Source organism: Rhinichthys klamathensis, unplaced genomic scaffold (genome assembly GCF_029890125.1).
Source record: "Rhinichthys klamathensis goyatoka isolate OS25496 unplaced genomic scaffold, OSU_Roscu_1.1 h1tg000092l_1, whole genome shotgun sequence".
Lineage (NCBI taxonomy): Eukaryota > Metazoa > Chordata > Actinopteri > Cypriniformes > Leuciscidae > Rhinichthys > Rhinichthys klamathensis.
In genome coordinates this window covers 1,130,839-1,275,017 of record NW_026606631.1, presented here as the reverse complement: position 1 = coordinate 1,275,017, position 144,179 = coordinate 1,130,839, and the positions used below count along the sequence as shown (strand labels likewise).

General features: G+C 38.6%; 6 protein-coding genes across 11 annotated transcripts in view; 3 read left to right on the top strand and 3 right to left on the bottom strand.

Moving 5' to 3' along the window:
* The window catches only part of ldha (lactate dehydrogenase A4), a 243,088-nt gene extending 232,084 nt beyond the window's left edge, over window positions 1-11,004 (top strand). For 2 of the 3 annotated variants that reach the window (XM_056252106.1, XM_056252105.1), the window contains exons 2-8: window positions 1,178-1,328; window positions 2,648-2,765; window positions 7,047-7,220; window positions 7,341-7,514; window positions 7,598-7,715; window positions 7,979-8,102; window positions 10,516-11,004. In XM_056252106.1, the coding sequence (XP_056108081.1) occupies window positions 1,200-1,328; window positions 2,648-2,765; window positions 7,047-7,220; window positions 7,341-7,514; window positions 7,598-7,715; window positions 7,979-8,102; window positions 10,516-10,680 (1,002 nt within the window). In that variant the 5' untranslated portion in view covers window positions 1,178-1,199 and the 3' untranslated portion in view covers window positions 10,681-11,004. The remainder of the gene's footprint in view (window positions 1-1,177; window positions 1,329-2,647; window positions 2,766-7,046; window positions 7,221-7,340; window positions 7,515-7,597; window positions 7,716-7,978; window positions 8,103-10,515) is intronic. The other variant, XM_056252107.1, reaches the window with a different exon arrangement.
* A 2,172-nt stretch (window positions 11,005-13,176) lies between these two features.
* tsg101a (tumor susceptibility 101a) lies at window positions 13,177-22,254 on the bottom strand. The gene is made up of 10 exons (XM_056252104.1): window positions 21,921-22,254; window positions 20,798-20,885; window positions 20,640-20,705; window positions 20,396-20,559; window positions 20,116-20,242; window positions 17,609-17,666; window positions 17,326-17,420; window positions 14,177-14,379; window positions 13,831-14,070; window positions 13,177-13,712 (listed from the first exon to the last, which is right to left on the bottom strand). The coding sequence occupies exons 1-10, from the start codon at window positions 21,960-21,962 to the stop codon at window positions 13,623-13,625; spliced, it is 1,173 nt and encodes a 390-aa protein (XP_056108079.1). The 5' UTR covers window positions 21,963-22,254; the 3' UTR covers window positions 13,177-13,622.
* Window positions 22,255-23,862: 1,608 nt separating this feature from the next.
* On the bottom strand, window positions 23,863-26,615 carry zgc:123278 (uncharacterized protein LOC641569 homolog). Of its 2 annotated transcripts, none has more exons than XM_056252113.1 (6): window positions 26,547-26,615; window positions 26,010-26,097; window positions 24,890-24,955; window positions 24,624-24,787; window positions 24,440-24,530; window positions 23,863-24,099 (listed from the first exon to the last, which is right to left on the bottom strand). In XM_056252113.1, exons 1-6 carry the CDS (start codon window positions 26,574-26,576, stop codon window positions 23,996-23,998), a joined length of 543 nt encoding a protein of 180 aa, XP_056108088.1. In that variant the 5' UTR covers window positions 26,577-26,615; the 3' UTR covers window positions 23,863-23,995. The 2 variants fall into 2 exon arrangements, with proteins under 2 accessions (XP_056108088.1, XP_056108087.1); XM_056252112.1 differs by lacking the exon at window positions 26,547-26,615 and adding an exon at window positions 26,397-26,495.
* Window positions 26,616-30,769: 4,154 nt separating this feature from the next.
* hrasa (HRas proto-oncogene, GTPase a) lies at window positions 30,770-68,583 on the bottom strand. Its single transcript, XM_056252111.1, has 6 exons — window positions 68,456-68,583; window positions 44,105-44,246; window positions 42,106-42,284; window positions 35,100-35,259; window positions 33,134-33,258; window positions 30,770-31,456 (listed from the first exon to the last, which is right to left on the bottom strand). The coding sequence occupies exons 2-5, from the start codon at window positions 44,213-44,215 to the stop codon at window positions 33,139-33,141; spliced, it is 570 nt and encodes a 189-aa protein (XP_056108086.1). The 5' UTR covers window positions 44,216-44,246; window positions 68,456-68,583; the 3' UTR covers window positions 30,770-31,456; window positions 33,134-33,138.
* Window positions 50,070-87,184, top strand: lrrc56 (leucine rich repeat containing 56). Its single transcript, XM_056252053.1, has 18 exons — window positions 50,070-50,671; window positions 57,933-58,183; window positions 58,605-58,735; window positions 58,819-59,090; window positions 59,829-59,862; window positions 61,743-61,869; window positions 69,780-69,856; window positions 69,995-70,082; window positions 70,370-70,430; window positions 71,121-71,217; window positions 71,472-71,669; window positions 79,927-80,116; window positions 80,201-80,377; window positions 85,751-85,815; window positions 85,922-86,043; window positions 86,139-86,317; window positions 86,406-86,694; window positions 86,776-87,184. Exons 1-18 carry the CDS (start codon window positions 50,070-50,072, stop codon window positions 86,945-86,947), a joined length of 3,132 nt encoding a protein of 1,043 aa, XP_056108028.1. The 3' UTR covers window positions 86,948-87,184.
* Window positions 87,185-89,464: 2,280 nt separating this feature from the next.
* Window positions 89,465-136,206, top strand: rassf7a (Ras association domain family member 7a). Of its 3 annotated transcripts, none has more exons than XM_056252103.1 (6): window positions 89,465-89,592; window positions 122,526-122,684; window positions 123,228-124,090; window positions 125,266-125,434; window positions 133,568-133,654; window positions 135,932-136,206. In XM_056252103.1, exons 2-6 carry the CDS (start codon window positions 122,582-122,584, stop codon window positions 135,961-135,963), a joined length of 1,254 nt encoding a protein of 417 aa, XP_056108078.1. In that variant the 5' UTR covers window positions 89,465-89,592; window positions 122,526-122,581; the 3' UTR covers window positions 135,964-136,206. The 3 variants fall into 3 exon arrangements, with proteins under 3 accessions (XP_056108078.1, XP_056108077.1, XP_056108076.1); XM_056252102.1 differs by lacking the exon at window positions 89,465-89,592 and adding an exon at window positions 94,553-94,952; XM_056252101.1 differs by lacking the exon at window positions 89,465-89,592 and adding an exon at window positions 103,720-103,880 and having other exon boundaries at window positions 135,932-136,205.
* Window positions 136,207-144,179: the final 7,973 nt, after the last annotated feature.

Below are 144,179 nucleotides of genomic sequence, written 5' to 3'. Positions count from 1 at the left end.
ATTCTCTTTCATGCAGTGATAATTTACGAGCATTTTAATGTATACTGGAGGAAATGCCTGAGTTTTGTTCATGTTTGGTCTGTTATTGTGCTCGCTGCGTCACTGGCGTCGACGCGCTTCCTGACAGATCATCATCAGATGCACGCATAGGGATGCACGTTATGTTCATAATGTTCATGCACTTTTTGCTTCCTTATATGCAAAGGATTCTGGTACTTGTGTTTTTTAGGGTACATTTAGTCCGGATGCTTTACATAAAAGTCCCGATTCGCACAATTTGTGCACGAGATGAGTCAGTATTTCATTCAGCTCGTGTAGAATTGCCATATTTATGTCATCGATATGATTCGCCCTTGTTGCGTCATCTTTACACCGGCCTCTAACGGGGAAATTAATTTTAATTATTGTATTAAAGTAATGAGACTACTGAAAATCGTCATTGGGAATAATGAGAAGTAAAACATCCGGACACATTACGGTAATGAAATTAATCAAATAATATCTTAATTGTTCGAAAATAGGCTCTATTTTCGTTTAAGAAGAAAAAAAGTGTGTGTGTGTGTATATATATAAACCCGGACGATAATACCAACTGTATTTATTATTATAAATAAATATATGCTAATTTACTCCATTCATCAGTGCATGTTCGACAAGACCTCTGTGACAGGCATAAATCATTCAGATGTTTCTGTTTTATAGTGATGGTTAGTGACGATCTGAGGATAAATGACTATAACCGACATTAGAAATCATATTTGAAGTGCGTGTACTTGGACTGCATATGTTGAATGACCGGTTTAAATCATGAGAAAGGGGCTCTTCAGGTGATTTGTTCCTCCTCTTCATTAATTCCTCTACGTGCCTCTGTGCACACAACACTGCAGCGGGAGGGGGAGGGGGGTGCACTTGTCAAGAAGATAAAATGGCCACTCCAACCTGTCCTGGAGATCCCCGGCACATTTTGAATGTGTCAATGAGGGAGACCCCAGGACAGGTTTGGGAAGCACTGCCTTGGACTACTCTGACTGATCATTTACATGATGACACAATGTCGTTGTTTTAAAATGGCTTCTTATTCGAAGCAATTCAGATTCACATTATCTATAGTTTCTCAAAGAGCTTTGACTCTAAAAGCATATGAATGATGCATTTAAAAGCCGGCGTGACCGATGAGACTCTGTCCCCTGTAGCTGAAGATGGCCTCCACAAAGGAGAAACTCATTGCTCATGTGAGTAAGGAACAGCCCGCAGGGCCCACGAACAAGGTGACGGTGGTCGGAGTGGGAATGGTGGGAATGGCCGCCGCCATCAGCATCCTCCTCAAGGTCAGTGAGGTCACGCACTGGATACACACTCATCACTAGAGTATTAGATCACTGACAACACTCATGCTTTGCCATTTAGAAAGTTTAAAATAAAATTGCAAATAATTTATTTTGAAATAGAAATAAATTATTTCGAAGTTATTTTTAAAATAAACTAAGTAAAGACCTTTTTAAATGACAAATGTATTTTAAAATAAAGGAAGAAATTATTAAATTGGACCTTTTTTTAAATGATCTCTAAATGACACATTTATTTTTAAATAAATGAAGAAATTATTAATTTATTTAAAAATAAATGAGATAAAATTGGACCTTTTTACATTATCTAAATGACACATTTATTTTAAAATCTAGTGAAATTGGAAAAAAAAATATTTAAATGATACATTTATTTTTAAATAAATGAAGAAATTATTTTTTAAATGAATGTAGTTAAATTTGACCTTTTTAAATAGTTTATTTGAAAATAAATGTGTCATTTAGATGGAGTAAAATTGGGCTTTTTAAAAGAACAACTTTTATTATTGTAATGAAAAAGGACAGAAATGTGCCTTGTGTTATGCACACTCTCGATGAACTATTCCTCTATTGTGAGCAGCCCTCACAACATTTCACAATATGGCTCCCTCATCATTTCCTGTCATGTCTTGTCACGTGGTGAGAGTGGAAAAAGACTTTTTCACTGATATGACTACTGTATATTAAACTCATATCATTTGTATTGAAATCTTGAATAAAAGTTTGTTTTATGAGGTAAACAATAATTATGTGCAAATAATTAAGAAGTTTGGACAGTTTGTGCAGGTCCAATATAAACCAAATGCTACAGTATGTTGTGTCCACTTTTTCTACCTCCTATGTGAACAACAACAAAAAACTCCCATATCTTCCTTGAACCATCAGGAATGTGCTCATGTTTTTCTCTCCTGAATCCTCAATGGGGGGTAAAGCTGCTGCGGCTCAAGTAAATAACGCTGGCTTTAAAGCTTTCCTGACCTTTGAACGTAGAGCGATTTCTGAATGAGAAGGAGGGCCTTGAACCTCTGCCAAGAATGAACATGATCCTCATATCTGGAAACTTTAAGAGTCTGCACTCTTCAGCTCTCTTCATTTTTCCATCGGTGTAAAATGCAGTTGCTGAATCTACAGGTGCAACAATCTTTAAATATTAGAAAATATAGAGGAACATAAATCAAACAGGTTCAGACTAATGACCTTAAGTAATAAAATGAATCCCTAACTCAACCTTTATCAGTCTAAGCAGCCATGTAAGGTGTGTAGGAGCGTGTTACATCGTGTGTGTGTGTGTGTGTGTGTAGGATCTGACTGATGAACTCGCCCTGGTGGACGTGATGGAAGATAAGCTGAAAGGAGAGGTTATGGACCTGCAGCATGGAAGCCTCTTTCTCAAGACACACAAGATCGTGGCGGATAAAGGTCAGATTTCATAATCTTCTATAATATTTTACTTCTATTTTTAAATAAATAGTATAATAAATCTTTTAATGAGGGGGAAGAGTAACATGATTGATGATAAGGAGCAGACGGCTCGATTGGTGCCGATTTGGTGATAACGTACCAATGTGGTGACCTTTTTTTAAATAAATAGTATAATAATTTTGAATCTAGAAGTAAAATATTAAAATTAAAAGCATCATTCAGGGGCTGCATCTTAATCAAAAAGGAAAGATAATTTTTTTTATCAGTTAACAACTTCTCAGACTGCTTTAACATGAAAGAAAGCGTTGTCCGTGTAAATGCCCAGACACCGCAAACAATTCGCAGCGCTGGAAGTGAACTGGTGTCGCCTCGCCTGCGTCTGGGCCAAACGGTTGTGTTTGAACACGCCACATATTGTATGGAGGCTTGTTTCCACCACTGAATAGAAAATAAAAAAGGTAATTGTGACTTTTTATCTCACAATTCTGACTTTTCTTTTTTTCCGCAATTGCCAGTTTACATCTCGCAATTCTCCGAAAATAAAGAATCGAGTGACTGCAGGCAAATGTGGCCCTAATCTCACATGTGACTCAGATCAGTTATTTTCATGACGGTGTGAACAGAATCTGATCTTTTCAATTGTGATGTGTGCCACTTCACATTTGTGGTCCTGAATTCAATACAGGTCAGATGTTTTGCAATGCGATCTCAGTCTGAACAATCACATCGGAATTCATGCGACTTTTTCGTCACACTAGATCAACATTCATCACAATTCTGCGCTCATGGGAGTCACCTCAAAGATTTTACATTCCCGAAGTTATCAAGACATTGGCTAAAGGTAGTCAGTGAAGGACAGACACAGTTCATGTGTCAGAACGCACAAGTATTACAGTTACGCTCTATTGGTGTGTTCACGTGCTATGTGCACGTGCTATTGTAAATACCAAAAGCACATGAAAATACACATGAACACCCCCTCATGTGGTATTTTCCACTGGGCAGCTCGTAGAATATTTTGATGCACGAGTTGCCGAGATGAGATAACCTTTGACCTTTTCAAAATAGCGGAGAGCAACGTGAGAGTCGTGAATGGTAAAAATATGTACTATTCATGATCTAGAAAATTTGATAAATCATTTTCTTGCTGTAGCAGATGACTTAAAGCTGCAGTCCGTAGCTTTTTCCCTTTTTGTCGCCATCTCTGTTCGAAATCTGTAACTGCAGTGATTCGCGGAATTATCATCTTTACGTGGGTTGTAAGTCGGCATGAAACAGCGCGGATGAACACAGTGCTTTGAGGCGAGTGCTGCTGTCAATCACCGCGCTGTGTGGATACTGTCATACAGAATCGCAGATTCACTTTTTGAAAGCTTTGAAAGCTTGACCAACATAAGAATTTTCACCGGAAAATGTCTTCTGAACAAGTAACATCCATTTTTGTTCTGATCAACTAAGGGGACATGACAAGCGATCGTTAGATTTAATCAGCGCGATTTACAGCAACCGTGCAAATTATAGCCTACTTTGTTCTCAAATTGTTCATGTTAACATCAGCATTGCGTTACTAACGTTATTTAATGTGTTTTATGGTTACCTGTGTAGTTCAGAATTCATATTCTCCATAATAGCTAAACGAGAAAGGCACAACAAAGGAAACTCCATAACTGTGTGAATTAAGAAAACGTACTGTTACACGATTGAACTATTGAAATGTCTTACTTGTTCAGCAGAAAAAGCCGTCTCTTCTTCCGTTTTGAACCCCTTCGGGAGTTCACGCACCTTTCAAAAGCCCCACCGATGTGTATCCTTGAGTTCGCATGAGACGGTTTCTTTCTCTTTTCACCTTAAATCCGAAGTACGAAGTCTTTTGGGTTTTATAACTGGTTAATCTCCAGTTGACACTGATGATTGTTGTCTGGATCTTTCTGGATCCCCCATAAGTTTAATCATGTAAAGTGCTGCGAGAAAAGCCCATCTCTACATCTCGTCACGCGCAGTATAGACGGCTAGCCGAAACTCCTTCTTTATGTGTACGGGTGTGACGTAATGACGCAAAGACATGCTCGAATTTCCCGCGAAAACCCACCAGTACCACTGGAATTAAAATCATTATTACAAGCTAACCGTTTTGAATCTAGCTATGGCAAGCAGATAGTTTTGAACACTGGCTGAAGATGTTTTTTTTTTAATAATTAATTTGAATTATTTTTAACTTAAAGTTACGGACAGCAGCTTTAAGCAATCTAAAATAGTTTTAGCTAAATAACAGGTCTGGATCTCCATCTTTTTACCACATTACGACAACAAAAGCACTTGAACGCAACACACTGGTAAATACCAGTTCACAAGTGGAAAATATCATATTTTCCATAGCACGTGAACGCAAACAAACTAGAATCATTAAAGCTCTTTTTCGCATCCTCGTCTTTGTTTTTTTATATTGCCTGCGTTTAATTCGCTGGATTCCACGGGAGATCACACTATAAATAAACTTGTAATCGCTTACTTTAATGTACTCAGTGTTTACTTCTGTATGACAGCGTGCTGTATGACGTCTTTTTATCGTTCTTTTGCGCATGCGGGTCAGTTCAGGACATGATTTGTTCACACTAGAATCTGATATTGGCCACATTTAAAACAACAATGTAAAGAGGTATATAACAAAAATCGAGTCTGAGCAATAAATCAGAATTGAGCACTAAGGCTCGCTGTGTAACTTTTCCATAAACTCGCAATTGCGAAAAATAAAGTCAGAATTGTGATAAACTCGCCTTTTGTTTTAACGCAATTCTGACTTTTTTCTCGCAATTGACAGTTTATATCTTACAATTGTGAGAGAAAAAAAGTCAGAATTGCAAGATTTGTAATACCATATCCAATGGTCAAATAACTCATACAGTCTGTGGCTGTCAGAGAAAGATAACTCTCCATACCAGCAGGTGGCAGTAGTCTGTATTTGTCATTCAACAAGGGAAATTAACTGAAGATGAAAAATAAGAGTCTTCTTTGTGTGCCCTCTTCACTTTGTAGTTCGCTTGCTTTTGTCACTTACATTTTTCTTTTCATACAATAGTTCGCTAAGCTAAATTGTCAATCGTGGGTGTGTTTCCCAAAAGTATAGTTGGCTAACTATGCTCAGTTGAGCTGTTAGTAATGATGGATCTTGCGACCATAGTTGCTCTTGGGGAACGCACCCCCGGAGTGATCCCTCTCACCGACAGACTCCTCCGCGGGTCAACACGCTCACTCATCCGAAAAGCCTCCACCGGCGGTCCTGCTAGTGCCAACAATGTGAAACACACTGCTAAATCAAGACTTGCAGATTCTCAACAACTTTTGCTCACTTTGCATTGGCCGATTGTCGGCTTAGTGTGTCACAGCCTTGACAGAAAGAAGTCGATGAGAAATCGATTTTGAAGCCAATCTACTATGAATGCCTATTCGCACCAAGAACATAATGAACAAGTAAAAAAATGCAGACGAAAGGTCAAGAACAAAAGCACTCTGGATTAATCTGGAAAAGAAGAGCAAGCAAAAAACACTCCTGTCCTGGCATGCAATGCTGCTTAACTCTGATTGTTCAGTGATTTCCCAAAAAAGTGTTAACTTTCATTTACGGATGGACAAAGTTAAATTTTTCGTCTGCATTTCCCAAAAGCATCGTAAGCGTAATAGAGGGTTTGCATTGGCGTCACTTTCCCGCGGGAACACGCCCCCTCAGCCGGACTGAGTGGCAGAAGAGCTGCTGGGTTACTGGAGTTAATAGAGGAAACTGCGAAAACACGAGGAAAACAATCGATTATCAGTGTAAACTAAAGGTTGGACTCGATATAGTGTCCCTTACAGCTTCCCAAAGATCCAGTGATTCATGGAAAACACCTAAATTCAGCATATTGACAAAAATGATAACTGCAAATCCACCTTTCGCTGCCTGGATTCCAGTCGTTTCTTTGAATCGCAGCGATTCATTTGCTTCTCTGTTCTGTAGCTTTCGGCCGTCTGTAAAAATATACCTCAGATTTCTTGTCAAATCTAGTTGTTTTAGATGTTTTGTGTGTTTTCGCGGCATTCACACTGAAAACCAATGCTGCCGCTCAGTCTTTCTGCCACTCAGTCACTCCGGCCGACGGTGACGTCATACGCATAACCTCTTTTGATAGGACCATTGGTGCCAGTTCTTTCTACCATCTACTCCAGCTTGGTCTGACTCTGAACAGCCCGTTTCTCTCAGAGCGGCAGATCCTTCCAAAATGTATCATTTCATGTCATTTCCAGACTACAGTGTGACGGCAAACTCCAAACTGGTGGTTGTGACTGCTGGAGCCCGTCAGCAGGAGGGCGAGAGCCGCCTCAACCTCGTCCAGAGGAACGTCAACATCTTCAAGTTCATCATCCCCAACATCATGAAGTACAGCCCCAACTGCATCCTCCTGGTGGTCTCAAACCCAGGTATGACACAACGGCTGTCCACTGAGACCGGCGCCGGCATTGAATGTCCTTTTGCAATGAATGGTTTTAGTTGACGGCGTGTAGCTTCAGAAGCGTAAACAAATGTTCTCTTGTCTTCAGTTGACATCTTGACTTACGTGGCCTGGAAGTTGAGCGGTTTGCCCAGGAACCGTGTGATCGGCAGCGGCACAAACCTGGACTCTGCTCGTTTCCGTTACCTGATGGGAGAGAAGTTGGGCATCCACCCATCCAGCTGCCACGGTTGGGTCGTCGGAGAACATGGAGACTCCAGCGGTGAGGACAGCAGAGATGATTAGGAGCACAGATGTGTTTCAAGAGCGCAGTGAATACATGTAAACATCCCTCTTCTCTTTCAGTTCCCGTGTGGAGCGGCGTCAACGTGGCTGGTGTGTCCCTTCAGAGTCTGAACCCTGACATTGGTACCGATAAAGACAAGGAGGACTGGAAGAGCGTCCACAAGATGGTGGTTGACAGGTAATTTGCAACCAATTAAACATCCATACAGTGGTTTGGTACTTGACACTTATATTCGTCTCAGAACGACATAGAGAAAGGTTTTAGGGAGAGAGGCCAAGTGTTAAGAGTCGTCTCTATTCGTTTGTATATGATCTGTAATAAATGTATACTATGTGTCGCCATTAGAAAGCCTATAAATCAAGTCCTTGCGTAAATGTGTTTAGTCTGGACTCGTGGTTGTTTATCTGTGTTTAACACATAAATCTGGTTTGCTTTGGCAGTGCATATGAGGTTATTAAACTGAAGGGTTACACCTCCTGGGCGATTGGTATGTCTGTAGCTGACCTGTGTGAAAGCATCTTGAAGAACTTGCACAAGTGTCATCCAGTTTCTACTTTGGTCAAGGTGAGATTCTCATGTTTAGTTCTGGTTGACCTGCTGTCTTCATTAACCAAATATTGTGAACCATATTTTTTTGTAGTAGAGACAGAACATAAGTTCGTACATGTATAATAATAAACTCTGTCCCAAAACCGCCGTCTTATGACAAAATAGGCAGCTACCTTCTTAGGCAGCATCAAGTGAGTGATTATGGACAGCAATTGGACCTATTTGATGCAAACTTGAAGCACACAGAAGAACTAACATTTACAGTTGGTTCCAGTAGATCTTATGTTAGCATGTTGCTAAGCTAACAATCTTATGTACTGATCTGAACAACTCTTCATGGACACATGAAAGCTTGTTTCCCCAATGGAATAAAAGAATTTAAAAGATAATTGTGACTTTATCTTACGATTTTGACTTCCGAATTGTGAAATATAAACTTGCAATTCTTACTTTTTTTTTCTTGGAATTGCGACTTTATAACTCGCAATACTGAGTTTTTTTTCTCATAAATCTGACTTGCAATTGTGTGTTATAAAGTCAGAATTGTGAGATAAAAAGTCGCAATTACCTTTTTTTTATCCTGTGATAAACAACAAAATACACGCGTGTCACAAATAGTGCTCATCGCTCAAAGCGCATTCGATTTAACGCTCGCAGCTGGTTCGTTATGTTAGCGTTTTACTAAGCTAACAAAGTGCAAACGCATAAAAAAAAATGGGTGCAGTGTTAATTGGTCTGATCTATTTAATGTACCAAGTGATCTGAACAACACTTCATGCACAGCAACTCCTACAAATGCCACAAATAGGTGTGATGTGCACAAAAGTCTTTACTAACGTTCACAGTTGGATCCAATAGATCTTTAGTTAACATGTTGCTAAACTAACAAACTATAAATGCACAACTTGGATTTGCAACCTTTTGGTGGATTTGTAAGTACATAGAACTGTTTCATCTTCCCATGCTTTATTACTGAATATAGGCCTACTCAAAATGTATTGTTCCTACGTCATTATCTTAGCAACATGCTAACGGCAAACTCTGTTGGAAGGCATTGCAGAGTTTTCAAACCACTTGAGTTTCCTTGCTGAAAAGTTCTATTGCACTTTCTGGGCCCTATCATACACACCGCGCAATGCAGCGTCAGGCGCGACGCAAGTGTGTTTTGCTAGTTTCAGCCCGACGCAGTTATCATTTTCATGTCCTGCGCCACGTTGTTTAAATAGCAAATGCATTTGCGCCCAACTGTGCGCCCATGGGTTGCTGGTCTGAAAACGAGGTGTGTTCGGGCGCATTGTTGGCCCGTTGCTATTTTGAGGGAACTGAAATAGACTGAGACATTGACCAACAAAAACCTGGTCTAAAGTCAATGGCGCAATATATTTTTGTTGTTATTTAAAGGGGAACTTGGCAACTCTAGCCATTTCTTCACTGATTTTCGCTTTTGTTGTCGCATGTTTTCTCATCGAGCTCCCCCTACAGCTGTGGGGCGTATATTTCACAACACTGTCGTAAAAAAATTCACTTCCTCCCCCTTTTGATAACTAATGATCGTTGCTACGGAAGAGAGTCAATCAAAACTAACTTTAACTGGAAAATAACTTTATTCTAGAGCTGCCATAAAGCCAAAACAATCTGTTACTTTAATTTATTATTTACCTATTATCACTGTTAAGCCGCTTTAGAACAATCTACATTTTTTAAAAGCGCTATATAAATGAAAATGACTTTTTCTTTCTACCGCTGCTCATGTGCATTTGTTATTATCGGAGCCGGCCAACTTTATCGTTGGAGCTATGTCTACCGAGGTGGGTAATTCTAACCGGTATTGAAGGGGGCGTGTGTGTTTGTCGAATTGCCGTAAAGCAGTTCGTGTTTCTCGCTCGTTCTCGCTTCTCACGAGACTTCCTATTTCCAACTTACCGGGACGTTAGTCCCCATGTTGCAAGGTTGATTTTCCACCTGGGAACGCTGGGGGGAGCGGGGAAAGTCACCCATTTTCACCAGAACAGGTTATTTAACCATCCAAATGATTTCCAAACGGTTTTATTAAGTTGAAATAGTTGCCAAGTTCCCCTTTAAAGGGCGCATTAGTGCACTTGCGCCGTGCGCTTTAGACCATTAGCTTAGATCCTTAAAACAGCGTTCATATTTATCATAATACCGGTAGACATTTCCCTCGACTGTCCATCATTTTGGTCTAAATGCTTCTCAGAGTTTGTCACAGTGCATTGTGTGATTTTAATTATCCTTGAAGGGTACACTACATGCCATGCCGCTTTATATTAGGCCATAAAGAGGCAGAATAGTTATCTTTGAAACGGCCAGTTTAAAAATGTTGGCTAGATGCTAAGCTTACTGAGATTTGGAACAAAGCTATAAAATGCCTACCGGGAACCATTGTTTGACATTTGTTGTGTATTTACAGGGAATGCATGGTGTGAATGACGAGGTCTTCCTCAGCATACCTTGCATCCTGGGTAACAGTGGCCTGACAGATGTTGTCCACATGACCCTCAAACCAGACGAGGAGAAGCAGCTGGTGAAGAGCGCCGAGACCCTGTGGGGCGTTCAGAAGGAGCTGACCCTGTGAACCGCCGCCTTGTCCAAAATGTAGCCAGTGTCACAAAGTACAAACCTCAATGAGTCCTGCCTATCAATCTCCTGGCTTCATAAACCTTACTGCCTTTAACCATTAGAAATCTACACGCCAGTCTCAGACCTTTAGACTGTAACACTCCTTATTTTAGAGGTTTTAGCTCTGCAGAGGCGAAATCGTTTATTCCTGTTGTCTTTACAGAGATCATCACCCTTTGTAAACGTTCGTGTCTATGTTCACACTATTGTTATTCGAGTAAGAAGCACTTGCGAGCAGGATGATGTGCAATTTGAGTATTTTATTCTGATCTGAGGTCAGCTAGCATTCCGTACTTGCATCACGCTAATGATAATTTCACCAAGACGTAAAATCAAAGCTGTTTTAGTTTTACAAAATATCATTGTGTGTTTACATGTACTATAAAACGATAACGTGCAAAAATCAGCTCAATATACAAACCTGTCAACGCCAAGTTTTACGTTTTTAGGCAGGCTTGACATCAAATTGTAAAAAGACATGCGCACAATAGTCCTCATTTATGAAACTAGCAGAACGAAAATCAATCTGTGTAAATCGTTTGTAAAACCATTCTTGCGCAACTTTTTGCATTGCTTTAACAACAAACCATTTTAAATTTCTGAATTCGAATTGTTACAGTACATTAAATGTGACTGCTAATGTCAGACTGGTTTTGAATTGTCACGTTGCTAGTTTACTTAGAATGATTTTACGATCAGAATTTCTACATTAAATGAGACGATTAACCGAAGAATGGTTTAAAGAATGACTTTGAATTGTCGAGTGGAATGTGACAGTTGACAATTATTTAACAAATTATTTAGAAATTGGTGGTTGAACTGAATGTAATTGTTCAATTTGTATTAAAATTGCTTTAATTTCTTTTCATTTAATGAATTAAAGTAATTTGTGCTGTGCATGTTTCATGATTGAGGTCTATTGACTAACAGGACAGATTGTGAATAAACAGTGTTTACATGTTAAAGACAAATTGGCTTTACGGGCTTAACACGTCGTTAACATAGTTAATGTACACGTTGCAAGACTGCATATAAACACTCAATGTGACTTTGAACTGAAAATATATATATATATATATATATGGAAATAAAACCTTTTACAATGGCTACATTTGTTGTCTGTTGTCTAAGCAGAATTCATTGTAAATTATGCTATAACAAAACTATATCGAGGTGTTAAAAAACTACTTGTAATTGGTGCAAGTAAGTATGTATGCATCAGCTGGAAACAAAATGCTGTTGTCAATGTATTTTTATTTCTGTTAGTGTTGGTCCATGAGAACGCCGCACTCCAGCCGAGTGGTAAATGCACAGCGATGGTTATAGCTGTTACTTGAAGCGTGTGACTGTACAATTGAGACGCAGCCCGTAACCGAATAAACAATGTGACTAACTACAAAAGCTGTTTTTCTGTGTTTGTTCTCTAGACATAATAATTGTACTGAAACAAACTGGGTTTGTGTGAACCATGTTGTTTAAATAATCTGTCAAAAGTGTATTAAAGCATTTCCAAAGGTGCATTAAATGGCATCAATATAAGGCTGGTCTTGAGTTTAATACCTCAAGGTCAAAATACAAGTTAGCACAGTGGGACCTGCCAACCATTTATTACACACACTGATATGAAAACATGAGGCAATTGCTTCACAAATCTATCAAGATGTTCTTTTATTTGATCTGCTTGACAATCTATAGCCTGGAACAAATAAGAACAAATATTAGGGGGGAAAGTCTCTACGAAACAGCAACGCAAGTCTTAAAAATGTAATTCACATCCCAAAAGTGCATTAAAACAATTGCAACTGAAATCCAACAGGTAAGAAAAAAAAACATCTAAAGAATTGTTAATATTTTAAACCCATTTAGAAGAATAAACAGTCAGAAAATTGAAAGTACAGTACAACAGTTTATAGCTTTTCAGTTTTCAAAACAAACATTATTAGTAACAACCCATACTTGGTATACAACTAAATGATTTACAGTTATTACATCATAACGATAAATCTGGAACACCAAATAGTTCCCAATTGTGACGATAAATAATAAATTCAGCAAAATAATTGAAATATAAGTCATCACTGTTCAAGGTGAATCTCAAGAAATGTCATATTTTACCCCAAAATAAAAAAGGAACAATAAATTATATTTTGCATAAAGTAAATGAAGTCGATTTTTAGACAGTTACTTTTTTTTGCATTGTGATATTAAAGACATTTTACAAAAATTCTCGTAGTCAAGAGAAAAGAAATTATAAAATACGAATTAAATGTAATGTTGATTTTAATTCTTTTTTAAAGTAATCCAAAATGCTTGGATAAATTTTATAAATGTATTACAGTAATAACAATAAGACTTTATTTTTCTCATGTACTTAACTGTCATGATAATGCCACAATGTAAAAAATCTTAATAGTCCTAAAAATAGGTTTCATCTTTTTATGCAAAATGTACATTTTTCTTTTCATTTTTGGGGTGAATTTCCCTGTGATTCACGTAGGTATGGAGTATGACAATATTTTGTAACAGTGCCTGAATGAAAATAGGAGTAGCTATCCACATTTCTCACATATTACCTGTGGATGTCTCATTTTAAATGCATCACTCTGTATGGTTAATAAAAGTATCTAAAGCCAAAGGCGCAAACACCTGCCAGTTTAACATGAGAAGCTCAAATGAAAGTAGGAACATAATGTCTATGACGTATCATTTACTTCTAATTCTCAGGGCTAGTTTTGACCTTTTAGTGTTCAAATATCCAAATCAAGGAGGTACAGTAGCTAAAATTCTCACAGAAGTAAAATATCATAAACGGGTGAGCTCCCACTGACCCAGATCAGAGTCTGGGTCATATGATCAGCGCTGGAGTGTCAGGAGGAGAATGCATTGGTGACGGCAGGGTCAGTAAAGGTCACTCAGTCCAGCGGTCTTCCTTGCTTTCTGCATGAGCGCCCGCAGCTGGAACTGTTTTCGGGACAGCAGACGCACATGCTGAGGACAAAAACAGGACGATGTCAAACATAACATTACCAAGAAAATCAAATACAGGAGAATAAATGGCAAGTCTGTGGCAAAACCATTGTTCTCTGAAAAAAAGAAAGAAATAGACCTTGAGGAAGACCTCCAGGTCGATGACTCCTCTCCGCAGGGCTTCTCCCAGGTAAAAGATGGTGTCCTCTATAGCGTTCTCCTCTGCATACAGGTTCAGGATCTGCTTATAGAGCGGGGCTGTTGGTATGATCACGTCATCAATGTCATTGTTTTCTGATTGGTTCTCCATCTTCTCCAGAGCTTCACTCAGTTCCTCGTCCTTCTTCTTGAGGAGCTCAATGTTTCGGTCCACCTCAGCCTGAAGGTGCACAAACACACATCTAACGTCATGCTTCTACAAAAACTGTGGGATCTCAGTGCAGAATTTGGGAAGAACAACCTTCCCTATGGAATAACGTTCTTACCACTTCCTGGTCCAGGCGGGACACCATGTCTTCCAGCTTCTGGTGTCCTTTCTTCAGGTCTTCCTCTGTCCTCTTCAGGGCGTCCAGCTCGGCTTGCGCTCTGTCCATCTCCTCCTTCATTCTCCAGCGCAGTTTATCGCTCACAGCTGAGATTAGCGACGCTCGGATGGTGTCCTCACCGATGGTACCATCACGACTTGGACCTGGAGCGAGAAGACAGAGACACAAATTTAGTCCCACAGTTTTTTAGAGATAGCCAAGGTTATGAGTTTGATTCCTAAGAAATGCATGAACTAATAAAATTAATACACTGAATGCAATGTGAGGTCAGGCACTGATGTTGGACGAGAAGGCCTGGCTCGCAGTCACTGCTGTAATTCTTCCCAAAGGCGCTCTATCGGGTCGAGGTCAGGACTCTGTGCAGGACAGTCAAGTTCCTCCACACCAAACTCGCTCATCCATGTCTTTATGGACCTTGCTTTGTGCACTGGTGCGCAGTCGTGTTGGAACAGGAACATCCCCAAAACTGTTCCCACAAAGTTGGGAGCATGAAATTGTCCAAAATGTCTTGGTATGCTGAAGCATTAAGAGTTCCTTTCACTGGAACTAAGTGGCCAAGCCCAACCCCTGAAAAACAACCCCACACCATAATCCCCCCTCCACCAAACTTTACACTCGGCACAATGCCTTCAGGCAAGTCCTGTTCTCCTGGGAACCGTCAAACCCAGACTCGTCCATCGGATTGCCAGACAGAGAAGCGTGATTCGTCACTCCAGAGAACACGTCTCCACTGCTCTAGAGTCCAGTGGCGGTGGCTTTACACCACAGCATCCGACGCACTTGTTGATGTAAGGCTTGGATGCAACTGCTCGGCCATGGAAACCCATTCCATGAAGCTCTGTACACACTGTTCATGAGCTAATCTGAAGGCCACATGAAGTTTGGAGGTCTATAGCTATTGACTCTGCAGAGTTGGCGACTTCTGCGCACTGTGACCCTCAGCATGCGCTGACCCCGCTCTGTGAACGTGCCCTACCACTTCGTGGCTGAGTTGCTGTTGTTCCCAATTGCTTCCACTTTGTTATAATACCACTGACAGTTGACCGTGGAATATTTAGTAGTGAGGAAATTTCACGAATGGACTTATTGCACAGATGGCAACCTATCACGGTACCATGCTTGAATTCACTGAGAGCAACCCATTCTTTCACAATTGTTAGGCACGTTAGTAGATTCACCCCAAAAATGGTTTTAAGCGAGTTATTTATATATTTTGCTGTAGTGTGTCAGTAGAAAATATCAGTTTGCATTTCCAAACATTCTTTTTGCCATTAATTGTATTAAGTTAGATATAGTCTAGTTAGATATTTTTCTGCACAGGGAGTCTGACAACAGCCAGTATGATCCACACAGAGATTAATTCCACTGTGAAAACAACCCTTTTCTCCATTATTACATAAGTCGTGCCTCTAAGAATGCCTGCTGTCAGTGAGCAGCTCAGCTGAAACGTGTCCATACTATCTCAGCCATACAGAGACCCTCAGTGTGATTACAGACTCACACATTCTGCATAGCACTGTAGTTAATGTCATGGTTCAGACCTAATGATGAAAGTTCCCTGGGGTCTGATATCCTCTTCCCACTCCTGCCACTCTAAATATACCCACTAGCCTCTCTGTCAAACTGGGGGAACCAAGTCCTTTGACCTTTACCAGCTCAGAATCTAGTTACAGGCCCAACCTTTCAGAGCGCTCCAACGCGGTCACTGTAAACCAGTCACGGAGCCGGGCAGAAGACCAGAGGTCAGGGTCAAGACGAGGCAGAGATAGACGAGTAGAGCGAATATAAAGGGTGAAGTGTGTTGTACTTTTATGAAACTGACATTAACACGTTGTCTCATATAATTCAGCAAATAGTCTAGTTAAAGAATGATGTATATAGTACAGGCATTCTGTTGCCAATTCAGATTAACTCAGATGCAGATTAAATAAAGACAATTCAGACTGAATGTTGTCAATTCTCACATTCAAATTGAATATTGCTAATCCAGATTAACTCTTATTCATTCTTTAAAAAAAAAAAATACAATACACATTAACTCGCATTATTGAATGCTACTAATCCAAATTCTGAGTAAATGCTACCAATTCAAATGAATTCAGATTCAAACTGAATACCAATTCAGTTTAGCTCTGATTCAGATTCAGGGTTGCCAATTTAGATTAACTAAATTAACATATGTTCAGTGATTTAGATAAACTCATATTCATATTGAATGTAACCACTTTAGATTAACTAATTTAGATCCGGATTGAATGCTGCTCATTTAAATGCAGAGTAAAGGCTATCAATTCACATTAACACGGATTCAAATTTAATGTGGACAATTCAAATGAATTCAGATTCAAAGTGAATGCTACCACTTCAGTTTAGCTCAGATTCAGTGTTGTTAATTCAGATGATCTCAGATTCAGATCAAATGTTGCTCATTCAGATGAACTCAGTCAAACTGAACAGCAAATTTAGATTAACTCATATTCAATGTTGCAAATGATGTACCGGTACTGTTAATTCAGATCTACACTTTTTTTTATACTTAAATACTTCATACCGAGGCTGTGGATTACAAGTAATAATGTTGAAAATAATGTTCAGTTTCTTGCACAAACCGATCGTTTCACTTCATAAGACCTCAATGTATCGTCAATTTTGTTTAGCCTGTAATGGTTTTTTCGACTCTCAAAGTGACGGCAGCCATTGACTTGCATTATGTGAATCCCTAAGGACCACGGTTTCAGCTAAAAATCTTTAGATTTCTACTGAAGAAATAAAGACACATACATCTTGGATGGCCTGAGGATGAGTAACAGCAAATTTTCATTTTTGGGTGAACTAACCCTTTAACGTTGCCACTTCAAATGAACTCAGACTGAAATTGAACGTTGCCAGTGAAGATGAACTCAGATGCAAATTCACATAAATCCAGTAAATGGATAGTTGGCAATAAATTTGGCAATTCAGATTGAAAGGATCAGGAACAAGTCTAAAATCCATTTGCTTATTCCGAGGATATTGTGATTTGTGGGTTAAAATGATATATGAAGTAGTTTATCTCCAGAAATGAGCCAGAGGCGAACATGAGAACTCACCCACAGTGGTGGCAGGAGTCTGGGAAGGGTAATGTGCAGGACCACCTGTGGCAGGGTAAGCATTGCCTCCTGGGTAAGGGTAACCTGGGTAACCACTGAAGAAGACATACACCATTACATAACCAATTAATCACACTCTTTAATTACAACACTGCCTTTTAAACCATGTGTTTTTATAACATGAGGGTTGGAAAAAGTATGAATGACCTTAACAGGTTAATTTAATATTGTTCAGGCTGTTGCATGTGATCTTTGGTCAGACTGAATCAGATTGAATCATTACCATGGGTTTGGGTTGGGCCCGTACGGAGACACTGCTGGCATTCCTGGCATATAGGACTCTGGGAGGAGGAGGAGGAAGAGGAGGAGGACACAAAACAAACACTTCAGTATGGAGCAGGGAGACATCTGCTGTTTAAAACAGGCATTACTTTGAAAATGGGAATGGTTAAGAGATCATGTGAAGCTTATTTCATATTTTCAATCTGAGCTGAAAAAATAAGTCACATAAAAGTCTAAATTTTCAGTGCCCAAAATATATGATATTACAAACATAAAAAAAAAAAAACATTTTCCTTATTACAGATTAAAGTATCTATGTTTTACCACCACGCATCCTATAAGGATATATCTCTAGGTCAAGAAATGTCTGTATCCTATTGCCAAAATCTACAAAAATTAGAAATTATATTTTGCACACAAATTTTTTTTTTTTTTTGAAACATTAGGATTTTGCACTTTGACATTATTTTTATGCCATTACTTGTTTTTATAAATATATTCAGTACAACAAATACTTTAGTCTTTTAAACTACCATGTATACTAGTTATTGTTATTAATAAAACAACTAATAAACATTTTAAGTAATTGAAATAAAGCTGAAATAAAATAAAATATAAATATTAGCTGAAAAACATTTTAACTTACTGCCTTGGCATAAGTTGGCAACAAACTGAAATAAATTCATTTAAGTTTAAGTACAAAAATTACTAAAACTAAAATCAAAATAATAACACTGATGTATACTTACATTTGTATAGTACAAATGTACTTAATTTATCATTACATTAATGAGAAAATCTGCAAAACAATCTTGACCTTCATTTTTGTAACATAAATAATATAAATTCTCTTTTTATATATTTAAAACTGTACATATCACTTGGAAAATGTTTTGTTTTCTGTAGGGATGCTCCTATCAGGATTTTTGCAAACGATACCGATTACCGATTTATTTTGTCATCCGATTCATTCAAGCTTTATATAAGTAATAATTAAGCTCTCGGTTGAATATTTTTTTCCAGATAAGTAATAAGTAAGACATTATTTATAGTAATGCTATAGATTGTTGTTTTAATTGAGAATCAAAAAAATAAGCACAACAAATATTAATTTTACAATAAACATTTTAATAAGCCGTTTAAAAAGGGCTTATCCATATTAGGATACTCTGGCTTACAAGGCTTTATGTCAAACTGGGTATAATTACAACCAATAAGGTATAATTAAACATTGTGTGGCGGTGCGGAAAAAAAGTCCAATATGTGACTGAGGACCAAAAAAATAATAATAGAAAAACTGCAACTCCTAAATGAACTAAATGAGTCTGATACCAAAATGATCAGGAAGATTATTCAGCAAGTGCAGAGTATTTGTGTCGTTCCTTCCTACGTCCTACACATGTGTAGGCAGAATTATCTTTATAAATTCAAGATTTTCACCTCTTTTCATCCCAAACATATGCGGCTGTACTGAAGTCGCTCACCATCTACACTTGAGCGCTAGAAGCGCTAGAAATAGAAATACAACATCAATGTAGTTCAAATGTATTTTGTACACTCAAATGTACAAAAACAGTGCATAATCTTCACAAAAGTGATTTAGTTGAGAGCAATGAGAGACTGTTTGATTAACATGAATGACAAGGACGACAGCAGCTTTATTAGCAGGCTTTCACTTTAACACCGAGTGCACTGTTTACGTTCACTTAAAGGAGTAGTTCACTTCAGAAAACATTGCAGGATTTTTCTCCATATAGTGGACTTCAACTGTTTAAAGGTCCAAATTGCAGTTTCAGTGCAGCTTCAACGGCTCTACACGATCCCAGCCGAGGAATAAGGGTCTTATCTAGCCAAACCATCGGCCATTTTCTAAAAAATCGAAACATTTATATACTTTTTAACCACAAATGCTCGTCTTGCACTAGCTCTGCGATACGCCACACATTACGTAATCACGTTGAAAGATCGGTACTTCCACCTACGTCACGCTTGACCTTTCAACGTGATTACATAATGTGTGGCGCATCGCATCTAGTGCAAGACGAGCATTTGTGGTTAAAAAGTATATAAATGTTTGTTTGTTTTTTGATTGATGGTTTGCTAGATAAGACCCTTATTCCTCGGCTGGGATCGAGAGCCGTTGAAGCTGCACTGAAACTGCAATTTGGACCTTCAACCCTTTGGACCCCACTGAAGTCCACTATATGGAGAAAAATCCTGGAATGTTTTCCTCAAAATCCTTCATTTCTATTCGACTGAAGAAAGAAAGACATGAACATCTTGGATGACACGGAGGTGAGTAAATTATCAGGAAATTTTAATTCTGAAGTGAACTAATCCTTTAAGACATAAACGACCGTGTTTACGACACATAAGTGTGTGTATCGGCCTATTTTAGATACTCCCAATCGAGTCACAGAATGCGATTATCGGCCGATGCCGATCGACTGGAGCATCCCTAGTTTTCTGAGATTCGCGGATGAACACACGATATGAAGAGATGCTTACGGTTGGGGGGTCCGGCAGCTTGGAAGGCCTGGTAAGGAGGCTGTGTCGTGGGTCTGGAGAAAACAGGCGGCTCCTCGCCAAACACCACGATCATGACCTGGATGAGCCCGTATAGATCTGACTGAGGCTAAAGGGCCAGGAGATAATAATGTAAAAGTTGAGTGGGAGATTTGACATAGTCCAGCAGGTTGTTAATTTCCATGTCATTTTTATTTCTTAGACATTGGAGGAAAACATTGCTATTAGAATGCAATAGTTTTGTGAGATGATGGAGTCGTACATGCTTCCACTCGTGCAGGTAGGGAAGGTAGATCTTGCCGTTGGCATCAATGTGTTTGCCGGTCTTGATCATCATCGCACTGGTGGGCTTCACAAAACATATAGGAGGATTGTAGGGATACGTATCCAACAGCCACAAGCACACGGGAATATTGTACACATTTCCTGTGACGGGAAAACCAGTTTAGTTATAAGTGTTGTAATGTTGTCTTCATCTTTACACTATAAACAATTCTCTAACCCACCTCTATAACTAACTGGTACAGTTCCTGTGAGGCTCATCAAGTCTCTGGATGATCCGTCATTAAACACTGTGAGAGAAACATCAGTTACTCGTGAAAAACTCAAAGAAGTCCATTAACATTTCCAGAGATCTACAAAGTGCAGGATGAGAGACTCTTACCGTACGCATCCATAACGGGTTTGAGGTCTTTGTACTGAGAGATGACGTTTGTTATCTCTCGGACAGTGAGATCTCTGTACTTGTATTGCTGAATATAGAAAAACAATACACTAATATAAACAACCCAATAATCTTATTAACAAATTATTGTCTCTATTTTAAAGCCTTATCAAAATTAATTGCATGAAAGTACATTGAATCAATAATACATTTCAAACTATTTAAATGTGTATTTAATCATATGTTAAGAATTATATAGCCTGTGTAATAATGTTTGCTAATTAAATCAATTTTTTATAAAATATGAATATAACTATTTTGACTTAAAAAAGGTAAAACTACTTATGAAACCACCCAAATCCAATACATACCGATCCAATAACCTGCCTAATACAGTAGATACACTGAACATAAACAAATGTTTAAAATGGTCTTGGCATCTAAATAAAATAAAAAAGTAATTACTCAAACTAAAACTGAAATAAAAATAAAGCTAAACCAATGACAAAAGCCATATACAAAATTCAAAATCACATAAAATAACTATTACTAAAATTTTAAATTAAAACTGAAAATATAAAATTAAAAGCTAATGCAAAATATAACTAAACATTACAATAGTACATTATTAATACTAACATAATACTGATGTATACTTAAATTGTATGGTACACATGTACATTAACGAGAATGAGAAAATATGCTAAGATGCTAAGTTTCATTTTCTTTATCTTTTCTTATTTTAAAACTGTAACGTTATCCATTGTAAAGTCTTATCACAATTAATTGTATGAAACTAATTTAATCAAGATATACCATGATTCAACAATGAACTGTTAAGTGTAAATATTTTTCTTTACGAATGTTATTACTGAAAGTTATAATAAAATATAACAAAACTAGGCTATGCTGACTTTTAAAAAACACTCAGATGCAGTATTACAACGATTTCAGTACATCTAATATAAATATAGACAAAAAGCCTGCCTGCTACAGTCGATATGACATTATTTCACATTTTAACACAATAAATATCAAATGCCCTTCATACTCTTCCCTATTAAATTTAAGTAACGTTAACTATTCAAAATGATAGATTACAGACATAAGGCGCCATACAAACCTTCAGCATCTTTTTAAGAGCTCCCTCGTTGACAACAGCCATGATTTACTATACAAATATAAAAAACACTAAAGTCCTGAGCAAAAAAATAATAATAAATGTGTGAAATATATGAATGTGTCTCAGCTCAGGCCAAAACACACAACAACCCCTAAACACTCGTATTAACGCCTGCTGTGTGACACAACCACACTCTAAATGTCTTAAAAACTCATTAATATAGTCTGAATTATGGCTATTTAAAGAGACTTCAATAAATATAAGTAAAGTCGACTAGCGTTCATCTCGAGAAAGATAAACAATACGAACGATGCGAACGTCAATACAGTAAGAGAGTTTCACTTCCGGTGACAGTGTGTTGGATTTTTCAAAATAAAAGTCGGACGAGTAGTTTCTGTTTATGATACATGACAATCATATATAATTCGTTAGTCATAATTCATCATTTATTTTATGCATTAAACATAATATAATGCGTATGCTCTATTTAATAGACTTTAACCGTTGTGCCTCCTTATGGACATTTTTGTCCTTTTCAGTTTTGTTCTTTGATCACTTTGCCTGTGTTAATGCTAACTGCATACAATTTGGCACAGGTGTGTATTTTTGGGGGGAATTTTACTATTTCACCTCCATTTTCTTTAAAAAAAATTAATTGTGCTATAGGTACAGATTAAAATACTCTCACTCAGTGCCTTTTGGACAAAAACGTTCCCATTGAAACCCATTAAAACTGCACTTTTTAATCCCAGGGCCATTTAACTATAAAATGATGCAATCTTTGTTAAGAGCCTTTCATTGTGTTGGCAAGGCTTCAAAATTTTAATTTTGACTATTTTTTTTACCAGATGGTGCCATTTTTCCAGGTTTTGCCTATAAAAGCAAATACTCGCTTTATTCCTGTTTTCTGCTTCGGCATATTATAGAGCCAATTGGATAAATTATGCAACGATATTTGTGTGGGTGTGTTGGTATGGATGTCAGAGTGTGGTTAGCATGTGTGTTATAAAAAAATATGTGTGTGTGTGTGTGTGTGTGTGTGTGTGTGTGTGTGTGTGTGTGTGTGTGTGTGTGTGTGTGTGTGTGTGTGTGTGTGTGTGTGTGTGTGTGTGTGTGTGTGTGTGTGTGTGTGTGTGCATGTGTGTGTTTGTAATATTGAGAGAGAAATACTCAACTGCAAATAACAAATCCAATCACTGTGTGACCAGTGGAGTTTTGCTGGGCTGGCACAATGGGGAAAATCTGTTACTGCGCCCAAACAAAATCTTACCGAAAGCTCATTTTTTGAGATATCATCCTCAAATTTGGAACACAACATCTTTAGATTTATGGCTTTGATTTTCGAGCTGTTTTAGAGTTCAACTTGTTTCATAAAATATATATTTTATATAAATTAATGTTCATAAATAATTTTCATAAACTTAAACCTGTATAACTTTTTTTTGGATTTTCTTATTCATTTTTTTGTTCATAATCTGCCAAGGGTCTTCTTTAAAACGATATCAAACATAAGTCTGTGCTCCCAAGCTTCACATTTTTATGACAGTTTTTTGACACGGACATTTTTGTCCTTTATGTACCTATGTGTAACATTTTTTAATTGAGGCACAAGGGTTAATTTTTCATTTTCTAGTTTAGGTTGGTTCATTTTTTTAAAAATGTACATTCCACTGTCGTATGTTAAACATCCACAGACAAAACCAACACTTGACAACAGTTGATTCATTTAAACTACTTTTAAATTAATGCAATGAATCTAACTTTTTAAACTTCATGTTTATTTTAATGTGAGTGTATATGTAGTGATGTCTAATTATGATATACAATAAGTGTATTAAATGCACATTTACATAGGCTATCTGAGTAGGTGTTTTGGTATAATACAGGTCAAAATAAGGATCAATGAAAAACATTTGAAAGAGCATGAATCACTAGGAAAACATTGCATCATACACATGTGACTTGTGTATTTACATACAATTTACAAGACATTTATGCTCAAATTTAACATTCACTATTATTATTTTTATACAAAAGTTTTATATACAAATCATATTTCAAAGATATTCAGCAAGCTAACAGATGGTTTCATTATGTTCGGAGAAAGGAAGATCACCCTCACTATCCAGCGTCACATGTGAGAAGTCCTCAAATGACTGTACTTTGTGAGCAGATCTTGCTGTAAATAAACAAGAATAGTCATTTTACCTAAATATCCACACCAATACGCAAATGTATTCGTCTATAAGAGTGCAAAATAATAAAGTATATATCACTTTGTCATCAAAATACCACGTTTTTCTGTTGTAAGTACCATTGCTCAGTGATAACTTCAGTTTAATAAAGCATAAAATCACATCAATCATTGAACACTTTATCATATTTCAGATAACATAAACTAGGTCTAAACTGCCTGCTTATCTGTTTCCCAAAAGCAATTAGAAGAGATTCAGGAGTTAAACTGCTCTATTCACATGTGAAAAGTGAATGGCGTGAAGGGAATAAACAGGGAAACTCACAATCTTCTGGGTCGAGACACATCCGCAGAGGAGGGATCTCGCTAAACACGGTCATCATGACCTGAATCAAGCCGAGCAAGTCACACTGCGGCTGTAAATACACCCACAAACAAACAGAAAATTGTAAATCATTTGTGTAGTGGCAGGCGAAAACCATTGCAGCATCTTCAAGCTGTAGTCTTACATGTCTCCACTCGTCCAGGTAAGGCATCAGGATCTCCCCATTGCTGTTGACGTGTCTGCTGGGCACAACCGCCATCTCACGGGTGGGTTTCAGGTAGCAGATGGGGGCAGTGCGTGGATAGCTTTCCTTTAGCCACAAACTCACTGGAATATTGTACAGTTTCCCTAAAGCACAAAGTGTAGAAGTGTTTTGCTTACTGCATAACATGTTTCTTGAGTGTAAAACAACAGGGAAGGAAGTCTACTTATCTTTATGGTCTAACTTACCATTAAAAAACACCTTTATAGTTCCAGTCAAACTGATCAAGGTCTTTGCTGTGCCATCATTAAAGACTGTGAGGAAATTACAGGAAAATGAAAAGCTGAAAAAAGTTCATGTAGTTGGAAACATAAACATACAATCTTAAGTTCACTCTTAGGTTCACACTGTAAACTTTTCTTGTTTTATATGGCAAATAACTGTAAAATAACTGTCCATTAAAATGATTGTAATATAACCAAACAGTACTAAACTGTGATATGGACGCAATATGTCTCATATGATTTTTTTGTGATGTCCATTATTAATTACAGTAAATTCAAGTTGAGTCAAACTCTTTCTGTCTTTGTAAAAGTACACATTTTTATATTAATTTTAAATCCTTTTTTAAAATAATAATTATTGTTATCATTGCTTTTATTCTGTAAAGCACCAGAACATTGTTATTTGTGGATAAATCACTAATGTGAGTGAATATTAAATTGTAATATCCCTGTGTGGGTATCTGCATATTTACATATTTAAGTAAGTCCTTTGTTATGATAAAGTCTGAATATAAATAAAGATTTCAAACTAAACTGAGCATGAATTACTAGGAATGCACTGAATCATAAACATGTGGCTAGTAAAACAAATATTTGTATTTACATAAAATATAGTAGTCTATATAGGTGATATTCATGCAATATTTCTCAGGGGTTTTTGTGATACCATTTATTAATTAGTGAGTTCAATTAAAAAAAATTGTTGTCACTGTAAAAGTACACAAAAAGATTTATTTAGCATTTTTGTTATCTTTGTATAACTTACAATTGTTTCAATTATTATACATTATTTTGAAATAAATCAAATTATTATTATATTATTCATAGTATTATTATTTTTAAAGCAACAAGAACATTAAGAATAAAATTTATTTGTAGATATTTTAGAGCCTTTTATAACATCAGCCTGTAAAAACATTTTGCTTCAAAAAAGTAGTACTTTTGCATATTGTGTAATGTATAGTGAAGTTAAACACAATGTGTAAACTTGTAAAGTTTAAAGTCTACAGAACAATACAGTTTCCAAATGCTCACAGATATTTTGTGAAAATGCTATACAAATAAACTGAATCATATTGCTCACCAAATCTCTCCAGAACTGGCTCAAGATACGGATGCTGAGACACAACCGTAGAGATCTCTGACAGCACCTTTCTCCTGTGATCATATGTCTGAAAACACGGCCACATACATGGCTTTATTATACGTATGCACTTACCTGCTACATACACCTAAAATATTTCATAATGCCATGTCGTATTTGTAAGTAACACTTAAAGGCATAGAGTAATTCACCCAAAAATGACAATCCTGTCATCATTTACTCACTCTCAAGAAGAAAGCTTCATACCGGTTTAGAACAACTTGACGGTGAGAAAATTATGACATGATTTTTATTTTTGGGTGAACTATCCCTTTAAGAAAGCCGAATTGTGAAACATTTACATACAAATAATTCTTAAAGTTTTACCTTAGGTAATCTCCGCTTTAGATCACGAACAACTGTCATGATTTCAAATTAAACACAAACTGAGACAAGTGCTGTTTAGCTCCTGAAGGTCTTACGGTGTTTTTCCACAACAGTAGGCTATACGTTTATGAAGCTCATATGAGTGCTCACCTTCAGCTCAATAAAACAAGTTATTGCCATAAACAGCCAATAGCAGAGCAGTTTTATGGAGATTTATGCAAACTGGGATGAACTGTAATCTACCAACTAAAGGTCATTCAGAACAAATAAACCGCACATACATTCATATGCGTGTGACAACCAAAGCTGGTGCTTCTTCAAAAGACATCACAAGGAAGGAAACATTCATTCATGTCAATGATTGATGTACAGCCACACTAACACACACTGATAAACAAGCATGTTGTCTTGAAAATGTTGTATGTATTATATAGTTCTATGTACAATTATTAATAGTCATGTGTTAAACCAACACAATCTCACAGTAATTCATAAGTATTTTATGAGGTGGATAATTCATACGACCTCACGTACGTTTTCTTACGATTTGTTTAGACCAGGTAAGATTAGCGGTGGTCCTTCCAGGTGACCTGGTAAACATTTTACGAATTCATGATTCACTCAAATCAAATACGAATTAGTACTGTGAGATCGGGTTGGTTAAACCAAGCATTTTTCTGACCCAATAATATGGAAACATTTGATGATGCAACATATTATATTATACATTGATATGTTATGATATGTATGTTACATTTTATGTTATATGTTATACGTATGCTATGCTATGTTATGTTATGACTAACTTTTATATTTTGCCATTTTTGGTTATTGTTACATGAGTGTTACAATTAAGGTGTTTAAACACACACACACATATATATATATACATACACAGACACACACACACTACAAGTTAAAGTTTTATATTAATTAATGTTTTAATTGAATAAAGTCTCTTATGTGTACTAAGGCTGCATTTATTTAATCAAAAATACAGTAAAACAGTAACATTGGGAAATATTACTACAAATTAAAATGAAAAGTATTCTCTCTTTTAAATTAATTCTTAAAACAGAAATTAATACCTGTATTAGGCAAGGGTGCATTAAATTGGTCTAAACAAGTAACAGTAAAGACATTTATAATGTTACAAAATATATATTTTAAAATAATAAATGCTGTTCTTTTGAACTTTCTATTGTATATTTCTATTAAGTATATAATATTCAATATATAATAATAGTAATATTCAGCTGTCATAAATGTCACAGGAATAAATAACAACTTAAAATATATAGCCTACTGTATAAAACTTTTAAATGGCTATAAATAGTAATAATATTTCATAATATTACAGTTATGAAAACAAACATTATGATAACCTTCCTAATATGCTGTTAGTCCTCTGAGTGCTGCCAAAACAGCGCCGACCCGCCGATGCATGGACTCTACAAGACTCCTGACGGTGTCCTGTGGTTTCTGGCACCAAGACTTTAGCAGCAGATCCTTCAAGTCCTGTAGGTTGCAAGGTTTAGCCTCCGTGGATTGAACTTGTTGGTCCAGCACATCTCACAGATGCTCAATATGATTGAGATCTGGGGAATTTGGAGGTCAGGGCAACACCTTGATCTCTTCATGTGTGCAGTGTGTCAGGCTGCTTTATCCTGCTGAAAGAGACACTTCCACCAGGGAACACTGTTGTGATGAAGGGGTGGACCTGGTCTCAACAATGTTTAGGAAGGTGGAACGTGTCAGATTGTCGTCCACATGAACGATCAGACTCAGGGATTCCCAGCAGAAGATTGTCCAGAGCCTCACAGTCCCTCCACCGGCTTGACGTTTTCCCACAGTGTATCCTGGTGCATCACTTCCCCAGGTAAACGGCACACATGTACACATCTGCCCATGTGACGTAAAAGAAAACGGGACTCATTAGACCAGATGACCTTCTTCCACTGCTCCAAGGTCCAGTTCTGACGCTTGCATGTCCGCTGTAGACGCTTTCGACAGTGGACAGGGGTCACAGGCACTCTGATCGCTCTGTGGCCACACAAGCCTCGCCGTTTCAGAGATACTCTAAACCAGTTGCCTTGCCATAATTTGGCCCTAGTAAAGTCACTCAGATCTTTATTCCTGCCCATTTCTCCTGCATCCAACATGAAATGATTGTTTGCTTACCATCTAATCTTCCCAAAGACCTTAATATGTGCCTCGTTAGGGGATGATCAACGATATTCACTTAACCTGTGACAGGTCATAATGCTTTGGCTCACCAGTGTGGCAACCACGAGTTCTGTGGGAGAAAATGCCTTGTTTAAGCCAGAGGTCAGAGAATGGTCAGACTGGTTCAGCTGATAGAAAGACAACAGTAACTCAAACAATCAGTTGTTACAACCGAGGTCTGCAGAAGAGCATCTCTGAACAAGTCGAGCCTTGAAGCAGAAGACACACCGGTGACACTCCTGTCAGCAAACTGCAGAAAACTGAGGCTACAATTCATACGGGCTCACCAAAATTGGACAATGGAAGATTGGAAAAACGTTGCCTGTTCTGACGAGTCTGGATTTCTGCTGCAACGTTCAGGTGGTCGGGTCAAAATTTTGCGTAAACAACGTGAAAGCATGGATCCATCCTGCCTTGTCACGGCGGTTCAGGCTACTGGTGGTGTAATGGTGTCGGGGATATTTTCTTGGCACACTTTGCGCCCCTTAGTACCATTTAAACCTCATTGAAACGCCACAGCATATCTGAGTATTGCTGCTGTGCAGGTCCATCCCTTTATGATCTTCTGATGGCTGCTTCCAGCAGGATAACACGCCAAATGTCACAAAGCTCAAATCATGGTTTCTTGAACATGACAATGAGTTCACTAAACTCAAACGGCCTCCACAGTCACCAGATCTCAATAGAGCACAGTTGGGATGTGGAGGAACGGGAGATTCACAGCTGACAAATCTGCAGCAACTGCATGATGCTCTCATGTCAAACTCTCTGAGGAGTGTTTCCAGCAGCTTGTTGAATCTGTGCCATGAAGAATAAAAGCAGTTCTAAAGGCAAAAGGGGGTCCAACCTGGTAGCAAGGTTTACCAAATAAAGTGGCCAGTGAGTGTTTACACACACACACACACACACACAGAAAAAAAAAAACATTTTAAAAGATAATTGCGGCATTTTATCTCACAATTGCGATATAAAGTCACACAATTCTGACTTTATATATCCCAAATATGACTTTCTTTAATTTCCCAACTGCATGTTATAAAGTCAGAATTGCACACAAAAATTTAAACACAATTTCGACTTTATATCACGCAATTCTGACTTAACACACAATTCTGACTTTATAACACGCAATTCTCTTTATAACACAATTCTGACTTTATAACACGCAATTCTGACTTAATAACACACAATTTCGGCTTTAGATCACGCAATTCTGACTTAATAACACAATTTCGGCTTTAGATCACGCAATTCTGACTTAACACACAATTTCAGCTTTAGATCACGCAATTCTGACTTTATATCTCACAAATCTGACTTTCTTTAATCTCCCAACTGCATGTTATAAAGACAGAATTTACTTCCCTCAATTGCGAGTTTATATCACGCAATTCTGACTTTATATCGCGCAATTCTGACTTTATATCGCGCAATTCTGACTTTATAACACACAATTTCAGCTTTATATCACTCAATTCTGAGAAAAAAGTCAGAATTGTGTTATAAAGAGAATTGCGTGTTATAAAGTCAGAATTGTGCGTTAAAAAGTCAGAATTGCAGAATTTTTTTTTATCTCACAATTGCGATATAATGTCACGCAATTCTGACTTTATATCTCACAAATATGACTTTCTTTAATCTCCCAACTGCATGTTATAAAGTCAGAATTGCACACAAAAATTTAAAACACAATTTTGACTTTATTTCACGCAATTCTGACCTTTTAACACACAATTCTGACTTAATAACACACAATTTCGGCTTTAGATCACGCAATTCTGACTTTATATCTCGCAAATCTGACTTTCTTTAATCTCCCAACTGCATGTTATAAAGCCAGAATTGATTTCCCTCAATTGCGAGTTTATCTCACGCAATTCTGACTTTATAACACAATTCCGACTTTAACACAATTCTGACTTTATAACACACAATTTCAGTTTTATATCACTCAATTCTGAGAAAAAAGTCAGAATTGTGAGATAAAAAGTCGCAATCACCTTTTTTATTTTTTTATTCTGTGGCGGAAACACGCTTCCATAGTTATCTTCTTCTTTTTTTACCAGTACATTGATTAGAAATCTAATGACATTTAAAACATTTTGCAACAATAACCTCACAGACAGAATTGCAAAACAAACAAAACCTTCTTCAAACTCAACAGTTTTTATTTTTGAAAATTCAGTCAGCCTTTTTAATGTTCTAATGGTAACGTTCGTTCGTAACATACACATATACCAGCACACATAACTAATGCTTCCGTTTCGATTTCCACAAAGCCCTATTCACAACGTTATGTTAAAACAACCCGCACGTTAAGCAAAAACGACTCCATCCAGATTATTTTGTACATAGTTTCCGACATCCATTCTCTCGAACCGATATATGCTTTCTGTGAGGTGCAACTGAGGGGGGGCGGGGGTCACGGGATGAGGTCACTAGTGTCCAGTCTTTTCCATCGGCGCTGAGGAAGGTTTTGTGTAACGTTGAGGTCATGAGATGTGCCAAGTCCTTTTAAGACCAGTGTTGAGACTTCAAGAACAATAATTTAGCAGAAATCCACAGAGTCGCCCAGCACGAGTACACTGGGGTTACAAATAAAGAACATAAACGAGTAAGTCATTAGTGGTGTTTATCAGGCAGACGTGGACAGCCAGAGAGGTCACCCGGGTGGTCAACGCAAGACTCCTTCCGGTTTCAAATGTTCGTTACGCAGGAGGCCTTGCTCGCTTTTCCTTAACAGTCGGGTTCAGATGAGACGGCACGTCTTTCCTCTCGGGTCCAGTCTGCCGCACGGGACCATGGGTAAACTTCTCCCAACACACGCCAGTCAGCTGGGGACCAGAAAACAGGAAGTGTAGATATGGGTGAATCAAATGAAAAACATTTCTTTGTCATATTTCACCCCAAAATTAAAAGAAAAATTGTGTTTTTGGTTACACTTAATTTTAAGGTGTCATTGTTACTGTGTAATTATATATTTAAGTACTGAGTAATATTAACTAACTACATTTACTTACTATAGGGTTAGGGTAGATTAGGTTGAGGTTTGGTTGCATGTAATTATGCATAATTTACTGTTATTACTATGATAAGTATATGTTACATATGTAACAAGGAGAGTGTAAAATAAAATGTTTTATACTAGGAAACTGAAGCATTAAAATTTTGTATGACATTTGGTTCTCATGAAATTTCACTGCCAATTAAAATAAAAAATTAAAATGCCAAAAATAACATAATGTGCCTTGACTGTTTTCCTTTTTAGTTTTTTTCTAGCACTGAAATACATTTGTACTAAATTGTTTATTATTATTTTTTAAAATCCATAATTAGGGCTGGGCAATGATTAATTGCGATTAACATAATGTGTGTTTGCATAATATATGTGTGTGTAACGTGTATAATTATTTTGTATATGCATATACTAAAGAAAAATGTATTAATAATATATTAAATATTAATATATAATATACATTATATAAATATATATACAGTATATACATCAAAATATTTCCTAAATATATGTATGCATATGCGTGTATTTATATATACAAAATAATTGTACACAGTACACACACAAATATTATGTAAACACAAACTTTTATTTTGGATGTGATTAATCGCGATTAACCGTTGCTCAGCCCTATATTTTGGTAAAATGTTTTTCTTTTCTTTTTTAATTAATAAATTAAAAGGCAGACAACAAACACTATCATGATAGAAAAAGACTATATATATATATATATATATATATATATATATATATATATATATATCTGTATATATGTGTATATATAATATATATATATATATATATATATATATATATAAGAACTGGGTTTTTGTTGGTTACTGTCATGGAAATCCCATCACAAATAAAAAATAAAAAATATAATTAATATATTAAAAACAATTTATAAATAAATACATTTTTCAACTTTGATATTAACAGTAAATGTTTCTTGAGCAGCAAGTCAGTGATGTTGTCATGTGACACTGAAGACTGGAGTCATGATGCTGAAAATTTGCGTTGATCACAGGTAAAAATGAGAAAATTCCGTTGTTTTAACTTAGCATAAAACTATAAAACATAAAAAAATATTACTTTGGAACGGAGGGGAAAATCCCATAATGTGCCTAACAGATATTTATAAAACTTTATTGATTTTTTTTTCTTTTTTTCTTCATACAAAACAGTGAGCATGAATGAGATATATAGTGATAGTGATGCTTACCTAAGCAAACACGACTAATAAATATGTAAATATAATATTTCCCTCTCTCGCTAGTGCTGGCATGCATGTCTAAGGTTGCCAAACCTTGATCTATGAACTTTCTCAGCAATTCTGTGATTGTCAGGGAAGATTTGCAGCTTATTTTGCGTGATCAGAGAGTAGTGAGTAATTTGAAGACCGAAACCAATGTGTTATGCAGTTGCTTCACTATCTTTTACATGGTCTGTTCACTGTGTCTTAACATTAGGCATGTCATTATGTGTGTTTAAGCACCTTAATCACGACACGACGCAGCGGCAGCTCATGCAGTCCTGTCCACTCTCATCCGGGGGGTTCAGCTTCCTCATTTTGTGTTGACGGATCTCTCGTACGAGCGTGTAAAACGCGTCCTCCACACCCTGCAGAGATGTACACTTACGATGAGAAAAGACAGCCCTCAATGCTGATGCTATCAAGAGATTTCAAGAGCAGTGATTGCTCAGAAACTTACACACATCTCAAAAATGAGTAACAAATGTGACAACCAAAATAATCTCTAGATCTAAATAACTACATGGAAACCCACAACTAGTAATGAAACCGTGACACCCTAGAGTAAAAGATGATATAAGTGTGTTCTTTGTGTTACGCCGATCTGATGAGAACTACGAGGTAAAGACCAAGCAGCTGTGAGTCATTCCCTGCAGTGTTATACAACACATCCTGTGTGTGTGTGTGTGTGTGTGTGTAGGTGGCCATGAGGAGAATTACAGCATTAAATACTGCAAATCCAAAGAATCTCCTAGAACCGTAAAACCCTTGAGACTAATTCTAGACACAGAAACCAAAATATAGATCCATCGAAAATTCTGTCCTATTTTAAAGCTATAAATGGGAAAAACTTCCAAAAGATACAATCAGCAGTGGGATGTTTTCTATTTTGAGGCAGGGTTTATATATTTAACTAAAACTAAAATTATATAATATTATTTGAAATAAAATAAACGTTAACTGAAATAAAGTAAAATACATCAAAAACCATAAACTTGTTTTATTTCAGTTAGTTGCCAAAGCAAAATTTCTCATTTTCATTTAGTTTAATTTGATGTACTAAAATACCAAAAAAAGAATACAGATTTATATAAACTCTATATGAAAACACTCTAAAATTACTAAAATTGTAATTACTATCTTTTTATTCTTATTTAAAAATATTTATTCATTTTATTCTACAGACATGTGATCATCTAAGGACCAAAAAGGAAGGTGTGTGTGTGTAAAATCACATCCCTGATTTTAGTGAATTACCCAATACAGTGTTGGGTAAGTTACTCTAAAAAAGTAATTGATTACTAGCTACTAATTACATCTTCAACAGTGTAATTACATTACTGTACTATTTACTCTCTCTAAAAAGTATCAGATTACTTGTTACTAATTACGTTCTAAATCCCATATCAACCTTGATCAGATGAACAATACAAGGACAGACACGAAACTGACCTTTTGATTCTTTCACATAAACAATATACAATTGCATACATTATTCTCGAACTGAAACTGTAAATGGAGAATGTTATATTAAAAACAAATTTGATGTTAAATCCACTATTGTATTTAATGCAATTACCGTACATCAGACGTAACTGTAATTAAATTACAGAAAAATAAAAATTCCCTTACTTTACTTTTTAAGGGAAAATTAATGAAATTACAAAGTAATTAATTACACCTATCACTGATTATATAATATAGTAATTACTATTACATGATATTATTATTGAATATAATACTTTTATTGATTAATTATTCAATAATTATACCTTAATTAAACAGGCCAACTTTTATTTTAAACAAATGTTAAAACTTTGTCTCAGGCCTCGCTGCAGTTCATTTTGATGTGAATGGGCCTTTAAAACCAACATTCACACAAATGAAAATCCCCCCTCCGCAGTAGCTCTCAAATCTCAATCTCACTTCTGCATAATCACAATCAAACATAATCTGTGTGTGCACCACATCTGCATATGACATTTGTTGGAGGTGAAGATTTTCACTGAATAAGAACTTCAGTTTCGGTGTCTTCATTACACAACGCTGTGGCATAACTTCAGAAGACTTGGAATAAACTAAAAAATGATAGAAATTTGAAATTGGACACAGTCTGACTAGTTTTCGCTGCAAAAAACAATGAATATGATTTTCTTTCAATCCTTTAGAAATGACTGAGAAAATCCTTTCATCCCTCCACCCGACTCACCTGTCTGGTTTTGGCCGAGGTCTCGATGAAAGGGATCCCGTAGCTGCGGGCGAGCTCCTGCGCTTGCCGCGTGTCCACTGTCCGAGTCGGGAGGTCGCATTTGTTCCCCACCAGCACCATGGGCACGTCATCGGAGTCCTTCACCCGTTTGATTTGTTCCCTGTGCACGAAGACAAAATATCACAGTCAAATACAACCTGCAGACTGTGGGCGGACATTTGATCGTGAACAAGATGTGGAGGAACTCGACTTAATTTCAACAATTAGCTAAGACACCAAGTGCCTTCCCAAGATGGCTGACGACTAAATTTACTTACCTTTAACCCTTTAACTTGTCACCCCCCTTTTTGGGCATAAACTTGAAAATGCACCATCCAAATTTAAATGGATGCAATTCATGAATGCTTTGGAATACACTTTGCAAATTTTTGCTGAAGTGAAAAGCACTTTTAAAAAAAAACTACGCGTAAAATCTTATTTTACACTTATCATCCGATAGTGGCTGTATCTCTCTATTAGTGTTACTCGATCTTAGTGCTGCATCTGATACCATCGACCACAGTAAACAGTATCAGTTTGTAGCAGTTAATGAAGAGATGTCTTATCGATCACAAGTTCAGTATGGAGTACCACAAGGCTCAGTACTAAGACCGTTGCTGTTCACTCTGTACATGCTACCATTAGGAGATATCATTAGGAAGCATGGCATTAGTTTTCACTGTTATGCCGATGATACTCAGCTCTATATTTCTTCACGCCCTGACGAAACTTACCAATTCACAAAATTAACGGAATGCATAGCTGATATAAAACCTGGATGACTAGTAATTTCCTACTGCTTAATTCTGAAAAACCCCAGAGATTGAAGAATGTCTTGGAGAGAGAAGGTGGACTTTTATTTCCCTGCATGTCTGGAGGGAAACCAGCTCGAATTCGCGCCACGGTACCCAAGAAAAAATAGGATCAGGTGCCTGCTGTCTCAAGTTGAAAGCTTGAGCTCGAGTGATATTAATTTTGTCAGCGAAAAAATGATGGAGGTTTTCACATTCAGAGTGAGAAATCATAGATTGTGTTTTAACAGAGAACAGAGTCAATGGTTGAAAAGAGAGTTCTGGAGCAATGTGAATTCCTCTTAATGATGTCAGACAGGAATTTGTTATTTGCTGCCATTACTGCCTTTTGAAAATTATTTAATGAGGCAGTCAGAATCTCGAAAGATATTTGGAGCATGTCTTTCTTCCATTTTCGTTCGAGCCGTCTGCACTGTTGGCGTAATAGTCGAATGTCGCTGTTTATCCATGGCTGAGACTGGATGAGCTTGCAAGGTGCAATGGAGTCAAGAATGTTGGAGCATTTATCATTAAAGTCTTGTATAAGTTCATGGACATCTAAATATGAAGGGAGACAGATATTAGAGAATTATCAGCCTCTAGCTACCGGTCAGAAAAAATGTCCTGGGAATGTGAGGTTAAGGGTCGAGACCAACGCACATGAGATGGTGCTGTATTGGGTGGAGTGGGAAGAAGTGTAGAAAAGAATACTGGTCTGTAGTCTGGGAGTGTCACTGATTTCAATGTCAGCCACCGATAGACCATATGACAGTATTAAATCTAGTGTTTCTAGCATTTTGAAATTTACGCGAAATGATAAAAATTTTCACAAAAATGTGACCCTTGCACCTTGGAACCGATGTCAAGGTCTGCGTTCTCGAGCCGCCAGACACTGTTGTTGTGTGAATATGCGGCCGGAGCGCGTTAAGGGTTTTCTGTTAAAACGGTGTCGTGTTAGCGGTCCCTAAGTTAATAACTAATGATCTTTGCAACGGAAGCGAATCAATCAAAAACTAACATTAGCTGGACAATAACTTTATTCTAGAGCTGCTGTAAAGCCAAAACAATCTCTGTTACTTTAATTTCCTATTATCACTGTAAAGCTGCTTTGAAACAATCTATATTGTTAAAAGCGCTAAATAAATGAAGGTGACTTGACCCGGCCAATTTCCCATCGTTAAACTAGCAAAAGTGGATTCGGACACGCCCTAAGTGCACTTGCACCGTGCGGTTTAGACCATGCGCTTAGATGGTTAAATAAGGCCCGATATGTGTTTTGTCTAAATTAGAAACATTTTGATTATAAAATAAATGATGTAATATGACACTGCCAGCTAGGGGGAGGAGCTCGCTAAAAGGTTTTAAAGTATCGTTTCCATGGTAACGCAATGTCCGATTTCAAAACGTTTTTTTAAGCTTTCGACGCTGACAGTTAAGGGCCTTTGGTATTGTGTTGTTAGCATAGCAACATCAAACTCGATTCAAATCAACTCTGAGTCGAGTTTTCCATGCATTATGTAGTTTCATGATGGTTGGTTTGCTGTCTTTCTGTAGAGTTTGGCGAACAAAGTCGCCAAAGTCATAGGTTTGATTGCCAAGAAATTAAACACTTTTAAGTCACAAATTGTCTGATAACTGCATTAATGTAATGTGAAATGTAAATCTAGGCAACAGACAGCAATATAATATACCATACAGATATATTAAGACTAACCTGCATAAAATAACCTACAAGTTTTCAAGCCAAATGTGAATAAAGTTTAATGCAAATTGAATATTGTATGTACATCTGAGGCTGATATTAAACAGTGCATTACTATTACCCATGTTGTACTGTACTTCTTACATTAAAAACCCATTATCTAGACCCCATTATCCACAAACAACAATCTGATTGATATAATCTAGTTATCCTCCTTTTCCCTTCTCCTTTCATGCCCTTGAAAGCTCTCTCTCTCTCGTTTAGTCTAATTGAGTTGGGATCGATTTCACTGGCACTGCACTATAATACTCCATCTCACTTTCTGCTGTCCTTTCAAGCACAACTACTGAATATTTCGCAACGAATCCTCAGTCAAAGATCCAATTTGAGGATCCGACTGTGTAATCCATGTTGCATTTCTATTGTGACGTCAAACAAGCTGATAAATAACAATAAGAGGTGATACTAGTGTGAATCAGAAGCAATGCCAACGTGATTACGGAGGTCACAGGGTTGATGGTCTCACATAAGGGAGCAATATGCTACTTTGTGCTATTGTAGTTTAATATTAATTATAATTTAAATTATAGACATATATAAAAGTAACAGATAAATTATAGAATTACATAAATTAAATATGTGTTAAATATAATAACATTTTGAACACCCGTATACGTAGAGAATATATACATCAATAATTAATCAAACTTACAGATTGTAAATTTGAGGAGCAAGTTGGTCCAAATAAATACTGTCCCATCTTTAATGGATAAGCATTTTGTAAATCCCATTTAGACCTCACAGAGTTTTGAAAAGCAATTGTCGAAAGGTTTACTGGTGTTGTATCACTGTGGTAATTTTAACCACTTGCTGCATTTCCAATAAAGATTTGCCCAAAACTTTTGCGATATTTTCTAAATGTCGATAAAAAACTATTCCGAAATGACGACGTTTCCATTAACTGATTTTATGTGACTGAAATGTCATTTTTTCCTCTCGCATTAAATCCTTCCGAAATGGATGTTGGTAGGTTTATGTGTATCGCAGCCATTATTAGTAACCGAAGGAGACGTAGGCGTGTTATCCAAACATTAATGGCAAGGAAAGCCCCTTTTACTTGGCAGTGGCACATATGAGGTGTTTCTGGGTGTTTCTCCCTCATTTCTGCTTCGAGGTCTTGATTGTGCTATTTCTTAGTGGTTTAGAATCCAGCATTCCCGTGAATCTTTTGTCTTTTACGAGTTTAATAAAGAACTCTGTCTCATCTTCTGTCCAAACACACCTCGCCCTCTATACGTCAGGTGACCTGTAAATGTGCAAAAACTGTTTCCATTGAAGTTTTGCCAAATATTCCTTTTTTGAACTGCCTGAAAAACCACCTCATGCGAGCGTAAACACTTTTTGCGATATATGGGAGTTTTCGCGAAATTGACGTTTTTCTATTGGGCGTATTTTTTATTCGCAATTTCAATTTGCGCAATTTGAAGGGTAATGGAAACGCGGCAACTGACTCTTCCCATCATCATCCTCTGGAAGTGTTTACAAAGAGAATTTGCTTTTGCAGAGCAGAAAACAGTGTCTTCTTGACATGGACACAACACAAACCAGCTACAGCGTTTAAGGGCGGGTCAAAGTAGATGTTGTCCGTGTGCAGCCAATGAAGATCATAGCACGGGCATTATGCAAATTTATTACAGCATTACGTATGCAGGTCACGGAAGTGAGACTGGTATTCCTGACGGTTATCTTTTGGGAGACAATAACGTTATTTTATCGCGTACTTTCGACAACTTTGCAGACTGTTTACATTCACAGACAGCTATATATAGACAGACAGTCATATAATGGATAATGTGAGTCAAATAAATAAACATAATTATTTGAATGTACAATGTAGAAAAACAAACTATTTGTTTAGGTGCAGTCACATTTACTATTGTTCAGAGAATTTGTGTGGACGAAATACAGTCATTTCAATAGGAAGAATAATAAGATACACAATATATATAAAGGCTTATGTTTTATGTATTTGAGTAGAAAACTGTCTAAGTCCAGCATTTGCCGTCGAGTCATAGCCAATCCTGTCTTAACCTGTTAAGCTTCAAGCCCATTTTTGAAAAATCCCCAGATATGGCATTCCCAAACTGAAACAGATACAGTTCATGAACCCTTTGTACTAAAAGCACAAGTAAGATCTCATTTGAAAGCTGACACCTGGAAGTTTATTGTAAATGTAGAATTAATTATTGTCATAATGAAAAAAAATAGTTATAAATAGCTTCAAAGTTTTGTAAAGTTATTATACATTTATTTTTATGAAACATCTTCATGAAAATAAAATTGAAGTTGGCATTGTAGCAATCTAGAAATGCACTGCAGCTAAAGCCACATGTCTAACCATGTTATATTTAAAATCTGAAGATGATAAGTCTAAAACTCTGTAATTAGTTCAATGTTTTTCAAGATCATGTCATATGACTTTATTTTGATTAGACTGGTGTTTATTGTCATCTTATAAGCATCTATTCAGTCTATTGCCTCTTTTGTTTTGTGATGCAAAAACGAGTCCCATTCAGTCTCAGGCTCCCCTGCACATATTCACACCTCTCCAGCCTGTTTATTGCTCTAAATATGCTTTTCTTTTGTCTGCATTATAATCACTAACGACTAGCAATTCACACTGTTTCAATCCCTCATTTATTTTATAAAAGTTCTCTGTATCAAACTGTATCAAATGCCCTTTTTGAAAAACGAAACATTTCAGTAAGCATTCTTATTTAGAAAAAAAATCATAAAAATTACATCGAAGTTAGGTAGCAGGTGCTCAGTACTAGCTAGCATGTTAGCTTAGCACACCATCAATACACGACAATTTATGAGAATAAAACTATGTTTGTGCTCCAACTTACTTTATAGCGCAAGTCGAGTGTTTTAAATAACTTTCTGTAATCTGATTTGGCTTCAGATAAAAAAATCAGATAGAAAATATATTATTTTATTGTATTCTGCACAATTTGAAAGTCTATCTCGATTAGCATTACATTATACATATAATCTATTATTATGAAAATACCTGACATGACTCGAAGAACACAGGTAAATCAAATATCATTGCAATCATGTTTATTGTCTTCAAAACATCTTTATCTGCACTTTACAGCGATCTCGGATAGCTTTGTTTATGTGTCAGGACTTCCTGAATGTCACATGATTATGGCTCTTCTTCATGTGATCCATATATGGACTTTACTGTGCAAACAGCGCCACAGACTGTTAGTATGAATGGATAACAGTACATCAGAGTATACAGCGCTCAAAATGATTACATCGACGCATTTGGGTATAAATTCAATAAATATTATTCCTGTCTATAGAAGTCTGATGTAAACCTATGAGAATCTATCAATATTTCTCCAAATCTGCACATGTTTGAGCTAAAAGCCCTGAGGGACGTTGTTTTGTGAATCGCTGTCATGACGATCGCACGGGAGTTTTTTTCTGAATGAGAGCAGCTGACGCTCATAATTCATATTAAAGGTAACGACTCATTTTTTTATTTCATAACTCCTGACACAAATTAAGACATAACTGTCACTATAAGTTTCACAGAATACAATAGTGGTCAAATACTGAAACTTGAGTCTTATATCGTTTTAATGATGTATAGTTTGTCAAGTTAATCACATTAAATATGATAGTAACTTTGAACTATTTTAAAAAAAAAACGCTCCAGAGCGCCCACGCACTGGTGACGGTTAACAGGTTTAAATAGCCGGTGCATATAAAGGTTATAAACCCCGCCCTCTCCAGTAATCAAATGGGACGTGAGCCAAACTAAAAAATACGATTACACTTCAAATAATTTTTTTCTGAAGATGGTTTCTGTCATTTTAGGTAGGTCTTATCATGCAGACATATGTTCAAGTGTTAGTTTTTCCAATGAGTTTGGTTTTAGTTAGTTATTTCATGATATGAAACGGAGTGTAGCCTCCTGATTGACAGCTGTGCTTGCGAATGGGTCCGCGGGAGCGGGACCTTGATAAATATAGCAACAGTAAACCTTATAACCTATGAACTTATAAACTTTAAAAGTCATTCACTGGTCAAAAACTTGCAACTCAATTTGAGCTTGCTTTTGTTCAAATGTTAATAATATAATGACACATGCGAGTGCCATATATAAAGCCACAATATCAACACAGTGATTAATTATAAAAAAATGCAGTTTTTTCCCCCCTGAAAAGTAGCACTTTTGGACATACAAGGTTCCCACCTGACAGCACCGATACAGAAGTCTTAAAGGTGATGCACCACAGCCTAATCCAATTTCATCATAGTTTTCACCCAAAATTTATTTTTATATTTTGTTTTTGCTTCAAAAAATAAAATTTAAGAAATATGATTTTGAGGGCATATTCCCAAGAGTACAAAACTGAAGATCAAACTGTCCAAACAAACAAACACACACACACACCTGTATTGATGAATGTCCTCAAAGGACTTGGTGTTATTGATGGCAAAGACACAAAGGAATCCCTCTCCTGTCCTCATGTACTGGTCCCTCATGGCGCTGTACTCCTCCTGACCTGCAGTGTCCAAGATGTCCAGAAGACACGTTTCCCCGTCAATCACCACCTGCTTCCTGTAGGAGTCCTACACAGAGACGCCCAGACACATCAACACCCAACTCACGCCTGCTTTCATCAATAAGACAGATAACATCGAGTTTTTTCCTACTCAAGAGCCAATAAGATTTTGTTATTTTACAGCCATGAACTTGATTTGAGGTCTTTAAAGTACTTTTCTAAAAATTTGCCCAATAAAGAACTTTGGGACAAAACTATAAGAATTGAAACACCAAACGGACTGTAGAGATGTGTCCAGTCAGACACATAAGCTTGCGTCTCTGTGCTCATGTGTGTTAGCAATTTCAGCCATAAAAAGGACATTGTTTGTCCAGAGATGGGTGTGGCGGGAAAACAGAACAGAGAGAGAGAGAAAGAGGGACATGTAGAAGCACGTACAGACACACACACATCCCTCACGCTGGAAGCAGACGCAGGCCGAGGGGAAACTCCTGGGGTTTATTTGACTCTGAGTGTGCAGAGGAAAAGAGAGAGGGAGCGAATGGAAGGGCCAGATTGTAGTGGTCGCTCAACGCTGATGCGATATCCAGCCAACAGACGGACAGTATAATAAAACATAACGTACAGTACAAGAGATTTATTTGTTATTGTTAACTGAAAGTATTAAAAATAATTTTGGGCATTTGAAATAAACCTAAATTAAATAAATATGTAAATATTAGATAAACAAAAAGTAGAATGTTGCCTTAGCAATTAACAGAAATACATTTATTTAGCATGTTATATGTTTGGCATCAGTTCTTCTAACCCTAACTGATGGAGTGTGTAGCTTTTCATTTCTTAAACAACCATGTATGAAAACACATCATGGGCATATTCCAGGATGGTCCAAGAATGGTTGGGAGGAGCATGAAGAATCATTTTCACACATGAATTGGCTCCTCTGAGTCCAGACCAGTCTTTGGGATGAGCCATCTCCGGGCCACTTTTAAATACTTACAAATGTTGGTCAAGCCAAACAAATGTTGATTCAGGTTTTATTACAGACAGGTTTTTTTGTTTGTTTGGTAATACAACTGGTAATTCACGGATGTTTGCAGTTTTGCATGGGCAATATTTCGCTTGTTTTAACAACTAACTTTCACCTTAACATTACATCATACAGTGATGTGAAATGCACAGGCAAATGATTATGTATGCAATTTCCCACGAAACCCAGACTGACCGCTCTAAAAATATAAATCATTACGTTTTTTCAAAGTGTATCTGAGTAAAGTAAAGACATGGGGCCCTATTTTAAGGATCTAAGCACATGGTCTAAAGCACACGGTGCAAGTGCACTTAGGGCGTGTCCGAATCCACTTTTGCTAGTTTAACGACAGGAAAAATGGTCAGCGCTCCCGGCGCATGGTCTAAAGGGGTTGTCCCTTTTCTCTTAATGAGTAATAATGGGTGTGTTTTGGGTGTAACGTGCAATAAACCAATCAGAGTCTCATCTCCCATTCCCTTTAAAAGCCAGTTCCGCTCGCGCCATGGCGGATTCGCCATTTACATGGCAGAATTTGCAAACAGAAAAACTGGATGTTTTTTTGGAAGATGGATTCTTTTTGCACTCTCTCATTAATAAAAAAGTTAAATAGTGTAGCATTAATGAATTAACTGAATTATCTTAACAGCTTTAGCTGACGAGGTTAAAACAATTAGATATATAATTGATAATGTACTAATATGAGTCACAACTACCTGACGATTTTAGATTATGTGTATCAGCATCCTTAGCATATATATTATTTATATAGATGATACTGTATATCACTAGCTGAGATCACTGAATGTGCGCACACACACACACACACACACACACACACACACACACAAACACGTTACCTCTATAGTAGGGTCGTATTCATCCACAAAGTGGTTCTGGATGAGTTGGATGGTGAGAGCGCTCTTGCCCACGCCTCCAGCACCCACCACCACCAGTTTATATTCAGTCATTCCTTCACGCCTCTTCAACCTCTCACCACACCTGAGGAAAAACCAGCAAAACGATCAATACAAACAAACCTCCCACTGCTACCATGTTCAGTGATGTTTCAAATCTTACATAGACACAACAAAGATCCTGGCCTTAAGGTATGGTTAGTATAGGATTCAGGGATGCAATATTATGGATGCTACCGATATACAACCTGATTTCTGACGCAGCCCCAGTCATAATGACGCCGTGTTCATTCATTGCCCGGAGGAGAACAGCCCTCAGTCAGCTGAACAATGACACTATTTTCTTTTCAGAGCTGCTTTAGTTGAAATGAACTTTGTTTGCATCATTGAATCATTTTACTGTTATCACTGTAAAGCTGCTTTGAAACAATCTGTATTGTATAAAGTGCAATATAAATAAATGTGACTTGGCTTCACTAAATATTTGTTGGCGAAGCAGTGCTTTTTTAAAATTAGCATAAAAGAAGTCCAAAGTCTTATTGTCCGACTTCCAAATCGCTGACTATTTAAGATAGCAAATTATTACTTTAGCTATTCATCTATGTAAAGGCCCAGGTACACCAAACCGACATCAAAAAACTTGTGGCGGTGAAAGCCGAATGTGCTGTTGCCTCATGTTACTACCTGAGTCTGGGCCAAAAAGTTGCACTTGAACACACCACACCAACTAGCATGTGCGCTCTACACCTGCTTGAGAGGAAGTAAATCTCCTTTCCAGCAGGTGAAAGTAGTCTACACGAGTCATTTAAAAAAGGAAAACCGGAAGAGCTTGCAGATATACAAACCGTAAAAAAGCAGCATTTCATCATTCACTTGGTTTCATTCACTTTAATTTTTTATCTAGGTTCTATAAGCTGAACAGCCAATCTGGGGTGCGTTTTCCAAAAGCATCGTTAGCCAACTATGGAAGCAAGTTCTGTTGTTACCAGTGCCAGTCCTCCCTACAGTATATGCAAAGTACGCAAGTTGCATAGGGCCCCCAAACCACCAGGGGGTCCCCTTGCTCTCAAAGATGATATAATGACTAGGGATGCAATAGTTTCGGTTTTAATTTTGTCTTCCAATGATTATTGTGGCAAGCAGGACAGGGCGGTGGAGTGAGTGATAATGAGCGTCACCTGCGTGTCACACCATCCTTGTATCTCTCATGGAGAAGATAGAGTGGCGACAGTGAAGGAGGAGAGAGGACCAGGCCTGGACATTTATGTTATGTTTTGTTTATGTGTGTGGCAGTCGTCTGTGAGGGGCTGTCTTTTACTTTCATTTTGTGTTTGTTTATTTTATTGGATTAAGCGTTCGCCGGTTCCCGCCTCCTTCTACCTGGAATAACAAACTCGTCGTTACAATTATGAAAACACGATGCCGCATTTTGTTCCTTTCCTTTAAAGCGGTGCACTGTCGTCCTTCCTACAGTACGTAACATCCAAATCAGTCAAGTGTAACATGATCATGTAACATGATTAATATACAGTCTTCCTTTATTGAGCTGTGAAAGAGATGCTGTCCCCCGACGGCTTTCTGTGCACGCAATCCGAGATGGAGCGAAACACAGACAACAGGCTACTTTGTGCTTCGGGTATGCGCTTAAATGGACACAAAAATATACAAAACACACAAAAATATGTCTCAAACGTAGTCGGCTGTTTCTTAAGTGAACATAAACAGTTGGGAAAGTATCCGTGTTAGTATGTCCATTAGTCATATTTTTTAAACTCCATTGTTGATTCGAATAGTAAACAACTCTTACTGCACGCGCCGCAGCAGAGTTTTAAAAATGGTGGTTGAAATAAAATGCTGCGTGGAGTCAACCAATCAAAATGCTGCGTAGAGCCAATCAGCATGTTCAGCGACAAGTCCCACCCCCGAAAGCTCCTGAACTGTGAAATAGTCCTACCTCGCGAGCAGGGACTTTCTGAGGGGGAAATTTTGACCTGGAACATTAAGACCCTGGTTCCTGCGGTCGAAACCATAGATCGAAACACACCGAGTATCAGCCCAAAGTCCCTAGTTCCTGGTGAAAGTTCCTTCGGTGGAAACACGGCTTTAGTGAGTTTGATTCATACATTGATAATTCGTGTTGTTAATTATATGATGCATGATGCTGATTATTTAGGGACAAGAAAATTGATTATTTGTCAAATTCGAATGACGTTTTAGTCATTTTGAACAGTATGAGTGTGTAAATTCATTGATTGATCGATTGTTAATCTGGTTAATGATTTAATGCACTGAGCACTGCTGTAGTTTATATCACAACACTCTCCAACAGCAGAATGCTAATTCCTAGTCAAATTAGAATGATATCTTAGTTTTTTATATCATTTGTGATTGCATTTTCTTAAGATATGGCCAGATATGCAGTCGACCAATGACATTAGAGCAACAGCACTGGGAACGGCCACAAGCGTCTTCACAGTACAGAGACTAGCGGCACCGCGGTGTGAATGGGGTTTAATACAACGAGTCACCAACGCCGTCTCTGATGCGTGCTGTTCAGAATGTGTAACTCCTGTTGTGGATGTGCTCTTCCTGGAACAACATGGCAACTAAACCCAATGAATTCACAAAGTTTTATTACAATATTGTTCTCTTTATAATGTTTTGTAATATGACAGTCCCAATCATAGTTATTATTAGTCGTGCTCGTGCATTGCTATTTGAGCAGCATGCGCTGAAGATGATCACCAGCTCTTTATCCCACGTTAATTATTAACCAAATGCATCCTGAGATAAATCATATATATATAACCCTACACAAAAAACACAATATTAACTGACATTTGCACAAAACAAACTGCTGCAAATGCACACAAACTTATAGTCATGAAGGTGTAACTCTAGCCTTTAAACATAAAATGAGCCCAAACATAACTCTGGCGTGCTCGTTTAATTTCTCCTCATGTCTGCTTTACGTGTTTCTCGGCTTAACAGCACCCATGAGCTTGCTTAGTTTTATCGATTAAATTATTATCGAAAATGAATCGATCGTCGATTAATCATTAGCATCCCACATTTATATAGTATTATGTGAGAGAGAACCCACAATGAATCAAATAAACTCTCTCATCGACGGTCTCCGCCACAGATTCAACATTTTCAATCGGCCACCGAAAAAAAGCCACAGAAAATACTGCAAAAACTAGGCCGACAGACCCTCAACGGCAGCCTGTCAGTGGCCAACTGTGGGCTTGGTGTATCACGGCCATTAAGATTGCGGTAATCCAAGACCAAGAGAATAATATGGAATAATCTCCCATCTTCCACTGTTTAGCATTCAGTGAACAAACTCTTATAGAGATGCAAAGGAGATAAACTATGAAATATGAAAAGCATTCTGGCACTTGAAACAAGACCCGAGCTTGCAGCACACCCAGCTTTTATCTGATAACTGATCATTTTGTGGGTTTCATTTCAAGTTTCAACATGGTCTAAAACAACATTTATAACTCTGAATGGGATCCAGCTACCGTCCATCGCTCACCCTCATTGGTTATTCTGTCATAGGTTGGTTGGTTGGTTGCGCTGGTTTTGGGTGGTTGATGTTGTTTTCCTGACTGTGAGGTCATATGGTTTCATTCCCATTGGATTACTCTATATATCTTCTTTTGTGTTCCACAGAAGAAAGAAAGTCATACAGGTTTGAAATTACACACGGGTGAGTAAATCATGACAGAATTTTTATTTTGGGGAGAACTATATTTACATGCATACATATTATACTGACAATGTGGCAATGTTTCATAACACCATATAGCCTACACATAAACACCTTCAACAATGTTCTTGTAACAGCTATGTTCTGTTACTTTCATTTTCATGGACTTTTAGTTTATTCATTAGTTCCTGTTTTCCTTTGTTTGGTTTTCCCGCCTCTTTTTAGCTGCTATGGAGATTCATTTATCATATCAGGTGTTTGTTATTAATTTCCTTTGTATAAAGTTGCTGTAGTTTAGTTCTCTCGGTCGGTTTTGATCCGCTCTGCTCCGCACCAAATTAGCGAGTTAAAAGTGAGGTATTACAAATGTTGTCACATATCGATTAACTGGTGGGAAAATTTCCTTACAGTCACATCCCTAGTTACTACATGTACTTACTATCGTAATAATAGTAAATTATGCATAATAACAAGTAACTAACCCTAAACCAAACCCTTACCCTAACCCTAACTCTATACTAAGTACAAGTAGCTAATTCAAATTTGAGTAAGTACAATGTAACTATGTCACCTTAAAATAAAGTGTAAATGCCGGTTAGGCGAACATGTGAAGGGTTGTTTCGCCTTCCCACAAATTTATTTCGAAAGTTTACTTTTTCATTAAAGGCACAATATGGATTTTTTCTGCTTTAAAAATAGCAAAAATAACTGTATCTATGTTCAATATTTCTATGAGATATGTACTTATATTATCCCGACAGTTTTCACCAACTTTCAAATCCAGAGAAATGTATAGTTTAATTCGAAGACACCTCTATTTTCTCTAACTTGCTGCGGAACCCGGCGAAACCGCCAAACACAAAGGGGAACACCGGACTACCGCCAATAAAAGAAAAGAAAACGACGAAGAAAAAAAGTAGTAGCTAGTATCATTTTGCAACTGCACCAAACTTGAGGGGGGTTTGGCTGCACGCGCAAGATCTCTCGCTCGCTTACCTCTCTGACATCGTGCACGGTTAGGAGCTCAACATCTGTCTCGCATGCACGCTCGCTCTAGATTACAGGATATTTTAACTAATTTGCGGTAAAACTAATCGATCACGAGTGGCTCAAAAGGTAGATCTATAGATAAACTCATCTTTCTGGCTTTGACCGACCGGGTTGACACTTCAGCGTGAGAAATCAGGGGTGTGAGAGCGTGAGAATTGGCTCAATTGCGTGAGTCTCGCGCTGAATGTGTGAGAGTTGGCAGCCCTGTAAGTTATGAACCACGATTACGCTTTGCCTGCACGTTCTGCTGCTGGAGCCAGCTCAAAGCGACGTTAGGGTGACCAACAGTCCTGACATGTCCTGTTTTCACGTTCTGTCCTGGCCGTCCTGGCTGTTTTAATAAAGTGATGAAAATGTCCTGGTTTTCAAAAAAACTGCTGGCCGAGTGTCCTGGTTTTTGGTAATCAAAATATGGTCACCCTAGCAAACGTACGGGTGAAAAATATGACCCGAGAAGGGTTTGGGACAGGAGAAGAAGCATGACACGGGTAAACTGTAGGGTTGCATTTAAAAAATGTAGAGAGCTTCGTGCCAAGCTAAATATAGGCCACAGAGAGATGCCGATCTCGCTTGCATTCTAATAAACAGGTAAGCACCCATTCAGCTAACTATATCTATCCGTATATTTTGTGAAATGATGTCATGTGTAAAACGCAGACGGGCTAGCTCTCATGTAGCTATAATGTAAATTCATATTTGTTCTATATATAGCCGGAGAAAGTAGCTTCATATGCAGTTCACTAACGTTATCTTGTTCGATATCATAGTATAGACGTAATTATATTTAATATTGATTTAATAGGGGTCTGATAATTCATATATCTCTCTGTTCGAAAAGACGTGATTATCAAAATACATAGTTAGAATGAGTGAGGAATGTGGGGAATGACAGATCGCGCGTGTTCCAATGAACATCGTATCGCTGGTTCGCACGCGCACTCCCTCTCCCTCAGAGGGCTGGTTGTCATTGACAGCGATAACAACTCCCGTGAGCCCACGCTCTTTCCCGACGTCATCAAAGTACGTCTTTTGTTATTATTTAGATCAAGTGCCCCCTGGTGGCCAAAAATTACATAGTGTACGTTTAACCCCAATAGTCTGAAACAACATGTGTGCTTCATTAAGTTTATATAAGCTGGCATGATGTCAAAATCAGGGAAGAATGTTAAAAAGAGCACCGAAGGTGAAGCCTCAGCCGTATGTAACAACACCTGCGTTGCTAGCATCGCTAGCTTACTGGAAGACCATAGAGCTAGCATCTCCGCCGATTTCAAAACCACTTTTGCGGCTTTAGAGGCGAAATTGGACTGTACACAGGCTGTGGTGACGGAGCACGGTCAACGGATTGACTCTTTGGAGTCCGGAGCTGAACTGCAGGACCAAAGAATTCATGCTCTGGAGGACAGGTGTGTGGCATTAGCTGAGAGTAACGCTAGACTAATGGCGAAGACATCGGATCTCGAAAGCCGCAGCCGCAGAAACAACATCAGAATAATCGGGCTCCCTGAATCTATCGAAGGTCCGCGGCCTACAACCTTTTTTGCAGAACTCCTTGTCGAATTGCTCGGCCAACAGACCATTTCATCACCGCCTGAACTGGACCGACCGCACCGTGCGCTTACTGCTAAGCCACAACCAGGGTCGCGGCCACGGTCGGTAATTATTCGACTCCATCGGTACCAGATAAAGGAGATGATTGTACGGGAGCCCCGCAAGAGACGAGGTGATCTCCTCGAGGGTCGCCGGTACACATTTATGAAGATTACACATCGGAGGTCCTTGAGCAACGTGCTAAGTACCGTGACGCCATGTCAACGCTATAAAACCGGGGCCTCAGACCATCTCTCCTATTCCCAGTCCGCTTGCAGATTACGTTCCCCAACGGAGCTAAGAAGAGGCTAGCTCCGCCCGAGGAGGCAGCGACTTTTGTGTCTAACTACCAGCAGAGACCAGACACGGAGGCCGATTGAGTTAACGTTAACGGATTCCAGCGGGGCTGGCTGCACTAGCTGTGTTGACTAGGGCTGGGAATCGCTGGGTACTTCACGATACGATACGATATGCGATACATTGTTCACGATACCGATAATATCACGATATGGCGATACTGCGATAATCGACATATTATCAGTAATAACTCACAATATATCATGTTTTAAGAAATACAAATTTTTTTTTTTATTAGGAAAATTAATCTCCATTTATTTTTTGGGATGAAACACAATAACAAAAACAACTTGTGTCTTATCAGTTGCAACAAAACAGTCACAGACACTATTTTAGTGTAACATTGCTGCAATCAGTAGTAATAAAAATGTTTACGCCGGGGTGTGTCGGCTTCGAGCCAGCACCAACCACGGCTTTCTCACAGAGCTCCGGGTGATGCCGCGTGAGGTGTCTGTACATGTGGTCGTGTTTCCCGTTTTGCGGACTTTTGCAAAGCCAGACATCCCAAGTCTCACGGAAGTTCCGGGAGTCTCCCGCATAATGATAGCGTCTCCCTGATGCCCGCAAATTAGTTCAAATCTCCCGGAATCTAGAGCGCGCATGCGAGACAGAACAGCCTACTGCGCGCATAACATACATAGCACGGCAGAGAGGGTGAGAGCGAGAGACTTTGCGTGTGTGCCTCATGAAAGCTTGTCAAATCCAGTCAACTCGGATAATGAATAGAGCGTTTTATAATGGCTTTTAAGATCGATACTTGGCAAGAGCGCATCGAGAATCGATCGCGGGAGTAAATATCGTGATATATCGCCATATCGATATTTTGGCGCACCCCTAGTGTTGACTAGCCTTTTCCTAGGACAGATCTAATGTTGCTCCGCTTTACTGCGGGTTATGGACCCTTAGCCTGGGTTGAACTGAGACAATGTACAGCAGGTGAGCCCCCAGCTAGTTTTTGAGTTAAACGACAGATATTTAGCTGGCTAAAGGTCTATGTGTCACAGTGGATGACCCTATAACTTGGAGGGGTAAACAATGAAGACGTCACATTGGACCAGAGACACAGTAATCTGAGTTTGTAGTGCACTCGGACACTTTATGTTGTTAAGTATGCCTTTTTTTTCTTCTTCTTTTTTTTTAATAGCTGCGAACTAATGTTTACATGCACACCTTTTGTTTCAATCTAACTGAATTCATTCCGATTGGTGAATCTGAATGTAGTGTTTACATGAACGCTAAACAAGTGATCGGTTGATGTGCATTTTAACATTGCTAAGAAAATTCCCGCTCGTCCGTGAGAGATACGAGACCGGTGCGCCTCACAGGTGTCGCTCATCGGTAATCATGCCACCGGCCTCGCACTGTTCTCACGCGGCCCTCACTCGTCCTGCTCGCCACAGTAAACATAACGAATGACGACTGTAGAACGCAAAAGCCGAATCCCGGACATTTTGGGGCGATCTCGAAATCCCGGGCAGACTCATCATGGAGACTCACTAGTAGCCTAGACTTGCTGTTTAACTACTGCGCTCTGTTGCCGGTAGGCGTGGCCTCCTAGGGCAGCGAAGCAAGTGCATTCTGGGAGTTGTGGTCTTACATCCACATAAGACAAAAATACATTTTCTGGCTTTTCTCAGTCTAGAAAGCTCCAAATCCAAAAATAATTTCACATTTCTTCTACCTAAATGACCCATTTGAAATACGTTAAAATACTTTCCAGAGGTGAAGTATCCCTTTAAGGCTTTTGTTAGAGGCAAAATTATATCATTTACATCTTATGCAAATAGAGCTTGTAAGGCTCGACAAGTAGAACTAGAAAAAGCTATCGCAGACTTGGACATTTCACTTTCTACCAACGAATCACCTGACTTGCATAAAGAAAGGATGGTACTTCATACTGAGCTCGACCTCCTCTTGACAAAGAACGCTGAACAAAATCTCCTTCGTGCACGGGGATATATGTACGAACATGGGGATAAAGCCAGTCGCCTCTTGGCCCACCAACTGAAGGCCAAGATGGCCTCAAATCAAATTACACAGATAAAAGACGAAATGGGCTCCCATACATCTGACCCAGAAATGATCAATGGTATTTTTAGGAAGTTCTACTCCCAGTTAGTCAGAATGCTCCTATGATGAAGTTCAGTTGTCTAGGTTTTTAGAAAAATTGGCCATGCCCAAAATATCTGATCATAACCGTGAGATGTTAAACGCTCCTTTGCAGCTTTCAGAAATCAAAGAAGCAATACAGTTAATGAACAACGGTAAATCCCCGGGACCCGATGGGTACCCAGTTGAATTCTATAAGAAATTCTCGGACCAACTGCCCCCTTTATTATTAGAAACGTTCAATCACTCATGCCGCCTGGGCTCCCTGCCGCCCACCCTCACACAGGCTGCGATTTCTTTGATCCATAAAACAGGCAATGACCCCCTGAATTGTACATCGTACCGCCCGATCTCGCTCTTATCCGTAGACGTTAAAATACTTGCAAAGGCACTGGCCCGCAGAATGGAGTCGGTCATGCCCTCAGTTATATCAGAAGACCAGACGGGATTTATAAAGGGGAGGCACTCATTCGCTAATGTCAGAAGACTTCTCAGCATCATTCACACACCGCATTCTCCTTTAGAACCGGAGGTTGTTATATCTCTCGACGCTGAGAAGGCTTTTGATAGGGTGGAGTGGGCCTACCTGTTCTCCTCCCTTCAACAGTTTGGTTTTGGGGCAGGTTTCATCTCTTGGATTAGGTTACTCTACTCCTCCCCCTGCGCATCGGTTTGTACTAACACCCAGAGCTCGGTGTACTTCCCTCTCTTCCGCGGGACTCGACAGGGATGTCCGCTTTCCCCACTCTTATTTGCGGTTGCTATTGAGCCACTTTCGATTGCTTTGAAGGCAGAGGAGGGAATCAAGGGGATTCAGAGATGGGGCACAGACCACAAGGTGTCGTTATATGCCGACGATCTCCTTTTGTACATTCGCGATCCTCAGTCCAGCATCCCACCTGTTCTCTCAGTTCTGAAGTCCTTCACCGAGTTCTCCGGTTATAAATTAAACATCTCGAAAAGCAAGTGCTATGCTATTAACCAATTAGCTGTGGAGCTACCCCCGTCTTCAGTCCCCTTTAGAGTATCTAATTCAGGATTCAAATATTTAGGTATTGCAATCACAAGGTCCGTTCGAACATTACGAGAGCAGAACTTTACTGCCTTAACGACAACAGTCAAGTCCGATCTGCAGAGGTGGAACCGTCTACCGCTATCCCTGGCCGGAAGAGTACAGACTGTTAAGATGAATATACTTCCTAGATACCTATATATTTTCCAATGTCTGCCTATTTTCTTACCCAGGTCATTTTTCACTGCCATAGAAGGTATTATCTCCTCATTTATCTGGGCTGGCAAATACGCCAGAGCCAGTAGATCACTTTTGCAGAGGAGCAGATCCCTTGGGGGTCTTGGCCTGCCTAGTCTTATTGGTTATTACTGGGCTGCAAATGCTCATAAGATTATGCTATGGTTTACCTCAGCTCAGAGCAACTGGTGTCAAATCGAGGCCAAGTCATGCTCCTCTTCTTCGCTCCAGGCCCTGGTTGGCAGTAGCCTTCCTTTTTCCCCGTCACTTTATACATCTAATCCTATAGTAACTGGCACTCTGAAAATCTGGGCACAAATTAGACGTAACTCCGGCTGGCTCACCCTTCCTCAGACAACTCCTAATGGCAATAACCATTTATTCTTTCCTGCTAAAATTGACCCTAGATTCAAGGTTTTTGCTAGGAATGGCCTCCGATATCTCAGCGATATGTACGTTAACGACTGTTTTGCTAGCTTTGAGCAATTGCGCACAACGTTTAATTTCAGCGGCTCTGATGATTTCCTAAGATACTTCCAGTTACGGGATTTCGCTAGGACCCACTCCTCTCAATTCCCTCAAATCCCACCCCCTAGTGGCATAGATCTAATTATTAAGGCTGAGACTTTATTTCCAAAGGCCGTATTTCTTACTTCTATAACCTACTTTCCCCATCTTCTGATTCTGTTGTCAATAAAATTAGGACCAGCTGGGAGAACGAACTGCAGATTTCCTTGTCGGATGACTTTTGGGAAAAAGCCTTGCGAGCAGTCAATTCTTCCTCCAGCTGTGCTAGGTTTAGTCTTATTCAATTTAAAGTGGTACATAGGATTCACTTTAGCAGGGCCAGGCTTGCCAAGATTTATCCGGGTGGCCCGGATGAGGGATGTAATAGATGTTCTCAGACCCCTTGTGATTTGACCCATATGTTCTGGTCATGCCCCAAATTGTTAAACTTTTGGCAGTTATATTTTGATGCAATCTCAAAGATTTTGTCGCTGAGGCTGTCCTTCCCCCTATATAGCGATTTTTGGCAGGCCTCCGGACGGACTCAAATTGACAACAATTCAAACAAATGTTATTGCCTTTACCTCTCTAATTGCTCGTCGGAAAAATCTAACTCTATGGAAGTCACTTACCACCGCCGTTTAAAGCCTGGTTATGTGATGCATTGTTTTTTTTTTTAACTTGAAAAGATAAAGTTTACTCTCAGAGGCTCAACTAATAAATTTTATTCTCATTGGAAACCACTAATAAATTATGTAAAGCAACTTTCCGTTAGGGAAATGTCACTGTAGTGGCGTATTTGGTATCTGTCTGCATAGGTTCCTACCTCATCATACCTCACTGTCTGCCCACCACACCATAAGCTACTTTATATGGGAAATTGAACCAGAGCCCTCATGATTCCTGCTGATCCATGAATCCTAGCAACCTGGCACAGCGTCCTGAATGTCAGCAACTTCCCCCTTTTTTTTTTTTTTTTTTACTTACTCATTTGGTTTATTTGTTTATCTAACTAGCTAGGGAGGTGTGTGTGTGTGTGGGGGGGGGGGGGGGGGGGACCATAAAATGACTTTTGTTTTGAAGAATTGTTCATTCTGAAATTGTTCATTCATAAAATGGAGACTTATATTGTATCATGTTGCAAATATTGTTTGAACGCAGTATCCAATACAATATATGAAAAAAAAAAAAAAAAAAAAAAATGTGTTAATAAACCTTAATTTCCAACTAAGTAAAAAGTATTAATTTTTCTTATTTTCAAAAATGTTTTAAAATATATATTTTTTCAAGATAATTTTTTTTTTTTTTTGCAAATAACATTAATACTAATTCATAAATAGCATCATGCTTATTATGCGGATTGTGCTACGTGCTATTTTACAACCTAACTAATTAAATGGTCAAATTATTTTGACATTTTTCAAGGCAAAAAGTATTATCATTACAAATATTGTTAATTAATAATTCATCTATATTATGTTTTTGGAGAGGAACACCACATTTTACCATTTTACAACGTGAACTAACCTCGCCTTGCTATAAAAAGTTGAAAATGTCAGAAACAGGAAGTTGTACCACCCTCACATTTTTGATTTCATGTCCATTTTTAATTCATGTAATTTTTAGTACATAAAAAAAACAAAATTCTATATATGATTTTTTATATATCTGAATTAAAACTTTGCTTTTCTTTATTGTGGTCTACTTACTTTTCATTGCCCCAGTGCTACATATCCCACAACACAGTAAAAGGCTCACTTTAAGACAACTGTAGTCACAGTCATCCATGACAGCACATCACCAGACAGACTATATTAGTCCCAGGGTGTGGAGTTTTATTATTAGTCGTCATTGGGGCTGTAGGTGCAACTCAAGACCAGCAGAGGTGGGTCTGCAGCATTAATGATTAATGAAAAGACAAAGGTTCTTGGTACTATGACTGCAACTTATGAGAGTCCAGCACAGTGTATCTGTGAGTTACACTAAAGTGCTGGACGATTAATGAGTAACTGCACACACGCAAGCACTCGCACACGCACAATTGAGCAATTGAAGGGCAGGGAGTTCAAACATGATGCCACTATGCATTACTCCCTTAACCCCTTGAAAGCTAAACAAAACATTGGGGTAAATGTAATAGAAGAATAAAAAGTATTCTAAAAAGTATACATTTTTACATTGATAGGAGGTTCCTCACTGGCAAAATTTAAAGAGCCCACCCTTCAAGGCTTTATGATAATCTATGCTCTATATATGGAGTTCAGTGCAAATCTATGGGATTTTTTTGGCTATTTTATCATCCACATGTGGAAATCGTACAGCAAGTCTAATCATTTAGAAAGGTAATAACAAGATACATTACTTAAGCTCGAAAAATGCAAGTACAATTCCAAAGAAGACAGTTTGTTGGGTTTAGAATGAGGGTGTGTAAATTATGACCGCATTTGTCAGATTTGCCTGAAGTATACATTTTTTATGATAAAATAATGTGCACTGGTGAAGTGCATGCAGTAAAATGCAGGACATGAGAAGTAAATATGTCAGAATTTACATTTAAAAAACCTGTTGATATAAGCGAGTCATTAGAAATTGTGCTTTATCAAACTAGTTAAACATGAATACCATGAAAGTCAATTTGTCATTCTAAGCAAAATGTGTTACGCGTTGCTGATGTTCATTCATATTTAGTTGCGCAAAACCAGAGATGAGTGACAGTGCCACTTTCAGTTCCCTTTCGAACGGTCACTTCGTATTGCGTAGCTATACGCAGTGGGGGGAAACTCCCTTTCCTCGATTTACTGAAGCTTATATGTAAAACGCATTTGCAGCTGCACAGCCAGCCCCCTGAGCGTCTGACCCGCTCATAGGCTGTGCTGCAGCAACTGCACATCCAATGGCGCGGGCGACTCTGACGCACAACCAATAAGCTAGCCCAACGTCAGAGCCCGTCGAGGGGGCGTGCCCCGCCTATATAGACCCCCGAATTCGCCATTATAGCAGATTTTACTCCTTCAGCGACAGTACACATGTCCCTGAGCTTTTTACTGTAGCATTCGCCGTCGAACAAGCCTTTCAGCCTGAGCGTGCTTCTCTTCAGCAGACTTCGCCTGCACGTCGATTTCTCCTGACGCCGTCTCACCTGTGGCTCCGGCGACATTATATCCTTTGTTCTATATTGCTAACATTCTTTTCAGTATGCCTCGTCCATCCTGCGCCACGTGCGGAGGCCGTCTGCACGAGGCAGACCAGCACACGAGCTGCATTTCCTGCCTGGGGATCGACCACGCAGAGAATGCTCTCTCTGCCGGCGGATGTGAGGCCTGTGACTGCATGCCTATATCCGCGCTGCGCAATCGGCTAGCTCTCTCCCGGGACGGCGACGCCGCTTCATCCACGCTTTCCGTTCCAAGGAAGAAGAAGCGTCGCAGCCAACGGCAACCGGAGGGTATGGAGATTGGTGAACGCACGCCGGCCGCGTCCCCGCGTGCTTCACTTTCTCCGACTCAAACGCCATCATCGGTCCTGTTCGCGGGAGACCAGCGCCCCCCCCCCCCCCCCACCCCCCTCACGTGGCGGGCCTCGTCTCCTTCGGCGGATCTCTCGAGTGCGACGACAGCTTATCCATCGCCGCTTCTGAGGACGAGTGGCCGGGCTCTCTCGACCCCGTCACCGCTTCTCAATCGGTGGCCAGCGGATTAGCGACCAGGACGAACTCCGACGCCGAGATGCTTCGGATCCTGACGAAGGCCGTCGCGGACCTCGACCTCGGGCCCCGCGTCACAAACCGGCGCCATTTTTCCCCGAGGTCCACGAGGAGCTAACCAAGGCCTGGCGCGCTCCATACTCAGCACGTGTGGGATCCGCAGTTTCCGCGACGCTCTCCTCCGTGGATGGCGCAGCGGAAAAGGGTTATGAGTCTTTGCCGCCCCTCGAAGAGGCCGTGGCAGCTCATCTTTGCCCGAGCTCTGCAAAGCCGCTCATCCCAACAAACCCTGCCGTAACACCTCAGCCCTCGCTGGACGCGCGTACGCCGCCTCCGGCCAGGCTGCATCGGCCCTGCACACGATGGCCGTGTTGCAGGTCTACCAGGCCAAACTCCTCCGGTCCATGGACGAGGCTGGCCTGGACCCGGAGACGTTTCGGGACCTGAGGAGTGCTACGGACTTAGCGCTGCGGGCTACTAAGTCTACAGCACAAGCCATCGGCAGAAACATGGCTAGTTTGGTCGTGCTCGAGCGCCACCTGTGGCTTAACCTCACCGAGATCAAGGAGGCCGACAAAACGAGGTTTCTCGACGCTCCGGTGTCCAGCTCCGGTCTCTTCGGCCCGGCGGTGAAGGGATTCTCGGAGAGGTACACGGAGGCACAGAAAGCGTCCCAGGCCATGCGACACTTCTTGCCGAAGCGTTCGGGCTCCGCGTCCAGCAAGCCCAAACCTCCGCCTTCGCCTCATCCAGCCAAGCCGGCGAAACAGGCCTCTCAGCCCCGCCCTGCAGCTGATAGCCAGCGCCAGTCAAGGCCCGCTAAGCGCTACCCGCTCCCCAGGCGCCAAGGCCCTCGACCCAGCGCCGCGGCCGACCAGGCGCCTCCGAAGTCGTCCTAGCACGGAGGGGAAAGAGAGAGGGCTCGTGTCTCGCGCTAGCCGGACCACCCTCGAAGAAACCAGCAAAACTTCCCACAGCTCCCTGTTCAGTTCAGGCGGCTGGGGATTTTATTATTGTAAACAGGCCCACAGCATGTGAGCGCGTCTCTGCAAACAAACGCCGTTTTCACGGCGACCCAAATAAAGCACAAAAAGAGCATGTTTCACAATCACAACACACGGGTTCACGGTCCCCCTCCACTAGGCGGCCCCCACCCTGTTGTAACACTGACTTCCCCCCAGGCAAAAGCCTATATAGTCAGTCAAACACTCAGTATGTGCACAAATCACATTATAAGGGTATCAGGTCCCCCTATGTTAGGCGGTCCCCCCCATTCAGTGTGTCACGCCCTAGCCACACGAGTGATGGCCTGGCAAGCCATCCCTGGTGTGTCGAGTTGGGTCATAAACACTATAAAGCGAGGCTACTCGCTCCAATTCGCTCGCAGACCCCCGAAATTCCAGGCGGTTATCGAGACATCGGTGAGAAGCGGCGTGAATCATGTGCTTCGCACCGAAGTTCAAGAATTATTAGCAAAAGGAGCGATAGAGTCAGTCCCTCCCGCGCTAATGTATTCGGGGTTTTACAGCCGCTATTTCCTAATACCAAAGAAAGACGGCGGGCTCAGACCCATTCTAGATCTGAGGCGTTTGAACAGGGCTCTCATGAGACGGCCTTTCAAAATGTTAACACTCAAACAAATTCTCGCGCAGGTTCGCCCGGGGGACTGGTTTGTTTCAATGGATCTGAAAGATGCATACTTTCATATTCAGATCGACCCTCGTCACAGGCCATTTTTGAGATTCGCCTTCGAGGGGAGGGCATATCAATACACCGTTCTGCCGTTCGGTCTGGCTCTGGCACCCCGTACATTCACGAAATGTATGGATGCGGCGCTCTCCCCGCTGAAAAGCCAGGGAGTGCGTGTGCTGAATTATCTCGACGACTGGCTGGTGCTAGCGCAGTCGAGAGACGAACTAATAGTGCACAGGGATTTGATTCTCAGTCATTTAAAATGCTTGGGTCTCACAATCAATGTTGCCAAAAGCGAACTGAATCCCAGCCAGACTGTGGTCTTTCTGGGCACGGTTTTGGACTCGGTGACAATGAAAGCGCGGCTCACTCAGGAGCGCGCGCTCTCGGTACAGACACTGGTAGCCGCATTCAGGGCGCGCGAGCGCGCGCCTCTGAAGAGGTTTCAGAGACTGCTTGGTCTAATGGCAGCTGCATCATCAGTACTCCACTTGGGATTACTGCACATGCGCCCGCTGCAGCACTGGCTGAAACGCCGTGTGCCAACCCATGCATGGCAGTCAGGCAGCCTGCGCATTATGGTGAATCAAGGGTGTTTGAGAACACTGGTTCCCTGGCGGGCTCAGGACTGGTACTGCAAGGGGGTGACCATGGGGATAGTTTCCAGGAGGAAAGTGGTTTTTACAGACGCATCCAACATGGGTTGGGGAGCGCTGCACGAGGGCAAGCCTGCCTCCGGCCTCTGGTCGAGCACGGAGCAGAGCTTACATATCAACTGTCTGGAAATGAAAGCGGTTGGTTTGGCCCTAAAAGCTTTTCTGTCAAACCTCAGGGGTCACCACGTCTTGATCCGTACAGACAACATGTCTGTGGTGGCCTACATAAATCGCCAGGGTGGCATCAGGTCAGGCAACCTGTATGTGATGGCGAGGGACCTCCTCATGTGGGCACAAGCCAATCTGAGCTCTCTGAGAGCAGCGCATGTCCCGGGCGTCCAGAATGTGGGCGCGGATATGCTCTCAAGGGGCAACACTCCCCTAGGCGAGTGGTCCCTGAACCCTCAGACGGTCAGACTAATATGGGAGAGGTTCGGCGAGGCCGAAGTAGACCTTTTCGCCTCGAGAGCCAACACCCACTGCAGGGTGTTCTTCTCGAAAAACAGGGATGCGCTGGCTCATCTCTGGCCCAGCCGCCCCCTTTACGCGTTTCCCCCCGTCTCGATGATCCCACAGGTTATCGAGCGGGTCAGGGAGAGCGGATGCCCAGTCCTTCTGGTGGCTCCTCTCTGGAAATCCAGACCATGGTTTCCGGAACTGGTTCAGTTGTCGGACACGACCCCCTAGCCTGTTCCGATTAGGAAGGATCTCCTCACACAGGCCAACGGAACGATGTGGCATCCCCGACCCGACTTATGGGCCCTCCATGTGTGGCCCCTAAACGGGTATCCGGGGACCTGCCTGACAGGGTCTTAAGCACTATCTCTGAGGCAAGGGCCCCGTCTACTCGGCGCCTTTATGCTTTAAAGTGGTCGGGTTTTTCCAGCTGGTGCTCGAAAAATCGTATTGACCCAGAGTCATGTGAGGTTTCAGTGGTGCTCGCCTTACTGCAGGAGCTACTGGACGCGGGCCGCACCCCGTCCACGCTCAAAGTGTATGTGGCAGCCATCGCAGCGCACCACGCTCTGGTGGCTGGCCAATCACTGGGAAGGAATGACCTGGTGGTAAAGTTTCTGAAGGGTGCTAGGAGGATTAACCCCTCCAGGCCCCCTTCGGTGCCGCCTTGGGACCTCTCCACGGTCCTTAGGGCCCTGAGGGGTCCACCTTTTGAGCCGCTCCAGTCGGTGGATCTAAAACCACTTTCGCTAAAGACTGCTCTCCTGTTGGCATTGGCATCTATCAAGCGAGTGGGAGATTTGCAGGCCCTCTCAGTGAGTCCTGCATGTTTGGAGTTTGGATTGGATGACTCCAGAGTCATTCTCAAATCCAGGCTTGGTTATGTGCCCAAGGTGCTCTAAACGCCGTTTAGAGCACAAGTTATTACGCTATTAGCCCTTCCCCCTTCTGCTGAGGATGGGGAGGTTAATCTTCTCTGCCCTGTCAGGGCGTTGAGAATCTATTTGGAGCGTTCTGCGTCTTTTAGACAATCAGAACAGCTGTTTGTCTGCTTTGGGGGCCGATCTAAGGGTGATCCAGTCACTAAGCAAAGACTGTCTAGATGGATAGTGGATGCCATCTCTTTGGCCTACACCGCAGTGGGTCAGGTTTGCCCCATAGGTGTCTAGGCCCATTCGACCAGAGGTATGGCCTCGTCGTGGGCTTGGTCTTCTGGTTTTCCCATTCAAGATATTTGTGATGCGGCCGGCTGGTCCTCGCCTTCCACATTTATGAAATTCTATAATATGGAGGTACCTTCCCTGCAGGCGAAGGTGCTTTCGGTATGATTGAGACCTGACAGTGGCTGGTCTTGTCTACAAAAATTACTGTGCATAATCACATACATATTATATAAACCCGCTTCGGCCGGTAATAAAGTATACTAATAATCCCGACGGTGTCTGGTTTTGTTAGTATATTCTGTTAGTGGTGACTGACTTATTATGTATATTAGGCAGACCCGACTGTGTCTGGTCTGTTATATATACATGTATATGCATATGTTTTTTGGGTTCCTGAGTGGCAGGACAACCAGTTACTCAGGGTGCGGCGTTTTGCATGGTGTCCCCACTGCGTATAGCTACGCAATACGAAGTGACCGTTCGAAAGGGAACTACTCGGTTACTATCGTAACCTCAGTTCCCTGAGATAGGGAACGAGTATTGCGTAGCCGGCCGCACTATAGTAACTGGTGAAGTTGTCGCTTCAGTCGTATAACCTGCTATAATGGCGAATTCGGGGGTCTATATAGGCGGGGCACGCCCCCTCGACGGGCTCTGACGTTGGGCTAGCTTATTGGTTGTGCGTCAGAGTCGCCCGCGCCATTGGATGTGCAGTTGCTGCAGCACAGCCTATGAGCGGGTCAGACGCTCAGGGGGCTGGCTGTGCAGCTGCAAATGCGTTTTACATATAAGCTTCAGTAAATCAAGGAAAGGGAGTTTCCCCCCACTGCGTATAGCTACGCAATACTCGTTCCCTATCTCAGGGAACTGAGGTTACGATAGTAACCGAGTAGTTTTTCAATGTAACACGGTTGATCAAAGTATGCCCAAATTTAGGCCCTCTTTTGAATAACCCCTTTAACTAAACTAGGGCACAACGAGGGAAGAACTGAATGAATTATACACACATTCAGAGGGGAATGAAAGTTTGATTAGGACCTTCTGTCAGAGCAACCTGTTGTTTGGGATGGAGATCAGTAGAGACGCATCCCATCGGGTTCTTTCCAGTGCGATCTTTCTAAGAGTCATAATTAGCGCCAAAGTGCCAAGGGGCTTCAAATGGGTCCTAATGAGCCCCCGTAGTCCTGTACGGTTGGGGATAAACGAAGCCACATGAAGGCAAGCCTGCAACCTTAGCCGAATAAAAGTGTAATGCCTGATAACGCTGCGATACGCAGGGAAGGAGAACAGAGGCCGTTTTTTTTTTTTTTTTAATAAAATGTCAATGGAGGAGAGGCTTCATTACTCTGAATACAAAACGCTTTTGTGAGGAAATAGCTTATCATTTAATGACAGCCTGTCTGCAAATCTGAAACATGTTTGCTCTTAAACATTAGTTTTGGATGGATCTATTTTTCAAGTTTACAGCAAAAAAAAGTCATAGACAATTGCGCAACAGTTATGTTTTCTATGGTAAGTAACCGCAAACAGTGACTGACTGTCGCACAACTCCGAACGAAATTCAATGACGTCAAGGCTGTAATGTGATTGGTTATCAAGGCACACGTGATCCAAGTTAGCCGCTACACTTTCTCCAATGGTAGAGCCACGGACCCTCGTATCTCCCAACAATAAGACTATCTCTGGAATAAACCTGCCACAACACTTACACAGTGGGTGCCCAGTTTTGAAATAACATCTTTAGTTTGTTTCCAATACATTTTTGCACATTGCTGTGTGGTTTGTTTCTAGGTGGTTACTACTTTCCAAACCTATTCAAAAGTTAGTTTTGGGCTGGAGGGCCGAAATCATTCATATGATAAATGGCCGAAATAAATCATAATTTTTTTGCATACAACATGGTAAACTACAACAGGTAAACATGGACGCACTTTTAGTAAATTTGTTTGGCAATATGCAAAATTTGTTCATAGCTCATTGCTGAAGAACTTTACTACAACTGGTTTATCACTCGTGAAAATGAACCCTAAAAAAATGTTCTATTAACCAAATTTAATTACATAAACTTTTTGGTTAACACCAAAATGAAAACTTCTGGCGTTTTTGCTTATTTTATTTCAGTCCGTTGTCAAGGCAATATGCCTATTTCCCATTTAACCCTCATGTTGTGTTCGGGTCATTTTGACCCGGAGAGGATGTTATTTTTCCCGAAAATGCTAGTTACCGTTATAGCATTGGACTAAAACTTACTCACTTTACTGGCTCACATCAAAGACTGAATCCAATATTTGGAGATAATATAGCAAAGCGATTTATACGTTTTTTTTTTTGTTTTTTTTACCAGGAACACCACAAGTGGGACTTTGTTCCGTTTTGTACTAAATAAAAGCATTTCAAAACAAACTTCCTCGTTAAACATTAATAAAGCACACCAGTGTGATAAACAGTGCACATTGTTTCCCATATTTTGTTAAATATTGACAAATTTATCCACAAATAATATTTTTTTTCACTCAAAAACTGAGGTGCATAAACTCAGTTAAAGGAGGTCTACAATCAGTAAGATCCAAAAAGAAATACAAAACATGTCCTAATTGAAAGAAAACAAGTTTGCAAAAAGATTGAATCCAATATTTGGTGATTATAAAGCATATTTTTTTCAGCAGGTTTTTGCTTAGATTTATAAAGATTAAAAAGCACGGCCAAAGGCATTCAAGCATAAGAATATTATAGTTACTTTATGACCTTTGATTTGTGAACACAACCTTTGATATCGCAAGTCTGATTGCTTATGAAAGCAACATCATGATTTATCATTCAAAAACTACAGGAAAGTGTAAAAGCAAGACCTAGACGTTGGCAATAGGATCTGCAGTATACATACAATCTGTCACCACGAGCGGTAAATATGAACAGGTCACTTTGAAACCCTATAGGCCTAGTTAAGCTCTGGATAAACTTACTGACATTATCAGGTCTGCATTTTATGGACATCAAACATATCTAATACCACGGATTTGGAATGAATATTATTTGCCTAATCATTGAGGACCTTTATGTCCTGACATTTACAGTGATTTTAAATCTTATATTGTTAAACATTATGTTAGAGCACAAGTAAATGGTCCCAATAGAATCTCAAGTATCAATTTTCCCTGAGCCACAACCCTACAAAAGAAGAAGGCCTAAGTGATTTCCAGTCAGGATCAGACAGTAAAAGGAATCTCACATGGGAAATGGAATCGAAGGAATCGAATACTGAGGAACCATAACAGATCCAGGCTGAGTGAGCTCCTGACATCATCCCCCAAAATAACCATCACTAGCCAGATCATTACATCTGTCTAGCCTAAATCTGCTGCCCTTCACTGCAGACACTTCAAGATATTGTTTGTATGTTGCAGATAAATGCAATGGAAACATTTGGGATGAGACATCATGGGCACAGTGAAAATGAAATAAAATAACAACACAAATATGAATGCTTTCAAATATCTGAAACCCAATACGAATTAAATGATTTTCGGGGCCTGAAAATGCAAACTTTTGAAAACGTGTTTCAAGGTGCAAGATTTTTGGAAACGATATTGTCTCCGTGTAAACTACAAAAACGTACAATGACGTGATGCGCATGTGTATAACACTACATGTTCACTCTATAGACGCATAGTTTTTCTTTACAAAATGACATCGCTACTTTTTTTTTTTGTTATTATTATTAAGATGATTTTGTCTTTGGTTTTTCTTTGTTGTAATATTGTCTTGAAACTCAAATAAAGTATAAATAAAACTAAATGACATCGCCAACTACTGGTCTGGCATGAATAATACAGCGTTCTTAGTCGTTTTCAAAGATTCCTGTGAACGGGGATCGGTTTGAAAACGTTGTCGTCTGTACGCGAAAAACACAAAGGAAAAACTTTTCTGTTTTTAGTACATCATTGTTGTGTAACGATACCCTGAGTTTTTATAAGTTTACGTTTTTATTTAATATTTAGATTAGATTTTATTTCAGTTTTATTTCAATTAATTGAATATATTAATAATAGTTTTATCTTTCCTGTAGCTCAAACAGAAGAGCGTTGGCGCTTACAAAGCCAAGGTCATGGGTTCGATTCCCAGGGAAAGCTTGAACTGATAAGAATGTAAATGTGTACCTTGAAATGCAGAGTTGCTTTGGGTAAAAGCGTCTGCCAAATGCATAAATGTAAATAAATGTAGTAAATAAGAACATCACTGGTTTGAGATGGTCATAACTGGATTAACCTGGCTGGTCTTCGGCTAGGCCACCTGAACGCAGTGGCGGCCTTTGCTATGTTTCACCCTTTTCACTTGGAACGGGCCTCTCAACCGAAGAGGCCTCCACTTGCACTCGCCCCCCCACCCCATCATCAAGGAAATGTATAGGGAGCAAATATGCCCCCAGAATTCAAGATATATGGTCAAAATGTCCTTGTATGAGCTCTTGTTTCTAATATTTATAACAGGCCATAGAGTGCTGTTTTCCCGAATATCAGCACGATTGCAAATGTGACAGCCTATTGATTTCATACAACAGTTCAATAAACAAGAAGTTAATGTTAGGCGACTTTCATTTTAGTCTGTTTTTGCACCATTTCGCCAACGAAAATAGTACCGAACGAATCCACAAAGCCATTGGGCATCCTCTAGCAAAACAGTAATGTATCATATACTAAATGAATTTCGGAACGCGTTTTTAATGAATCGTTTGACTGAATGTTGGGGGGCCTCAAACTGTTTCTTTGATAATGAGTGAACGCTGACCTGACAAGCCCAAAACCACTTTAAAACCAGCCAACAGACCTGTCTGGGACACCTACTGAGACCAAAAACCATCTCAGACTGGCTTACACCTGTTTTTCAGCAGATTTTGGTTCAAATTTATAGACTTTGGCACGGCCGAAACGAAGGCATACAAGTATAATCAGGCTTATATTTCCCTCACATTGAAAAGAGCCTGTAAATAAGTATTAGTTCATAAAATGGAGTCGCATTATATGATAGCACCTTCTCACATTATCTCAAATAACAGTTAACAGTCTAGAAGGCTTCAGAAAAACACATTTGGTTACTTTCATTTTGTAACTAAAGAGAAATTCTACGAATCACACTGAGCAGTTACCTATAAAATATTATAGAGGTGCAATATAACTTCTGTAGAGCTACTTAAGTACTAAAGCGACCTAAACTTGCTTGTTCTGCTATAAAACATACTATTAAACTTCCGCACTGCTCTTCATAGTCCAGAAATTAAGAATCCTACTATGCTGAGGCATCTTGATATTCATGATCGAGCCATTGTCATTGGTGGGCTACTAAGCGACGTCAGCATAAACTAATTAGTATTCAGCAAACAGTCCTTCGCCATTGGAACGCTACGGCGCAAACTACTTAATATGCATGAGCTAGTCTTCTTCATAGTAGAATTTGCAATTGTTCGTCGGGTGCTATGGGGCGTCACCCGAGTTTACAGAGAGGCTCGTAACTGTCACATGGATGCCACCAAAACTTAACAAATCAGATAATTAGACAACATGTTTACATTCAGTGTTAGATTTCAAATCGTTTCCAATAAATGCAAGTTGTCGGGAAAGAGAACCCATGGTCAGTTTGATCGATTACTAGAGTCTGATTCAATGTAAACTGACCAGATTCAGTTTTTTTTAGATGATTGAACAGGTTTCCTTGTGAAGGGTGAATAAAATATAAACTAACTAAATAAACACTACACGAGTTTTCTATTTCAATTCTAAACAAACAATTTTGAATAAAACGCAGAATACAGAAAATACAAAACAGTACTGGAATCTATAGATCTATCGATGAATGATTGTTCACATCACACATATATGTAAACATTCTCCATGCGATTATAAAAACGCACTAATAATTACCATAAATATAGGGCAATTGTGGCCGATAATAGCAATATGTTTAAGGTAAACAATATTTGCCACTTTGAGTCACGTTACAATACATTGCATGCAAACGATTTATGGTTTAATAGCAAAAAATGTACACTTCACCTCTGATTCCCCGGATACAGTCACTCTTCAGGAGACTTTGTTTATTTCGAGATTTTCCTGGATTGTATTAGATGTAGCAGACAGTCCACTGTGAACAATGTGCTCCGCTGTGTGTGTGTGTGTGTGTGAGAGCAGTACAGCCTACGCCCAGCCCCACACGACACACAGGACCGCCCCGGCAGTAGATTCACCAATCTTACTATGGCAAAGGCTGAGCTTATGAATATTAAGTAGATCCTGATGACGTTAATCGGTGGCTCGTTCGGTGCCTGAGAGGCTGATCAACCAAGAGCACAGCCAATCACAAGGCTTTGTCTCCATAACACAACAACCAATGGGATTAGTAGGCCTACTATCCACACCCGCCACAATACAGCTGCTCGTACTGTATCATTTTTTTATTGCATAACAAAAAAAAAAAAAAAAAAAAAGATGGTTACCAAGCTGCTGTCCTTGCATTCTCTCCTCGTGTGTAGCTATATGATGTAATTTAGTTCTGATTTAGAAACTATAAAGTTATTTCTGGAGTGTGATTATGTAAACTATTTATGGACAAGTGTATTGAAGTAAAATAATGGCAAATGTTTTTGAAATAAAAAAGCCTGTTGAATTGCACTAATTGAAAAAAAAAGCATTGTATTAACCAAGTGACACTTAATGTTTTTATTTAGGCTAAAGTAATTCAACTATTCATTGTTGAAGTTTATAACTAAACCAGGTTACAATTGTAGAGTTTTTTTTTTTTTTTTTTTTTTTTGTGATATAAGAGTCTTTTGAGTCCATATGCCCTACTTCTAGAAAGAAAGAGATCAAATTAAATTGAAAGCGAAATAAAAAATGTTGACTTATTTGCAGGGTAACTTTTTAAGCATGTGCTATCTTTAAACATTTTTTTATATTATTAATTCCTATTATTCCTGTCTGGTAAATTTTATGTTTCTTTTTAAATATTTAAGCTATGTTTTTATTTATTATTTATTAGGCTGGCCCCAGTCACAAAGATGTATTTGATAATGGACTACAAACCCTACGTGCCCCGTATCCAGGAAGTAGTTCCCGTTGCTATCCAAACTTGCTGTCGAGTGAGGCTGAAGACGAATGCTCACACACACCACACCGAATAATCACGTTGTTAAGGCTCAATAGGTAAGAAAATAATTAATATGTATGAAGATAGAACGCACATAGTATGACATAGTTTACTTAATTCATTAAGTTTGCCGTTTTCTCTAAAACTGTTAACATTTATTTCAGGCCAGGAAAGCAAAGGTTGCAGGTGTCGAGTGAGGCATCGCAGAAGAAGAGAGCCGACACTGCGAATGAGTTTATATCAAACCTCCTGCTGACCCCGATCTCTCTGACCTGATGATGGATCAACTGTGTCTCTCACCAGAAAAGTTGGTAGGCTTTCAATGTTGAGGCTAAACATTAAACTTTTCCTATGAATTGGGCGATAAATGTAAAAACGTTATATTATACTGTATATTTAACGCAAAACCACCTGATGTTTATAGGTTCAATGTCTTTTTCCCCTCTCAGAAAATCCTGACTGGATCAGAAAATCTACAAGAAGTGAAGTCACTAGAGATGTGTGTTGACACCAGACAGGACACTTTAGACAACTTTGGTGAGATTTTTATTTGTTAAAATATACTTTTTATTTATTCATTTAGAAAATGTAGCCTATTTATATATTTTTTGATAATATATCTATTTTTACATTATGCTGGTATTAAGAATTTGTGGGAGCCACATGTTACTTGTCATAAAAATCATGTCACATTGTAAAAAAAAAAATAGTAATGGTCCAAATGTGATTGTTGTTTTGATTGAAAAGGCTGGATGGGCAATAAAGACATTAATTACTTTTTATGAAATCTGATGAACGTTTGTGTTTTTGTCCACTTGTCACAGGAATATACTTGCCTAAACTTACACGGCTGAAAATGAACAACAGTTTGATCTCATCTGTGCGGTAAGACCTCCATTTCCCTACATAAGTTACTTTGTTACATCCAGAAAGGAATAATTCACCCAAAAATGTAAAATATGTCATAAGTTACTTTCCCTCCTTCTAAACCCTGAATGACTTTCCTCCGTGGAACACAACAGAAGATATTTAGCAGAATATTAATTCTGCTCATTGCTATTAAAGGGATAGTTCGCCCAAAAATGAAAATGTTGTCATCACTTACTCACCCTCAAGTTTTTCCAAATCTATATGAGTTTCTTTCTTCTACTGAGCAAAAAAGAAGATATTTTGAAGAATGTTGGTTACCAGAACATTCTCTTTAAAATATCTTCTTTTCTATATTCTATCTATCTTCTTTTCAACAGAAGAAAGAAACTCATACAGTTTTGGAACAGCACAAGGGTAAGTCATTTTCATTTTGGGGTGAATTATCCCTTTTACATGTACTTTTCACATGGGAAGACAATGGAAATTTGGGGACTTCAAAATGATATGTGCTGACATGGACAGGTTGTGTTACATGTCCTCACCCTCAAAAACCATCTACAAACAGAATAATAAACGAATATTTTAAAGAATGCACAACAGACTACATTCAATTTCATAGAAGATAAACACGCAATTAATTCTTAAAGTATAATACTATAGAGAGACGGAGTGAAGGATCTCTTATTATTCTCAGTATTTCCTCAGGGATCTGGGAACCAGGCTGTCCCACCTGCAGGTGTTATGGCTGTCCCGATGCGGTCTGACCGACCTGGAGGGAGTTCCTGCTCTCGCCAGCTTAAAGGTATCAAACATCACTTAGAAGGAAAGGGTTACAGAGACTGAATTGATGAAACTTTTTGGAAGGCACAGTAAAAGGTATTTGTTTTTCTTAATGTGGACGTATTTTAATAGGAGAACGTTTTTTTTATAGACAAAAATAAGCCATCGTATTATGAAGTATTAAATAATATAAAATGTTAATTTTTTAAAACCTTTGAATACAAGTAAAAGAGTCACCTGATAAATGAATCTTGCTCTGTGTTATGTTTTCCTCAGGAGCTGTATGTGGCGTATAACAGTATCTCAGACCTGACTCCAGTCAGTATGCTGGAACACCTGGAGCTGTTGGACCTGGAGGGGAATGATGTCGATGATCTGGCTCAGTTGATGTATTTAGGCTGTTGTGGGAAGCTCAGAACGCTTTCACTGGAAGGAAACCCTGTGTGCACCTGTCCCAGTCCAGGCATGCCAGAGGTACATGAGGTCATACAGCAGATTATGGGCGGCGTGTCTAATAGAGCATGAGAGAGATGAGGCTCAGCTTCTCTCTGTGGTGGACCAGACTAATGGCCCCGACAGATCAGGATGTCTCCATATAGTCATTAAATCAGAATTAATTACTTTCTACCGCTTCATGTAATGCTGCCCCTCCCCATCCATATAGAAATGACACAATAATATGTTTGATATTAGAGACCCGAAATGGACGAGGGAAATGAATGATGTAAATATTGGTTCTGGGGCATTGCTACTTTTTGGCCGAGCAGAACAAAATAAGTCAGTAAAAATATTTGGTAACACTTTACAATAAGGTTCCATTTGTTAAACAATAGTTGCCATAAACTAATAATGAAAAATGCTTTTACAGTATTTATTAATCTTAGTTAAAGTTATTTTCAACATTTACTTATAGATTAAAATCAAATGTTGTATCTGTTAAGTTAACATTATTTAATGGACCTGAGCTAGCATGAATAACAATGAACAATTGCATTTGTATTAATTAAAGCTGCTGTCCGTAACTTTTTTAAGTTAAAAATAATCCAAAATAATTATATAAAAAAAAAACATATTCTGCCAGTGGTCAAAACTATCTGCTTGCCATAGCTAGATTCAAAACGGTTAGCTTGTAATAATGATTTTAATTCCAGTGGTACTGGTGGGTTTCCGCGGGAAATTCGAGCATGTCTTTGCGTCATTACGTCACACCCGTACACATAAAGTCAAGTCAAGTCAAGTCACCTTTATTTATATAGCGCTTTTTACAATACAGATTGTATCAAAGCGCTTCACAGTGATAACATGAAAACAATAACAAAAACAATATAACAATATAACAAAGTTTGTTTCTAAAAGAAATTGCGTCAACGTCCACCTTAAGTAAGGCAGATCAATAATATTATTGAATATTAAAGGGATAGTTCGGCCAAAAATGATATTTAAACCATGCATTACTCACCCTCAAGCCGTTCGAGATGCATATGTCAATCTTGTTTCAGACGAACACATTTTCAGTTATTTTAGAAAATGTCTTAGACCCTTCAGTGGATATAATGTGAAGCAATGGGGTCCACCTCCTTCAAGTCCCAAAATGTGCATATATCCTTCACAGAAGTAATCCATCCGGCTCCGGGGGGATAAACGAAGGCCTTATGAGGGTAATCCGTGCGGTTTTGTCGTAAAAATATAGATATTTAAAACTTTGTAAATAAAAATATCTGACTTCCGGCAACGATCGATGCGCGTCCACGGGTGATGGAAGTCGGCGTACGAGGTAGGACGTAGCGTCGTGACGTAGAACGAACGCGCCCGCGCAGCCAGAGAGCAGAGCAAAACATAACCCGTGAACGTGCGTCGATCGTTGCCGGAAGTCAGATATTTTCATTTATAAAGTTTTAAATATGTATATTTTTACGACAAAACCGCACGGATTACCCTCATAAGGCCTTCGTTTATCCCCCTGGAGCCGGATGGATTACTTCTGTGAAGGATATATGCACATTTTGGGACTTGAAGGAGGTGGACCCCATTGCTTCACATTATATCCACTGAAGGGTCTAAGACATTTTCTAAAATAACTGAAAATGTGTTCGTCTGAAACAAGATTGACATATGCATCTCGAACGGCTTGAGGGTGAGTAATGCATGGTTTAAATATCATTTTTGGCCGAACTATCCCTTTAAATGTTAAATGTCCCCAACTAAGCAAGCCAAAAGCCAAGGCAACAGTGGCAAGGAACCAAAACTCCATCAGGTGCAGAAAAAGAAGGAGTTTCGGCTAGCCGGCTATACTGCGCGTGACGAGATGTTTAGATGTATAGGCTTTTCTCGCAGCACTTTACATAATTAAACTTATGGCATCCAGAAAGATCCAAACAACAATCATCAGTGTCAACTGGAGATTCAGCAGTTATAAAACCCAAAAGACTTCGTACTTCGGATTTAAGGTGGCTAGAGAAAGAGAAAGAAACCGTCTCATGCGAACACAAGGATTTAAACATCGGCGGGGCTTTTGAAAAGTGCGTGAACTCCGTGTTTTGAAGGGGTTCAAAACGGAAGAAGAGACGGCTTTTTTCTGCTGAACAAGTAAGACATTTCAATAGTTCAATCGTGTACAGTACGTTTTCTTAATTCACACAGTTATGGAGTTTCCTTTGTTGTGCCTTTCTCGTTTTGCTATTATGGAGAATATGAATTCTGAACTACACAGGTAACCATAAAACACATTAAATTTAACATTAGTCACGCAATGCTGATGTTGTTAACATGAACAATTTGAGAACAAAGTAGGCTATAATTTGCACGGTTGCTGTAAATCGCGTTGATTAAATCTAACGAAGCTTATCATGTCGAATGCTTTTTCCCCCTTAGTTGGTCAGAACAAAAATGGATTTTACTTACTTGTTCAGAAGACATTTTCTTATGAAAATTCTTATGTTGGTCAAACTTTCAAAAAGTGAATCTGTAATTCTGTATGACAGTATCCACACAGCGCGGTGACTGACAGCAGCTCTCGCCTCAAAGCACTGTGTTCATCCGCGCTGTTTCATGCCGACTTACAACCCACGTAAAGATGATAATTCCGCGAATCACTGCAGTTACAGATTTCGAACAGAGAAATGTATGAAAATGAAATGTATGTAGACAAATATAGTTTTTTTTGTTGTAATATTTACATACTTTTATACATTTTTGAATTAGCTTTTCATTTTATATTTTCACTTTTCATTATAATTTTAGTTTTTTTTATTCTTCTGTTTAGCTTTAATATTTTAAAAGAAAAACTATTTTAGTTTTAGTAATTTTAGTACTTCAGTTTAAACATATAGCTGCCAAAGTAAAAAAAAAATCTAATATTTATATTTTATTTTTATCTTTATTTTATATATATATATATATACTATATATATATATATATATATACGTATAAACATATAATTCATTTTACACATATCAACACTTTTATTTAGACTGATTTCCCCTTACTTCTTTCAGTTTTTGGTTATGGTTGCAATTTTCTTACTGTTTTCAGTCAGTTTCAGGAATACAAAACTGGGGCAAGTGTTCAGTGAGTGAACAAACTGCTTTGAATATTCATGAAGTGGTAAATGAAGTTCATTGAACGGTGCCCTCATTTGCTTTCTCTCTGTCTTTCACTCACTTCCTTTACTGCGGATGAAAACAGCCCTTTGCATTTCCTTTCACAGAAACAAGTGATTGATAACGATATAGATGTGCCCTACTGTTTAAAAGTTTGGGGTCTTTTGGGTAAAGACATTAATACTTTTATTCAGCAAGGACATATTAAATTGATCAAAAGTGACAGTACACGTCTTGTACTGTCACTTTTGATCAATTTAATATGTCCTTGCTGAATTAGTGTTAAAAAAAGATTTCTATTTAAAATAAATGCTGTTCTTTTGACTGCTCTATCTATCAATAAATCCTGAAAAAAACTGGTCAACCGATATTGTTTTGAGCAGATATCTTAGAGCAGGGTGGCCGATATATATATATATATATATATATATATATATATATATATATATATACATACACTTTACGTACATTTATTTGAATTAATATTTAATAAAGTAGAAATAAATCATTTGAAAATGTTTGAAAAAGTAAATCTCCTAATTAAACAGACTTACTTTAGACGGTAACTTCTTGATTCTGTAATCGTATTACAGTATTTTTCACATATATAGACATTTTTGGAACAAATATAAATAAAAAGGAAGTTAACACTGTAACCAACAGGGCACTCCGTAATCTGGCAAGTTTGTGCGCAGTGAGAATCTTATATTTCACACAGTGAAAATTACATGAATATGACATTCAGACACAGCAATATAGCGTGGCATAGTTTGAAATCAAGAGTTTAAAGTTTGTCGATTGTGCGACTCCAGTGAAGCTAAACTTTCCTGTACGCATTCAATTCACATGGACCGACCGTCACGCACAGTAACACGTTCATGAAGGCTACAAATGCACACTTCAAAATATCTGACAGTGGGATTTGACAAAGTCTGCAAGGTTTGTGAAATTAAATGTTTATTAGATATTCAAAGATTTGTTTAAATTGTATAAATGCGTATTTGCTAAATGCTGACGGTAAATCTTAAAGTATAATATTGTTTGCCTTTCTGTTACTATTACTAATAATATAAAAGCAAACACTATAATACTTTTTCATATAGAGTTTACTTTCTTTGTTTATCAGTTCGATCCAGTAACATATTAGTCAAAACTGTTTAACAGAGACCACAACTAATGAAGACGGAGAATGAAAGTGCTGTTTGCTCAGGTGCTGCTGTTCTCAGAGCCAGCGTTCTCAGTGCTGTCAAAATAAAACTCAGTTCCCAATTCATCGGCCAAACGGAAAAACTGATCGGCTGATGCCAATATTTAAAAAATAACAAATATCGGCGGTTGACCACTAAAAAGTATTATGTTTTCCACAAAAATATTGGATAGGATCTATCACGCTTTTTTAAACTAAATTTTCAACTTTATTTATTGTTAAATGTAGCTATTTTAGCATGAAAAATGTCAGCAAAGTTACAAAGTATAAAGCCACTCCAAAGGAGTTATTTTCTATATATAACTCCCTAAAACATCTCGATTTAGTTTTCTTCTCAGAACGTACCGCAAGGCATATGCAAAATAAACGGGTGAGGCCTGGTTGAGTTGCATTAGTAGTGTGTTAAAACTTGCAGTTATGGTAAGGGGAGTGACATTTCCCAAACACGCTCGAAGCAGTTGACCAATCATAACACACATGTCCAGCCAACCAATCAGAGCACATTGCACTTTTTAGAAGTAGGGGCTTCATAGAGACAGGAACTAACAGGTGTGCAACTAAATAGAAACCATGGTAACAAACTATGAACTAGAACTCAGGCAAACCAGTGAGAGGGAAAATCATGACAAAGAAACTAAACAGAACATGACAACAAAACTATTAAACCAAACAAGATATGATAAAGAAACTAAACATGACATGACTGTGACATAACACCCCTCCCCAGGAAAGCGAGTCCTCATGCTGCACAAGTCCAACAGATGAGGGAGGGAGGGGTTCTGGAGGTGGACGAGGATCTAGAGATAGACTTGACCGTAGGGGCTGGTAGTAGCGAATACCAAGGCAGAGATGATGGAGGGAGGTGCCAGGGAGGAGGCGACGGAGGGAGAAGATGACCCAGGGCAGAGCCAGAACAAAAGCCCACGGTGGAACTAATGGAGGGAGGAGCCAAGATGGAGCTTGGAGCCCGACCGACTGAGTTGAAGTTGTGATAGGAGGAGACCCAGGCAGAACCGAGGACCCAGGGTGACACAGAAGATCTGGAGTGCCGAGGTGGAGATGTGGGCTTGGCAGAGACTCGAGGTGGGGCTGAAATATCCTCACAAAGCGGAGCTGACAGCTGAGAAGCCCAACGTGGATCCGGGCAGCAGGAAGGAACCACTGGAGGAGCAGTAGGGCTGAAGGTAAGGCCAAGGAACTGGATGGAGAAGGAGAGGGAGGTTAAGCGTGTCCATCCGCAACAAAGGAGTCTGTGAGCTGGGCAGAACCAATGGCAACAAAGGCGACTTGGAGCTGGTCTGACTTGGCGACTTGGAGTCCAACCGACTGAGTTGTTGGCGTGATAGGAAGAGGCCCAGGCAAACCCGAGGAGATGAAGACCCAGGGTGACACAGAAGGTCTAGAGTGCCAAGGCGGAGCCGAGGTGGAGACGCGAGTTTGGCGGTTTTGCCATTGTCCTCAGTCGGTGTGACAGAGGCTCGAGGTGGAGCTGAAGGTTCCTCACACCAAAGTGGAGCTGACAGCTGAGAAGCCCAACCTGGATCCGAGCAGCTGGAAGCAACCACTGGATGAGCTGAGGGGCTGAAGGGAGACAGCGAAGGTGAGGCCAAGGAACTGGATGGCTTAGGAAGAGGAGGAGGGAGAGTGAGGTTGAGCGGGACCATCACCTGCAACGAAGGAGACTTTGAGCTGGGCAGAGCCAATGCCAACAAAGGAGACTTTGAGCTTGGCAGAACCAATGGTGACGAAGGAGACTTGTAGCTGGTCTGACTTGGCGACTTGGAGCCCGACTGACTGAGTTGAAGTCGTGATAGGAAGAGACCCAGGCAGAACCGAGGAGATGAAGACCCAGGGTGACACAGAAGGTCTGGAGTACCAAGGCTGAGCTAAGGTGGAGACGGGGGCTTGGCAGTTTCACCCTTGTCCTCAGTCGGTGTGACAGCGGCAAGGGGTGGAGCTGAAGGATGGAGGGGATGGAGAGAGGTTAAGCGGGACCATCCATGACAAAAGACACTTAGAGCTGGGCAGAGCCAATTGCGACAACGGCGACTTAGAGCTGGGCAGAGCCAATAGCAACAAAGCCGACTTTCGAGCTGGTCTGATGCAATGACCATGAAGACGACTTGGGAATGGGCTGAACCAGCAGAGACGAAGGTGCTCGGGACTGGACAGGACCAGTGGAGACTGTAGACCATGAAACATTACATCAACCAACTCATCAAATAATACCTCAGAGGGGACTCAGCTCAATGATACTATTGAGTTAACATCTTTCCGTTTCAGAGGCAGATAGAGCGGCGTATCATCTGTGTAGCAGTGAAATAAGATGCCATAATTCTTAAAAAATAGACCCTAGAGGAAGTATATATAAGGAAAATAGGATAGGCCCAAGAATGGAGCCTTGGGGGACACAAAATCCCCAAGGCGAACAGAAAAGCTTTTTTCAGACAAGTAAGACCTAAATCCCTCTAACACTGTACCCTTAATGCCAACAAAATGCTCCAAACGAGAGATCAAAATGTTGTGGTCTACAGTGTCAAATGCAGTCGTAAGATCTAGGAGCATGAGAACAGCGTAATCACCTGAGTCAGTGGCAAGTAGCAGGTCATTAAAAACTTTCAATAGGGCCGTTTCTGTGCTGTGAAAGGATTTAAAGACAGACTGGAAAACTTCTTGAAAACCATGTTTACTTAAAAAGGGCTGCAGTTGTATAAATACAATTTTCTCTAATATTTTGGAAAGAAACGAAAGTTTAGAGATTGGTCTGAAAATATCTAACAGAAGTATCCAAATTTTATAAACTTCAAAGACTAACACAGAACTGAGGAAACTGAGGGCTTAAATACACAGAGGATGGCAATCAAAGAAAATGGAACAGGTGTGCAACTAATCCGAAACCATGGTAGCAAACTACGAACTACAACTCGGGGGGCTTTTACACTGGGCTCGTTTGCTACGATCCGAGTCCGAGTCCGAGCACGATTGTTCCTGGCGCCCCCCGCAGCATTTATCTGGTTTCACACTCAACTTGATTCTATCGAACCCTGGTGCGTTTGCGTGCATATTATGTCATCGCAAACGTGCACGGCGCATGATAGAAAACAGAACGCGGGTCAATATTCAATATATCCTGAACAAGTGCGCACCCGAGTCCGTGTTGCTTTCACATTCACGCGAACCGCGGCACGGTTCGGGAGCAACCGAACTCAGACCACCTCCTCCAGGTAGTCTCGGATTCGGTACCCCAGTGCGCACCCGGGTCCCATGACAGCGTTCACATTAGCGATTTTTCATGCGAACCGTGCCCCGTTCCGAACTAAACTGCCAGTGTGAAAGCCCCCTCAGTCAAAACAGTGACAGAAAACCATGACAAAGAAACTAAACAGAAACTATTAAACTAAACAAGACATGATAAAGAAACTGAACATGAAATGACTGTGATAAGAGGTGCTGCAACAATGTAACGTGAAAAATATATATATTTTTGGAACATTCAAGCATGAAAACCCATTCTAGTAGACCCCAAAAACCAAATCAAGACTTTGTAAAAGGGCATAATATGGCTTATTAAGCACCACAACTGTTTTTAACATTTATAATAATAAGAAATAAGTTGCCACCATAATGTAGCTGCTAGGATGTTGCTATGCAGTTCCTAGGGTTTTCTGGGTGGGTTGCTACAGTGTTTCGGCTAGAACAACACAAAATATTATTATTATTTTATTTTATTTCAGACACGTAAATAATGGTCCATATTACAGACAAAAAGAGACACACATAAAAGCAATACATTTATCTCCTGTATAGGCTCATAAGCCAGTGAGACCAGATACTAGAAGAATATCGCACAGAGCTTAGTCCACTTGTAATACACTTGTATTCCAGATAGATTCATCACATTTGGTTTGTGTGTTTGATGAACAGGTATTAGACTACAGCTACAGGTCTGCGGTCCGTGAGATGATCCCTCAGCTGAGCTTCCTCGATGACGTTCCTGCTGAAGAGGACAAACCTCAATGCTGTAGAACTTCACAGCAGGATTGGACTCTTCTCAAAGAATCGATGAAAGACAGTTCAGTTAATGACGGCCTGGAGAATACAAATACAGATAGAGGTAAAGACAAGCAGTTGCTGCCAAGACTGTCTGACGACTGTTTCAGCAGCACTTGATATGCTTAAGAATGTTTCGCTCCATTAGAAGAGAGATGTGTCAGTGTGTGCGGCGTTAGACCTGCTTCAGCCCAGCCCCTCGATCTGAGAATCTCCTCCAGGCCAGGCAGTGCCAGACCTCTTACTTCCTGCAGCGGGTCGAGACCAGGGTCGCCTGGCTTTGACATCGCCATCTTGAACCACGAGGCCAGTGATCTAACTAAAGGTAAAACTCCTGCATTATTTTGACACACAGAGCTGTAAGGGCTCCCTGCGGTTTTCCTCCAAAATAAAAACTTGATGGTTAAACATTGAAAATGAAGAAATTAAGAGTCAGAAATATTAGTATTGTGATATAAAATAAGTAAATAAATAAATAATTATTATATTAATTTATTTATTCATTATATTTTTTCATAAATACTCACTTTTTTACAGTGAAATATTAAAACAGTAATTTTTCTTATTTTGTTTAATAGAAATAATATTAATTGTATCAAATTTGGGAAAAAGGGAAATAGGAATGATTAATTTTAACATGTTACAATTAATTATAAATATTTTGATTAGTTAATAGTATTAACTTGATGTAGCACAGTGGTTCCCAAACCGGGGTACGTGTACCCCTGCGGGTACGTGAGCTGACAGAGGGCGAACAAAATGTGCCATTAATTTAATTCTACCCCACCTTAAAATAACATTAAAACCGAACATGTATTTCTAACTGGCAAAATGCAGTAAATACATGACATCCAATCAAATTATCTCAACTTTTGCAGTCAAAACTAAATGCATCCACACAAGTTGCGTGCATATGATTGGTTGTGTGCAGACTTTGCTTCCTTAGCAAATCAGGCTACATTACTGCCGTTCTCAAAAATGTACCTTTGTAAAAGTTGGCACTTAGCACTTACTAACATAAAAAAAGAACAAATATAGACACAGAGAGTGGAATGAGATTGATTTAAAACTCTCTTCGATACAAACACACCCTGTGTAAGTTCTCGTTTTTCATGTTGATAATATAATTTGGGAGCAAGAATGCAATTGTTCCCAAATATCCACACAATTGCAAATGTGACATTGATTATTATACAACAGGTCAACAAACAAAAGGCTAATATTAAGTAATGTACATTTTAAACACAATATTGTCAGTATTTGCACTATTTTGCAACGAAATAATAGTTCCAACGAAAGCAACAGCAGTACTGCAACACACAGCAGTTTCGTGAACGTTTCTGCGGCTTTGAACAAGTAGTGAGAGTCAATGATTCATTCATAAAAACACCTACTTGCTTCGTTACTGAATGAATGACTCGAAGGGCCCTATCATATCAATCAATCAATCAATCAATCAATCACATTTATTTATATAGCACATTTAAAAACAACACACGTTGGCCAAAGTGCTTTACATACAGCCCAGCACATATAATCTAAGCTTATAAAACAAAGTATAAAACAATTACAAAAATGTAATTACAATCAAATGCAAGAGAGAAGAGATGAGTCTTTAAATGTGATTTCAATGCATCAAGGGTGGCACAAAATCTAACATGGAGGGGTAAACAGTTCCATAAACAAGGAGCTGCAACAGAAAAGGCCCTGTCTCCTTTTGATGCTATCATACACCCAGTGCAATGCGGCGCCAGGTGTTTTTTGTTAATTTCAGCCAGACGCAGTTATCATTTTTACGTCCTGCGCCATGTTGTTTAAATAGCAAATGCATTTGCGCCCATCTGTGCGCTCATGGGCTGCTGCGTTTTGGACCAGCTGTAGTTTGTTTATTAAGCGTGCAGGGCAACCACCCATAATAGCATTACAATAATCTAGCCTTAATGTCATGAACGCATGAACTAAAATTGTTCTGCATTTTTAATTGAGAGCATATGATGTAATTTAGATCTATTTTTAAGATGAAAAAATTCAGTTTTACAGATGCTAGACACGTGACTTTCAAATGAAAGATTGGTATCAAAGAGCAAACCCAGGTTCCTAACCGATGACGAGGACTTGACAGAGCAGCCAAGTGTTAGACAGTGGTTAACTTATTACGTGAGGAAGTTTTTTGTCCAATTACTAGAATCTCTGTTTTTTCAGAATTAAGTAGTAGGAAATTGCTTGTCAGTTTTTATATCAGCTATGCATTCCGTTAATTTTGTGAATTGGTAAGTTTCGTCTGGGTGTGAAGAAATATAGAGCTGAGTATCATCAGCATAACAGTGAAAACTAATGCCATGCTTCCTAATGATTTCTCCTAAGGGTAGCATGTAAAGAGTGAACAGCAACGGTCCTAGTACTGAGCCTTGTGGTACACCACAAGGAACACAGTTGTGAAGATACTGCCTTTTCTAGTATCTTTGACAGAAAAGGTAGATTCGAAATCGGCCTGTAATTGACTAATTCTGTAGGATCAAGTTGCGTTTTTTTAACAAGCGGTTTAATCATAGCCAGCTTAAAAGTTTTTTGTTTGTATCCTAATGATAAAGATGAATTAATGATATTAAGAAGATGATCTCTTTCAGTAGCTTAGTCGGTATAGGGTCTAACATACATGTTGTCGATTTAGATGATTTAACGAGTTTAGAAATTTCTTCCTTTCCTATAGCAATGAATGAATCGAATTTTTCGTCAGGGAGACTACAATGCACTGCCTGATGCGATACTGTAGTAGATGGTTGCATAGTTATAATTTTATCCCTGATATTATCAATCTTGTAAGTAAAGTAGTTCATAAAGTCATTACTTGCTGTGCTGTTTGCAAACGTCTGGGCTTGAAGCTTTATTTTTCGTTAGTTTAGCCACTGAGATGTCATCGCTCTGCTGCAGAATTTCAACGGCATCAACATTAGATCTAATATTATCACATGGAATCAAAGTATGATTACGACAATGAGTAGGTCCTGACACGTGTTGTCTAACTCAAATAGAGTCAAGAATATCTTTAAAGGCCAATACCAATGCATCTTTTTCATTATCTACATGTATATTAAAATCACCAACAAGTAGGACTTTATCTGTTGCGAGTACTAACTCTGATAGAAAGTCAGCTAATTCTTTGATAAAGTCTGTATGGTGCCCTGGTGGCCTGTATACAGCAGCCAGCACAAATCTCAAACGTGATTTATCATCTACACTAGGCTATATATTGTTACATTAAGCACCAACTGAGGTGTTAAGAAGAATTATATTTGAAACTAGACTTCTTAGTAATTCTGAAAATATTACTATAAATTACAGCAACACGTCCCCCTTTGCCTTTCAGACGAGGTTCATGTTTATAACCGTAATCTTGGGGGTGGACTTTAAATTAATGTAATTGTTTGGGCCAGGTTTCTATCAAACACAACACGTCTAGGTTATAGTCTGTAATCATATCATTAACAGTAAGTGCTTTTGAAGTAAGGGATCGAATATTCAGCAACCCGAGCTTTATCATTTGTTCATTTGTATTATATCTGTTTTTTATTTGTTGAACATCAATTACATTTTTACCCTTAGATGGGTTTGGAAGTTTTTTGTATTTCCTAATTCGGGGAACAGACACAGTCTCTATATGATGATATCTAGGTGAAAGAGTCTCTATGTGATGGGATTTTTTTCTGACCTCAGTGACGTGAGACAGCTGGCAGACGGTTGGTTTAGCCAGTCTGTCTGCTTCCTGACCTGAGCCCCAGATTGTCATGTTTGAGCTCTAAGACTATGTGCCATATCACTAGAGAAGAAGAGCAGCACCATCCCAGGAGGGATGAATACCATCTTTTTTCAACAGGTCAGGTCTGCCCCAAAAACTTTTCCAATTGTCTATGAATTCTATATTATTTTGCGGACACCACTTAGACAGCCCGCCATTGAGTGAGGATCAGTCTACTAACTATCGCATCACTCCTGTGAACAGGAAGTGGGACAGAGCAAATTGAAATGCCTGACATCGTACTTGCGAGTTCACACACCTCTTTAACGTTAATTTTTGTGATCTCCGACTGGCGAAGTCGAACATCATTAGTGCCGACGTGAATAATAATCTTAGAGAATTTACGATTAGCATTAGCCAGCACTTTTAAATTTGCTCTGATGTCAGGCGCTCTGGCTCCCGGCAAATATGTGACTATGGTGGTTGGTGTCTCTATTTTCACGTTCCGTGTAATAGAATCGCCAATAACTAGGGCACATTCAACAGGATTCTCAGTGGGTGTTTCACTGAGAGGGGAGAACCTGTTTGATGTTGTAATCGGAACGGAAGAGCGGTGTTTTGTCCCGCGACTACTGCGTCTCACCGTCACCCAGTTGCCCTGCTGCGCGGGCTCTACTTCAGCCGGAACCGAACAATGTACAGTGTTCACTAAGCTAGTCGACATACACTCACGCATATATGGGTAAAATGGAAAGTGAAAGTGAATGAATGAAACTGAAACAGCTATGGAAACGAAAATGTCAGTTAACCGCCTGAACAGAACAATCAGTCTCTTCATTTTAGAGCACCTTGCTAACAAGGGGTCTACAGCTTTTATTAAAACTCTGTTTAGTTAGTTGAATGTACGATACTTGCACAATGCAGTCTCACAAGAAAGTATTGATGGTTCGGTAGTTTGATGGTGGTGAAGTTATGGAAGTAAAATAATGCCAAATGTGTTTGAAACAAAAAAGCTTGTTGAATTGGACTAATTGAAAAAAAAATGCATTGCATTAACCGTGCTTGGATTTTAATGCATTTTATTTTTAGGGCTTGCATTTTTATCGGCTAAAATTCAACCTGGTTGTAGCTATATTTCAGCTGTGAATATTTCAATTCAAAACATTTCAAACGTATTTTCATTATTAAAAATTATATATAATTCAATAATCCATTTTAACGTTTCAGATTTCCCTTCCTAAATATTTATTTAAATGTTTGTTTAAAAATACAACCTATAATATTCGATAGGCAATTTTCGCTTGTATAAATTCGCGTATAAATTACACCCTCTTAAATAAAGAGGGTGAAATTTCATGCGGTAAAAGTTTCTTTGTTTGGAAGAATCTCATTTGCATGAGATTCCCTTTATACTCTGATTAATATAACAAAGCATAAAGTGTACATTATGATGAGGGGATATAAACCAATGGGTAGAGAGTTAAACAAGGATTATTTTGATATGAAGCATGATACCAAGAGGGTTACATTATCCAGTAGTTCTATCATAATGCATGCATACAACAGTATACAATACAAAAAAGACCATATATAAAACATTAATAATACACATAATGTCCTGGGGATTTGCATGTTCATTCATAGAAAGATTTGTCTATGAATTAATGGATAGAAGTGCGTTTTGTGTTTCTTCAATGGCCTGCGATGCTGCATGTGACTTCGTGATTTGCACGTGTGCATGAGCATCTGCTTGGACCTTTGGTCTTGAGGGGGAGTCTTACAACTCCCAAGTGGATTATTTATTAAATATAACAAATAATTGTGTGTCTGGTCTGTCCAGCCGCTACATAATACATGAATAATATTACAATAGTAATATTTATTATATGTGTATAATATCACATATTTACTGGTTTCTGGTACATGTTAGAAAGTGATGCGTGAAAGGTGACGTTTCCACAGGTTCTGGCAGCGTTCTCTGTGGGAATCCACTACAGGTTGTTCGAGTACGAAGACAGAAAACAAAGGTGAATCTGTTCATACTGATCCATAAACTGTACATGAAGCTTGAACGGCAATATAATTAGGTATTAAAGACACCGTGAAAACAAATTTTTTTTTCCATCTGCTCAGCTCAGCTCACCACGGCTCAGCAGTTACGTTCCTGAACACACATATGGCTATGAAGAGTCGAGCAGTGAGGACCGTAGTGATGTTTTTGCTGAGCTCAGAAGCTGGAGGATTGAGCACAACAAGTACTGAAACTCCTCTAACACACACACAGACACACACACACTTTGCTTCCTGTTACAATGTGGTACAATGTACACACTGCGTTGACTTCCGACAGACATCTGTTGGCTATTGAGGACCGGCAGCCGCAGGTAATGAGAATCCACCACAGTGATGATGACTATGATGATGAAGGTGGCCACAGTCATAGTTTCAGCAGTGATGACATCACTAAAGACAGAACTGTCTGCAGAGACACAAGCTCTCCTGATTCGTCCTTTCAATCTCCCTCACCAGGTAAGTAACGTTATTCCTCTCATATATAAATGATCCTCGTGTGTTTCTTCACGTTTAATTTTTTAAATCGTGTGCCTCTTTCTTACAGAATGTCCTGAGATGTTGAGACTAACCTCTTCATCAGGCTGTTCCATGTCTCCCTCACCGCCACTCTCTGCAGCAGCTCCCCCTGCTGGCCGGAGGATAACACAGATCCGCACCAGGAGACTCAGACCTCATTATGCTGACAGTAAAGCCAGACCCTCAGAGGAGACTCCTGGGCCTGAGCTCAGAAACCTGTGTCCCCAGAGTATTATGACTGTATCATCTCCTCAAATACTCCACAAACCTCATAGGCCCTCTGCTAGTCCTGCGGTCTCCCCTCTCAGAGCGCAACGGTATATTCCCGTCAATCATATTTGTGTGGACTATTACTTTAACAAAGGCATTTCTGACTACAATATATTCTCCCAATTTAGGTCAGAGGATACTAGGAATCATCAATACTCGGACATCCAGCACAAACCAGTAACACTCTCTAACACATTTACAAAACTGACACCCAGACGTCCACAAACAGCCAACGCTGCCCTGCAGAGGTTTCCAGAACCAAACCTCCTGCCTGCTCGAAGAAACACACACTTGGAATGATGGATTGTGGGTCAGATTAGGTCATCTTTTCACTGCAGGTTTACAGGGTTTCAGAACCACTGTAAAATTGTCACATACATTGCTGAATCATTAGGGGGCGCCATTTCCATTATGATAAATGCTTGTTTTTCTCTGCTTTATTTTAGATGTATTCCATGTTAGATTGACAGGAGGAAGTCTTGGTCCATATTCGTCCACTGATATTATGTGAACACTAATATTGAGAAATAATACTGTAAGTGTGATGTTTATGTCAGAGGACTTTCATGCTTCTCATGAAAACTATGTTTTCCTGTCGTGGATCTCCAGCAGCGCAGCATCCACATCTGTCAGATTCCTAACATGTCTGGTCTTGCAGGTACAGTGTGTGCAGAACAGACGCAGGTGCAAGACTGTTACTCCATATGTCTCTCAAATATTTCCCACTGATGATAAGTCAGTTCTGAGAAGCAACATATAATTAGCCTGTCCATAATTTCCACATGGTCTAAGTTTTTTACGCATTTTGGACAGTATTTAGGTTTTCTATTATTTTTTAAACATGTTTTTTCAGTGTACATCCAGATGTATAACTTAATGAAAAAATAACTAAATAAAATAAACATAAAATTGCTAAAATACAGTAAGACATTTGTTGGAGGGTTAGAGCTAAACATCAAAAGCTGATTGTTAATGAAATTGGTCATTTAGTCTCTGCTCATCTCATTTTGAGTCCAGCATAGACAAAATGCATATATATATATATATATATATGGATCTATGACAAAACGTGGCAGTTTTTCATTTCAGTGATTGTACACCTACAATAAACAACAAATATTACAATACATTTTGTTGCATTTTCAACTATTTCGACTAAATAAACAATTGTAGGGTGGGGGGAAAACAATTAGTGGCTTTTAAAAAATATATATATATATGCTTTATTTAAACATTCAGTTTACAGTGTGGAGAACAACATAATTAGAACACAACAATAAGTATTACGAATAACAGAAGCATAAAGAATAGTAAAAGAAAACACTTCACCAACACCATAGCACAAGCAACCGAACTAGACAGTAAAATAAACCAGAATGGAAAAAAAATGAAGGCCATTTTTAAAATAAATAAAACAATTAAACATTAAGTAGCCTACTTAGTGCGAATTGTACATGTTCTGAGTGCTTTTGGGTTAAGAGAAGATTGACTTTTTATGAATATACATTTATGTTGACATTTATGAATATAAAATCTACATAGGAAAATAATTCGATTTATTATAAAGCAGGCATTTGAATCTGCTTTAAAAAAAATCCCAAAATAACAGTTTTGGGATTCACTGAGAAATTTTGCAAGATATTGCTTGAGATAAACATCTTTCCAAAGTTGCAGAGTAGCCTATACAGTAAATGCACGACCTGCAAATACTGCAAATGAAGAGGAGTTTTAGTGTCCTTCTGGCAGGAAATATATATATATATATATATATATATATATATATATATATATATATATATATATATATATATTATGAATTAATTTAAAATATATTTAGTTTACTTTGTGAGGAAACCCTTTGTTATGGACCATATGTTTCCAATTTGAATGATCAAAAAGTCCATTCCAGTGTGAGATTGCTGGAGGGGCAGATCAATGTTCTCGAGGAATAGAACTCTTACTTTATAATTTCTTCCTTTTTTTTCCCCAGTGAAACCATAGGAGTGAAACATATCTCATCACCAATATGTGTGTTGACAGGTTCAGGAGAAGGTAAAGAACCTAAAGAGAGAGTTTTATTTTTGAAAAGCATGAGTATATGCCAGAAGCAATAGCATCCATAACTGTGGCAAACTCTTAGGGAGTTACAGGTATATTATATTCTGAAAGAAACTCTGCATACCTAAAAAGCAGTCCTTCGTTATTAAAGAGCTGTTAAACATATAGAGCAGCTTTATTGCTATGCACCGATATCGACGCGACGCACGCACAAACATTTTTGATTGGTCGACTGGCGTCGACGTCACGATTCCATCAAGCGAGCGTTGCGTTCACTCACAGCACAGACTGGTGGGACTGGAGAGTTGTTGTGAGTTTGTGTGGCGTCGTGTCGCTTTATAAGTGTACACACACACATAGTGTCCTTCAGCAGTATTGGACGAAAAAGTGCGGGAAAATGCATTGCGTCATTGGTAAGTATATATCATGTATACGCACATTCTTAATTTGGTATAATCTATGAATGACGTTTGTACGTTGGAAGCAAGATGTCTTTACAAAACAAACCTCCTCCAGTTAAACTCTCCAGACGCTTCTGGTTGTCATACGTCACATGTTCATATTGTTAAAATGATGAATTCCACATGCTAGGAAACTGAACATCCTCTACATCCACTTCATACATCCACTAAATTCAACTTGACACCTGCTGAGTAAAAATACTGTAAAAAGAAAGAAAAAAAGAGGCTCGGTCAGTTCTGAGAAAAGATTCAGTATTTGTTTGTATCTATGATATCTAATGCAGTGAGATTTGTTTAGGAAATTGAATTACACGTTCGTGGCTTTCTCTGGACTAGTGTAAACCATGCTCTGCTCATCATCCACTTAATGTGTTAACATTGAAATATACAGCAGACTAAGTGTAAATGCTTGTAACCAGTGCTGAGGTAAGCAGGAGAGGAATATTACTGTAACTGAATTGAATTCACATGTGCTTTATGTGCAGAAAACCCATCACTGTCATGGAGCTTATTTGTGGTAATGATAGCAGTAGCTGGGATGTGATGCTTTGAGTCATGTCAGTTGTGCAGTCATTACTTATATCTGTGACAGGTGAGTCATGAGGCAATTATATCTTTGATATGATGTACACACACACACACACACACACACACACACACACACACACACACACACAAGATGAAGTCTCTCCAGTCGTCATTTTGAAGGCACATAACCAGACTGATACTACTAATCTTATCTCTGTAATTACCCCTTTTATTAGATGCATATGGTTGCAGAATAAATTTATGATGGGTGACCAATTCAATAAAATATGGTATTTTGACAATGCTAATTATAATTGAAAACTTTTCGTTTTGCATGACGCTTCATCCACACCAGTAGATGTCAGTAGAGAGTTCAAGATAACGGTGATATAATATTAGCCTACTCAAGGTAATGGTTCCAAATGATCTATTTTGAGTTTTCAATTTAGAAAGTAAAATTTGGTGTACAAAAAAATGTAAAGTTTTGGCAGTCTGATCAAATTATAAGCCAAAGCCAGAGATGTAAAAAAAATCATGGTTATTATAATTATAATTCGCCGTGAGTTTGATTGACAGGTCTGACCGATTATAATGCTGAATCTGCGTTTCTGACAAACAAACCAGACAGGAGAGTTAGTAGATTAATGTTTGTGGACTTGAACTTGAAAAATAGTCTGTATCATCTTTTCGCGGTTGAAACAATGTTCATTCATGTTTATTATGTGCTATAACTTGTAGGAAGTGATGATCGGTTCACGTGCCGCTTGAACTGAGGCGTTACAGCAATCTGTCACGACACAAAACAGTATTGTTTAAATTTCTTAAAAAATTTGAAAGCTGAGACTTGTTTCATATTAAAAGTAACCTGCTCTGTTTTGTTGGCGTATTGTGCCCTTTTTGCTCCGCGTTGTAGCCTTTTTCTCACTGCGTGAGAGCGATGTGGCTTGTCAGACCTAGCAACAGTAACTAAGGGGGCAGGTCTTTGTGAAGGGTCTATTACTTGTGGGTTTTGTTGTTAGGCTAAAAATGGCCACTTAGTTTGAGCGCACTGCATTGTGGGATATAGCTTTCTGTTGATGTGTGTTGTATATTACAGATGTAGTAGGTTATCGTGTAGTCTGTGTATCCAGGAAACTCACTCACTGTGTACAGTATTCATATATACTGCAGAAATACTGCATTATTAAGTATTTCGAACATATTTGTTTCATAATTTCTTCACGTTAGACCAAACATTTATTCTGGCGGGTTGTAATGAAGACCTTTGAGTTTCTGTGTGTTGTAATAAAATGTAATATTATTATTATTTGAAGAAGTACACTCTACTGTGCAATAGTAATGTATTTCTTTTCTTTTTTTCAAGTTAAACCGAACTTTTATTTTGACGCGTAGTCGTGAAAACCTTTGAATTTCTGTGTGTATATGATGTGCAATAGTTTTATGAAGTGAAATGCTGGTGAGTAACTCTCAGATCAGCTCTCAGATGAAGTTCACGTGTTCATGTCCTCATTGTAGTGAGGAGGCAGACGCCGAAAACACGAGCGGCACGCGTCCTTCAGTGTGTGGCTGCGTCCAAAACCGCATACTCTCTTGAGTAGGTACTGGTGTATATACCGGTAGTATGAATGTGTGTAGTTTAGATGTAATCTGGACGCACTACATTCGCCATGTTGTCATTATCATGTGACTTACCGGCTTCAGTTGCGTTGCTTCACTGCCATTCATTAATCCTCTCCTGTGGCCTCATGGGATGGTAAAGTGTCCTTCGGATGCACTTCAGAATCTCACCGGAAGTAGTAGGTCATCCGGGTACTTTTTGCCTACTCTTTTATGAGTACTGTGAATCTGGACATGCTTCTTTTGTCACATACTGTTTTTCACCATATCGTAGTGAACCTGTCCCAAATGCCACACTTCATGTGCACTTGTGGTCTTGTGGACTTAAAATGGCTGCTGCGTGTGTGTGTCCCCGTTAAAGGCCCCCTGAAATCAAAATGTACGTTTTTTTTAGCTTTTAGTGTGAATATGTTTGCCTTAAGGTTATGAAGCTGGTTTGTTCCAAAACATTGACAAAATTAGCATAATTCGCACCGCGGACTTCAGCTTCTCATCACATCTTCTGTCCAATCAAATGCTCTCTAGAATCGAAAGCTCCGCCCCCTATGCTATAAACACCACCTGGCCAAAGCAACCGTTGACACGTCACGTAATATGGGTTTGAGACGTGTGTTCGGTTGCCCAAACGCTCAAGTTTTATTCCGTTTTCCAACTGTATGTTGGTTAAGAATGAAATGGCTAGAATTTATTCACACTTTTACTATTGAATCCAGCGTATCATCAGCGCTCGGATTCGCTTCCATGGTGCCGTCAAGTGCGACTCGCAGTCTGTGAGGGAAACTAAACGCTATTGGCTGTTTGAAAAGGGGGAGGAGCCATTCAATATGTCCCACCTTAACTTCCTGTTTCAGTGGAAATTACGTCAATGATTATTCAATCATTACCAGAGGGGCGTTTTATTTACAATCATTTCCAGAGGGGCGTCACCAACGGACGTCGCGGATAGACCTAAACCCAATCAGAGCGATGAAGGAGATGACGTATGCAGAGCGGCGGAGAAACATCTCCGAGTGTTGTTCTTTGCTCGGTTTTTAACAAAAAGGAAACGTTCAAATCGCTTAAAACAGACGCGATAGCTGATTCGAACGAGTGATGTTCGACGGCGGCATCCATCTTTGTAATGTAGGCTACAAAATCTGCTTCAAAATCCCAGCGCTGTCGTCATCGTGTAAAGCCCGCCCCAACGTTTCTGATTGGTGCCGCGATTTCGACGGATTGGAAATGGGCTTGAATGAGCTCTTTGCCAGACTAACTTTCAGAGCAAATCTAAATTTGCCGGAAGTTGTCTGGGTTTTCCCAGGCTAGCCCAGCACTACTACGTTGCTAAACTATTGGCAATGGAAAATTTTTTGAATTACACGTTCGTGGCTTTCTCTGGACTAGTGTAAACCATGCTCTGCTCATCATCCACTTAATGTGTTAACATTGAAATATACAGCAGACTAAGTGTAAATGCTTGTAAATTTTGCTAATGTGACGACAATTTTATTGAATGTGCATTATGTAATTTGTAGTATTTTTGCAGTCATAATATAGGCTATCTGTTGCAATAGCATTCCTCGCACGCCCTCCTCCCCAAACGTGATTTACCGTGTTCTTTCTGGATGGAGTGGGCCAGTTTTTGGCGGACATGGGAATCAAATAGAGTCTGTCTCTCCTCCTGCAAAACCTCTTCAGTTCACAGTGACTCATCTGTCCAGCTGCTAGATGGATCGAGAACAAAAAGAGCTTATGTACCATCTGGAGATAGCGCATACTTCTTCACATCTCACACACGTAGGCTTAGCTATTCCTCATGAGTTATGCCTCCACTTTACGTTCCCATGAGAGAAATATGTTGGGAATTACCACTTAAAGTTCCTGAAACACAAATCTTTAATTACTGCATTTATTTTTTCATTATGTTACATATTCTAATTATCGAATTCGAAACAGGGCAGTTCAGAACAAATGAATGAGCACTGCAAAATAATTTGAAGTGATATCCTGATATATATATTTTTTGGGGTATAAAATAAAAAGTGTGAAGATGATGCTTTCCTGATAATGATATCATTATCTTAATTATGAAATTAAGAAAAAAAGCCTCATTAAAAGGATGAAATTATTGTGGGGAAAACTATTTAGGGACCATTCACACGCACACATAAATTTGCATTCCACTGCACTGCTTTTATATTGTTTCTAAATGTTTTAACATTGTGTTTGATTCTTTTGCTGTGTCGTGCTCATGACACGGATTTCTAAAAACGTGGCATTTAAGTTAAAAGAAGTTCAAAAAAATACATTAACACACATTTTTTCATTCCACTGCCCTGTTTTTAAACATAAAAATGTTTTGTGTGTGAATGGCCTTTAAGTAGTTTGGATTAATAATATTTTGGATTAATGACCTTTTTATGATGAGTTAAGCTCAGTTGTAAACTGTCATGTGGTACAACTCCTTAAAAAACTAATTATATTTATGAATTAATAATTCATATTTGTGGAAATACCTTTTACTTTGAAAAATATTTTGAAAAACGAATGGCTTTGTGTGATGAAGAGGCCAAAATATAAGTTGTTGACATACGGTTTAAAAAAAGTTTTTTTATGGCCATTGTGTACTTTCATATCATGAAACTGAGCAGTGTGAACATTTTTTATAATATCTCCTTTTGTTTTCAATGTAAGAAATAAGGTAATACGGGTTTGGGACGATGTGAGTTAAAGATGTGATGTGAGTAATCACTGAATATTTATTTTTTGGTGAACTATGAACAGGTTGGATAGTAATTGAGCTTTGGCCTCTTTATGTAAATCTTGGTATAAGTCAGTATTACCAGTCTGAATCTGTGTGTCTTGAAATCTTCAAGGTTGCACATTTTGTGTCTGCGTTATTTGCATTCCTGTGTCACAGTAAGATCAATTAAAGAAAAAATGTATCCCTTTTTGCAAACTGACAATTTACCCCAGAGATGAACTATTGTTCACTGGAGTTTTATGGACCGTAATATTGCTCTATGATTACATCAGAGACACTGCAATGTTTGTAGGGCACTTATGAACATGATGAACCTCATGATATCACACCATGAACTCATTCGAAACACAATTTAACATAAATTGTTTTATAGTTTGAGGGAGCGTTGTTATACCTTCATGATTCTGAAGTGCGTTTTTAACCTCTTGTTTGGTTTAACAGTTATTGCATTCAGTGGAAAAAAAATGTGTTTTGACAGATTCTCTGTGATTGTTAAAGGTCACTGGTTTTGCTTGGCTGAAGGAATGGCCCCTAAACAAGCATGAAGTTGGTGCCTCACCATGGTGGGATCGCTCGCCGTTTGATTTCTTTTGTGACTCTTCCAAGCGTCCATTCCTCCCCCGAATGCCCCGACAACTCCTGCCCACCCCACTCATGTTTTGTGTGCTGCTCAAACACTGGTCATGTGACTTCTGTCCCAACACAATCGCAGTGCCTCGCCATTGGCCGGTGGCTTTGAAAGAGCATCAGTCTCCATGGCGACGGAATGGCGGCGCCACTTCAGATTGTCTCCGGGCCCCTCCTAACGTTTCACACGGACTCTCACGTGCCACATCAGGTGGCCTCAACTGTCTCGCAGTCTCAGACGAGTCTTGCACTTCTAAAGATAGCATTATAGGTGAGTACCCCGCTTTTATGGGCATCTAGGGCTTCATTTTTCAATGTCTTGAAGTTTCATGCAAACTTGTGGAGTTTGAACATATGTTAGATTTAGTTTAATAAGCTTGATGTTCCATGATTTAAGAGATGTTTTATCACACAAAAGTGCTGGCTTTTCTAATTACCCACATCTTTTGTTCTTGGTCATGATAATTAGTAGTTTTTTTGTGTTACCATGGCAATGTAATTTAGTCAAAGTCTTCAGGGAGAGGAGGTGAATTCAGGAAACTTGCCAAGAAATGCTTCTTGATGGTGTTTCTCTGTAAAGGTTTTGTGTTGTATATCCTTGAATGAGATATTACGGTAGTTTAGTATTTTTATGTTTTTTTTTATTGGAGGTCCTGTTGTTGCCTCCAAATGTATGAATGTCATTGCATTAGATAAAACATATGAAACCAGTGCCATCTGAAAACAAATGCGGCAAGAACAGTCTCACAACAATGTTCTACTATTTTGATTTACCCAATTCCATGTGATCTCCTTTGTACGGTTTGGTATGATCTGCTCTTTTCGGCGTGGAGTTAGGAGATTCATACTTAGTTTTTTTTCCCTTACAAATCATACATTTTATGTTCATACAGTACATGGTCCCGAGGTCATTTGTAAAGGATATGATTTTAAAAATGTATGGGGAGGCACTTTTGAATCCGATGGTGTTTGTGTGATCCTGGCTAGATGTGTCCGTCGTATTGAACAGTATATCTGTTGTATATTTTAAAACCAACAAACTTCTCATTGTGTAGAGTTTTGTTTTAAATTGCTCACATTATATTTCTTTAAAATAAATGCCAATTGATTTTATTTTATTTTTTGGGCACATAGTTTATGTGCAATGTATAATCATTCTTTTGTATATTGATGACTGAGGATGTAAGTACTTGTTGAATGACATGGCATCATTTCTCGTTTCAATCCTGAAATTCCTGTTGACCTGTTTTCCTCAGGAATGATTCCTTGTCTGGAATCCACCCAATATACTGTCATTTACACAAACCGGCCTTTATTATGATCTCTCTACCACCTAGAGCGTTCCAGAAGCCGAACAAAGCTTCATTCTGCTTCATACTGAAGATGTGCTGGCTACAATTCAGTAACATCTGTTGGAAATGTTTTGAAATTTGTATGACATTTGGATTTTTGGATCTACAAATGAATGAACAATACTAATTTTAAGAAATGGAACAACAACATCTTTATATGTGTCTGTAGCTCTTAGATGGCGATGAAGGATGGAAGTGAAATGTTTTGAAAGCGTCATTGTTCTCTGTGTTTGGATATCTGTCAGACAGAGCCGGGGGGCTTTGAAAGATGAGTCCTTTTGTTTCTTGTGCCCCATGACCCCTCAGGCTCATGACAGGTGATTTTGTTCATACCCCTCTTCCTGAGCTTTTGAAAGCCTTTCTGACAGAAAAGAAAAACAACCGGCCCACCCAAAACCGCACCTCCAAATTGTGTACCTCTCGCTGGAGACGTGAACTTGAAGTACTTGAAGCTGTTTTACATCTCTTACAGAACTCCAGATGTTAGTTGTCTTTAACAAGACAAGCATTACTGTTGTCATTGCTCATACTTGTGGTCAGGGATTTGCTGGTCTTAGCTGGTTTAGTTAGTCTCCCAGCATGGCCAAGCTGGTGTTATCTGGTGTTTATCTGGTTGGCCAGCTGGTCTCCCAACCTTACAAATACCCGAAACTCCTCTAAAACCAGCAAACAGAGTATCTTGGCCCAAGCTTGGACACCAGCGGACTATTTCCTGCTTATGTTTTTATTTATTTTTATTTTTATATTGTTACATTATAAATGTCTTTTAATGTCACGTTTGATCAGTTTAATAAAATATTACTTAATAAAATTATTAATTTCTTTCTAAAAACAACAACAACAAACTAAAAATGTACTGACCCATATGAATGGTAGTGTATATGAACACTAAGTATAGCAAAATGAGATATATGGATGTTAGTCAGATGAGATCTAACTGAAACACAGTAAAAATGTTTTCTCATTTTTACAGAAAAAATGGCAGCTGTGGTTTCCAGAACAATTAAGTAAAAATGTAAACACATTTACAGAAGAGCCTGTCAAATTTACAGTTTAAAGTCCCCCTGTAGTCAATAATTGTATGCCTTAAAACTCATCTTTGATCACCAAAATGACATATTTAATGTCTTCATGCCTTAAAATACCTTGAATGTAACTCTACACCCTTCCCTCGTTTAGTATACGCGGTTCTATCAATATGCAAATGAGCCCCGCCTCCACTCACTCACTCCAGCTCAGAGATCCACTGGTTGACGATCACACGTTGACCTGATTGGTTACAAGGTAGTTTGTGACGTCAGAAACACCAGCGATTTCAAACCGCAAAATCTTTGGTTCACTGCAGTTTTAAGCAGAAAATACTCAGCAATGGTGTTGCATATGGTTTGTCTTAAAGCATATTAAAAACTCCACATATAAACAACATTTAAAGGTTGATTTTTTTATTTATTTTTTTACCACAGGGGGACTTTGAAACAACTGTAATTTACAAAAAAAAAAGACATTTTAAACTAGTAAGTCCAGTAGCCCTTAGTTTTCTGCTGAATTAGCAAGGCCATGTATTAACATATACTAACATCATCACCATAATAACTGCTGGTAAAGAGAAATCCACATGATGAATCAAAGTTCATCACAAGTAGCTTTTCCACAAGCTGATGGAAATACTATGTAGAAAGGGCATACAGTGTAATGCACACAAACACAAAACAAATAACGCAATAAACAATAATTTAACAAAAGATGTAACATAAAATCCTAATGCACATAACCGATAACAAAAAACTAAGTAGAAACATATTTGTTCAAGTTAAAAACCAACAAATGTGAAGTGTCAAAATGGGATAATTCTGGTTGATAATGTAAATATCCCCTTTATGGCAGATTAACAGTAAATGGCCAATAGTAAAATTCTTTACAATTGTCTATACATTTACAAAAAGAAACTAAATTAACTAATTTTAAAGTCTACAAGTAAATTCATGCATCACAGCATTGTAATGTGCAGAATGAAAATGAATATTCATCTTGTGATTTGCCAAATATAGCAGAGTACTTTTTAAATATTATATTTAAGTAGAAGCAAAGGGAATTTAAATGTAAAAAAAAAAAAAGCATTCACAATTATCAGCCGATACCAATAACTGGAAAAAAAATCTCCCATTTTGACCGATATTGTACAGATATATTGTGCATCCCTAAAACTATCAAAGACCGGTTCGAAGTCCATTTAGATTCTGGTTTACCTTTCAGATGCAGCTTTGGTCACATGTACAATATCTGCCAAGATATGGTAAATCAGGAGAAAAAGTTCTTAAGGCAGAAAAACCATCATGAGCATCAGGGGGGACATAATCACACTTATGCTTTTCCTGAGAAAATGACTTAACATTCTTTCAATCTCACTGCGAATCTGACAAAATAATCAGCAAATCATCAGGATTTTAGATGTGGAAACAGTTTGGTTTAAGGAAATAAAATGGTGGCATGAAAGTTCAGATTGAACTTGTATTATCTGGGTATTATAGACTTTTGTGGTTCTGGGTGTTTTAGTGCAAGCTTTACTTCTATTGAAAGATGAATATTTCTTCAAACTCTTAGATGTTGTTGAATATAATTTGCTTTGAGTGTGCGTTTAAAATAGACCTGAAACTCAAGCCGTTTTGTATTGTCTTCAGCCTAAGGAGAAAGGAGAACACTTTTATTGTTGACAATGTGATTTTGGGCTTTTCTTTACTGAGTTATTGGGGTTTAACTGCAAAATGAGAAGTGTAAGTTGCACTGCACACAAATCCCAGCAAATGACAAAGAACTCTGTCATCATGTGGTGACCGTAATGACAGAGTTGGGCTATATTTAACCGCGCTGCCATAAACAACAGTCAAGCAGTGCTACCTTGGTTTGTTTCTGCTTTCACTTCATCTTGTGGAGAAGCTTTATGCATGTGTGTATAAAGCACTGTTACTAAACAAGATTGCACTTTTAAAGCATCATGTTGCCTCCTGACTGAAAGGTTGTTCCAAACCATTTTGGATTTTGCTTTTCTGTATATTTTTCTTTGCTTCAAAAGAAAATTGATTCCAGTACTGATGTTAAAGCTAAAGATGAGATGCTATAATATGCACAAAGGTACACTCTGTGAGTGTGCGTATTAAAACACATATGGCAAGTTATTATAAATGTATTCTTTGTATTCCCCTTGATTTAGAAAAACTTTCATTGCCATCTTAGGCACATTTAAATTAAACAACTCTATAAATGTCAAGTAAAAAGTTTAATAACAAAGTTCATTTTAAATTTTATTTTTATTTTTTTACTTTTTCAAAGTATTTTTGTGCATGTGATGGACTTGATGATGGTGAGATCAGATCTCTGTGTGGAGCGCCGGCTGTTGTCAGACTGTCTGTTTATACACAAATCTCACTATAATTACAACTAATGGCAAAAGGAATGTTTGAAAATGTAAACCGATATTTCCTACTGACACACTACACCAAAAGATATAAATAACTGGCTTAAAACTATTTTGACATGGCCTTTGCACAGTATTGTGTGTGTATATATGTATATGTGTGTATATATATATATGTATATGTGTGTATATATATATATATATATATATATATGGGTGAATTTAGGTTGAGTGGGACGCATTTTCCAAGTTTCAATTTTCCAAGACGCATTTTTTTTCCATCTCAATGGCAAAAAGTTTCCCAATCACCCTGAATTCACCATATATACAGTATATATATAGAGATGTTTTTCTTCGTTCCTTCTTCTTTCTTCATTATGTGAAGAAAAAGACAGAAGACTGTACACCACAAGACCGCTCATGTCATTTAAACCCACAACCTAGTGTTCACACAATGTTGGCATGCCTGGTCCAATTATGGGCTGCTTTTTTCCTTTTCTTTTTTTGTGTAGCCTTCTGTCAAGGTCAGATTGTTTTGTTAAACAAAAATGTTTCACTTCTCTCTTGATGAAGAGCTTTGTCAGTTATTTGTAATAAGAAAGATACATGTAATGCAAGGTTCATAGCCTTTCCAAAAATAGTAATCCAAAGCCATTGTATATGTGCAGTTAAGTGAATAGTTCACGCAAACAAGAAAATCTCACCATTATGTTGTTCCAAACCCATATGACTTTCTTTCTTCCGTGAAACACAAAAAGGGTTTGGTTTTTTGGCTGTACTAACTAAGGCCATGTTCATCCAGATGGTCTAGACAGAAACAAAAAAAAAAACACATGAAATTGGATTTTTTTTCACAACTGATTCAATTCACATATGGAAGTATTTTGAAATGCGATTCCAATCAGATTTTTACAGATGTGACTCAATCTGGACACTCTGGCTGTTCAAATCTCTCTCAACAAAACACAACGATAACGTCAAACCTGGTGATAGAAATGCCAGAGGTATTGTGGCGGTGTTCAAATGGTATGTCCAAAGATTTGGGCATTTCCCTGTGGGTGGAGGAGTTCTGCACCGCTTATTAAGAAACCTATAGGTTGATTATGTCTGGATACACAAAACTTGCAATTAATAGTGTGGACAGTCTGCCTGAAAAGATCTAATTTGAGAGAGAAAAATGTAGCCTAATTCCCTTAATCATAGTGTTCAGTCACTGTTATGGGTTGTTAATGTAGTATGCAGTGGTGTGTGTTGAGCACGGCACACCTGTCCATGTTTTGTCCACTGATCTAAAGAGACTTTAGAGAGTCTCTGGCATTGGATTCTTCAAAGCGCACCTGTGCTTTGAAAACATCTCCGGGACGAATGATGAAATCTGTTTGAGGGAAACCACTGGGTCACATCTGTTCACGTTTTATGTTGAAACAAGCTTAACCGCTGAGTGCGCTTTTCTTTATAATGGAATATTTATTCTTTTACAATGCTACAAACGGCTTTGTTTGCGAATGGAAATGCAATGACAAGATGGATTAGGTAAGGAAGTCGTCGCGTTCCTATTCAGGCCAATCCTTTTGCAGGCGAGTTGTGTTTCCTCATAAAGTAGGTCATGTGGTTATCTCAGGCATGCTTTCTGATGTCCATAAAATCAAATAATAAACAAACAAACAAATTGTAAATTGTTGAGAAATCGGTTTAAAACATTAGATACCAGTTTTATACAGTTGGACCACCATAGAGTCCGGCATTTTGTGATCACATGACCAGACAAATACTGCTCGCTGTATCTCTATAACATTCTCATTATTGGACATTTATGTTTGCCAAATTATTGAATCATGGGAGGAAAAACCCATGCATTGGCAATGATATTCAGAGTGAGTCTACATCCTCACCAATAGGTGGCAATACAGAGTCCAAGACTACTGTTGTGTTGGCTAGCAAAATATACAAAACATTATTTGGTGCACATTAAATTCACGCATTTTGAAATGTGGTTGTAACCTGAAACTGAGGGAATGTTAAGTAACCCTGACAGGACGGCTCCAGAAAGCGTGGGGGGTCGGAGACGCCGCGGGGGGGGGGGGATGGGACGAGATTACAGGTTTGCCCTCAGGAATGCTTCAAAAGTGTCAGTGGAACGTAAAACAGATAAAACCAAGAGTTATAATCACCCTTAATCCCTCAATGTTGGCCACTAAACCTGCCTCGTTCACACTTTACTAAATTAGAAGAGGCTTTATTTATCGTATAGTGCCAATGTGTTGAGCATAGACTGTGATAAAGCATTATTGTTATCACGGTGCAGGAGGTAATTGTATTGCTCTTGATGGCGTACAAAGTGAGAGGACGCATTAATAATTGACTGCTGGTTTTGTTGTGTGTCGTTGTGTGGACAAATAAGGCCAAAGGCTCAGTTGGAACTCATTACATTGTCATTGTGAAACTGCTGTATAGGGCTATAGATACTAACCAGATGTTCACATCTACAGTATTTCACGGCTCAATGTATCTGTGGTTTCTTGCAGGTCACGTTTCCCAACTTCAGAAGAAATACAATTATATTATATTTTGCCTGAATAAAATTAAGCTAATTTATAGTCAAGTCACTTTTATTTATATAGCGCTTTTTACAATACAGATTGTTTCAAAGCAGCTTTACAGAGATAACAGGAAAATAATGCAACAAAGTTTGTCTAGAAGAAAATAGCGGCATATATATATATATAGCCGCTCTGGAGAAAACCGTGATGTCATCGTCCAGCTCAGTTCAGTTCTCATATAATGGTGTCAATGCAGGCAGATCAATAATATTGTTGAATATTAAATATCCCCAACTAAGCAAGCCAAAAGCCAAAGGCAAAAAAGGCGGCAGTGGCAAGGAGCCGCTGCATGTAGCCATATTGTTTCGCATTTTGACATAATTTTTCTGTAAAAATCACATTGACCAAATTCTCATTACCACAATACATAAATATTATGTGGAAGGTTTTATTCATCATGCTAGTACTTGTACTGCCTTAAATTTGATGGATAACCAAATATTAAATAAATAAATGTCTCTTAAAAATATATAATGCAAAAAATAAATTCATTTATAAATGTATTTATTAATACCTTTTTATCATTTTTATTTGTTTATTTATTTATCCATTTATTTTATTAATTTATTTAAAGATAGAAAAAAATCGCATTTTGTCTAGGATGATTTTCATTACTGTATTATAATAATGAGAAACTAACAAGAACATTATTGATAATGAAAATCATAAACTCGGAAGTAAAGCATTTGGACACATTACAGTAATTATCAGGAAAATGAGCTGAAGTTTCACAAACGTCTTAATGGTCCTATAAATTGGCTTAATATTTTTAATGCAAAACAATTTATTTAATTTTGTTGTTGGGTTGTAATATGAGACCTCTTTCAATAGATTCACCCACATAACCATAATGATTTGTGATTGAGTTGTTTGTCCACTTGACTTTGTGTTGTATGGTTTGGGAAGCTGATGGTCCGGTTTCAGTGTATCGTGTGTGTGTGTGTGTGTTTAGGCTCTCATCTACAACAGTGCGTATTATCTATTGAAAAGAAACATCACAAATGAGATCTCGTCTCATTGATTCTCCTAGACAGCAGTGAGATTAAATGCAGTCTCTTTTTTATTCCTCCTGAGGTCTTTTAGAAGTAAAAGCAGAGACCTCTGTGAAGTCTTCTGGACTGTGAGCAACACAGCTTTGCTCTGGGTACCAAAGGTGACCGAATCTGTTTGAAAAGCTGAACATGTGACTTCCGTCGCAAGCATCTGGTTACGCTCACACACAGATAAAGCTGTGTGTGAAAAACACCTCCAAATGCTCACTCATGCAAAACACATCAAGATAAGAAAAATACTATCTAAATTAAGTTTTGCTCATTGCACGTTGTTAGTTCATGTGATTTAATCCAATACTTAATGTTAAAAATTAAAACCAAATTAAACCTTATTTTTGCTCAAAGTGTTTTTGCCAACATTTCTTAAACACTTCAACACAAACTAACTAAAAAAATAAAAATAAAAAAATAAAACAGCTACCAACATTGGAGTGGTCTTATAGGTCCAACTCGTTCATTAAGTGAACTAAATGGATGGGCGTGGGTGTGAAGGACTTAATAGTGAGGGGACAGAAACTCAAAACAAGACAAGACACTCCTCCTACCTGGAGACGGGGGCGGAGCTTAGAGAGAGAGAGAGCGAGCGAGAGCGAGAGAGCGGGAGAGAGAGAGCTGCAGATGTGAGTGGGAAGTGCTGTCAGACTCTAGAGGAGTGTTAAAGACCTGAACACACACACACACACTCACACACACACACCACCTGCATGTCTCTCTCAAAGCAGGACATTTCTGCGTTCATGTGGAAGTAGCCGGCAGAGCCAGGAGGAGTTCTGTATTTATGAGGTAAGAAAACTGTCCTCCGCTTGTTTGTTTGCTGTAAATCAACCTGTTGTTCCTGAGCCGCGGCTGTGACGTCTGATCTCTGCGTCTCACAGTATTTTACATCAAGCCTTGTTCAGAGGGAAGCGTTATTGCTCAGAGGTTGCTCTGGAGGTATTTGATTCATTTCATTTAAGCGTTGACTCTTTTTCAGATGTTTTTTCTAAAATATACTCAAATGAGAACTATAAAAGTAATGTGGATATAGCCTAGCTCATATAATATGATTTTAGATGAATCGTGGCAAATCTGAGCACTGTTTGAGACATTGTTGAGATCTGATACCCTATAGGAGACACATCTGAGATTACTGGAGTCTTTCTTAATCTGAGCCGTAACTTGAGCACATTGTTCTCCATTTAATCTAATTTCTTTATTCTCATTTCATAGAGTTGGGTTGTTAAAAAATATCTCCTTGGTGTTTTTTTTTGTGCATATTTTGGAGAAATAAAAAATTAAACTACATAAAGGAACTATAAAAGGAATATGGAAAACATAGAACAAAATCTTTGAGTTTATAATCCAATTTTTAACGTTTAATAGCAAACGTTGGTATTTTATAAAGTCTTGGAGCTGTTTGAGGCTGTTGAGATCTCTTCTGAAGCTCCAGAGACACAAGCGAGACTATTGAGTCTTTCTGGAGACAAATATGAGCAGTTCATTTCAGCAGAAGCGTGGATAACAGAACATTTGATTTGAGAAGGATCAGATGAGATGCTTATAATGAGACGTTTGATGTTAAATTGCAAACTTTGCTATCTTGGAAGATCTGACCACAGTTTGAGATCTCTGAAACTCCAGAAGGGAGACCTTTTAAATATCTGTACTATCATTTTCCAAACATCTCTCAATGAAAAATGAGACGTGAACCCTAATATGCCGAATAACTGATGATAGCGTGGAGCGGGAGCCTGGATTTAATTATGTTCCCGAGTGTTCAGAGCTACATTTAATCATGCTTCTTTAACAAGGACGCTTCTCACTGAGTCCTTTATGAACTTGCTGTTTGCCTTTAATCTAAGCAGATTCCCCCGTCGATCTGTGTTTAACCGCATTCGCTCTGCTAATGACCAGACTGTGCTTTAAAGTCCAGCACAGACACAAAGTCTGGTTAGTATATCATTAGGAGTCGTGTAATATCATTATCATATTCACTCATTTGTCATTGTATGCATGACTTGACCACTCAGAACACCCTAGCAACTGCATAGCAACGCCTCTGGTCAGATATGGCAGATGTGGTCACGTGAAACATTTCATGACTAACCAACTTAAATCTTGTGACGTAGAGTCAAAGGCAGCAGGTCATGTTTTGAAGTGCCCAGCTCAGCTCTTTGTTGAAGTGTCAGTTCAGCACTTGTTCTTGTTAAGCTGTTTAGGTGATGCTGACGTGATTGCTCCGTCATGTCACTGATGAGGAACAGCAGGTCCGAGCGCACAGCTGTGCATTAGAGATGTGTGGCCATTGATCGAGAGCGAGAGGGACGTGGGAGGCGTTGTACAGGAGAGTGAGTTTCAGTAATGCTTGTAGTTGAGTCGAGTCACCTTTATTTATAGTGCTTTATACTATTGTTTCAAAGCAGCTTTACAGTCATAAACAGGATGATCGGTGACGCAAACAGAATTCAGTTCTGCTGTAAACCGCTCGAAAAAGACAAGTGTAAACTGACATTATTCAGTTCAGGGTTGATTCAGTTCTGTTCAATAACTGTAAAGATCATCAATAATGAAATGACTTCTGTTCAGCTATGAAGCATTTCTGGAGAAAATGAGAGTCCAGCGCAGTTCTCAGCCGATGGTGTCAGTGCAGGCAAACCAGAAATATTGTTGAATATTAAGTTGGGTTGTAGTTAATTAAGTGGTAATTAGATTTAGAATTTAATAAGCTTCAACCACTAAAGACAAAATGTTGAGGTTTGATTAAAAAAAAGATTTATTACTATAATAAGTGTCATAAAGTTGCAAGTGTTCAATATTTGTATTTAAAGTCCCACTCCGATCATATTTTGAGCTATTTTTAAACATTCCCAGTGGTCTTTAAATTATGATTATGCCATTTTTAGCCAAAATCACAAAACCTGAGCCGTTTTCTGGGACTTCGCTTCAGCAGAGCGGCAGTAGCTCATTAGCAATTCGCCTCTGCGTTGTGGGCGGAGCCGTTGGCACGGAGACGACCCTCCCCCTGCCCGTTGCTGAGAGCTCTGTCTCAGCTTACACCCCCAATACCGGTGGGGCAACAGTATTATATACACGTTAATTATTATTATCCGAAGTTAATCAAAGTTATCACCGATCACCGATCATTATTTCACTCCAAGACGTCGCGTGTGGAGACGCCCAGTGGAGTTACTACGTCACAACTCCAGTCGATTTTAGCCAGCATTTTAGCGTCTGCTACTGATTCACAGCCATTTGAATGTAGAAATACTCAGAAAAACAACTTTGAGCTGATTTTTCTCAAGATATGTCCTCTAACATCAGAACAATGCCACAAGAACATGTTAACACCTAGAAAAACATTATTTTCATCGGAGTGGGTCTTTAAAAGGTCAAGTCTTTGTGTACCTACTTCACTATATTTTGGGGACAAATTTGTACCCAGAAGTGACCAAAATCTCCAAAAACCTCCCTTTAGGGACGTCTGGAAATCTGGAATAAAGATAAAGTAATTAAAGGCTTTTTAAAATTGTAAAAATGCAGAAAGTTTTGTGTGATGGGTAGGCTTAGGGGTCGGGTTAGTGTGTGTGTGTGTGTGTGTGTGTGATGGGTAGGGGTTTAGGGGTAGAGTTAGTGTAAGAGGAGAGAAGATACAGTTTGTACAGTATAAAAACCATTACGTCTATGGATGTCCACATTTAGATAGCTATGTAAACACGTGTGTGTGTGTGTGTGAGATAGGTTTAGGGGTCAGGTGTGTGTGTGTGTGATGAAGATACAGTTTGTACAGTATAAAAACCATTACGTCTATGGATGTCCACATTTAGATAGCTATGTAAACGCGCGCGCGTGTGTGTGTGTGTGTGTGTGTGTGTGATGGGTAGGTTTAGGGGTCAGGTGTGTGTGTGTTTGTGTATGTGTGTGATGAAGATACAGTTTGTACAGTATAAAAACCATTACGTCTATGGATGTCCACATTTAGATAGCTATGTAAACGTGTGTGTGTGTGTGTGTGTTCTGTGATATCACAGTAACTACAGTGATAATTAACACGTCCTTATTATTGCTGCGTAAATAATCAATCGTTTAAGGTTCATGGTCTGTTGTTGTAATTTGTTAATGCTTTTACGCTTTTAAATTAATGGGTGAGTAAAATAATGTCATCTCATTGTTCCCAGTTTTTGAAAATGCTTATTATTGCATTCATAGAGTAAACCTTTGCTCATTGTTTACAGTAATTGGAAGTTAATCCCATAATTTGCGCAAAGCATCATGTGGTGTAGGAAAAATGTGGAAAATGAATGGCTACATTTCAGAAAAACATATCTAAGTCACATTGAAAAAAAATTTATGTTTTGCATGAAGCGGGGAAAATTAAGATTTTTTTTTTTTGCATAGTGACATTTTTATGCATAGGCAAGATGTTGAGTCCTTTATTTTTTCTAAACTTCCTTTGAAGAAATTAAATAAATATGCATATAAAGAAAATTAAAAAGAAAATGTGGAGAACATAGAAAAAAATATTTTTATGAGAAATATTTAAGTTTATGATGAGATGTTTGACGTATAGTTGCAAACTGGTATTTTGACAAATTTGAGCACAGTTTCAGACACTGGTGAGATCTCTTCTGAAACTGTAGAGAAGGTAGTAGACTTCAGCAAAAGTCTCATTTTGCTCTTCATTTAACCTAATTTCTGTCTAGAGAAACAGTCGAGTTATTAAATCCTTTTTGTGAATTTTTTTTTTTTTTTGAAGAGAAATAAAAAAAACAGTAAACATATAAAGGAGGTTTAAAAAGAATGTAAAGAACAGAAAATTCGATTTTAGAAGAATTTGATGAGTTCAAAATGAGATGTTCGACATTTATATATATATATATAGTGCTTTGCAGTAATGAGAATTTGGGGGAAATGTGCTTATCTTGATCTTAAATAGGTTCGATTTTCTGTATCATGCTATTTTTTTAGGTAAAATGTGACCAGGGCAAGCTCTTTTTCAGTTCTTCACTCATATCCCCATGGCAGTAGGAAACACATCATGGTCTTTTACTGGAAAGTGATGAACAGAGTGAGTTTCATTGACCCCTGTGGTGACCACTAAGCATCATTGGCTCTCTCTGGATCAATGTTGAGTAACACATGTGAGCTTTCATTAGGGTTTGTGAAAGCTTTTTTTTTTTTAAGATGGACAGTTTCACCTTACATGCAAATCATTCACTTGCTTTGTAAGTATTCAGTGAAAACCTTCTCCCTGTTTCTCTCTATCGTTATCTGGATCTATCTAGTTCTCTGCAACTTACTCTCTCATGACGTTAAGCTTTCACACTCCATTGACAATCTCAGAAAGGTGTAAAAATATGTTCAAAAGTGTGAAGATTCCCAGATAACACAATAAAAAAGCCTTTGGTCGCTCTCAAGGTCAGGTTAGTTTCTAGCCAAATCAAACCCATGCACTTAAAGGGTTAGTTCACCCAAAAATGAAAATGCTGTCAGTAATTACTCACCCTCATGTTGTTCCAACCCCGTAAGACTATCGTAAGACCAACCCCGTTCATCTTCAGAACACAAATTAATATATTTTTGATTAAATCTGAGTGCTGTCTCACTCCTCCATAGGCGTCTATTGAAACCTGCCGGCCCATAAAGTTAGTAAAAACATTGTTAAAATAGTCCAAGTGACTACAGTGGCTCAACCTTAAGTTTATCAAGCGACGAGAATACTTTGTGTGCAAAAAAACCCAAAAACTTTTTACGACTTTATTAAACTGTTCATTTTTTCCCCCTGTGAGCCTCGAGTGAGTTCACGTAGTGTAACAGCGCAGCGCTTCTGTGTTGTACCTCAGAACGTAGGCTCACTAATTGGCTGATGCTGGTCATGTGTGTGATGCGTGTGACGTTCACTACGTGAACTCACTCAGAGGCCCACAGAGAAGAAAATGAATAGTTTAATAAAGTGGTATAAAAAAAAAAAAAGTATTCTCGCTGCCAATCACAACACATTTCGGAAGGAGGGGCTTCTTCGAAACCGGAACTAAACGACACATTCGGGTCAGGCTGGGGAGAGAGGATCTGTAATAATGTAAAATATGTGAAAAATAATGTGTTTTTTGATCAATCAAGCATGAAAGCATATTCTACAACACCCCAAAAACTAAATCAAGACTTCATAAAAGTGTTTAATATAGGACCCCTTTGAAACTTATTCTAGGAGACCAAAAACAAGACTTGTAAAAAGGAATGTATTTATTTATCATATTTAGGTTGTTGTTTCTGAAATGAGTACTTAACACCATTTGTTGTAGCGTTGCAAAAGTGCAATCTATGAAATACTAATCAACTAGGTTGTATCCTTATTATTTGAACGTTAGAGACAATTATTGTTTTATATATTAAATGTTTTAACACCCTAATTGTATTAACATTTTAAGCATTCTAGCTACAATGCTTTGTAATGTTCCAGATGTGTGTTGTTGAATATAACCTTACCTACAAGAGCTGATGCAGTTATTCACCTGCTTTTCTTGTGGTAATTGAACAATATGAAAGAAAATGAACAAACTGCAACTCCAATGCAAACAAATTATGGAAGAGACTGTAGATGTCGACCTTCCCTTGTGGTGTGAGCATTCCTAGAAAGAATTAACATGAAACAATCATAATCATCATAAACATAATTATTTAAATGCTTGTATGCTCCACCTCCGAGTGGACCGCTTTACTCGGTGGAGAGAGTGAAGGTGTTTGGGTTTGGCATTTACTCATATGGCAGCTCCTGTCTGATGCAAGCAAGATGGAAAAGCAAAACAACCACAAACACTGAGTGCTTACTCGACACACAAGGACAACAAACAACATCCTCAAAGCATATAACTATCATCTGAAAATCTGCAAGGGCGAAAGAACGAAGCGTTTTGTTAAAAATATTGTAAAAACTTGAAAAAACATTTGTCTGCCAAATCAAAGTCATGTGGTGCAACCAGCTTACAGAAACGCGGAGGGAAAACGCGGAGGGAAAACTGAATCATAAGTAAATCTCTTAAAATATCTGACAATTTTAATTTGCCCCTTGGCCTCTGTCCATCATGGCCTCCTTATCATCCCCATACACTGATTGGCTTCATCACTGTCTCCTCTCCACCTGTGTGTGTGTGTGTAAGTGTGTGTGTGTGTGTAAGTGTGTGTGGTGGGCGTTCTGGCGCAATATGGCTGCTGTCGCATCATCCAGGTGGTGCTGCACATTGGTGGTGGTTGAGGAGATTCCCCCTTCCGTATGTGAAGCGCTTTGAGGTCCCAGAAAAAGCGCTATATAAATGTAACAAATTATTATTATAAATTTAAACTTCAAAACTAAATGAAAGTCAATATAGAACATAAAGATTCAAACTGGGCACATTCAGGCTATTTAAAAAAAAAAATTGAAAATAATTTGATTCACCTTGGAGACTGTTTTTGTAAATGTTGAATATTAGATATTCTCAGATTTGGTTGTCTGGATCTTCTCTCCAATTTGAAGTTTTTTTAAATCTTCTCTCAAAGTGGTGAGTTTGTGAGACAAATTAAGTTATTTTTAAGGTGCCTTCATTTTTTTGAAGGCAGGTGATGCTTCTATTTTCTTCCTCGCCTTAGCAGCCGCTGTTATTTATATTCTACAAAATCACAGTTCAGGAAAAGGTTTAGTCTGTCTCTCCTTTTCTCATGTCTCATCCTGACACCCTTTACAGCTTTTCTCACAAAGCTCAGTTGTTTGATAAGCTTTGATAATCTGAAAGAGCTTAGATCCCAATCCTCTGAGTTGTAACTTTGTTTCATCCTTGGTTCCCATGTCTTGACTGAAAAATCAATCTCCTATGGTTCTTGGATTCACACGCATACTAATTGAAACACTTGTCTGGCCCGGGACACTGGCACAGACATTGTCTTTCTGCCCGATGCATCTTGGAGACTTGAAACCATGTGAACAATCCGAGTGTTGATGTTTTTCATGTCCTAAGGCTGTTTAGGTAGTTATTTCGCAAAGCTCACATAATGAGAGAGTGAGTACGCTATTTTTCGGCGGGATTCACCCATATAAATATCCTCCCTTGGAAACCACAAGCTGTTGGCCACTGTTGCTTAGTGCCGATACCCCAAAGCTCCTGTATGCGCCACTGCTCGACTGCAGAAGTAACAGGACAGAACGTTGATTGGCAGTTTAATGTGTTACCAAATACGCCAAAAGAGCAACCTGGTCTGATCTGATCTGTCATGGAATATGTGTACTGAAAGTTTTATACTAAAATTCTTTGATGGCAAACATGAATGAGATTTTAACTTCCGGATCCTGACACTGTTGTTGTTTTGGGTGCTGGAATTGAGGACGCCTCATCCACTCTCTTGGTGGGAGGTAACTCTTTATCATGGTTTTTTTCAGCTTAATTGGAATAAAGCAGGCAGGGGGATGTCAAGAATGCATGCACTTCGCAATGCTCACACACCAGGAATGTGCTGTTTCGCAACACACGCATTCCACTTACTGTTTTGTCAGTGAATCAACTGTGAGGTTTCCCGCCACAGGGACTGGATGTGTCGCTAAAACTGCACATTCCAGACCTTTTGCAAACATTCCCTGAAACTTGAAAGGTCCAAATACAGACCCTTGACCTTGGGCAAAGACGGACTGTGGAAAGGTGGTGAATGCTTATGCACTATCTTGGGTAGGAGTTGAATTTAACATGGTTTTTGAACAAACCATGCTCTACAGAGTAAAGATAGCATTGGTCAGCATTCAAATCACCATGGATACTTCAAATGTTTGGTTGTTTAACAACTGGAACTGTAAGCACGCTAAAGCAAAGCACAATCTCAGTATGCTAGAAACCTCGCTGAGAAATCATGTCACTAATTTCTTCCTCTTTAAAGCAGCATAATTTGTCGGTGAGTGAAGATGGTTTGAGGAATCAAGTATATAAAGTAATACAATATGTGAGAAGTTTGTTTTAAAACGGTTAAGGATAAAATACTGTATATATGTAAAAAATAATTATTGCAAAATATTGAAATTGCAGAAAAAATTTGATAATCTCCTTATCAACCTCACTAACCGACAAGTTAGTTATATGAAGATTATTGCAAACTATTGAAATTGCATTTCTAAATTACAACACCAAATTGGTTCACTTTAAAACACCACCTCTAAATTGAAGAGAGAAAAAATCTAGATAAACTTGCTAGTTAACCTCACTGACTAGGCTACCCCTTGGCTAAATATTAAATACGTTTATTTTAAAAATGTTGAAATGTCATCTATCACTTCAACTTTAGAGCAACTTTAGAGCAAACACCAAAATTATTTAAGATAAATAAAATTATTTAAAAAATAATAAAATAAACTCGCCAAAATCTCTAACTGAGGAGTTGGTTTACCTCACTAAATGACTACTAGATGGTTGAGTATATATTTAAGTATATTTAAAAAATATTGAAATTTCATCTATCAGTTCATCTTTAGAGCACCACCATTTTTTTTTTTAAGATGAATGAAACTACAAAAAAGATCCGCGCTCCAGTCAACCTCTCTAACTGACGAGTTGGTTTTAAATCACTATAACATCCAGACCCATCTCTAGTTAACGTTTATTATTTAAAGATTACAAAGACAAGGTTTTTTATTAAGAATAAAATACATTATTGGATCATGCACAATGAATCCATGATGTATAAGGAAATTGGATCATCTTTGATTTCATGTTTCGCTTCAGAAGGAATTTGATGGTGGATGTACAGTTTGTGCACCTGTTCAAAGATGTCCAGGTCTTTACTGTCTGACCACAGGGGAGTTTTCCTGTTTTATTATAGCCTCTCACAGTAGGTGCACCTGATCTGCCTTGCATTGAAAATAAGCCAATGCCCGAGGACTTCCTTTGTTGGCGATCTGTCTTTTACACCTCAGGCTTTGATATTCATCATTTAGATTAATCTGGAATGGAAAGCAAGTTTATATAAAGTGTGGAACACCGTTTTGAATTATTTAGCGCAGCAGGCATGTAAAAGACTATTAAATAACTTATGAACCAGAAGTCTCACGCTGTATGCAAGTAAATTTCAGGAACAGAGATGGTAAAGTGGACACATACACTGGCTTAAATTGGAACGGCTGTTTAGTCATGTCGGTAAACAAGTTCTTCTGATTTCATTTCCTCTATGGAAAAACACATTTAATTGGGTATGACAAACTGCAAAGCTCCAGTCCACACAAGAGAACATAATGTTTCAAAGCTGGTTTCTTATAGGGCTTGTCGTATAAGGCTCGCACTATTCTCCCTGCAGATTCCCTTATGGTCTGCTTACACCTGGTTGGTTCCTCTAATGAGAAGTGAAAACCACCCACCTGTCTTTATGACTGGAATTACAACCCATGCATTATGCTTATGTCTTACAGATTCTTTTCTTGTGGTCACACACAGAATTATTTTTCCAGATGTTTTCAAACCCAAGATTCACATTTAATTTACGATCTTTTTGCAAAGTTGATTCGAAAGACCAAAATGCACCTTCCCATTGACGGCCTGACATAAATGCGTCCCCACACACTTGCACTCTCTCTCTCTCTCTTTGTGTGTGTGTGTGCATCCCACTTGTTGAAGCCAAGATAGGCATTTCTGGGCAGTGAGCAGAGACAGCCTTGTTTGTTTTCCCAGGCTGCCTTTGTTTAGGTTAGAGGTGAAGCCTGGTCACTTTTGGTGCCCTCAACATTCCTCTGTCTAGAGGCGCTCATGCCATTCATGCGGTTGGAGACATCTAAAAATCTTTATGCTTAATTTATTTTACAGTAAATCGTAAATGACTGGAAAAGTCATGAGCCCTTATATCGCTGTGGACTTGGAGGGACTTGTCAAAAAGTTTGAGACTATTCTGCAAATTTAGCAATTTTCTAAACTTCTAAATGAAACTACATTTGTGAGGGAGAACATTTTACACATTTTTGTTACAATACAGTATTATGTAAAACTCAATCAGATTGCAATTCCGTTTAGTACCACTAGTAGAGCACAAATTATGCACTTCAGTTCAATTTGTAGTAACGCTGCTTTTAATATAGCTACTCCTCAACACATGGTCCAAGAGCTGTAGGCTACAGGACTGTGGTAGATCATATATTATAAAATAAAGTCTTATTTTGTGTCTGTGATGTTGTTCTTGTTAGCTTGTGTCCTCATTGACTGTGTCCTTTATGGTTTGTTTTGTTGGAAAATGTGTTTGGAATTTGTCTCAAAAACAGAGAGAAATAGTCAGGCTGACTGAGAAGATCTCAGAATGAAGCACGTGTGAAACCCTCATCGCTGACAGAGGAGGCTACACTAAACATGTAAATAACAGGAGATGACATGACTCACCGTGTTTGTTGACTGATTTTGACTTACCAAAGTAGTTTGAACTCGTAAAAATGAGTGTGAGAGAAAAAAAAGACGGTAAACACAGATGACAAGTTAACAGGCTAGTGAAATGCTAACGCGTTGTGGTAGCGATACCGATTTAGATTAATAGCTAGCGATGTCAGATTAATGTGATTGGCAATATTAGACAATATCAGATATATGGTGATGTTGAGTAAGTTATAATTAGCAATATAAACAACAAGGAATGATAGAGATTCAAAAGAAAGCTATACAGAGCTACAAACACAAACCACGACAGCAGCGAGGCATACAGGAACCGGTCTTACATGTCTTAAATGTCAGGGTATAATATGAGCAAATCTATGGTTGAATTTATGAAAACAAACTGTTTTTGGAGGAACATTTACCAATGAATTGTTAACTATAAGACCAGTAAATAAAAGAGTTAAAATTTTACTTCGTTTCCTTTAAACATATCTGTCTGGATCAGGAAATTAGACAAATTGGAAAGTTATGGACTGGGTTCAGTTTCTGATTGCGTTTGTGCTGGCAACAAGGCAATTATGAAGAAATGCCTGTTCAGGTTATGGATGGAGACTCTCAATGCACGCTGATCCGGCTGTAACTCATGTGTGAAAGCAATGACATATTTAAAGGTGCATGTTTGTTCAAAGAAGACTAATCCGTTATTCAAAGAGGAAATGAGTACAAAAATATTAACCACCAACTTGACTCATCTGTAATGTTGTTGGCGGGGGGCATGTTCAGAACTTGCCTGGAGTTGTTTGATGGTTATTTGAATGCAGAAGTGTGAGTGGGATTTCCATGAATGGATGGGACAGTACGGTTGTTACAGAATTATGCAGCCAGCCATGAATTTTTTGTGCTAATTAGTTTGTCCACAAGCTGGCCACACTGGCCCTGTCGCAATTATCCTTCCATTGCTGACATATTTTCCTTTTAAAAAGGAAGATGAAGAATAACCATTAGTCTTTAGTTTACATCACAGCTATGGACAATGATTAGCTACTTATTGGTACTCAGTTACAGATGGTATTTGGGGGTGGAACATTGTGATTATAGAGTGCATTTTATTGGTCAAATATTGGGACATGCCTACAAATGTAAGGTGATGTCATCAATATTTTTGGACTGAGCAGAAAACGAACGAGCAAAGTATACTTGGGGTTTCAGGTGTGCGCCTAAATGGTGAAATATACACACACATATGTCAAAATGTCCGTATTGGCGACTATTTACATAAAGACAGTCAGTAACGTTTTAAGTGAATAAACAGTATGGAAAGAAATCGGATGCGTGTCATTATATAAGATCCATGCATTCGGTCTTAAAGTCCCCCTGTGGTGAAAATCAAGCTTTTAATGTTGTGTATATGTCTATGTGTTTTTAATATGCTTTAAGACAAACCATGTGTAAATTCATAAGTCGACACCATTGCTGAGTATTTTCTCCTTGTAACTGCAGTGAATCAAAGACAGTCTCAAAAACACAGTTTGAAATCGCTGGTGTTTCTGACGTCACAAACTACCTTGTAACCAATCAGATCAACGAGTGATCGTCAACCAGTGGATCTCTGAGCTGGAGTGAGTGAGTGGAGGCGGGGCTCAATTGTACATTCATACAAATACCTGCTACTGTTCACTCACTGTCCACTCACTGCTCTTGATTGAATAACTTTAGTAGTTTTAATAAGAATCAATGTATATTTAATGCATACAGTGAGGAGAAGACTATGCAGTGTTTAATTCAGGGTTTAATGACTATTTTCACAACTGATTGTTAAATGCAATACTGTGTTTTAAATTGGGCAAATAGATAAGTCCATATAGTCTGGATATTCTCAATAGTACATCTCAAAATTGGGAAGATCGCGATTCAGATTGTGAATCGTGATTGTTTGTTAAAAGATTGTTATATGAAATTTTGGGAAGATCTCCCACCCCTAGTCTGACTGTTTATTTGTTTTAATTTCTATATAAAAGACCAATATCCAGAGATGTTGCTGATGCATCACTGCTGGTGATTGGAGATGCCATCTTAATAAATCACTGATTGATCCATAATGAGTCGAGACAGTAATAATTCTCCACACACACACCCATGACACAATCCCTTCCTCAGCACCTCCTTCATTCAGTGATCGACTGCTGAGGAAACGTTCAATCAAAGCCACTCAACAGCTGAACCGTCCCACCCTGCCCTTGTGTTTTACCACTGTTTTGTTTAAAGCTGCAGAAAAATTAAACATGTTTTTGTGGTTGGGTAAAAACAGATGTTTTCTCTCACAGGTATTTTGTAAGAAAGAGCAGTTGTTGTGCATAAATGGGGGCTGAAGATGAAGTGCATCATGGGATATATGTACATCAACAGCTTCCAGCTTTACATCTACCAACAGCATTGGCTTCTGTAGCAGCATTGGCTTCTTATTGCATGCGACACAAATGGCCTTTTGTGTCGGTTCATATTAATAACGGTATGAAATTAACACCCACCATGAGCCAAACAGGTGTAATTTTGCTCGTTTATTGCCATTATGGCAAGTGACCCGTAAAATTCAGCTTGATTTTTCAGCTTGACGTTTGACAAGATATTCCATTGCTTAGACACAAAGATGTGTGCTTAAAGAAATGCATTGGATTACATGGAGAAGAACAGACAAAACAAAAGCTCAATTTTTGTTTAGTGGCGCAAGAGCTTTTCGAAGAACACAAAGTTTTTCCCACTGTTATGTTTAGACATATTGCGGCTAATACTTGGCTGATTACTACGGTGTTCTGGGTAGTTGCTAAGGGGGTAGCTAGGGGGTGTTGAGTGGTTGTTTACTAGTTGCTATGTGGATGCTGATATGTTCTGCAAGTTGCCAGGGTGGTTGCTAGGATTTTTTTAACACATTTCTATGTGGTTGATAGGGTGTTCTGGGTAATTGCTAGGGTGTTTGGGGTGTTGTTGACACGTTGCTGTGTAGTTGATATGGTGTTTTGGGTAGTTGCTAGAGTGAGATGTTAATGTTGCCATGCAAATGCTAATGAGTTCTGGGTAGTTGCTTAGGGTGTTGCTAGCTGGTTGTTAGGGTGAGTGGTTGTTAATATGTTACTATGCTGATGCTAAAGTATTCTGGGTAGTTGCTTAGGGTGTTGCTAGCTGGTTGTTAGGGTGAGTGGTTGTTAATATGTTACTATGCTGATGCTAAAGTATTCTGGGTAGTTGCTTAGGGTGTTGCTAGCTGGTTGTTAGGGTGAGTGGTTGTTAATATGTTACTATGCTGATGCTAAAGTGTTCTGGGTAGTTGCTTAGGGTGTTGTAAGGGTGTTTTGGGTTGTTGTTTGTTAGCATGTTTCTGTTTCGTTTATAGGGTGTTCTGGGCAGTTGCTGGGGTGTTTTTTTTTAGGTGGTTAACACATTGCTATGTAGTTGATAGGATGTCTAGGTAATGATTGGTGGTTGCTAGGGTGTTTTGTGTGAGGTAACACATTTCTATGTAGTTGATAGGGTGTTCTGGGCAGTTACTAGGTGGTTGCTTGGGTGTTTTGGTCGGTTGTTAACACATTGCTAGGTGGATGCAAGGGTGGTTGATAGAGTGTTCTGGTTAGTTGCTAGGTGGTTGATAGGGAGTTTTGGGTTGTTGTTAACACATTTCTATGTGGTTGATAGGGCGTCTAGGTAATTGATTGGTGGTTGCTAGGGTGTTTGGGGTTGTTAACACGTTTCTATGTAGTTGATAGGGTGTTTTGGGTAGTTGCTAGGTGGTTGCTTGGGTGTTTTGCATTTTTCATCTGCCAGGCCTGAACTGTTTGGAAAATATCAGTGCATTTGCACTGTTTAAGGTATCATTCATGTTTGTAGCACAACAAGTTTAATACTTCAATAGACATAGTCTTCATGTGTAACTTCAATTTAGCCTCATGAATTATTTGAACTTTTACGCTTTCACATTTTGTGTATTAAACAGCTGAATTGCTAAAAGATAGCACAGCTCTCCTCCCTTGTGGGGCAAGGTGGTGTTTACGGGCTTCATTCTGCAGATGTGCTTGTGTGAATCTACTCCATCTCCCCCGAGAGCTTCACTCCTCTAACTGTCTAATACATTTACACTGATTTATTAATGGCAACTTCACACAGTAGTGTTTGGATAAGAACAGCTGGCTAATAAACTCTGCATCAAGAGAAAGCACCACGCCTGCACAATAACAGCGCGCTTGTTCCTCAGGACATATTCCCAACAGCCCGCAAAACATAAAGAGGATGATGAGAGAGAGGAACGGGATCATTCCAGTAATCATAGCTTTTGGAGGCGGCGCTCTGAAGGGAGGAGACCGGGATGTTTTAGACGTGTCTGGGGTGGGTCTGCATTTCTGAAGCAGTGGGTCTGGACATGTGCGAGTGATTGCGTTTTAAGATGGAAGTTGTCGACGGAGATCCACCCAAATCTCAAATGCAAGCCTGTTGTGAGTCAAATCACAATGCTAAAATATGTAGTTCTAACACTAATACAGTGAACATAAGAGCAACTGTCCGAGTTTGGCACCTGTTGATTCTTCTGCGCTTCATCTTTCACATTCCAGTGCTTTGTTGGCCTGGTAACTTCAGTGGGCTGCGTTGAGGAGTTTACCCCGAGGCCACGGACCTGATTCAGTATGAGCCTGTTAGAGGTACAGGAGACAAAAGGAGATTTGTTTTACTCTTCGCTCCGCTCACGTGGCCCAACAAGGTGGCATTCCTCTGCTTCAGTGTGGATGGAAATGCCTCAGTGCATTCAGCACCATTTCAGAGTTTTTGAAGAACAGAAAAACAATAGATTAAGAGACTTACAAGAGCAGGTGGATAGAAAACCGAAATCAAGTTTAGGAGTAACTTTTTTACCTGCACTACTGTAATCCGGCTCTGTTTACACCTGGCATTAAAGTGCGTTTTGGTCGATTGGATTACAAGTGGACGACACTAAATACAGGTGTAAACAGGGTCTAAAACTTTTTGAGCTCGTCTACTTTCGTTTCGACCACTTCCAGAGGTAGTCGAAAACAAATTTGACTGTAAACAGTGTAAACGCTCATGTGGTCCAATGTGTGCGAACTGCCTTCTGACCTAATGGGTAACCATTATGGGAAGTGCGCTAGACAGACGAGATTTAAACTTCGTCGACTAAAGACCCATTTTTGGTTTGAAGACGAAAAATGTACCAAGCACAATGTTCTCTCACCATTCCTGATTTCTAACACACACTCACAGCGTTCGGCTGGGCTTTTTGCTGTCAGAGCAGAAACTAAAGCTGCTGCTCTCTGTAAGTTTTTCTGTTTTCTCCAGTCGTGTTCATATGTAAATTGCGTGAGCTTATTTCATCAATTAGATCGAAAGATGTACAAAACCTGTACATTTACCCGCCCATAGACCCCCCCCCCCCCCCCCCCCCCCCCCCCCCGCGAACAAATCAGGACAGAAGTGGTCAAAAGAGACAGATTAAAACACCAGGTGTAAACGGGATTGTGTCTCCCTCGTCTACTTGGGATCCGATCGACCAAAACGCATCTTAATACCAGGTGTAAACAGAGCCTGTGTTGTAAAAACTCAGTCATTACACCGTTTGTGGCCTAAATATCAAATGACTCGTACAAGTTGGTGTGCTTTGGCTGGTTTCTAATTATTTATTTAGATGGCTCAAATGCCAAGTGGCTGCTTTCAGAAACACTTTGTCACACTTGATTGCGTTTCTGAATGTAAAAAATAGTTGTGTGAATGTCATTTAAAACAGCCCAAAATTAGAAAAGTATTAGAAAAATTGGGGAAGTTTTTGAAGGTTTAGGATGAAGAAAATTTAAGCCTATTAAATTGTGTCTGTGTGTGTGTTTGTAGTGTGTGTATGTATATATATATATATATATATAATCCACACACACACAATGCATAAGAAAAACGTATTTATATACATTATATATTTCGATTTGGGGGCCAAAATATGACCCAGACATGTTCCTGCTCCTCTCACCCTCATTCCCTTTATTCTCTATTAAACCTGACTTTCAGGCCTGGAGATAGAGCATCCATCATCTGGTACTTACCAGCTGCTAAATGGTCTGCTTTGTATCTCAGCACTGTTTGTTTTCATTAGTTAATGCAGTAGACTTTACCGTAGAATTTCCTCACAAAGGTTGCAATACGTAACAGTCAAAAGTGCACAGAGACAACATTCATTTTGTCTCACTCTTATTAATCTCACAAACTGGGATTCACTCAATAACTGCACGGCTAAAAGTTCAGATGCTACACCTTACCTTAGCAGTGCCATCTGTTCCTGCTGTGGGGCTTCAAAGTGGAGTCAGAAACACATGCAAGCACATGCAGTCTCTGAACAACTAAGTTCTGCCTGTCTGTTCCCTTAAGCATTCATCTGCCAAAATGCCTTTGAAGAGAGCCAGCAGTGCAGTTAATTGGAGCAGAGCTATGAGTCCATCAACCTCCTGCTAATAATAACTCTTGAAATTTGCTTACCCACTGGACCTGATGTTCAATCATGATTTCATGTCTCATGGCTGGAAATCCTGCAGAGTTTGAGCAATCAGGTAGAAACAACTGAAGTTGAAAATAGCTTGATTTGATTGACAAGTTTAGACTAGAGATTGGCACTTTGGTCGTTTTGTCTTCTCAAACTCCACAGATGAGGACGTAGATTTGGTCTGAACATTGAAGAGTGAACCTTTCTAGTGGGGTCCCGGGGCTTTAGAGGGAGCTTCGTGAGATTTGTTTGTTTGTTTATTGATTTATTTTTGCAAAATGGTCTTTTGTGGTTTTTACCTATTCACACATGCAAAGTTGGTTGATAACATAACTCCAATAAAGTAATAGCCTAGTCAACAATTACTTGTTTACATAGGATATATGCTGTAGCTATTTTATATTTAAGCATCTGGGACCTTATCAGTTTGACAGAATTAATTTTCCACTTCAAAGTGCCATGGAAAGTCAAACTAACTTTACTTTGAAATTGTTTATTTCCTACTCCTTAACAGTTCATCAGACTTTTAATGATTTCGGCCATGATGAATATCTGAAGGTCAGGTTTTCTTGTCAGTCATAACACATTTTTACACATGGGGAAAACTGATTGTTTGGTCAATAAATCAAGAAGGTCCAGACTTTAAAGCTCTTGATTCTAACTTTTACTTGCCCTTATGAAACTGTACTATATTTATTTTAATTATTTAGCTGTATCATTTGTTACAATAAGGCTATAATTATAGGTGAGACCATTTTTGTCTCCTTAGTAGGCCAATGTTGACTTGTCTTTTTTTATTGATCTATAGCTTTTGTTATGAAAAATAGCAACATACACATTTAGAAACTATAGCTAGCTACAACATGGCACAGTTGTAATTTAGTAGAATAATATATTTCATTAACAGATTATTTATTATAAATTCAGTACAAGTTTGTCAGAATTTACCACAATAAATACAATCAAAGAAGTGATAAATTCTAGTATGGGTGGTAATGAATAGATTCAAAAGTTTTCTAATTTATGTTGGTGCAAGATGAGTTTCTTTCCTCTTTTAATTTTTCTTTTTAATTTATGTGGCTGTTTTAGATCATATTTTGCACTCCACAAATGCACAATTAAATAAACCAGGCTTCAGTCATATTGCGCTGATAATTGGTCCATTCAGTTCAGAGGGAAACTTAGCATGTATAAAAGCTCTGAACGTGTGATGTATATAATTAATTAATACCCTAATTCTGTACCTCCACCCGCCCACAAACTACGCCCCTGTCCACAGACGACTTTAACTAAGGGCTCCAGTACTTTGGGTTTGGGCCATGGATTCTTGTGCACTGTTTTGTTAATTGATCTATGCATATGTATGTCACATGGATGTCTTCGGCCATTGTATTGCATCTTGTACCATGGGCGTCGCTTTTTTTAGGATGACGTCAACTTAAAAATAATACTTTTTAAAAACTGTTGAATCAGACCTGCATGGATTTTTTGAAGTTTGTAATGTAATCTTTTTCAGACCATGAAAACATGTTGCATTAACTTGTCACTGTTGCTGTTTTGTCATTTCAGAATCCAGACATTGTCATGCATTGCTGATGTAAGCTGATCTGTGTCCTGTGTCTCTGATGGAGCTGAAAGTTTGGGTGGATGGAGTTGTACGAGTGGTTTGCGGCCTGTCGGAAGAGACGTCATGCCAGGATGTAGTCATTGCACTCGCCCAAGCCATTGGTAAGTACCTCTGAGAATGAACTTAAGGTGGTGAGGTTAGACATTCAAAGATCTGGACTGGTAACACAGCTTGATCTCATGAAATGCGTCTCTATAGCACGCATTGTGTTTATCATGCAATTTATGCGCGAAAATTAGTTTTTACGTGCATATGATACGCACACATGTAATACCCACATACCCCACACCACTAATCCTACCCAAACTTATAATACGCACATGCACAACACCACTAATCCGACCCAAGGGGTATCATATGAACATAAAAACTAATTTTCGGGTATAAATTGCACGATAAACACAATGCGTCCTATAGAGACGCATTTCATTAGATCTGGGTTGGGTAACCAGTAGATTGTAGGTTAGAAGCCAACAAAGTGGTGGTCAATGAGCCCTTGCCATAGTGCCCTTGAGCAAGACACTTAAAGTAACCCTAGGACAGTTCCCCCAGATCCAAGGGGGTTGTCCACATAAAAAGGGTACAGAAAAGTAAGTAGGTGTGAATCATTTTTTGGACTCTAACTACCCCTGTGCTCTCTACAGGCCAGACGGGTCGTTACGTTCTCATTCAGAGATTGAGGGACACTGAGCGCCAACTTCTAGCCAATGAGCGCCCACTGGAGTCCCTGGCCAAACTGGGCCAACATAGCAGTGAGGTGCAGTTCTTCCTGCGGCGGACCGGTCCCAGCAGCAGTGAAGATCAAAGTCTGCACAGCCGCACCCTCCCTCACTCCAAGCCTTCCACGTCAGAACCCAAACGGGGACTACCGAAGAAATCCTTAACCTTCAACCTGGGCCCTTCCTGTTCTCCTCGTACAAAAACTAAAGACTCTCGTAAAACACCCTCTCCTGAACAGAGGGCATCCCCAGTTCCTCACACGCCGTACCTTCCGGCGCCATCTAAAGAGGAGGTGTTTCGGCATGTTCTCCAGCAGCAGGAGCAGCTCCGTGCCCTTGAGTCCCAGCTGGTGGACGTGGACAGGGAATGCGAGACTTGGGACCAGACGTCTACAGAGGAGTCGTCCCTGCAGGCAGAGTTGGAAGTCTTGGAAAATACCTTGTGGAAGAACCAGCAAGAGTTGGTGGACGAGGAGTTCTGGGAGGAGGAACTAAAGCTAGAGACCGAGAGGGAGCGTGGGATGAAGCGGCGGTTAGGAGAGCTGCATGCTAAACTGGATGACTGTGGGCAAAAGTTGCATGAATTCAACACTCGTGCAATGCAACTTGAAAAGGACGTCCAGAGGGAAATGCTACAGGTGGACACCTTGCCCAATCAGCCCGATTCAAAAGACTTTGTGGGGGTAGTCAAGGCAGATGTTCAAAGTCGACAAAAGCAGGGGGAGGACTTGGAGGCAGAGCTAGTAGAGCTTGAGAAGGCTTTGGGGAGGGCGGAGACTCTGCTGAAGGTAAGCAGAGAGGGCGTGGCTCAAGAAAGAGGTTTATAGCTGTTGGCTGCAAAATGCTGGCAGGTTTTACTGTCCCCTCAGGCAAAGGGCGTACGAGCAATGAACTGAAAATCTGAAAGTGAACAAAGGAACTCACCTTTTGAAATTATTCAGATGTTCACACTCTTTTAACCTACTTTTCTGTGCACAAAAACTAATGTTTTTATTTGGACACGCATACATTTATTTTATTTCCTGTGTATTTTATGCCTTGAAAGGACAAAATAAAGGTATACACCTATTAAATGAGTTTCCTTTCCTGCTAGGCATGTATGAATTTCACACTGTAGGAAATTATGCACCAGACATTTCAATATTTCACTCTTCCAGAGACTTGAATCAAAGACTTCCAGGTCTGTGAAGATGATCTGAACTATATCACAGTGCCACTCAAAAATCTTCCTTTATGTCTTCTTCCAAAAAGCAAGAAAATCAGCCATGACTAACCGGATCTTACATAGTCAAAATCTATTCCCATTGGATAAGTCTTGCATGTGAAGTAGGCTGCTCTTCCTCCATGACCACACGGTGAATTATCATAGTTTCCGAACAGAAACTCAAGTGATTACTTGAGTCACACACTTTGTGATTACCTTTGACTTGTCTGTATTTTAATTTGGCTTGTCTTGTTATGAAACCTACAGCCGTATAGGTGTCAAACAAACACATAGAGGACAAATCCTGAGATTACTGTAAACAGAGCCGCAGGGCACAAACCTACTGCCGTGGCTGTTGTTGCTGCTGAAACATGGCGTCCCCTTGTGATTGCTGGTGGAATTACAAGAAAGAAGCAAAAGAAAAGAAAAGTTTTGTATTCAGACATTCACAAGATTAAAACAAAAGGTTTTCATGTGTGAACATCGTACATGTGTGTACCTTTACATTAAAGGTACTACTTAAATAATTTATATTGAAAATGTCAAAACAAAATATTATATTCTAAATATTAAAAAATAATTTAATAAATGCAAAAATCTCAAATGAATCCAAGAGCAGGTTGTTGGCCATCTTAGGAATCTTAACAACATACAGTGCAGCAACTGACTGAGTTTAATAATTCATCTTCATAATGATTTAAACTGTACTTGATTTGATTCAGCAGGCTGTTTGTGATGGTCTGTTCTCTCTGTGTGTAGGCAAAGCAGGAGGAAGTGGAGGAGTTGAATAAGGAGCTCAGACAGTGTAATTTACAACAGTTTATCCAGCAGGCTGGAGCCCTGCCCACCCACACTCAATCCCGCACAGACCTTAATGAACACCCAGAAGAACTGGACCTGACTCAACAACAGCAGGACAAACACAATGGTATGGCCTGCACACACACACACACACAGTTTGGGGCTGTTTACACGACACCGTTTTCAACCAAAAACCAAAAACTTTTTAAGTTCGTTTTTACACAAAAACAGCGTTTTGGGTGCCTAAAACGCAAACTTTTAAAAACGGGTTTCGAAGTGCAAGTTTTTGAAAACGGTCTCCGTGTAAACAACAAAAACGACAAATCTCTGAAGACGGAAGACGTCATGCATGTGCATACTCTTGCCCTGTCCCAAATGGAACCCTAAGCACTCGCGGTCTTCCTCTGAGTCCGCACTTTCGCAACGTAACGCCGCTTTGAATGTCGGGAAGACGTCTGCTGTGGAGTCCGCATCAGCGTGGGCTCGGCAAAAGTGCGCATCAAGGGCGCAAATCGACCGCAGAGGGGGCGCTCGCGAGCACCCTTCTGAGATCTAAAAATGACAAATGGGACACACTGCGGTCTCACGGACTTAACGGACACGCGCACGCGGCAGCCATTGTAAGTCCACAAGACCGAAAGTGCACATGAAGTGTGCCATTTGGGACAGGGCCTACGTGTTCAGTCTTTAGTGTTTCATCGCCATCTAATGGCCTGGCAGAGTAAATAAATGAATACTAGCATACTGTTTACTGCATACTACACATATGGCAACTAGTTGCATTCTAACATAGTACTATAGTGCGTATTCACACAAATACTTGGAATACCCAAATGATTTACTGATTTATAATGTTCACTATACAAAATACACACTGCAGAATATTATATCCTTTTTTCTCTCTTTTTTATTATCAACAAAGTTTGTACAAACACTTGTGTATACATCATTGACATACAACATAGATATAACAAAGACTTTCACACTAGGGGGCTATTGCTAATGAAGATATTAAAGCAATTACGAATTTTCAATGTCTTAATTGCTTTTTGCTTCATAGAAAGTCGGAGTGAATCAATATAAAGCTCAATTTCTTTCCTGAATGAAGTAAAATAAGGTTTTTTTACAGGAGAATTTACATTTATGAACATAAAAGTTTGCCATTAAAATAATAAAATTAATTATATAAATCTGACCATGCTTGATTCTACTGTTCTCCCAAATACCAAATAAAATATGTTTCCAAAACAACATAAATTGGTCATCAATGTTTCTTGTGATAAAATCACAGACATTTTGCCAAAATGGTCTAAATGGGCAATGCCAAAATAAATGAACCACAGTTTCAGGTCAACTGTCACAAAAGGTACAATTAACATCAATATCACTTTTAAATTTTATAAAGTAATGTTTTACAGGGTATATTCTATGTATCAATTTGAATGATATTATTTCCTACAATGCAATGTGCTAGTAATGATTTGGTAACTGGAATCACATGATCTGCCGTTTTCAACGGCTAAATTTGGAATAGCATACTACCATACTAATCTTCGTATTTCTAGTGTGCTACAGTATAGCCTGCACATTTTAAGATAGATTTTTTAATACAAAAATGAAAATATTTCCAACGGGATAACTAGATCATGCTCACTAAATTAAACGTAACACGATGAGATAAAGTGACATTGCATACTAATGTTTTTTTTTTTTTTTTTCACTCTTATTTTTATTGTTTTAGGCAGGTCAAAGACAAAGCATAGTGATCTCAATTTTGAGTATGGTTACATAATGCAAAAATAAAATAAAAATGAACAAATAAACATAAGACAGCAACCAGATGTCATGATATATAAAAAAAATATATATATATATATATAATAAAGAAAAAACTTCAGATTACACAGTTTCTAATGCAAATCTATATGCTATCCATTTGCTCCATTTTTCTTTAAATTCAGCTTCTTTCAGTCTTAGAATAAAGGTCATTCTTTTTCCATGGTGAATATTTCCTGCACAATGTCCATCCACTGAGTATGGCTGGGTGGCTCAGGTTTGAGCCAACTTCTTGTTATCGCTTTCCTCCCTGCCGACAATAATATCTTAACCAGATATCGATCATCTTTCTTTACATTGGACAAAAGACCCAGATACATTGTTGTAAAAGTTAATGGTACAGAGTACTCCAGTACTTTGCAGAAAATAAGGTGGACAGAAGTCCAGAAAGGTTTTATCTCAAGACAGTCCCAGAAAACATGTGTGTGGGTAGCATCCACAGAGCCACATTGCCTCCAACATACTTGTTGGGTGGACAGTTGTTTACCTTTAATAGATGGCGTGATAAAGAATCGAATGAAATTTTTCCAATTGAATTCTCTCCATTTTTGTGAATTTGTAGATGTCTGTGACAACTCACAGATTTTATACCATTCTTCATTTGAGATCGTGACAGCTGCTTCTCTTTCCCACTTTTCTTTGACATACAGGGTTGTGTTTTTTTGACAGGACATTAAGCTAGTGTATAGCTTTGAAGTAATTTTGTGTGTTTTCTGTTGGTATGCACCACACAGAGTCTCTAAAACTGCATTAGGTTCGTTTCTGTCCTTAATTTCTTTATTATAGTATTCTCTTAGTTGCAGGTATCGGAAGAAGTCTCGATTATCTAGACTAAATTTGTCTTTCAGATATTGAAAACTTCTTATTTCCCCATTATTAATTAAATTACAAAAAGCTGTAACCCCTCTATTGGTCCAAAATTTGAAATTTGAGTCATGCATTCCTGGTTTAAAGTCTTTGTCATGAGCTACCCATCTTAATATTTTTCTTTCTTTATTCAATTTTAATTGTCTTGCTACACTATACCAAATTTCCATTGTGAGTTGTGCAATTGGGCCAAGTATTTCTATTACATCAGTTGGGATATGGTCCTCTCCCACGAGTGTCTGAACATTGTACCCAGGGATGCATGTCTCAATCTCTTTCCATTTGGCACAGTAACTAGGGTCACACCAGCAACACAGGTAACGCAATTGAGCTGCATAGAAATACATTTTTAAATTTGGAAGGGCCATGCCCCCCTTATCCTTCTGCAGCTGTAATGTTGAATACCTAACTCTGGGCCTCTTCCCATCCCATATAAACTTCGATAACAGCTTATCCCACTCTGTGAATTGTTTTGACGGAATATTTACCGGGAGGGATTGAAATAAGTAAAGTAGCCTAGGGAGGATGTTCATTTTTACCACTTTTATTCTATCACTTAAGCCGAGTGGATAAGTAGACCATCTCTGGATGTCTGTTCTAATACTTTCGTTTATTGGGTTGTAATTAAAATTATATAGTAGTGAAGAATCTTTGGATAGAAATACTCCGAGGTATTTAATTTTGTTGGTGCTCCATTTTATATCATATGTGCGTGCAGTTTCATTTGAGGGTGAATGATTAAACAATAGTATTTGGGTTTTGGAAATGTTCAACTTGTATCCAGCATATTCATTATACTTTCCCAAAAGATCCATCAGTATGGGAAGTGATATGTTAATATCTTCTAGAAATAACAATATATCGTCCGCAAATAATCCGATCCTTTGTTCTCTTTCGTTGATCATAATCCCCTTTAAATCCTCTTTCTCCCGAATCGCTTGAGCGAGTGGCTCAATGTATAAAGCAAAAAGGGTGGGGCTTAATCCGCAGCCCTGCCTACATCCTCTACTAAGTTCAAACCGGTCTGTCAGAGATCCATTCACTTTTATTCTTGCGGTTGGCTTATCATAAATTGCTCTAATACATTGAACAGAGTCATTAGTAAGGCCAAATTTCTCCAACGTTAGATATAGGAAATCCCAATTTACTCGATCGAAGGCCTTTTCTGCATCGAGGCTGATCAAGGCCGCTTTAAGCTTTTTGCTGGAGATATTGTGAATCACATGTAGACTTCTTCTGATATTATCTTGCGTTTGCCTACCAATTATAAAGCCAGTCTGATCCTCATCAATTATATCAGAAATAAAGGTTTCAAATCGTCTAGAAATGATGGATGTATATAGCTTATAGTCCACATTTAAAATTGATATTGGTCTATAATTGGCACAATTATCTCTATCTTTATTTTCTTTGGGGATCAGCGTAATAATTGCTTCCTTCCATGATGGAGGGGTCTTGCCTTCTTTATGGATATAGTTTAAAGCTCTAAGAAGAAGCGGCTTCAATTCTACCTTAAAAGTCCTATACCACTCGCCGGGGAAACCATCACTACCTGGGGCTTTATTTGCCTTTAGTCTATTTATTGCTTTATCCAGTTCTTTTGATGTGATTTCTGCTAATATTCTTTTATTTTGTATTTCTCCTATACAGGGAAGGTCTAATTTGTCTAGGAATGCTCTAATCGACTCTTTGTTAGAAGCGCCCTCTAGTGAATATAATTTGCTGTAGTACTGATAAAAAGTGTTTTCTATTTCTTTTGGCTCAGTTCGAAGCTTTTGCGAGATAGGGTCTTTAATTTTCAAAATTGTTGAGTCCGCTTGTTGTTTGCGTAGTTTTCTAGCGAGAAACTTTGTTGATTTTGGGCCTAGTTCATAATATGCTTGTTTTGTAAATCTAGCTTTTTTCTCTACTTCATCATCTAAATAATTTTCAAGTTGCATTTTCAATTTTTGAATTTCTTTTTGAGTGTCTTGATCTTTTTTCAAAATGAATTTTTCCTCTTTATCTTTTAAATCTTTAATTAATCTTTTATATGCTTCAATCCTAGTTTTCTTAATGTTTGTTACCTTGGCTATTAGTTTTCCTCGTAAGACAGCTTTTAGCGAGTCCCATATTATTGATGGATCCACCTCCCCATTGTCATTTTCTTCTATAAATGTTTTGATGTCCTGTTTGACAGATCCAACTACTGATTGGTTGTTAAGGAGGCCCACATTTAATCGCCATACAGTATTTTTGGGGTTATTCTCCAAGTTAAGAGTTAAATATATTGCGCTGTGGTCTGAAACATCAGTGACTCCGATCTTGCATTCGGTTACCCTGTAGAAATCTTCCTGTCTCATTATAAAATAGTCTATTCTTGAATGAACCAAGTGAGGCACTGAGTAATGTGTATAGTCCCTCATAGTTGGGTGGAGCTTCCTCCACACATCCACCATGCCAGTTTCCTCCAACAAAATATTTAGTAATTTTGTAAGATTTCTTTTACTCCTATTTTTACTTGTGGTATCTAGTTTCAAATTTAAGACTGAATTCCAATCCCCTCCACATACACAGATCCCTTCCGCTTCTGCTGTGAGTGTATCAAAGAATTCTTTATAAAATGTTGTTTCGCATTCCGGTGGTGCATAGATGTTAACCAATGTCATAAGATTATTATTGATTTTACCCTTTACTAGAATATATCGACCCTCCTTATCCTTTATTTCTTTAAAAATATCAAGCTTTATTTTTTTGGTTACAAGTATTGCAACTCCCCTCCTATGACTTTGTGAATATGAGCTATAAAATATATTGTAACCAAATTTAATAAGTTTTTCATGCTCCGAAGCTCCTAAATGTGTTTCCTGTAGCAAGATGATGTGCATATCGTCTTTCCTTATCTTATTCATCACCCTTGCCCGCTTTACTGGGTTACCTAATCCATTGACATTCAATGACATTAATTTAAGCTTCTGACTGTGCATCATAAATGCGAGGTGGTTCAGATTGGTTGCTTGTCTTATAACCATGAACTTTGAACATGAACTTTGTAAATAAAAATAAAAACAAAACTGAACTTAAAGCAACAGAACAAATAACGTTAAACTGAAAAAAGGCTTCCAAGGCAGGGTATTTGCAATTCCCCCATTTCGCCAAAATAAGGTAAGGGGGAAAGCCTCCCTCTAAGAGAGGACCCCCTCCCAGAACCAGCGTATAAAACAACAAGAGCTTTTCCACTAATTCTACCTTAGGCGTTTTAGCTCGTTCAAATCAGACTATTTGAATCATAAAAAAGAGTGACAATATTAGTGTTTACATCATTGACAGTCTGTGACAAAAAGCAACTGAACACACAGCTCTTTGGAACATAGCTAGTACCTATTTCCCTCAGGTCTCCACGTCTTTGTCTTCTCGGATCAAGTAGTGAACTTCCGTTGGAATTCCTGTAGCCGTTCCCGTGCTCTCTTGGCTGTCTCCTTCTCTCCGCGCCGGGGCATGCGTTGCCATGGCGATGTTTGGTCCAGTCTTCGGGTCGCTGGTGTGCCAGTTCCGCTGGTATTATCCACACCGAGGTGGCCCTCAACTAGAAGACCTCGGCGATGCAGATCTCTTTCGGCTTCCTCAGCGCTGTTGTAGGTCTGTTGGCCACTCTCCCAATGGATACGCAATCGGGTGTATGGCGTCTGGAAGCGTATGCCGTTCTCTTTCAAAACAAGCTTAATCTTTTTGTAAGCTTTGCGTTGCTGGATCACGTCTGTTGTGTAGTCGTGGTCAAAAGAGAGAAATTTATCCCCAAGCTGAATCTTCTTTTTCCAGGCGTTTCTGAGAACCGCTTCTTTGACTCTATACTGAAGAAAGTTAACAACTATTGATCTCGGGGGGGTGTCGGGGGTCGGTTTCGGGCCAAGTGAGCGGTGTGCGCGTTGTATTTGGGCATCAGTCCCTTCTTCAATAAGTTTTTCGCTCACCAACAGCTTCTCCACAAATTGAATCACAGAGGGACCTTCCATTTCCTCGCGTACCCCGTATATTCTGAGGTTGTTTCGCCTCCCCCTTGACTCCAAATCGTCAACTTTTCCCCGCAATGCCCTTTGCTCTTTTAGTGACTCTTGGAGCACTTCATTTGCCACTGCCGACCAACTTTCCAATTCCTCAATTCGCGCCGCCGCCTCCTCGAGTTTATTGTCATGTTCTTGTAAGGATAGCGTCGTAGAAGCTAACTGTTGGTTAATCTGTTGTCTGAATTCTGACAGTTCCTCTTTCACTTCTCTCTTTACTTCTTCTTTAAACGATGTTAGATCGGCATTTAGCTGAGTTCGAAGGTTGCTTATTTGATCGCTTATATCTTTCAAACTTGGTTGAGAAGTCGAGACACTGCTGTGTGCGTTTATGCTAGCATTGTTAGCATCTGGTGTATTCGGTTCACCTCCTTTGCGTCCCTCTTGTTCCGCTTTTCCAGTCATCTTTTGGTTTCTTGTTTTAGTACCCCCGCTCATATTCCGAGTCTTTTACCTAAACTTAGATAATATTAGCTGAATTCAAGGGGTTTTAATCGTCTGACTTTACGGAGCTATCGTTTCACACGTCCACCTCGTTCCGTCGCATACCGGAAGCCGCATACTAATGTTTTAAATGTTTATCTTTGCATAATGCATACTGTTTCACATAGTGTATTTTTTAAATAGTAGGCAGTGTACAGTATATACTGCACAGTAGACAAGTATTTCATTCAGAACTAGGGATGCAATATATATCGGCCACCATATCGGTATCGGCCGATACACGTTAATTTTTATGTTATCGTTATCGGCCCGATAAGATAATTTGGCAGATATAATAAAGCCAATAAATAATGGATCATTTCCTTCAGCTGTTCGCCATGATGGTGATGGATGAAATAGGATTGGAATCACTTTAAAAAAAGGAAAATACAGTTAAGTGTAACATTATAAAATTATCATAACAATAAAATTATAATAAGAGCATTATAAGTGTGTGCTTTGGGACAAGGCTTTTAATGGTGAGACTTTTGGTTTTGTAATGAGGCTCACAAAAATTATATAAAGAATTTGATTTAGAATTATCGGCCAATATATCGGTTATCGGCTTTCAAATATCAAGAATTATCGGTTATCGGTATCAGCCAAAATGTTCATATCAGGGCATCCCTATTATGAATCAGTATGCGATATGTAATGGTAAATTGTCTCACTTTGTTGTCATATTATCCAGTTATGATTGTTTATGCATATTTAATTCAGAATATAGCATTCGGTCATCTTCTTGGATTTAAATATTAGAGTAACGTGAAAATTGATCAAGAAAAATTTGTCAAGAAGGAGATTTTAAACATCTCAGCTGGAAATGGAAAGTGGGTTGCATTGTGGGATACAGCATTTATTTTAATGATTTTTGGTTGTACACTGGATTTATTTTTGTTATTCCATGAATATACATAGCATACTGCACAAATAGTACAGTACTATGGTCATATGGCCAGCACAGATATGTGTGTTTATTTGAACGTTATATGATGTTGCTGTTGTATATTTGACTCCATATTTCTTTGCCACAGAATCCCCCCCACGTCCCACGGCTAAGCAGTTCCTTGGTCACCCTCGAAACCTGCAGCACCCGCTGGTGTCCAGCCTGAACCCTGAGGGTGTGTATGTGTGACAGACGCCCGCTGCTGCTTCCCTGCTCCTCAACCCCAGCGGGACAGTCCTGTCTGGGTGAAGTGCCTGCATGGTGCCCCCCCCCCCTAACCGCACTCTTTCCATCAACATGCCTGATTATTGTAGCACTTTAGCTGAAAGGCATTGCGTCAACTAATTTACACAACATTACCGATATATATACAGTCTCTGTATATTAGTATTATTAATATACAGTATATGCTGATTTTGTTTAACTACTTGGGTCTATAAATATGGATGTTACATATTACATTGTCAGTATGTAGTGCCTTTCATAAAGAAGTGTTACCATGACCTGTGTTCTTCAACACTTTAGTTTAAGGGTAGTGGGCTGGTTCCAAATTACATCTTGACAAGCTGCTAACAACTTTTGTTGAAATCTAGTTGAGATATGTTTGCTTATGAAGATGCAATTTGACTTAAAATTCGCAAACTAAAGTGTTTCTGCAGTGTTCCTTTGAGCTCTACACACCTCTGCTTTTTTACGCTCTTCTGTCCCAGTTTGGTGTCCTTACATTGTGTTGTTTTCAGCCCTGTTTCGCTGATTTAAAGTGCCTCTCTCGCCCTCTCTCTCTCTCTGTGTGTGTGTGTGTGTGTGTTATTAAAGGGATACTTCACCTTATATATAAAAATTCAGTTGTCATTTACTTTACTTGGGGTTTCAAACCTGTATACCTTTCTTCCATGTAACTGAATGTTTTCCCAGTGATGAGCTTTTAAAGGGATAGTTCACCCCAAAATGAATTTACCCGTCGTTCCACACCCGTAAGACTTTCGTTCATCTTCGAAACACAAATGAAGTTATTTTTTATGAGACCTGAAAGATTTCTGTCCCTCCATTGAAAGTCTATGCAACTACTACTTTAACGCTTCAAAAAGTTTGCATTGAGCAGTTTAGTCCAAATTTTCTGGAGACACAATCACTTTATATTATAAACAGATTTAATTTAGTCTTTCATCCACATATAGGCACTCATCAACACTCATCAGTTGTGGTAAATGGAAGCTCAAGCTTGTTCGCTTGACGTGCGAGAACCAATGAGCTTCATTCTCTTGTTACGCATCACGTTTGAGCTTCTGTTTATGTTCGCAGATCAATGTTTATATGTAAATAAAAGCCTTAATTCAGTCTTTTCATCATAAATGCGATCGTGTCTCTTCAGACAATTTGGACTAAACCGCTCAATTCATATGGATTAGTTTTACGATCTCTTTATGAACTTTTTGAAGCGTCAAAATGGTAATTCTCTGAGATTTCATTTAAAATATCTTCATTTGTGTTCCAAAGATGAACGAAAGTCTCACGTGTTTGGGACGAAATGAGGATAAGTAAATGATGACTGGGTGAACTGTCCCTTTAAGAATGTGTTGTGAATCTTGCAACTGGTTAATATATGGTTTCGAATGGAAAAGCAGCAGCTTGAACATTTCGCGAAATATCTCCTTTTGTTTTCCACGGAATAAAGAAAATCATATAGGTTTGGACATCATGAGAGTGAATAAATCAAGACAAAATCTTCAATTGTGGGTGATCTATCACTTTAACACGTCTAATGATGTGACATGTTAATGTCTCCTTAAACAACTATTTGTCCACAAGATGTGCCGAGTGGACAATGATCCAAACCGTCATTTTATTCATTCTGAATGTTAATACAAAGATTGTGACCAGTGTACATAAAAGAGTCATTTTGAAAGCATCACGTTTGTGGCATCTGATTGTGAACAAATGGCATTTACAAGTATTCAAAAATATCAACTATTTCCACTCATATACTTTCAAACAATTACAAAGCTGGGGACTTTTTAAAAGGGGAACCAGTGGCTAGCTATTTTCTTTGAGCAAGTAACATATAAATGACAAGAATATCATCAGTAGATGTTTCACCAGTCATCCGTTGTTTTTCTGGTCTGTATCTGCTACTATCGGGGATAAACCTGTTGGACTGTTGGAACGTCTCTGTGTGTATTCGCTATTTCCAAAGAACCGATGGATGTCGAATTCATCCTTCCCACACATTATCAATGCCTTGTGCTATATCACATATTCCTCCACGAGACTGAGTTTCTGGTTTAGCGACTGCTAACTCTGCTAAGTGAGGCGTGTGGACTTTCCCCTGTTCTCTCTGCTGCTGTGTGCATGGGAGTGTGTCTGAAACCTCCACAGATGAAGTATTTTTGTACCTATCATGGTTTCTAAACCCAACAGCCTCACTCTATGTACTTTTCTATGTGTCTTGCAGTCCTGACTTCCAGGGAATCGTCTTGGCGGTAATAAACCTGAAGCAGGGCTAAGGATGTAGAGTGGGTTTCTGCTTAAATTCATCTTAACTGGCAACAGTATAACAGTTCATGTTATATATATCCTGTATATATGAATATATATATATATTAATGATATATTTACTACTTTTTGGTACATTTCAAAAAACATGTATTTACTGTAAAATATTACCAGATTTTATCTCGAGGACTTTTACTTTTGTCTATGTATTTAATAAAGACTGTGTCTTCGATGACTTGCTCTTGATGGTTTGTCGACGGGACTCTTCATTACTGATTCACAAAGTTCAGATGTTAAGAGAAAGCAAACACTGGATGTTTTCTAACACTTACACTGGGTTAATAATATACATGTTATAGGCTAAAATGAGTGTTCATATCACACAACTGTTATTCGTTTAGAACTAAAACCATGAAAAGTGGTGATTGAAATAAAATAAACTTAAACTGAAATAAAATATAATTAACAGTAACACTTTACAATAAGGTTACCATTAGTTAAGATAACATTAACTAACAATAAACAATACTTCTAAAGCATTCATTAATCTTAATGTTAATTTCAACATTTACTTTATACATTATTAAAATCAAAAGTTGCATCTGTTAATATTATCTAATGGACCTGAGCTAACATGAAACAGTTGTATTTTTATAACTAACATGAACAAATACAAATATATTTCTCATGCACTGTTAGTTAATGGATTATAACGTTAACTAATGGACCTTACTGTAGAGTGTTACCAAAAATTATTCAGCTTTTCATTTTTATTTGGTTTAATTGATGTACTAAAATGGAAAAGAGTAATAAAAGCTATATAGACATTTAAAAAACTAAAACAATATGAATAAAACAAACTTAATTTTTCTAAAATGACCCTGAGAGTATACAGTGGGGTCCAAATATTACATTTATTTATTATTATTATTACAAATTATATTAAGATAATTTGAGTAAAACAATTAACATTCATTTTCTGAATTTCTTGGTATTATGTGTTGTTATCCATAAGCTGGCCTGACCTCCACAAATAAAATATTTTTTTATTTAGTTATTTTTATCTTTTTTTTTATTGTTATAGGCATTATATGTTTGTATACTTATATTTTACTACAATACATTTCACATGTAATATACATAATATTAATATTATTATTTAAAAATATTATATAAATATTATTTAAAAATTCTAAATATTTTCATTGATGTTGATTTTTTTTAATTATTATTCTAATAATTTGGAATTGTAATAAACATTTTTTATTTATTACGTTCTTACATCATCACCTATTCATGTGACGTATATGGTCTGAATCTGATTTGATCAAATATGGGTCTTGGAACTAAGTTTAAGAGACACTAATCTAAACCCAGAACTGTCCTAAAGTGTATAAAAATCTATAAAGACATATTTTTATAAAGGAAGTCACAATTTTGTTAGTCCACTAAGAAAAAAACTTATCTTAATTTAATGCACATCTTAATTTATATCTGTTCCTCCACTTCACCACAAAGGTTTTAAACACCAGTTTTAAAAAACCTGATTTATGTGTTTGTCTGAGTTGTTCTCTTTTAGCTTGGCTGCTTTGATATTATGAAAAACTATATTATATACAGTAGATAAGATCAAGGAACGTCTGACATATAGATAAGCATCCGATCTTCTCATGGCTGTCAGCAGGAACTATAGGATAGACACGGATACACACGTGGAAAGGCGTGGCTCATGAATTTACATTAATGAGAATTATATTTTTTAATTCATATTTTTCACATTAATACACCAAGGGGGTTTAATCACAACAAAAAGGCAGATTCAAAAGTGATTCAATCAAATCAAATCTCTAATCTGTGATGAGTTCCCTTAAGTGGACCAGAGCTACTAACAGCACTAATGCAGTCCGACACACAATAATGATGTTTCAGTTACATATTTCCCCAATAACGCCTATACATTATAAAGAATCGATTGCAGGAAATTTGATTTAATGTTAGGAGGCCGGATTTACATTTTATGGAACTCAAACTCCAACATGTATCCATAAATCAACTAAATTTAGTGAGATTTATGTAATATAAAGTGCAGTTTGTGCTTTACAAGACAAAGCCTGGATGTATTTTTGACCATATTTTAAAAAAAATTAACTTAAGGTTAACTTAGTGCCGTACCATGTTACTCGTTTCTTTAGCACAATCTCACCACAACCTTTAATATTCTGTTGCTAAAAGCATATTTGTATTCTGAAACATTAGGATTTTTATATATAATTAAATTATATATATATAACAATGGCTAGCAAGATAAGACTGGTGCTCACACAAAATATTGACACTTTGGACAGTTTTGACATGTTCACTTTTGTTGCCAGCTACAGTGTATGTTGAGTTATTTTGAGAGGACAGTAAATATATACTCTATATAAGCTATATAAACATTAAGATTTAGTTTGTATTTTCTTAATTTGATAGCCTATATTTACGTAATATTATATAGTGTCATATCATTCATGAAAACCTCAACGTCTAAACCACATACTGTACAAAACCAAAACCGAAGAGGGTGAACAAAATGAAAGTTTAATGATAAATGAATGGAAGATAACACTGACTGTCAGACTGTTGATTCAAAGTTGCTTCAATTGACATAGTGACACACACTCCCACAGCTACTGTAACTGGACTTGTGTTACTGTACCTACGAGTTCAGAAGTTCACAGCTGCTGGTTGCATGCAAAATATATTGGTAACATTATTATTGCATATAAAAGTACTAGAGAAACAACTTGAGATCAATGTTAAAAGCTGTACAGGGTCTACTGTAGATCTGTGACTGTCTGATGTCATTCAACATTTACATTTACTGTACATTGATCACAGTTTATTTATTCAGGACACGTGCTCATGGGGATCCAACACGCTTGGTTTCACGCACAGAGAATTACCAGTTGAATCACAGGAACAAAAAGACTCGTCGAGGGCCAGTGGAGCCAGAAGTGTCCCTCCCGTGGCTGTGTCCGTTCGGGAGTCTCCAGTGGGACAGTCCCAGGCAGGCACACATCCAAAAGCTGGTTAGCCGCTGTCACACGCACAGTGGAGTGGAGAACAGGCGCAATGTGCGTTAGTCAGTGGCTTACCTGCTTTCAGAAATCACAAGATCTGAAGCCACAGGAAACCACGAGTCCGGAGAATATCACCGTCAACGTCCGAATACATATAACACATCACTCTGCAACTGTACTGATGGATATGCATTTAGAAAAGTCTTTCTTATAATTATATTAGGCTACCATATGATAATTATATGAGTTATAAATAATTGAATCTATTATTCGACCATGGCTTATGTTAGTAAATATAAATAAGGCATTTTCCAACCTTTTTATTTATTTATTATATAAGTCTAAAAAAAATTTAATTTATTACTTATGGTAAAATAGGCTATTGATGATCATATATATCGCTATATATGTCTCATTCAAGAACAATAAAGCTGAAATATTAAAGGATACAATTATGCAAGGTTATCTGTTCATCGCATGTTCAAATAAACTGATAACAATTATTTTGACAGACAATTAGAGCTAAAAGCCACACTTACTCACCTTAACTTCCCAATAAACCCATTAATTACTCGAAGAAGAGCAAAACCAACATTCCTTAATGGTGTCCTATCAAAACACACGCAAAGTAAATAATTTCTCAAATAAAGTATTAAATTGAGGATTGTACACTACACCAGCGGAGAAGTTCGGCTATCCCAACCCTGCCCACTCCCCTGCAACTGCAACCTGACCTGCTTATGCAAAATAGCATTTGATTGACGTGATAGTCAGCCAATAGTCGGCCGATCCCTTCATTGAAACCCTGCCTATTAAATGGAATTATCGAATTACAGCGTCAGAGGGGCGTGTCCATGACCATCAGTCGTTTGGTGGATTTTCTGAGTGTTATAGTGGGGTGCGGCGCGTTCGGTTTTGCACGTCGTACTTTAGGAATGAACCATTTACGGCGCACTTACTTTCCGCTTTTCTGCTATATTTCGAGTAATTTCCGAATCACACTTTGCATTTGGATTTTTGGAAGTGGACTCTCATGTACTATTTCTCAGCTGATACAATTATATATTGCTTTTACGTGTTTTTGAAAAAAAGAGCTCCACCCGCGTCTTGAAAGTGGTTGGACTCTGTTCGCCTGTGTATTGTAAAGCCATGAAGCTAGTGTGGATGTGCACGTACGAAGGATGCAAAGAGAGAAGGGGGGAAGAGAGAGAAAAGAGAGAGAGAGAGAGAGAGAGAGAGAGAGAGAGAGAGAGAGAGAGAGAGAGAGAGAGAGAGAGAGAGAGAGAGAGAGAGAGAGAGAGAGAGAGAGAGAGAGAGAGAGAGATAGAGAGATGGCGCTAAAAGTCATTTTGAAAATTCTTTTTTAGAATTGTTTTCCATTTACATTCATTTACAAATAATCTAACGAATATGGATCCTGGGAGCCCCTAAAAAATAAAGGAAAAATTAGATAGGAAAAAGCGGGCGCTTACTTTTTTCTGTTCTCTTGCAAATGTATTGCTTTTCCTTCGAGAAACTTTGCATTGAAATATTTTTTTTTCTTTCCCCCACCTCAAAAGTTTTGTGAATAAAGATTATTGGGGTAATGCACGAACTTTTACAAAAGAACGTAAAAGCATTTTTTCATGCTCTTACTGCGTGTCTAAATAAAGTAAATAATGCAAATAATTGAATAATGTGACTAAAATGAATGAATAAATTAATAGGGACAACAACCATATCAGAATTCACCAGTCAATTTGGAGAATGCATATTGATCAGCTGATGAAAAAAATATAGTGTAAATGTATACATTATGTTTTATAAAAGTATAAGGAAGGCTAGAGAAGTAAACAAAATTGTAACAAACAAAAAAACGTAAACAAACTTTATGGTGTGTGTGCGTGCCTGTCACAATCTTCCACATTTGAAAGTTCAATTCACGAATATAGCGGCAATTTCTTCATATCTCAGCTGCTTTTTAAGACCTTCATGCCATCTATGTTGTTAGGGTCTATAGGCCAACGCAAAATGTAAGGCTTACACGACAGCACACACAAAAAACCCACACAAAAGAATGAAAGGCTTAAACTTAATACACACTAAGCATGCTTACACATGTTGTTGCAGATATAGATATTTGAAATAAATGATATGTAACAAAAGGCTTATGCAAATCTCCTCTGTATCACGTCGGGGTCAAACAGGCTTGCAACGTCAAGATCATGGGTTTGATTCCCAGGGAAAGCAAGAACTGATAAGAATTTAAAAATGTTTATCTTGAAATGCAATGTAAGTCGCTTTGGATAAAAGCATCTGCCAAATGCATAAATGTAATATATCACCATTTTCAGGTTTCACATTAATCATTATGTGAGAGCTCAGTACAAATGAAGTGATCAAGTGACAAAATGTGATTTTAAGTGTTTTTATAATGCCTACATGCAAAAGCAAAACCTGTGAAAAGAACTTTTAGTAAGTAGAATGACAAAATTACGATTATAACCAGCAGATGGCAACAGAGGACTATGGGAGGCCGGATGGGACGAAACACATTGAAACACTTGTGCATTGACATTAGACTTGCGCAGACATGTGAAACACTTGCGTGTACAAACATATATTTGAGCATATACATGAAACTACGGTGGCAGATTGCTACCACATACATGTTATTTTCTCCACTCAATTATGTCGTAATAACGAGATGTTATATCGTTTTGACAACATCTTTTCTCGTAATAACGAGATGTTATTTCCTTAAAATGACATAGGCTATTTTTTCTCGTATGAGATATGTCCTTAAACAACATATTTTCTAGGCCTAATAAGGACATGTGTAGTCATGTACAGAATATACCTTTATCCACATCAAATTTATATAGCCTATCATGGCTTTATCATACTTCATTCGAAAAGCTGAAGCAAATACCGGTAGTAGCAGGACATTCGCTTAATGTGAAAAACGATTAACGTGGCTTAATGAGACTACACACCTTATTAATGAACCATACTATGTACATAAAAGCAGATGACTCCAGAAAATTTTCGGTTTTGATCGATGTAGCGCCTCCTATGGGCCAATTGAGGTCATAACTTGCCAATGTCTCCCCAAATTGAGACCTACCATCTGGCCGGGTTTTAGGTCTCTAGGCCTTACGGTTTGGTCTGGATGATCAGTTTTACGGCAGAATAATACTATTTTTCTTTTTATTATTTACAAGAGCTGCTTATATAAAGTAAGAGACCAATGACATGTATAAACACAAAAGTACACATAAGAGACCCAGACCCAGACAGCAGAGTGTATAAATTATAAGTGTTTATATCTAATGTTTTGGAATCGGATTTTATAAGGAAGGGGAGAGGAATGGAGGACACATTTTTCTGTAATAATATAAATATCAACACTGCTACCTACTACCACCACTAACAATAATAATAGCAATAACAAATATAGCTGCAAGCAGCCATTACCGGGGCCAAGCGCAAGAAGCGGCAACAGATGCCCTTATGGGTGGGAGTGGCAGACCAATTGCAGCAAGGAGCAATTAAAGACATTTTAAGAGAATTTTGGGCAAATGGCTAAAAAATCATATATACAGTAACTTTTAAGATGATTTAATGGATTATCACTTTCGACCAATAAGTGGCGCAGTTACGAAATCGATGTGATGTGGTCAGAGTGAGGTGACAATGACACATACAAAGTTTGGTGTCAAAATGTCAAGGCATTGCAGCAGAGATAAAGACTTAATAGTCATTTTGGCAGCATGCCTCAACTCAAATTCTGAGTTTCGTAATGTTACAGCAATGCATTAGTTAAGGATAGCATTTTACATCACAAAACTGTATTGAAGCCAATGGGAATTTCATGTTTTGTTCTATTATAGCGCCACCAAGAGGCTCAGTCCCACCATTTTTTGTATGTGTCCTCAGAGTGAGCCCATACATCTGTGTGTCAATTGTGGTGAAAATATCTCAATTCGCCTCGGAGTTATAGACATTTATGGGAAAAAACACGTCAAAAATGACCGACACGTGACTTTGATTGAATTTAACTACCCCTTACTATCAATATTTTGGCATTTGGGCATTAGCGTATAGCCAGCGACCTATTTTTTCGTACTTCTGACGGTGGTTTCGTCTTGTTCGGACTAGCGGTTTTGAAGATATCCGCAAATGTTTTTTAAGCGCTAAATTACAACGCTACCCAAACCATAAACAAAACCTAAGCATATTTGGTATCTTTGGACTCGGCAAGGATTCCGGATCCCAGCGAGATGACTCCCGTGAAAATATGCCAACCACACCCAGAGTTATAAGCATTTGAAAAATTAATTTTACCACTAGGTGGCGCTGTTTCGAAACTTCTCAGGCTCCTTCAGGGCATCGTACTGATGACCCATACCGAGTTTCGTAACAATTCGTTCATGCGTTCAAAAAAATACAGCATTTTAGCACATAATTCAAAATGGCCGACAGCCAAAATGGCCGATCTGGGAAAATTGGATATCAGTCGACTCGGCATGACGCCCTGAATCTAACGAGACCACTTTTATGATTTTGGACAAAGCGTTCAGAAGTTATGAGCAAAAATAGCCATTTTTCATATCTCCGGACCAGTAGGTGGCGCTGCGCCGAAACGCAGCATGTAGCCTCAGGTCATGCTTGTGATGACATGTACTAAGTTTGGTCTGAATTCGATTAAGCGTTGCGGAGATACAGCCTTACGTCTGTTTTCGCAAGCGCTACGTAAAATTAGTTTGTGCGTTTAGCGAAAACGGTTTGACAAATCGACTTGAATTGCTTAATTTTTGTCGGCACTGCCTGGAGATGATCTGGTGCAATTTTGGTGAAAATCGGACAAACCGTCTAGGACGAGTTTGCAAAAGTAGGTTTTTTGGACAATTCAAAATGGCGGCCATATTGTTATGACGGAAAATGACGTCATAGGATGTAATCGAATCGTCATGAGCTCAGGAATCAGAGGAAAAAATAATTTTGTTGATAGGCCTTACGGTTCAAAAGTTATTAGCATAATGATTTTTAAACTTTGGACAAGTGGTGGCGCTAGAGGGATTGAGTTAGAGACACCAAAATTGGTGTATTTAATGTTGGAACTGTCCTCTATCAGAATATATTATCAAACCATAACAACTTTCC

Coding starts and splice junctions, on each gene's coding strand:
- tsg101a (XM_056252104.1), bottom strand. CDS start 21,962: ATGGCTGTTGTCAACGAGGGAGCTCTTAAAAAGATGCTGAAG. Junction 20,886..21,920: donor CTCTTAAAAAGATGCTGAAG/GTTTGTATGGCG, acceptor TTCTATATTCAG/CAATACAAGTACAGAGATCT. Junction 20,243..20,395: donor ACCTGCACGAGTGGAAGCAT/GTACGACTCCAT, acceptor CTGGCCCTTTAG/CCTCAGTCAGATCTATACGG.
- zgc:123278 (XM_056252112.1), bottom strand. CDS start 26,435: ATGACAGTTGTTCGTGATCTAAAGCGGAGATTACCTAAG. Junction 26,098..26,396: donor TAAAGCGGAGATTACCTAAG/GTAAAACTTTAA, acceptor CCGTGTTTTCAG/ACATATGATCACAGGAGAAA. Junction 24,788..24,889: donor TATAAAGGTGTTTTTTAATG/GTAAGTTAGACC, acceptor TTTGTGCTTTAG/GGAAACTGTACAATATTCCA.
- hrasa (XM_056252111.1), bottom strand. CDS start 44,215: ATGACTGAATATAAACTGGTGGTGGTGGGTGCTGGAGGCGTGGGCAAG. Junction 42,285..44,104: donor AATACGACCCTACTATAGAG/GTAACGTGTTTG, acceptor GTCTCTGTGTAG/GACTCCTACAGGAAGCAGGT. Junction 35,260..42,105: donor GAGGACATTCATCAATACAG/GTGTGTGTGTGT, acceptor CTTCGTGCACAG/GGAACAAATCAAACGGGTGA.
- lrrc56 (XM_056252053.1), top strand. CDS start 50,070: ATGTCAAAATCAGGGAAGAATGTTAAAAAGAGCACCGAAGGTGAAGCC. Junction 59,863..61,742: donor AGGCGGTTATCGAGACATCG/GTGAGAAGCGGC, acceptor GCCTTACTGCAG/GAGCTACTGGACGCGGGCCG. Junction 86,318..86,405: donor CTTTCAATCTCCCTCACCAG/GTAAGTAACGTT, acceptor TCTTTCTTACAG/AATGTCCTGAGATGTTGAGA.
- rassf7a (XM_056252103.1), top strand. CDS start 122,582: ATGGAGCTGAAAGTTTGGGTGGATGGAGTTGTACGAGTGGTTTGCGGC. Junction 124,091..125,265: donor GGGCGGAGACTCTGCTGAAG/GTAAGCAGAGAG, acceptor CTCTGTGTGTAG/GCAAAGCAGGAGGAAGTGGA. Junction 125,435..133,567: donor ACAGCAGGACAAACACAATG/GTATGGCCTGCA, acceptor TCTTTGCCACAG/AATCCCCCCCACGTCCCACG.